The following is a 144179-nucleotide window of genomic DNA, read 5'->3' on the forward strand; positions in this document are numbered from 1 at the left end:
GAAAGAAAAAAGTTTGTGAACCACTGATCTATAGGCTATAATAGAAAGATAACAACACTGGACACTTATTTTATGAATTCATTATCAACAAATTATGAATAAAACAGCTATGTTGGTTCACAATTGGTAGTCTAAAGAGATTTTTTACTCGAAATGGGCCACTTTTTATGACGTCAGATTTCAGACTTTGTGATGCTCAAATCTTGGTAAACTTTTCATGTGTTGTTCTATTGAGGTTAAGCCAAAGAGAAAACCAATAAAACGTTTTCTTGGAATTTTTTTCCGGTTAGCCCATTTTTTTCCTATTTTGACCTTACAAGAATTATAAAATTAGAATTCCGTCCGTTAGCTCACTTGGTTACGCGACGGGCTAGAGATCACGCGGCGCTGGTTCGACTCTCGGGTTGTGCGCTTGAAAAACGTATTTCAGGACTGCTCTCCATTCAGCGGCACCTAGTGAATGAAATAATTGCCCGGCAACAACACTTCAAGAATCGGAAACTTCGCTCTGTCAATATCGGTAACCGCCCTGCGTTAAAAGCCTCTACAAGTATGCGAAACTACCAGGAATAACCTATCAAGGCTTTGTCAGTCCGAAGTTAAAGATTCAAAACCAAACTAAATACACTCGCCTAATGAGCCCAAAATCAACCGGTCCCAAAGTGAGCTTAATCAGCGGGGATCACTCTAACAAAAAGTTATCGCCTTATCATTCAACTCTCAAAAATTTACTCATTGACCTCAAAACTGAAACTCCTATTTGCCTTATTTTTCTTTTGAGCCGGAAGCTTTCATCATACAAAACTTCACACAACTCAGTTGTATCAACATCTTGATCTAAAACCACAAAAACTGAAAACGTTTATTTTAAAGCAAGTAATTAATTGTCCAGAAAGACAACTCTACTATCGTTATATTATATTCTCCAGTAGCGTCTAAGGGGCACGAGGGCACGAGGGCACGTATCTCTCACAATTAGTTTGTCGCTGCTGCACATTTTTTTATTATATTTAAAATAAAAATTTATAAGCTTGGTTTAAAAATTTTCTAAATCATGAAATATCAAGAATGTGGGGGAAGGAAGTATAGGGGTCACCAGTCACTTAAAATTGTTTATTTTATGAACTTGAAACTTTTCTGCTTTGAAAACTCGAATACAAGATAAGCAATTAGCAGTGACATTCCAAGAATATGTCATTAACGTGTTCAGTAAATTGTATACTTTCAAGTAAAGAATAGTATAGTTTTAACTTAAAAAGACTATTGAGATTTACTGCTAAGAGTTAGGAAATGTGCATAATATCATATGGAAGAAATTGGATAGATTGAAATATGGAACATTTCTATTTAATTTCATTTTATAACATACCCTGGTCAGTCAGTGGTCTATCCTATACGGCACAATCGATATGGCAAGGTTAGAAACCTGCTACATTTTGTTTGTAAAACTCGAAACCATCAGGGTAGGAAAAACTGGCAGAAAATAATATTAACTTTCAAGATTTTTTTGATTTTAAACCGTCACTGATTAGATGACAATCTACTATATAAAAATTGATTAGGAAATCTCAGATGACAATGAATAATTTAAGGTACAAAGAGTAGACGGTAGACATACAGTGAAGAGTTTACCTGTTAATATCGTGGGAAGGTGGGTGACCTTTTAGCCCTGGAGCGATAACCGATAAGAAGTTATCTAATGCAAACACTACATTTAAAAGTTTAAGAAGATAACTTGACTTTTAAATTCAAAGCTCAACAACAAGGTTACAGTAGGCTACACAAAATTAAAAACCAAGCAAACAACCCATTCTCAGGCAACAATTTATCGAACAAACAAAAATTATAAGTGGCCTAAATTAATCAAGTTGCTGATGATATAAATTAATGTAACATACTATGGTAGACTGCGAAAAAAATACATTTATCTACAAGATAACACATACATTCGAAGTAGCTCATTTTTTTGTTTTGTACTTTCATCTTTTGCGCTAAAAACCAATTTATGCGATTTCCCTCCCAGCACTAAATAATGTTTGCAGCTTGATTAGGAAACTCACACGCAGGGCCGGATTAAGGGTACTGTAGGCCTAAGGCTGTTTACTAGAGAAGGGCCTATTTTTGCAAACCAAGCTACAAAAAGTAATAAAAATACATAAGCTACTTGAAAAATTGAAATTATTTACAGCAAAATAACATAAACATAACAGAAAAATGGCTAATGATGGCGCATAATTGGTTTTGAAACAAACACAATTTTTATTGTGAAGCAGATGGAAAAGATTTTGGAAAGAAAGAAATGAATAGTAGGTAGGCCTACCTTTGGTAATGCTTTACCTAATCATACTCTAAACCAGAGGTTTTCAACCTTATTTCTACTGCGACCCCTTCAGAGCAATCAATGTAGTCTCGCGCCTCCCCCCCCCCCCCATAAAAGTATTCAACAAAAGCATATTTAATGCAAATTTAATCAAATTTGATTCATGCCGACATCCAGTTATGTTTAGTTATGTTTAGTTTTGCTATTCCAACGTAAACTTCCGAAACGAAAAACGTTTTTTGAGATGTTATCACGGCTTTTATTACATTTCCTCCCATTGTTATTTCCATTTTTTATCAAGCTTAGCTAGAAAATAGGAGAAAAAATAATGAGAATAATCTACGTTTTCGCACTTTCACCAGATGAATTATGTTTTTTGGATTTATTTAAATCAATTTCAATGAGATGGTTGTGCTGCATATTTTTAACCATTAAATTTGTCAATGCGTGCACCTTTTGTTGAAAGAACTTTCAAACAAACTAGCCGAACCACAGGTTGAAAAGCCTTGTTCTAAACTCAATTTCGGTAAAAGTGGCGCCTACGTGGTTTTGAAAATGGGCTCTTTATACGTATTGACTCAACTCAGTCATTCGTTTTTAAGCAAAAACTGTACTGTACTGGTATTGGATCTGTATCATCTCAGCCTTACAAAAATTGAGGGCTAAATTTTTCCAGGACCTAAGGCTATAGTCTTATTAGCCTAATGGTTAATCCGGCCCTGCTCACACGGTTGGCGTTAGCAGTAAAAATCTTTTTACAACATGACATTGTCTGAGCATGTGATCTTAAATAATCACTTACTCTTCAAAGATGTATATTTGTCCATTACTTTGCATTGATTACTTCAATATCGCTGTACAAAGAGTAGCAAGTACCAGGATCTATGCAAAAGACCACATTTCAAACAAGCAGCCAGCAGAATGCATGCGAAAGAATATACTGAGCGGGCGGCTTATCATTCTAATAATTGTCCAACCGCTGGCTCCGTAAAATATCGATTCAAATTGATAAACGGTGAATGCTGTTCCATTGACCGACTGAAATAGCCACAGAGATGCGTTTGCTACAAGCAAGAAAAATATTACATTGCGAAGCCAAGATCTGAGCTCATCGGGTGGAGTAACTTTGGTCTCCGACACAATTTTAAGTATACTCTGGGGTGGAGGTTGTTCATTCCCATTTGGGAAATCTTTACCCTCACCTAGACTTTCTTCTGATTTGTTACCAACTTCAATTGAATCCCTGTTTTCTTCTTCAGACGGTGCAGATACAGAAATGGTTGGATGATTAGCAAAGGGGTTTTGGTTGTTTGTTGGTATAATTTCTTCTTTTTTTTCTGGAAAAAACACATCACCATCTTCGACACTTGGAAAGTATTGAGGGTGAAGCTCTGCTGTGGTATTTGGTTGAACGTTAGCAAGTTTGGACACAATAGACGTAATAGAATTTTGTCGACCTCGGAGATAAGTCAAGTTGACATGTCCTCCTCCATCGTTAGAAGACGTCTCACCGTTTTGATCAATACCTCTGGATTGCTCTTTCATACTGAAAAGATTTAAAAATATATATATACATTCAGCCCTGCTGTTCATTTTATTCTCCTAATTAACATCGATATTTTGCGTTTGAAGTATCTGCCATGGCCACCTGGAGATGCGGCCTGATTTGTCACATTTTGCAGATTTTGATTACAGCTACTGCTAGTGCTTGACTGACATTTTTTGAGATGTTTTTACTTTTTGCGGTTTCCTAATGACATAAAACTTTTTTGCTGCCTTGGGGAAGCAGTAGCAAATGAGAAAAAGTAAGTTGAAAAACGCTCAATCAGACTGTTATTGAAAAATTAACAGTCTGACTAAAGTCTTCGAAATCAAATTTTCTTTGTTTTTCAACATGTGAAGATGTTAAAACCTATTGTGTCATCTGGGGAAAGAAGTAAAGAAAGCGTAAAAATCTAACTTTTAGAAAAATTTATTTAAACGTTCGCCTAAAGTTAGAAAAACCTGGAAATTTCTGCAAAATGTGACAAATCAGGCCGTATCTTTAGGTGGCCATGTATCTGCATAGCTTTAACTTAAACAATAGTGAAGATTATGGTAATAGAAAGCAACCTTTTTATAGGCACGGCTATTGTCAAAGCAATTTGCAAAAAAGTCGGCTATGAGAAAATCTTCTGGCGTTTCAACAGATTACGTGGTTTACGGACTTATCTAGCTTACTTTAGTTCAGATGGTTGTTAAAAAACGGAACTCGTAGTTTATGTCATATTTAAAGATTTTTATTGAGAAATGTGCATTGCAGAATCTTAACCTGTTTTATTTTATTGTACGCATGCACTTATAGCGCAGGGGTCACCAACTGGAGGCCCGCCGGCCGCATGCAGCCCGCCACGTTGTTATGTGCGGACCGTGGAAAGTTTCAGCGTACAAGTATAACCAAAAATACTTTTCTTAAAGTTAAAGAGCATGAAGGCAAAAAATACTTTTCGGGAAGCATATTTTCGCTTTGCATGCGATTCCAGCGACCGACCAATCAGATTTTAGTTTTAGGTGGGGGTCGCTTAGAGTTATTTCAATGCGATGTCCAGCCACACTGCCCAGTGGTTGATTAAAACGTCTGTTTTTGAATTTCGAAATTATCTGTGAGCATAGAGTTACTTATTTTAAGTTTGTAAATGTCATGTAAACACTATAACTTAGTATGCGTTTAACCGTTATTGTGTTTCACGAGCAATGTTCCCTTTATGCAAGTTTTTGTTGGCAAAATAGGTTGGTGTGCCAACCCAATTTATAATAAATTGGCAAAATATTATATATAAATTTAACTACTTTTTCTGGTTATATTATGAAAATTTTTAGCTTATTAGTGCAAAATGTTGTTAATCAACAATTCTTGCCATGCTGATGAGCACCGCAAGGGACATTTGTCCAATAATCAAAGAAAGACTGTTTTATAGACTCTCACAAAAAGGATGAAAAACCAACTCATTGCTTTTTTAAAGGGAACACTGTTCATGAGTTACGATAGAAACGTTTTTTTTTTTTGTGATTTCCACAAGCGTTTGTTTCATGGTGCGTGGTTTCTTTCTCCTTGTTATTAGAGCTTATTTTTTGCTGATATGTTTGCAGGTCACTATTGCTGCCTGCATTGCGATGTGTCAAACATTTTCTTGTTTACTGGAACTGTTAATGGCAAGATATCTTTTGTGAAGCGAAGTAACAACACCACTCTTGCTTGGCGATGAATATTCTGATGAAACCGCTCGCCTCGCTATAAGTGCGCAAAACAAGTGGCCTCGTTTATTAGGCATGTCAAAAGTGTTGTTAAAGGAGCTTGGCCTGGCAGTAGCGTTGTTCGACTAATTTTGTTGCTGCGGTATTCTAAGATAAATATTAACAACATGTAACGCTGCATACTGGGTACGAAATGCGTTCTTTTTTAGCATAAGAGTCAACCTGCACAAAAATTCATTTGTGCGGCCCGCCACAGCTCTCCTTAGTGCCAAAGTGGCCCGCATGCAAAAAAGGTTGGTGACCCCTGCACTAGCCTATTTGTACACAACTAACAGTCTTGATACTTGGGTTTGCGAGCAAAAAGTCGCAATCCCTAGTAGTCTGTATAAACTAGGTCATAACAAAGTGCTTAAACAATTCTATATCTTCACCCGAAACGAAGTCTTGATTCAGTTTCTTTGGAACTTTGGGAGGCAACTGGTTCTCGCTTTAGTCCGTACAGAATGAACACCAACTATAAATGCAATGATTCATATAATTTTCATTAAGAAAACGTTAAGATTATTTTTATAATAAACGGATGATTAGATTTTACTTTGTCTGACAGCCTAGCTCTGTTGAAGAAAGCAATTGCGTCAAAACACATTGACTAGATTTGTGCATTTTAATTTGTTTTTGAAGCCTTTCATATTGCAAAGCACATTGGACGTAAAGCATGCTTTCCAGAAAAGCACGAAATTTTTAGAATGAACACAAATACGTTCAAAAAATCAGAAACTGCTGAAATAGGAAAGGGCACAAAGGCTATGATTTAAACAAGAAAAAATAACACTTTAGGTTACACATGCTAAAGTAGTAGGTTGCACCTTAAAAATGTAAATTTGTATTATGTGTGCATTTAAGTTACACAATTGCTAAGTTAACAGTCTAAGTAGTAGTAAGAACGTTTAGGAGCGTACAATGTGTGCAGACAGTTAATGAGTGCCCAGCCTTGTGTTGACGGCTCGAAGGAACTTTCTTTTATTACTATTCAAAAAAGAAATTGCAGCTAGGCTACCAAACTGTATCAATATCAAGCGTTAGACTACATATAGTGTACCTGCAACAGGACTTGAAAAATCTCAACAAAAGGGCGAAATAGTGTCAAAATCCACGTTACGGTCTTGTTGTCAGGTCCAATTAACACAGCAACCATAGAAAATATGTTCAGTGCCAATGGACCCAACAAACATACAACAAGAAGCACTTGGTCCAGCATGGGAATCTTTTCTAATGGTCGGTTGATTTTATAGAAAAGATAGAATCCAACCAGAGTAACCAAAAGCATCACTGTTTCCAAACCCATCTGCAAAAGATATTTACGTTTTAGCCAGTGGCGTACCTATGCAAAATGGCGCCCATGACAAAGTTTAAATATGCGCCCTATTTAACAAATATCGAATACAAGTTAAATGTTAAACACAAGGTTTTTATGAACAAATCACGAATAAAATAAATGCGTTATTGCCGTTTTATTATGTTCAAAGGCAGTCACGTGAGATTGTTTAGTCGCGCCAGCTTTGTTCTCTCTGCGGAGCTAAATAATCAATTTGATAGAATGCTGCGCTTTGTGACTTCTTTCCAAGTTATTTCCCACATAATAGCTAGCTAACACGGCTTTCCCTTTCTTCTTCTTTTGACGCTATGTATACTGTAGCCTACTAGCCTACTCAGTGAATTATTGGACATAATCGGACATAAGTTGATTATAATATGTAGGCCTACATGAACAAAATGGTCTTTTACATTGTTTTCATGGTCTTTTACGTATAGGCCTACTTAAAATTCATATCAATAGAGCGCTGTGTTGATGCAACAGGCGGTGACCGACCTAAACCTACGGCTACGGGTATTTTTGTCGGATGACATTAGATAAAAATAAAACAACCCAAGTTAGCAGGGGCGCGGGAAGTAGGGGTGCTCAAGGGGCTGCAGCCCCCCCTAGAGCAAATTCAGCCCCCCCCCTGGAATTTTTAATAATTGCTTCAGCCCCCCCCCTAGGAAATTCTTACAATTTAAGGTACATAACATATTTTCAGAAAACTTTTCGAACAATAATTGCTACGATGAATCCAGTTCCTATTATGTTGGTCGCGCTCATCATTCGCAATAAAGAGTCGTCGATCACAGGGAGCTATACCTCGCAGTAGCGGTAGCCTACTAGCCACCCTCCCTACTAACACGGCGGTCCATCGTTTATTGGACATCATTCTGCAATATTTACATTTTACGCGTACTTCTGAACATTACAATAATACATGATATTGCTTTGTCATATCTGACCGACATGATAGAAGATAGTGCAATGAGAAGAGACGCACGTGCAAACATATTCGGCTTGGTAAAACAAGCACGCACGATGCGGCTTTATTTTGCGATTACCTGCAGCGGTGAAGTTTTTCAGCCTGCAGAAGCCGTCGCAAGACAGCTCCAAAACAAGAAGATCTCTGCTTCTTCAGCTTTGGAATCAACCACCATTCTCCGCAACCGGATCAAAAATCTCAGAAAAGATGAATCCGTTTCTAAGCTTATGGAAGTAGCAAACGTCTTTGCGTCTGCCAATAACCTAAAGACCCCAAAGGATTCCGAGTGAGCAAAACTCGATTTTGAAACACAGAGGAATCGGATGCTTTGTCGTCTGCGGGAGAAGGAGCGTGGAAACGGCAATAAGGCATATATCGAAGTTCTTGATTAGTTCAAGCTGAGCTTGATCGAAGATTTGACCAGGTGGATCTGCTTACAGCAGCCAACAGAGAGAATACCCTTCTGAGCTGTGCAAACGGTGAGAAAGGATCTAATACTGAGATCAGCTTACCCGATGTCATTACAAAAGATCGCCTACAAATGGAACTTATTTTGCTCAGCAATGTTGTAAGTGGAAAAACCGCAAACTCCGTTCAAACGGTTGCTGAGATACTGTCGCAACTAATCCCTCAAACACGAGACCTTTTCTTTTGGAAATTCGTATTCGTAAATAGACGCCTGAAAAGGTGGTTGAGAAGCTCAATGACACAAAAAAGACTTAATCATCTTGCGTTGATGCATGTCCACCAAAACATTTTGGGCACTGTCGATGTCGAAGATTTCAGGCGTCTAGAGCAGAAAAAGAATTTTCTGATAATGCAGCTGAAACCGGGTGGCAAAGGCAGAGCTCCACGAATTTCCAAAAGAAAAGGTCTCGTGTTTGAGGGATTAGTTGCGACAGTATCTCAGCAACCGTTTGAACGGAGTTTGCGGTTTTTCCATTTACAACATTGCTGAGCAAAATAAGTTCCATTTGTAGGCGATCTTTTGTAATGACATCGGGTAAGCTGATCTCAGTATTAGATCCTTTCTCACCGTTTGCACAGCTCAGAAGGGTATTCTCTCTGTTGGCTGCTGTAAGCAGATCCACCTGGTCAAATCTTCGATCAAGCTCAGCTTGAACTAATCAAGAACTTCGATATATGCCTTATTGCCGTTTCCACGCTCCTTCTCCCGCAGACGACAAAGCATCCGATTCCTCTGTGTTTCAAAATCGAGTTTTGCTCACTCGGAATCCTTTGGGGTCTTTAGGTTATTGACAGACGCAAAGACGTTCGCTACTTCCATAAGCTTAGAAACGGATTCATCTTTTCTGAGATTTTTGATCCGGTTGCGGAGAATGGTGGTTGATTCCAAAGCTGAAGAAGCAGAGATCTTCTTGTTTTGGAGCTGTCTTGCGACGGCTTCTGCAGGCTGAAAAACTTCACCGCTGCAGGTAATCGCAAAATAAAGCCGCATCGTGCGTGCTTGTTTTACCAAGCCGAATATGTTTGCACGTGCGTCTCTTCTCATTGCACTATCTTCTATCATGTCGGTCAGATATGACAAAGCAATATCATGTATTATTGTAATGTTCAGAAGTACGCGTAAAATGTAAATATTGCAGAATAATGTCCAATAAACGATGGACCGCCGTGTTAGTAGGGAGGGTGGCTAGTAGGCTACCGCTACTGCGAGGCATAGCTCCCTGTGATCGACGGCTCTTTATTGCGAATGATGAGCGCGACCAACATAATAGGAACTGGATTCATCGTAGCAATTATTGTTCGAAACGTTTTCTGAAAATATGTTATGTACCTTAAATTGTAAGAATTTCCTAGGGGGGGCTGAAGCAATTATTAAAAATTCCAGGGGGGGGCTAAATTTGCTCTAGGGGGGCTGCAGCTCTTTGAGCACCCCTACTTCCCGCGCAACCTGTCCAAGCGTGCTGTGATGGCTTAGCGTATATAAATCTTTTAACAAGGTCCACTGCACCAACATCGCTCTTTTCAGGGGCATAGAGCTCTTGAAATAAAGAATCTTCAACCTCCGAAATGACATTCATTGATTTTTCGCTTTCTGTCTCTGATCCTTCGTTGTCGATACTGCTCACGATATGAGTGATCACCATTTGGCAAACTTCTTCCGCTTGTATTCCAGGTAACCATTCCAACCAACGCGAAAGCGGGTTATTCGGATGACTCGCAATGGCCAGAATACATTGTGAAACGATATTTTCCACGAAAACAAAAAATGACGCATAGCGCATGACGCTTAAAATCGGCAAAATAATTGACAGCCCTATCACTTCCGTCAACTAAAAAATAAACTGACAAAGCGTCAACAAAAAGTTGACGCCGTCAACGTACAATACTGTAACTTCTTATAAATGAATCAGTAAGTTCTGGTACTACTTCTAAGCTTCAACTAATCGCTGCTTAGCGACTTTACTAAACTTCGAATAGTTGCTGACTGAACGCAAAATGAGCAAGAAGAGGCACAATGTCACAATTTCATTGTTTAACAATGGCTACAGTAAAAAAGAGACTACTTTTTGATCTTTGTATTGTATTGGGCGCAAATTAGATTTTGAAGAAAGTGTAAGTCGCAAATTTTAATTTTTACCAATCAATTTTTGTGCCCCTATTAATGTGGTGCCCATGGCTCGAGCCATGCCCCACTGGTTTTAGCAGATATTTTGAGTCCAAACTGGCCAACTTGCTTGCTTACAATAATTGTCTTCCACATTGTGTATAGGCAATTGGTAACTTTGACCAGGGGTTTCCAACCTTTTTTACACCGTGGCCCCCTTTAAAGATTTTGAAAAATCAATGGCCCCCTATTTTTTCAACCTTTTGAAAAAATTAAGAAACGTCATTTTAATTAAAAAAAAACTTGTTTATGCAGTAACCGGTAGGCTAGTTAGATTGATAAAATGATATAAATACAACACACAATAAACATGATAGTTACATTGTTATATAGTGTTGGAGTGGACTTAGAGATGATAAATTAAAAAAATTATTATTTTTCAAATTTTTCCATGGCCTCCATGAAAAAGGCTCATGGTCCACTAGGGGGCCATGGTTGGTTGAGAACCGGGTTGAGAACCCAGGTTGAGAACCCCTGACTTAGACTTTGATCGTCTTTCTTCGATTTTCAAATATGATATCTCACATCTCTTAACGCAGCACAAAATTAAAGTTACGGTACCAAAGTACAATAATGATGGAAGGGTTGGGACACTTACCAGAAACCCATCGTAATAGAGTAATTGAGCGTTTTCAGTGAAATAAGTTTTTTCAGCTGCGGGCAGTTTTGAACCTGATGTGCCAAGCAAGATAAGAAACACCATCATCAGGAAGAAAGTCACACCGCCCAATGTGGCTCCTGTAACATTTTCGACGAGTTTTTCGAAAGTCAAAATTGAAGCGAAATAAAATAGCCTGCCCGTTGCAATCAATTTTTTCACGTTTTACGTTTTCCTTATGCAATATTTAAACTCAATTGGTAAAGAATTTAATATGAAAATGAACGATAAAAGACTAAATCAATGATAATCTCAAAATCACCAGACACTCCAGTATTTCAAATTATAATTGACAATGAAAATATACAAAAAGTGAAATCTTTTTCTTATTTTGGACATTTAATAACTGAAGATGGGAGGTGTAAACATGAAAATCTAAGACGGATAGAAATAGCAAGAACTACATTTGGAAAAATGAAAAATGTTTTAATCAATCAAAGTTTAAATTTATCAATTCGTCAAAGGATATTAAAATGCTATGTCTGGTCAATCCTTTTATACATCTCTGAAACTTGGACAGTGTAACAAAAAATGGAAAAAACGGATCGATGCCTTCGAGCTCTGGTCATATAGGCAAATGTTAAAAATTTTATGGAAACGAAAGATCACTAACGATGAAGTATTATCCAAATTTAATTCAAGCAAAATTCTCTTACAAATAGTCAAAAAAAGAAAACTAAAGTATTTTGGACACACAATAAGGCAAAACTCGTTACAAAGATCATTAATAGAAGGGATGATAAACGGTAAAGGAAACAAAGGTAGACCAAGAATGATTTGGACATCAAACATCACTAAATGGACAAAATTAAGTTATGAAAATGCAGTACGAACAGCTCATGGTCGAGAACAATGGCGCATTGTATCCAACCTCAGTACGAGGTTCAAGGAAGATAATGATGATGATGATATGCAATACTACATGAAATCGGCAAAAGCAGAAAGGGTTGAACAGATTTTTTTAAAGTAAAAAATGGATACATGATAAGCACATGCAAAAGCTTTCTTGCTCGCATCGTTCGCTGTAGCTCATTCCATTAATTGCATTTTTTAGTTTTATTTTACTTTTTGCCTGCTTTTAATTTTTTTTCTTTTAGTGAATACTTGGAAGTAGGCTATTAGCCTACTTTTCAGACTTCTTCAATGGCTTTGTCGGCCGCTGGTTGGAAAGCGATAACCTATACCAGTGGTTCTCAAACTTTTTCAGCTTGTGGCACATTAGAAAAAATATAAAACGCACGCGGCACACTTACAAAAGAAGAAAAGTTGCTTTAAAAAAAAATATTTTTACGTATCAAAACGATGGATGTGCTTGTTTATACCAATATAAGTTTCGACTAAAACGAGGTAGCATTGTTGACAAACATATACCCGAATTTCATTGTCAATTCCAAGCAGTCTCTCTCGTTTACAGCTTTTAATTTCAGTCAAAACAGAAAAGCCATGTTCACATAGCCATGAAGATGCAAATGGCAATATAATTTTGATTGCTTTTGCACGGATCGGGCTTATTTTATTTTAAATAACATCGGGCTTATTTTATTTCCAATTGGCATCAACAATCAATATCTGGTTTATCATGCATGACAGAGCGATTGTTTACAAAACTAGCTTTCTTGGGCAGTGCTAAGCAATCACTTCGTTTTTGTTGTTTTTAATTAGTTTTGGCAGACAGTTTTGAAAGCAGATCTTGTTGCTCACCCCAGCTTTATAAAATCGAAAAATTTCCCTAATTCAAATTTTTTTGCTCCAACGACCTTAACCTTATCTGTGATTTCACATTATTACTACCACTCAAAATACATAGTGCATTGTTGTACATTCAATCCGAAAATAAGTTCATAGACGTTGGGGTTCAATGGACCCCATCAGCAAATGATACAACTTTTATAGGGCGTATTATCATTAGCCTACGACAATAACCATACACCGTTGAATACATCCCATAACTACACTAAAAGTCAAGGAGTATCAGGCCAGATCGACAACAAATAGGTTATAGAAAATCAATCCACTCAAAAATGGTTTTAGGCTTCTTTAGACCTCAACGTAATCTAAGGGTTAAACGTTGCTAATGAAACTGTATAATAATGATTAAAAATGAGCTACACATTTTTTATTTGCAGCTTTCATAATTAAAGATTACCGTATGTAATAAAAGACTCAAAACTCTATAACAAAGTTTGTATTGGTAGTTCAATACTAAGGCGATGTTTATCACAGCTATGACATTTTGATGGTGAGAGAAATGCCCAACCTGTGTAGTTTCCATAAAACTTGTAGCTTGGTTTGATTACTCGCTCACACGGAGGAGGATGCTTTCCAATGTTACTCCAGGTGATGTAAAGCATGCTCGAGGCCACCAAGCTAAATTCAACCACGAATGGAAACAAGAAAGTCTCTGCTGTGTGAACTGCTTCGCAAAATGTTGAATGACACTGGCACTGATCTCCTCCTAACAAATAGTTTTAAAAGAGACTTACAGCACATCAACTCAGTATTTAAAGCCAGCTATAGCCTACGCACTCAGCCTATTTTACAAAATTTATTAATTTGTTGTTTATTAGTTTGCATGCTGAAAAAGCCCATAGAGTGACCCACGAACAAGTTTGGACATTAAGAATAAGAGGCATCATTTTATAGATTTTATTTGGTTTAGATCGCAGTCTATACAAAATTATTTAATTAATTTGAATTAATGTTAATTTATGCTTTTATTCACTACGTATAATAATCTACTGTATTAGCTAATGTAGAAAATGTTGTTCTTGAATTGGCAATAAGATTTACAGTGAGCCAGGTCCGGCGTAAGTTTTTGTATTTGTTTGTAGCTGGTACAATTTTTGTTGTAAAAAGTCACCATGCTCCTGTCTATAAAACTTGACTATAAAGCTTCATTAAAATATCTTGCATGTTTCGGTTCAAACTTAGTTTAGATAAGGGGTTCTTAAACTTTTTTTTAATGCAGACCCCTTAAAATATTTTTGGCTTGTGTGGACCCCCTTTGTGGCAAAGTCCGAGAAACTTTTTGATCAGCATGAATAGGACTTAACGCAAAAAAATCAAAATGAATTGGTAACAAAATTTATGTTTTATTAAATTTAAGAAATAGCGAATGCAGATTGTTTTTCAATATCTTCGATTTAATTTCATTAATATAAAGGATGCTGCTGTTTGTTTTCAACAAGAACATGAAATTGTGGCTTCGTCTTTGATAGGGAAACACGCATGTCATCCTTTGCATCCAACCGTTTGCGACTTTCTCTTCGACTTTTTCTTCTTCATACCAAGGATGAAAATCCTGACTCACATAAATCTGTAGTCGCAAGGGATTATAGCAGCTGTCACAGTTTCTTTCTATCTCTTACCAGGAAAAAGACTTGGAAAGGTTCAATGACGTAGTTTAATGGGTATAACCGAAAAGCTGTCAGTTAAATGTCGAGTAAGTTCTACTGGTGAAATGATAATGAAAATTTTTGAAAGACTTTAACGAACGGCTTCTCAAATAACTCTAATTTTGAACACAATTTATATCAGCACCAATTCTCATCTACTTGTATTCAATTACATCAAGTCTCAATCAACAATAATTTCTGCACCTTTTACCAATCCACAACTCATAACACAACTCTCATCATCAACTCAATAATCAACTCTCATAATAATAATCATAATCCATCAATTAATATCACTATTTATAGCAGGTTTAAAGAAGCTTCTAGATAGTCACGTAGGAGTAGAAGGTTCTAGAAAACACGTTACATAATAAAGATTTCACAATCACAGATCTACTGGTAAACATCCTTATGACGTCATGACAAACGTCACTCGGCAATTGTGAAAAACAACAGAACATTCCAGATAATAACAGCCATGACTCTCATTACCAAAAGAGGCTATGCTTGCGTCAACGAACTTCAAAAATCGCCAATACTTTTCAAACTGAAGGACATTCTTAAGGATTCCATTGCCCTTAGTTCAATGAACTCATCTTTTGCAAGGTCCTCATCACCGATAAATTCCAGTCCAACGAGGAAAGGGTAACGTATCCATAGGCTACCATATTTTTAATATCCTCTGCGTCTAAGCAGTAACCTCTGAAAGAGTTTTGCAATGCTTCCATATGTCTGCACATGTCTGTGTGCAGAGAAGATGGTAGAGCATTACAAGAGCTAGCGTGATGCTCTGGGCTACGGCCGTGTGACACACGATGAAGAAGAAGACTGCAGTTCCATTTTGAAGCATCAATTCTTGCAACGTTGAGAAATTATAATAGTTGTTAGTCTCCAATCTCCGTTTCTACAGAGAAAACTTGTCCTGAAAAACTTTAAGCTTTTCAGAAGCGTCCAAAGTTGTAATGGCAGGGCCTTGAATAGAACAATTTACCTCATTCAAATGAGTGAAAACAATTTTGAATAAACTCTTTACTGTTAAACTGCTTTGAGAGTTCAATATTTTGTCTCAAAAAAAAAGAAACTTTCATTCGAAGTTCAAATAAGCGCGTCAAAACTTGTCCCCTTGACAGCCAGCGAAGTTCTGTACCATAGAGGAGAATTTCATGTTCAGCTCCCATTTCTTGACATAACCTCATGAATATTCGATGGTTCAAAGTACGAGCTCTGATAAAATTAACGATTTTCACACTACCAGACAAAATTTCTTTCAAATTTGTTGGGAAAGTTTTCGATGCCAATGCATGACAATGTAAAAAGCAATGAGCAACGATTTACCTGAGGAAAATCATCAGCGTTGTTTGAACTTAATCTCTTTTTTTTTGAAACATTTATTCCATTTCTAAAATTATACACTAAGATTTCCATTGGGCCTTCACGGACCCCCTTGAACTAGTCCGCGTACCCCTTGAGGGTCCAGTTTAAGAACCCCTGGAGATATTTCTATTACTTGAAGCTTTTCAAGAAATTTAGGCTAAGTAGGTCCACGTTTTGGCTTAATGTAATATCTGAGCTAATGCTAATGGGAAGATTAATTTTGTTTAGGCCTAAGTAGAATTTCATACTTACCATGACCATCATCAGCTAACACATAAGAAGTTAAATTTGATTCAGAATGCGTTTCATCTGAAAAATATTAATAAGCGTAATCACAATAGACAAAATTTTAGACAAACTTGCATGTTGAATTGAAAGCTAATGAAAATTTAAGATCATGAAGCTAAGTGGTTAAAACTCTGCATAAAATGGATAAAAGCTTAACCATTTATCAAAAATTAGAAGCCACTTCTTACTACTCCCCTGCTGTATTTAATATTCAATCGTTCAACAGTGATGAAAATATGATCATCGATCATACATCGCAACAAACAACAAATATCTGTTGTAGCTTCAATAAAATATCAACAACAACAACAAAAAAACAACAACAAAATAAAAACAAACTTCGACCTAACGATTCTTTTGGTGCCATTAGCCTAATTGAAGTCTTCAGTTACATCAACCTGCTACATTAACATAAATATTTAACCCGAGTAACTTTTTTCTGCCTTACATATCCAAATAATAAAAACCTTCAGTTGGTGCATGTCCATCTCCCAAAGCGATCAAGGTCTCGTCCACGATCGACGCTATCCAAGTGGACAAATTTACAGATATGATGTACATGAGTCCAATTCTGCAAATTAAATGTTAAGCTATATAAAATGTAGCTTGCTGTAGAAGTATCGTGTCTTGCATTTCGGGGTGATTCTAACTATCAAGTTTGAAATCTTTGATCAATGTCTGTTTTTATGTTTGGAAATCCAACAGTTGCTGTGTCTTTTTCGTTTGATTTTATTAGCACGACATCGTATGACAAGAAAGATCAATTAAAACAGAGTGCACTACAAATCTTAATTCTTATTATTAATGTGCTGAAATCATAGATTTATTCAACATTATGTCACTTGTCATTCTTGAAGATCAATAATGATTCAAACGGTTTTTTATTGCTTTGAAGGATTGGCTAGGTTATTCAATAATATTTTTCTGTAACGTTTTATTTGGATCAGAGTTGGATGAATTACATATCAAATTGTAGCCTATTGTCCTTTATTTCACATTTTTATGTAATTATAATTATAATTGTAATTGAGACTTGTTGTTGTGTAATGCTAATGCCATTGTAGCCTAATTAAAAAAAAAACATGGTCCAAGTTACAATTAGATTTTGGTAAGTTACATGCATGACATACAATGTAGAATATATGTGCCTACTTGTGCCGTACATTGTGTGTTAAAATGTGCTATAATGTAATTTATCGTACTATGAGGTCGTTATCAAATGCAATTCTACTGCTTTTGATAAAATTACACTGTAAAAAATAATTGTTGAACATGAATAGCCTATTGAAACATTGAATTTTGTAATTGAAACGTGTAATTAATTACATTTGGAAGTAATTGTACTGTAGTTTAAAAATTTCAAAATAATGCAATCACTGTAATGTAGCATAATTGGACATTTTGATGGTATATTTGTAATTGAAACTATTGAAACAAACTAAAACTATTAAAATTGGTCAAACTCTGATTTGAACACATAGCCTATACTTTTCAACGCATAATTTTATTTATTCTACCAACTGTGCTCTCCATACTTTACCTTGCGCCAGTGCTGCAGTTCCTAATATAAACCTTTGAAAATCTAAAGAGATATTTGACTTGGCTGGTAATGAAAAGAGCATGCATGAAAAGATGTGCGGCGTTCACTTGATTGTATACGCAGCTTGAAACACTGGTGATCACAAAAGTAAGAAATTCTAATCCATTTTTCAACACAATTGCAAGTCCAAAAAGAACGATAACACCTGCAAGATGAAATAACTGAAATCAATGACACTGCAAGCAGTGCCGGTCTTAGGGTATTTCGGGCCCTGTGCGGAATATGTTTTGCGGTCCCCATTGACAATGAATGATCCAATTCAGCAAGGGAGGGGGTGGTTACACCCAGCGGCCGGGGGTCTGGGGGGATTCTCTCAGAAAATTTTGAAAAATTACTTTGAATTTGAAGCATTCTGAGAGCATGTTCAAAATTTGTCTACGAATAATACTGTAAAATGGTGCTGTCCGGGGCATAGCAACAGGATAAGATTATGCATTCTTTGGCATTTTTCGGAAATAAAGCTATGTTGAGTCTGGATGCAACTTATTTCGTCCCCTGAAAAATTTGTACCCCGACTTCGTACCTTGAAATCGGAGTAACAAAATCAAATTTCGACCTATTTCGTCCCATGAAAAGATCGAGAGAAAATTGAAATGTTTGCGGCAACTCCGATTAGTGACTTCAGCTATGTTGTTTTTTTCTCGATCTTTTCAGGGTACGAAATGTTCAGAGGTTGCAAATAGGTTGCACCCGTTGAGTGTCTATGTTTTCTTGTCGCTAATTCCTTTGTTGCATTCACTTGTTGAATTTTTCCATTGGGAATGACAAAATTACTGCATTTTCTGAGTAAATTGCAGGCCCCCTGATTTGCGGGCCCTGTGCGATCGCACGGTTTGAACACCCCAAAGACCGGCACTGCTGCAAGTTATTTGTGGCTACTACTCTTCTTCGAATTTGTCTAAAGTGATGGCTATTTCAAGGGACTATAGTAGGTTACAGTTTTCTGAGGAATTAAGCAAATTACGATCGGTACCGTTGCGTGGCCGAACTAATGAGAACATCTCACAAATGCTCAAAGAGTTGTGGGTTTGACACTCATTGAAACTATGATACAGTGTACATTGAAACCATGATACACCAAGTCTTTGCAAAACATTTAACTGGAATGCGAAAGTAGGATACTAAATTTGTCATCTTTGCCTTTTTTCTATTTCTAAACCAAGCCTCGAGCACTGACATAAGTTTGGATATATATGAAATATCAAATAAATTTTAAATATTTTTTTAGTGAATTAGTTGCTTTTATATTGCCGTTCTTCTTCTTTATGACGGCCACCGCCTACCGTGTTCCATTAAGAACAACTAAAGTTTACTCTCAGAGCTGGGTGATGTTTAAAATTTCTTGGCTTGTGGATTTTTGGAAGCTTGATTAATCACACCAAACAGCGCAAACCCGAACCTAAAAATTTAGATAGTTTATTTATCGTCTAAGAAAAGGCCAAAGTTAAATTTTCCAAATAAGTCAATTAGAAAGAAAGAAATGTTAAGCCATGACAAATTAGCGTAGCCTAATTGCTTCATTTTCTTAAGCGGTGAAACGGCCCAGCGGATAAGGTTCTTTCTTTCCAATAATACCAGTTTCTAGCTTAATATCCAACTTAACTTGATTGTTGATAAAGGCTGGCCGCCTCTCACCTTTACCGGCCCAAGGTAGGCTATAAGTCAATAAATCGGAAGGGAGGGAGTTCAGGTATATCTAAAGAAAGGGATCCGAAGGCTCGCAGCGATTGCTTATTCTCACGACACTACCAGGACGGTACTTTGCAGCACGTTATACATGCTATTCCTTTTAAAATTGCAAAAAGTTTTGTAGTGCTGCTGGTACAGTCAGCTACAGAAGACAGTTAGCAAATGGCACGTAGAGCATATTTGAAAAATACTTCTTTGAAAAGACAGTTGGAAGGTTACCAGTAAGCCGCTTTTCTTAAAAAAACCTTCGCAGTAGGCTAAGTGTAAAGTAAGCATACGGGTAGTTGAATTAACAAGTAAGTATGAGCACTCAGTGAATATCCATGCCTGATGGTAATAGCGCAATGTAGGTTATCATAACAAGGTTTATTTAATTACTATCCGTGCCAATTGTCGTTCTATGACAAACAGAGATTATTTATTTATGATAAACATAAGTCTTTCTATTATCAGACGTAATAAAAGCCTTTGTATCCTCTTCTTTAGATATCCCTGGAGTAGTTGCTGCAGGAAAGGCGAGCAAGACAAAGAAACCAGGCATTACAATTAATGTAAAAAGCTAACGCTGAGAATTAGACCTTTGGTTTATTTCTTCTGCTTGCTTTTTGCTCTTGATAGAGTGAGAAAGCGCATGTCAACAAATCAACAAATTCCCATGCTGCTGTAATAACCTGTTGTTATAAAACATAACCGTGCCGTGTCGCCTTGACCACTTTATTGTTACTTTGTTGCCAATGTCAATACTTATAAGTTAGCATACCATACTAATTTATAGGCAATCTCCCTGTATTTCAACTTAACGTTACTAACCTTTCAACCACCGATTGCTGCTGTGATTACTTTTCAAAAACTTTACTTGTTTATTGTATTTGAAAGCTCCCCGTAATTGGTAATATGTGATCCAGACAAACCCAACTGAATACAATGTCAACAAATATTCATCCTCTGTCAGGCTAGAAATCTAAAAATTTCAAATAAAATTTGCTTTAAAATGCACTAAAAGTTGGGTTCTATGGTGATATTTTATTTTATAGTCAAGCAAAAGGAAGCCAAGCTTTATTTCTAAGGGTTGACAGCACTCAGAGCAGATTTTTAAGCGCTCGATTAAGCTAACTATCTACAATTAAAATAAAGTTTTAGCAAAGTTTATCCGAGGATCAGACTTTGTAATCAACAGATTACGGTCGATGCATAAGGAAAAAAATAGCCCAAGGGATATGTTGCTTGATCAGTAGATGAATCATTGTTCATGCAAGCTGCATGCTCTTGAACTGTGTCGAACCAGCGTTCTTTCGATCGTCGTACCAGGGCTCTCACAATTAGACTGCTCAACTGATTAGGAAATGTCTTTCTTGCAGTTTGTGTTACAGACAACCCAGCAGGAGCTAAGCAAACAATGTGTTAGCGTGTCATCACTCTCTTATTGTATTTCTCGAAAGACGAGGGATGATTTTGGTCTTCCCTATCTAGTTCATAAATTTTGCTTTTCTATCCAACACATTAGTCAAAAAGACGTGAATTGGATTAAGAAATAGTCAATACAGAAAAAAAAGTTTTGTTGCAGTAGACCAAAATAGCTACCTGTTTTGAGATGGCAGCCGTCAACTTGATTACCAAAGTGATCACAACCATTATCAAAGCAAATAAAGCTGAAATAAGTTGAACACCCTTCAGAAACTTGTTTCTCATTTCACTCTCGGTACCGATGTCATCATCGTATGTTCTGCAAAATTATATAGTGACAATGTATACAACCACTGCCCTAGCTATCTCACCACTAAGAAGTCAAATCCTGTGACGTGTACGCCACGGGTGTACCTTTCATTTACGATGTCATAAAATCTCGAATACCAGAGGAAAACGATCGAAGATCTGTAATTGTTGAAAAAAAGACAAAAAAGAACGCAAGTCGAAAACAAGGACATTTCTTAGAAATAAGGACATTTAAGTTTTATAAGACCTGGCCCTTCAAAATAACGACAAATCTTAGAAATAAGGACGGTATGGCAACCCTTCTAATAACCATTGACTTAGTTCAGCTTTTGGGTGGACTTTAAGGTCACATGAATTATATTTCCTAATTAAGATAATTAACCCTAATGTTGCATATAAACATAAAGACACTCGCAGTGATAATAAAATTTAATTAATAAAGTTCGAGTTGGTTGTTTTATTTTTTTACTACAGATTATATTACCACATGGTGACTTTTGCTGAGCACTTCTGTGCATTTTACCTTCACTAGTAGTTCACAAAACAGTAAAGTAAGTTACACAGTAAACTATAAAAGTGTAGCATGAGTAAGATAAAGTTTAAAAATGTGACACTTACTGAACATGAACTTTTGTGGTGCCTCGTCTATACGTGTAATGACTCTCATCCACTTGGTTTATTGTCAGGTCCGTAGAAGGATTTTGATTTTCCAATGCAAAGCTCACGGAAAGACTTTTTTCTGTGGAACCAACAATTTGTATATTTCTGGTGTATTTTTATACAAAATTTTACTGCTTTAAACTTTAAAGACACATCCTTTGCAAACTCAATTGTGGTAACACAACCTTTTCTCACGCCGTCATTTGTAACATTTGTACGCGTTCCTAAGCTACAGTGTGCAAAACGTCAGGGACGATAATTTGCAATAGAAAGACGTTAATGTTAACCGTTAGAACAGTGGTTCTTAAACTGAGGGAGCGCCCTCCTTGGGGGGCGTGTGAGGCTCAAAAGGGGGGCGCAAGAGATTGAAAAACTCTGCATGAATTATGACTAAACAAAACATGTCTTCTCAACTGCGCTGGACAGTCCATTGTTGAAGATGAAACTTTGTGTTACAACAGTACCAGTGTTTGTAGAGTTTGTTGTTGTCACATCTCGCATTCTTTGTGATGTTTTAGACGTTGCTAAATGTTTCTGCGACACCTTAACTCTCGTAACACAACGGTTTTCTGGCACAGCAGCCTCGAGCTCTAATTGTAATAATAATGACAACGACTGACTGATAAGTGACAGCGGCTAGAAGTGCAGCAGTATCCCGAGCTCTACAACAGCACCATGCGTAAACTTTTTTTTAGCGTTGATTTAATTAGGCTTATTTTTAAGTAATTAATTCTATTGACATAAAATGAGTGGAAAAAAGAGAAAGTATGGCGAAGATTATCTGAATTTTGACTTATAGATGCCATAGTTATAAGTAAATGACCATTGGCCAAGTTATACGACAATGCGTCATATGTTTTCAAAATCTGAGCAACGACGTTTTGAGACTTGACACCTTGACCATGACCATTGACTATTTGACACCTTGACCATGACCATTGACCATTTGACACCTGGACCATTGAGACTTAACATCTTGACCATCAAAATAAACCTTTAGCTTTTTTCCAATGCAAGAAAGACTCTTTTAAAAAAAAATGAAGATTGCATTTAGCGAGTGCTTTCGCCAATCGTCGTCGGCGGAAGTTGTAGAAGCGTCTTTCGGAATTGCTCACATGATAGCTCGGGAGAAGAAACCCACAGACAATTTAAAGAGGAATTCTTGGAGCTAGCATAAAATTCTACTAAAAGGAACGACTTTGAAGCAATGCCTCTAACTGAGTTCTGGGTGAAACGTGTAGCCTACAGACATTTACAACAGTGTAGGTGTTGAGCTATACGCACACTTCTTCCATCATTTGCTTGCGAGGAAATGTTTTTTCTACTCTCATGAACATAAAGACAAAATCTAGACACAAACTTGGCTGTGAAGCCGATCTGAGATGTGCATTTTCTGTTACTAATCCTCAAATTAAATATTTACTAGCCAAAAAACAGTTAGGCCTACATCCTTCGCATGCAACTTACCTGGAAACGAATTGCTGTTCTGCTTAATGTTTTTTGATTTTGAAACAAGGTGGGGCGCGAATTTTGTTAGAATTGTAAAAGGGAGGCTTGTCTCAAAAAGTTTAAGAACTACTGCGTTAGAAGATTAATTTTCCAGCGTTTCAATTGATAAAATTTAATTAAGCTAGATATTTTACCTGAAGATAAAATCTGTGGCGTTCCATTTGCAAGTTTTGTTTCTTCCATACTTCTATTTCAATAGACCTTAAAAGAAAAATTATTCGACACGTAACTTCAATTTTAAACAAAAATTTGTAACTCAAACTTTTACGTAAGTCTAGTTTTGATGAATTTAGTCAAATGCACAGTATGCAAATCAATAAAAAAAAATGGTCCAAAAAATGCTAGGTGCCACTAAAACGATGTTAAATTTGTTATAATGTGGCATAAAACAAATTGTGCGTAATTGTTAACGTAACGGCGCAGATTCATAGTTCCTCACTTTGCTGGCTCGTAATAACAGCTGTACTGTGGATTGACTCATTTTCAAACACGTTTCAAATAATTTGCAGAAACTGCAATATTATCCTATAACATGGTTCGCGGTCATTTTTAAGTGCTCCTTGGCCCGATGGCCAAACATCAAAACAAACAAAATTTCATTCTAAAAACGCTTCAAATAAAAGGTAACAAAAATTACCTCTCTTTTTGTTTAAAATTTTTGTATGTTTGTTTGCTAATCTATACGGTACTCGGTACTCCAATTTTGCTTTAACCCACGATAAAGTATTACGTCAAATTATTTCTATTTTTTAGTTTAAAAACAATCGCTTAAGCTAAAATTGTACTTTTAACAACTCCATTATCTTTTTTTTAAACCATTCCGAGTTTGACGTTGAAACGAAGTAAAATAAACAAATTTCTGGGTTGGTTTACAATAACACAGTGCGAATCGATATTAAATAGAAAAATAGTAACAATTGACAGTGCTACCCATAAAGTGGGTGGTCTTTAAAACACACGCACAACTAGATATAGCAAACTGGCGTAAATTAAATTTGCTCTCGCTTTATAAGGCTAGCCAAATTCAACATAGCCTACTCAAGCAATTTTGAGAACTTCATATCGTCAAAAAAGCTAGTTAGTGTCTGTAAACACTAAACATAGCGAACAAACAAACCTAGTTTTGCTTGTTCACCATTTCTTGCGATAATTTTTATCTGAGCAAAGTTATTAGTCTTTTTCTTTATGTATTGTATTTAACGTTTGCAAACATTGAATCAATGTACTAAGACAAATTTCGCTAGCCGAGATACCGTAGTAAGTAAAGTAAAGATCTATATATAGAATTATTCGTAGTTGCATAGAATGACCACAGGCACCTTGGCATTAGGCAATTCTTCGTTATTCCACCGATCGCATAAGAAGGAATGTTAAAGATTTCTTTTTGATGAAGAGTTACCTTTTTTATTTTGATTCATTAATTATAAAAGAAAAGCAATTTTGTTTCGTTTTGAATTTATTACGAAACGATTTGCTACTTTTTTTAGGTTTACGAGTGTTTAGCACAAACCAATTTAAAAAGTATTTTCAAGTTACACTAAAATATTCATGTTTAAAAAGAGTACGTCTTTGAAAACTTAGCATAGGCTACTGTCCAATCGATTCGATTTCACGTTTCAAAAGGCAAATGGTGTGGTTTTGCCACACCACGTTATTTACTGGAAAACTAAAAAAAATATATATTGAAAAGATGACTGTTGAGGAAATGGCTGTTGAGAAAATGGCTGTTGAGGAAATGGCTGCTATTGAAACAAGGTCAAGGAAACCAACACCAGGCTGCTCTTCCAAATACTTCACGACGTGTACTCTGATAAGTGTTTGTTTGATATTCCAGTGCGGTGGTTTCCGGCTGAAAATTTACTCAAGTGAACTTTTTCCGTACCGGTAATTGTAAAAAATTTCTCCCGAAGAACAAGATTCAAAAAATGTACTTATAAAATCAAAATAAGAATTTATCTACGTTTTGGATATTTTGTCGATTTCACATAAACTGAGTAAAAGACTCTATCATAACACAAGGTAGCTTATTCTTAACAGAACAACTATTTTTTGCCAAGAGTTGAAACGAAGAAATCAAACTCTAGCCTAAAAGTACAAATTCTAAACTATGGAATGAAATCCCACACGAAATACACACACTTTCCAAGCCTTCAGTGATAAATTAAAATTCTTCTTTTTCAACAGATTGATCATGTTTGATCAGCTGCAGTCTTTCATATGAACTCTCTCCATTTTGTTCTGTCTTTTGTTGATAGTAGTAGGCCTACTTCCGGCATGCTTTTCATTAACGTAGTTTCCTTGACATTGTTGATTGCCTTGTACCATCCCAGTCAACATTAAATTTTCCAACGAGTGGCTTCTTGCTGGATGTCCGAGATATCTTAATTTTCTGAGGTTGATTTTGTTAATCAGACTCCAGTTTTCTTCTTCTTCTTCTCCAGTTATAGTCTCTCCAGTTATAGTACTCCAGTTATTGTCTATCTTTTAAGTGACAAATTCATTTGTTTTTCTATCCATCCAGTTGAACATTAAAGTTAGATTACATAAAAACAACGATTAATCAATTCCTTACATGAAAAATAACTTAGCCTACCTCTACAAAGATTTACTCTCAACAAAATCGGAGTGTGTAAGAAGCTGATTTTGTTTAACCTCATCTCCATGGAGATGCTTCAACGTGGTGTAAAGGCGAACCCAGGCTGGTAGCTAAGCTCATTCCAAGCAACTCCTGGGGCTAATTATCTTTATCCGATCGAGCATACCGGACACCATTAGCATAGTTTCTCCAAACATCCCTGTCCATCATCGAATTCGATAGTTTATGCTTCTGCACTCCAGTATTCTGTTCTAACTAATGAAGAAAGGCTTTTGCCTGTCGACTCCTTTTCCTAGTGCCATAGTTTGATCCCCAAAGAGGAATATCACTAATTTCTTATTAACTTGGAAAGCAGTGACCTGCCAGCGCTGTAGTCTTCGTCTTCTGATTATCTCAGTGAGAGGTGACAGGTCACCATAAAGTTTTTGTTTGTTTGTGAAGTGTTGCTTCCGGCTAATGTTGAGTGTCTTACTTAAATGTCTTGTGTAGCAGTCATTGAGACGATTCTCCACACATTTTGAGAGTCCACATATTTTTTGTCTTGCTTTCAACGATTTCATGCTGTATTATTTTACTAACTCAGTTCTTTATTCAACTGTGTCGTCACAAACCGTTTAACCTGGATCTCATTTCACTGCGTTGTATATTGGTTGTACAAAATACGGCTCTTTACTGATACAATTTGCAAAAAACGCAATTTTCGAGATGAACCGATCGTTGTGTACAGTTGTTAACAGATTTAATAATTTTTAGCCATAGTTCAGTCGGCCATTTTGTTCGTAAAACTTGAAACCATACCTTCTTGTCTCCCGATGCTTGGATTCAAGTACGGGACTCACCTTTACCGCCACTCTAGTCTAGTGGATAATGATCAAACTCAAGTTAATTTGGCTATTTTGTTATCACCGTATTTTAAGGAAAATAACTTTTTACTTATTGCGCATCATCCCATAAGCTTGGCTGCATGCCCGAGTGCTGAGGGAATCTGCATGACTCTCAGTTCGACACTCACCTACACCCTGCACTACTCGACACTGTCTTGGCAAAACACCTAACGACTCACTTGAGGATGGACACAAGCATTAGGTTTTTTAAATTAATACCCAATTGATTCTTGTCAGAATCCTTGGATTGGATGGTTGTGAGAACACTTAGCAACGCACCATTCGCCTGTATATTGAAAGGTCACATCAGAAACATCAAGCAACAATGCGAAAAAATCACAGTAACATAGCGAAGTAAAGACGGTGGTTTAACAAATTACAACGTCATGAAGCAAGAAGACTTATTTGTGTTGAAATGCCGGTTTGATTTCTTGATATGATACAGATTCATTAGGCACAAACTAAAAATTAATGTAAGTAGGTATACAGTACAGTTAGAAATGCGATTACAAGAATACCAGCCAAACTCGCAAAGCTACAACAGCACAATTGCTTAGTGATTTTTTTTACATGTGGTTAACACAACTATAGCCTACTTGTTGCTGCTCTTTCTTCTTTCTAAAACATTGATTAAAATCCCTTGGTGTTGTACTTACATGATTACAGACAAATGAAATGAAAAGAAATATTCGATAGTGACAGCCGGACTGTCAACTAGTAAGGAAAACAACAGTTGCCAAACAACTAGGTGGCATCCATTAAACTCGACTACTAAATAAAAGAAGAACTTGATTGTTCTATTAATAACATGAAGAATAACACAGCTACAATAGTGGATTGTATAGAGAGAGGTGCAAAAGTTGATTGAATTGACTTTTAAAAATACATTTAATTCCAAAACCAGCAACGCAAGGCTTTTTAACAAGTTTCAAGCTTAACTAAAATACGTTGAAAATACATCAGATTATGTTGCCCAAAACTGAGGATATAATCACAAAACCATATCACATCTGAGTTAAACAGTAGTAATCAACTTTAGTTTTTGAATAAAAACTTAACCATTTTTCATCAAAAAGTGTTTGCAGAAAGGCTTTTACCACAAAAGTAAATTTTACAAGTTGCAGCACCAAAAATCCCAAATAGTTGCTTAATTTGCTGCCTTGCTGCAAACGCTTTCCTCATTTTAATGATGTTGACGAAAAGATCACAAGTATGCCTCACTTGGTATGCTTAAAGTGACTTATATTGCTTGTTGACTCTTGTCAGCATAATTTTTTTTATTCAAATCTTGATTTTCTAAACATTCACGGGTGTTTGTTCAAACTTTTTCATACTGCACCAGCGCCTTCTTTAAAAGGCATAAAATTTGTCTGCTGTTATCTTAGCAACGATGCAGGAGTAGGCTACTTTAAGACGATTAGTAACTTTTTAATTTTTCTGAGAAGAAACCTTTTTTCTGCAACAACAACTGCAAATTTCAAAGTTTTTTTTTGATTTCGACAATAATGTTCTACAAGCAGTTTGATAATTATCAAATTATTATAATAATTAAAATTTACTATTAAATTAATTAAATTATTTAGCCCAACTTTGATTTGTGGGATTTTTCTGCATAAATTGACAAAAACATTCATTGCAGTTACGCAAATGACCACATTTCGAACAAGCATCCAGCCGAGTGCATGCGAAAAAATATAACTAGAGGTCGGCATATCATTGTGATAGTTGTCCAAGCGCTTGCTCCGTAAAATATCGATTCAAACTGCTCCACAGTAAACGCTGTTCCACTGAGTGACTGAAACATCCAAAGCGATGCGTTCGCTACAAGCAGGAAAAATATGACGTCACGAAGCCAAGATCTGAGCTTATCGGGTCGAGCCACTTTGACTTCTGACACAATTTTAAGGATATTGTGCTTAGGAGGTCTTTCCTTTTCATTTGGAAAATCTGAACTTTTATCTGGAATTTCTAACTTTGTGATATCGTCGTTAAAGTTTATTGTCTCATCTTTAGGTTCCGATACCAAGATAGCTGGGTTAGTAAAGGAAGTAATTTCATTTTTCATTGCTATGTCTTCACCATTTTTATCTTTTGCGAATGCATCACCATTTTCGACACTAGGCAAGGCCTGAGTGTAAAGCTCTGCGGTGGTATTTGATTGGACGTTTGCAAGTCTGGACACAATAGACGTAATAGAATTTTGACGACTGCGGAGATAAGTCATGTTGACATGTCCTCCACCATTTTCAGAAGACGTTTCCCCACTTTGATCGAAATCTCTGGATTGCTCCTTCATACTGAAAAAAAAAATCATTTAGCGCTTTTTCTCATTTTTTTTTTCTAATCAATAAAGTTAGGCTATTGAGATTACTTACTGTGAAGTTATTGCTAATCACTTTAATCAAAAGGTATGTAGATTATTCTTATTACTTTTTTCTCCTGTAATCTAACCAAGCTTGATAGAAAATGGAAATAACAATCGGAGGAAATGCAATAAAAGCTGTGAGACGTTTTTGATTTCAGAAGTTTGCATTGGAACAGCAAAACTAAACATAACTGGATTTCGGCACGAATAAAATTTGGTTAAATTTTGCATCAAATACGCTTTTATTGAAAATTTTATGGGGGCTGCGAGGCTACTTTGATTGCTCTGAGAGAGTTACAGTGGAAAAAAAGTTGAAAAACCCTGTACTAGGTGTCACAATCAATGTGCGAGGTCTCGCGATGGCTGCTTTGTATCTTGACCGAACGTGCTGTTTTGATTGTAAAATTCTTATACTATTATAGGTTATTATCGGTCATTGTCCTGTAACCTTTGATTGCGAGATCTTTACTATGCGACGTGTTTCTGGAACATTTTGCCCTACGTGCGAATCTGGAATGTTCTTTTGTTTTTACAATTGCAAAATGTCGTTTGCATGACGTCACAAGGAAGCTTACCAGTAGATCTGTGATTGCGAAATCTTTATTATGTAACGTATTTTTTAGAACCTTCTGCCCTATGTGACAATCTATAAACAAGCAAGTCTTTAAACTTGCTTGTTTACGTTTAGTGCAACGTGACAGAACGATGAGTCCTTATGATGTAACATTACGTAACCTTCTCGAAGTTACTAAACCGAACAACCTTCTATAAATAGTGGTGTAATTAGCGTAAATGATTATTGATGAATAATTATTATGAGTTGATTATGAGAGTTGTGTTATGAGTTGTGGATTGGTAAAAGGTGCAGAGATTATTGTTGATTGGGATTTGAAGTAATTGAATACAAGTAGATGAGAATTGGTGCTGATATAAATTGTGTTCGAAATTAGAGTTATTTGAGAAGCCGTTCGTTAAAGTCTTTAAAGAATTTTCATCATATCGTTTCACCAGTAGAAATATTCGACATTTAATTGACTGCCTTTCGGTAATATCCCATTAAACTAGGTAATTGAACCTTTCCAAGTCTCTTTTCTGGTAAGAGATAGAAAAAAATTGTGACACTAGACTATTTAATTGTCTAGACCTAATGAAGGGTTAGCACGCTACTTCTGCAACTTTACCCCAAGCGAAGTTGTGCCTCTGTTTCTTTAGCATCTGTGGAAGTGACTGGTTCTCTCTTTAGTCCGTACATAATGAACATCAACTAAAAGTACAAGGATGCATGTTAATGATGTCAGGATGATTGTAAATGGAAATTTTGTGTTATCAAATACACAGTTCCAAATCCAAAAGAAAGTGACTTTTCAAACATAAATTCCCAATCAGTATGCTAATCAACATCCGTTGACAAATAGGCTGTAAGACATTTTAGCATATCGAAATTGTATACAGAGCTTAAATTTTAACTCCGAAATGCAATCCCAAAGCGAACGAATTATTTGAAGTCCAAAATAGTCAAGAATTACTTTTTTAATGTATCAACCGATACATTAAAAAAGTAATATCTTAAAATTTAGTTTAAAAAACAGGCTTTTCATTCTTGTTTTAGATCTAAGCATATTTGGCAAAAAGATGAAACGAATATGGAAAAAAAATATTAAAATCTTTATTTCTCAGGTTGTTGAGTTTTTTTTAACTTTGTGCTAAACCAAAATTTTTTGTTCCAATTCTTTTAATTTAAGAGAAAAAATATTTAAGGCTGACAACCTACAAATAGCTCAATTTTAAAGTTTTTGTTGCGTACCCAAATAAATTTTTCTGACAAATACACGAACATAGCAGAAAAGTCAAAACAAGGCTTTTCCTCTGTGAAAGAAATGACATGATGACGTCACTGCATCTTTTTCTAATTATCTTTTGAAAAAGATTTAAGCAGCATGCCAACATGTACAATCTTCATTTTGCAAAGAAAGTCCAGTTGGTAGTTAGAACATACTCAGAAAGAGTTCTAGGTTAAATTTATTTCCGGTTTTGTTGAAAAAAATTTTCGATTTGGTAACTAAAATCCTTGCAACATTTACCATAATTTAGCATTTTCTAGCATTCAGGAACTCTCTAACATAACATTGTGGTTTACGTTGATGAGGAAATGTGAGCTTGTAACATAAAAATTTATAAATTGATGGAAATGTTACCAGCATGTAGCCTACTGTACTTGGTCGGTTTAACATTACTACTAACAAAAAGTTATGAAATTGAGAATATTACAATTAACGAAATCGATAAATATGCCTACTTACAGTAAATACGTTACCTGCAACAAGCATTGCAGAACATCAACCAAAGGGTGTAAGAAAGTAAAAATCCAAGTTAAAGCTCTATCATCAGCTCCTAAAACTACAGCAATCATAGAAAATATTTTTTCTGTCAAAGGACCCAACAAACAAACGACAAGAAGCACTCCGTCAAGCATGGGAGACTTTTCCAACGGGCGAGTTATTTTGTAGAAAAAATAGAACCCCACCAGAGTGACCAATAGCATGATTGTCTCGAAACTCATCTGCAAAAAAATATTTTTAAGTTTTGATAAGATTTTTTTCTCTTCTAAAGTATCTGCATACGGTACTTCATATATACAGTAGATTACAATGACAAGTAAATATTTCAAGTCGCTTTATAACACTTCTGTTGACCGTTGAACTAGCACAAGGGTTCTCAACCCGAGGTGTACGCTGTAGACCTACGCACTACTAAGGAGTGCTAGACCTGTTCCCAGAGAGTGCGGGGTTGCTGAATCATAAAAGTTAATTATAAAATATAACTAATTTCTTGTTGGCTTGTAAAGCAGTGACCTGCTAGCGGTAGTCTTCGTCTTCTGATTGTCTCAATTAAAGGTATACTAAATGAAAATTTCAAACGGGAATTAAGCATTAAAATGAGTAAACTGAACATTCAAGAATACATTTCAAAAAAAATTACCGAAAAAAATTCGTTTTCAAAGGCGCTGGCAAGGCCCAAAGTCCAATGTTTCATTTATTTTCATTTTTTTTCAAAATAACCAAAAGTGCAAACACTACTCGAGAATACGTCACTAAAGACAGCAATAACAAAAGCCACGTTACCACATCTGATGTTTCGAGCAAACTGTCTGATGTTTTGATGTTGAAATGTGTTCTTTTGATATACATACATACATAGCCTACAGTCAAATCGCCCGCAGTAACAATTATTGTGCGATTAGATGATTGCTATAGTCTGTAGTGACGTAACTGTACAGTCGCACGCTTCGCTGCTCAGGCCAATTTCGTTTTGAAAGCTCTGACAAAAGCACGCGCGCAATGGTGGTCAGACCGCGATGGGGCAAAATTTTATTGAAAATCGTTTTATGATAGTATGTTAAACACAAAGAACGTGGAAAATCGCCAAGTCAGGTTTTTCCTTTAGTATCCCTTTAAAGGTGGCAGGTCACCATAAAGGTTTTTATTTTCCAAACAATGATTTTTTCATTTAAAAATATGCTTTTCTTTTCATGATAGGGAAGGTATTAGAGTTTTTCGTAGTAAAGTAGGCTATAAAAAAATCTGGATTGTGGTTTATGCTTTGCGTTTGGTATCGGATTGAAGTTTGGAGTCAATAATTTTGAAACAATTGTAGCAGGAGTAGATTTCGAGTCGCAGACTTCGGAGTCGAAATGGAACATGAATCCAGAAACCTTGACTCCACAGATCTCTAGGCGCTACGGGTTGAAGTTACATTGTCTTGTAACTAAAGTTGTTTGTTTGATTTTTCCTTAATATTATCGAGAATCAACAAGTGAGTTATTGCATTACTGTTAAAAAAACTATACCTTACTCTAGCTTGAAATTTGCGGTGCTCAGGTAGCCCGGCGCCGCAAAGTAGAAGATCACGGGTGCAAAGTACTTATCATTGAAGTGCTAAACTTAGTACAAAGCAGGTTACGTTGATGTGTAGGCTAGTGTATACCAGAATTTTAATTTTCAATGAAGGGTGTTTGAGAACTAGCAAAATAATTTGAGTCAACAGTAGGTCTAACTTACCAAAAATCCATCGTATAGTAATAGTTGAACGTCTTTAGTGAAAAAACCTTCCTCAGCATCAGTTGTGCTTGTACCTGATGTCCCAAGCAAAATAAGAAAGACAACTGTCAGAAAAAAAGCTACACCACCTAGTGAAGCTCCTGCAAAAATAAATTGCTTAATCAAATAAAAGAAAACGTAAGAAAAAGTCTTAATCTTTTCAAAGTCTTTGGTAGGCTAAGACTCGTGAAGAATCGGAGTAAGCATTCCAAAAACAAATGCTAAGATGTCAATCAACTCGGGCGGACACTTACCTGGTTTGTAGCTCAATTAGTACGGTTGGCCTAATATTTAAAAAGAAAACTTTCACTTTGCACTATATTTTGATGACGAGAAACATACTCAACCTGCGTATTTTCCATAAAACTTGTAGCTTGGTTTGATGACTTTCTCGCAAGGTAGAGGATGTTTTCCAATGTTGCTCCAGGTGAAGTAAAGCATGCACGAAGCCACCAAGCTAAATTCAATTACAAACGGAAACAAAAAGGTCTCTGCAACATGAACTGTGTTGCAAAATGTTGAATGACATTCGCACTCTTCTTCCCCTATCAAGTAAAGGTAGAGTCAAACAAGCTCAAACTGTAACGCTAAACATAACAAAGATGTGCAGTAGACTGAGTTTCGCTTTTAGCAGCATGACCGTTGCTTACTTCACAATGTAGCTCTTGACGACCTGTTTTAGCTTGATGCTGCGAGTTCGATGTGGTAATAGCAGATTACACTAGCTTGGTTAGTTGGTTTTGAATCTTTTTTCTTTATCCTCGGACTGACAAAGCCTTGATAGGTTATTCCTGCTAGTTTCGCATAGCCTACTTGTGGAGGTTCTTGACACAGGGCAGGTTACCGAGATTGGCAGAGTGAAGTTTTCCGATTGTTGAAGTCTTGTTTCTGGAGAATTATCTCATTCACTAAGTGCCGCTGAATGGAGAGCAGTCCTGAAATGCGTTGCTCAAGCGCACACCCCGAGAGTCGAACCAGCCCACGTGATCTTGAGCCCGGCAAGTAACCACTGTGTTGTAACGAATGATGTTTGTTGTTTTGTGTTGGCAGAATCAAGACAGCAGCCTCAAACGAAACAAAAATAAATAAACGGCACACTAATTTCTATATCATAATAGGCATTGTGACACAGGTGAATTAATGAATGGAGTTTTTAATGACTTCGCTGCTTTAACATAGCCTACTGCAGGCTACATTCCAGTTTCGCATTATATTTGAAGAATTAAAGTCACGATAGTGTTGCTGCTCTTGTGGATGATTTAGTGGAGGATCAATAGATTTTGGATGATTTAGTGTACGTTAGCATTTCTGTAATTCTGTTTGAAATACCCACCGTTAGACTTGGACAAATAAATAACTGGATAATTGTAGTTGTATAATTTGATGAATTAAAGCGAGATGTCGGTTATTTTAATTGTAACCTAATTTGGCACAAACTTGTTTGCTCCAAGTGTAGTTTTAATTTAATCTCCGGTTTTGCCAAAAATTCTAGTTTGTTCAACATAATTTTTCAACAAATGAAAGAAAACTGCGCTTTTATCAACCTCATGCAGCTGCAAGGAAAATGCAAGAAAATCGATCAAGATCAAAGTGTTATTGTGAGGAAGGGGACATTCTTCCTGGCTATCAACACGAAGCTGTGTCTTGTGCTGATAGTCAGGGTGTCTATCACCGTCAATTCCTGCTACAATCGGCTGCCAAAAACATCAAAGTGTCATGTTATTTCATCGCTTAATGAGATTAAACTAAATAAATGTGTAGGATATATTGAATTGTTGATTAGGGAAATATTGTTGATACACTTTAGGTTGAATTTAACGTAGTCTTGGTATTACCCATAGTAAGCTACAGCAGCTACGAAAACAGCAGGCCTCGCTAATATCAAGTGGTTAGCGAATCGCAACTGCTCGCTGTACTGGTGAGTGCTCAGCCTTGTGCTGATAGCTGGGAAGAACGCCCCTTTCTTCACAATTCGCGAGTCATGTCTAATTGTTTATTGAGGCGTTTATTGCTTTGAGCAAGATTTCTGGTGTAGTTAGCGTACCAATTATTATTCAACACGCATAAACGTGGCCGCATCATGTGTGCCCTATTAGAGATAGCAGTTCAGCGACCAACAATTTAAAAAGTCAGGCAAATATAAAGAAATCTTACTGTAACGCAAACCTAGAGTTAGAATTTTAACTTACCATAGCTACTTTCTCCTGCTTCGTATGAAGTTTTATTGGTGTCATAACTCATTGAAGTAGACAATACCACATCTAAAATATATGAAAAAATAATATTCCTATTACATTACGCTAAGGAAAAAAACGAAGTTACTTGTTGCTGGTTTTGAAAAAAAAAGCAACATAAAACAAAGCATAACATATTTTAGAGCAACCCTGGAGCCTTTTTTTCTGCGAAAACATTGCGTGAATAGCCTACGAAGTGTCACAGCACGGTACAAAGTTAACTCTTGCTACAACTGGCAGCAGAGAAACATATTGTTGATTGGATGGTCTAAATGGCTAGCATGGTAAGTACCCTGTTATGGTTAGCGTATCACAATTGCTCGCTGTACTACTGAGTACTCAGGCTTGTGCTGATAGCCAGGAAGAACTCTCCCTTTTTCACAATGTCCTCCCCTGGCGCCGGCTGGTTTTGTTGGCTCTTTTCTTTCCACAACGGTAAGAGTTAAACCGACTGCTAAACCCAGTGGCTGCTCGACTGTGACTTAATTTGACTGACAATACACTTTTGAAAAAAAAAAAACATTTTTGACTTCATATTACTGACAATACGGCATTTAACATAATAACATGAAAATAAATGAAATCTGAAACTCCCTTCTTTCTGTGTTCAAATGTCGTGTACAAGTTCACTTGTTCGTGAGACGCGGACTGTCCAAGTGTACATACATTGGTATGTCCACGCGGCATTTGGCCACAAGAGTGAGTCCCGTTAAAGATCATATACTGTATACTGCAGTGGTTCTCAAACTGGGGTCCGCGGTCCTTTTGGGGTCCGCGAGACAATTTTCTGGGACCGCGAAGCACCTTCCAAAAAAATTAACACGATTCCAAAGGAAAAAAAATTGTGGAAAGTAAAAACTTTCAGGCAACTTATTTTCCAAACCAAAGTTAAAAGATATATTTTAGTAAGCTGGCTTTGCATCCCTCCACACAGTTTTTTAAGCCTGGTCTTTCGTTTCGTTTCTATCGCCTTTTTGACATCAAGGAGTGCATGCATAGTGGTGACGTACTCTTACAACACTTGTGTTTACCAGATCAAGAACAAAATTACGAAAAATACTTGACTAAAAAGGAGTTAGTTAAGGCTGGTCACTTAATTTTACTGATTTAAGTTTTGAATTGAATGCCTTTCCGAACTTTTAGCTTTTTTAGCCTTAATCAAACTAGCCAAAAATTAATGACTTTACTAATTGAATTTATAACTTAAATTTGAGTACAAAAAGTGAAAATGGCTCAGCCTCGAAAAAAATTAAGATTCAATGATTCCTATGTTCAATTTGGTTTCACTGTGATACATTCTGGAGGAGAAGAAAAGCCGCAGTGCGTGCTATGTTGTGTAAAGTTTTAGCAAGTTCTGCTCTAAAGCCTAGCAAGCTGAAAAGACATTTGGTAACACATCATCCAGATTATCAAAACAAAGATGGATTTTTTTAAACGGCAAGCTAATAGTTTAGTTAGGTCAAGATTTGATAGCACTAGTGATCAATGGAAGGAAAACACTGCAGGGTTAAGGGCCTCCTACGAAGTTGCAAGAAAAACAGCTAACTCTAAGAGGCCTCACACCATCGGAGAACAACTGATCTTGCCTTATTGCCAAGTTATTGTATCAAACGTTTTGGGGGAATCTGACGCTCAAAAGCTGAAGCAAGCGTCTCTGTCAAACGACACTGTGAGTAGGAGAATATCTGAGCTATCGGAAAACATTTTGTTGCAGGTGGTATCAAAGATCCATCCAGAAGTCAATGTCACATTGATACCTAGCTCAAAGCATGTTGGATGTAATGCATAATATCAAGATCATATTAAACTAAACGGAACCTAACCCCAGCCAGCAAGCCCATATGGGCCCCATATACTATTTTAATGGGCTTGTGGGCATGTGGGTTCTATGTGGGTTTTTGTGTTTTTGCCATATGTGCCCAATATGGGCTTTCTTGCAGAATGTGTTGCTAAATGACAAGGTGGAATATAAAACTTTCAATCTTCAAATGCGTGATCATATAAATGCATTTTATTAAATTTAGCCACATAAAATTATTGATCATGGGCTAAGCATGAAATATTGATGAGCTTCCCACTTTGTTTATGGGCAGACCATGGGCTGCCCACATTTTTTATGGGCAAAACATGGGCTGCCCACATTTTTTATGGGCAGACCATGGGCTGCCCACATTTTTTATGGGCAGACCATGGGCTACCCACATTTTTCATGGGCAGGCCATGGGCTGCCCACATTATTTATGGGCAGACCATGGGCTGCCCACATTTTTTATGGGTGGACCATGGGCTACCCATATTTTTTATGGGCAGGCCATGGGCTGCCCACATTTTTTATGGGCAGACCATGGACTGCCCACATTTTTTATGGGCAGACCATGGGCTGCCCACATTTTTTATGGGCAGACCATGGGCTACCCACACAGTGATTCAAAGGTTTGTGGGCAACCCATACTAATATGATATACACCTCGATCAGCATTTCTCTAGACTTTGAGATTTTTTAGTTGTCTCAAACGACTTTTATTGATCTTTTAAACAAACACAAAATGAAATTGAAGAAGCAAAATTACTGAGGGCACCTTGCTATGCATTGCGCAAAGCTCACTGCTTGCAGTTGGCGCACTTTGGCATCTGTCTGCGGTTATATATATACCTGATATACATATGGGCAGCCTGTATTAGATTTATGAGTTACATATGGGCAGCCCATATTAGATTTGTGGGTTGAGTGTGAGCAACCCACATGAAACCCATAAATGAATATGGGCAGCCTATATGGGGGCAATGTGATGCCCGCGGACACAATGTGTATGGGCCCCATATAGGCAGCCCACATGGGGCCCGTACATCAGCCCATATGGGTCCCCATGTGGGGCCCATATGGGCTTGCTGGCTGGGACATAGAACTGATAACACCCAAGCAGGTGCACTCATATTATTGACGTGTGCATTTTCAAGTGCATGTAACAAATAAATTATTATTTGCGCTAATTTGCCTTCAGTTTTTGGTGGACCGTGAGTCGTTGACAAAATCACAAGGGGACCGTTCAACAATTTTTTTGAAAAAAGTTTGAAAACCACTGCTGTATAGGCTTATAAACAAAAAGTTTAGTAGTCGGCGAAAAGTTGAAAATTTTGATACCAGCAACACATTTTTTTTACTTTTTTATTCCGTCACTTAAAATTTCTTAGCTGTAACTGCTTTTATCAAATCAAAATTTCAGTTTTTTTAATACACTTAAATGTAGACAAATATAGTCCGGTGTAATAATTAAATAAGCGCTAATAAACAATAATACCTAAGTAAGAATGCTATAATCGCAATAACAAAACATTCAGACATTTCACTCAATGGGTGCGGTTGACTCCTAATCGAACAAGGATACATTTCTACATTTTAAAGTAGTTGCACTACCATTTATATTCCACTAACATTAACATATATATAACTACCATTGCACGAAAATGTTTAGTCACCTGAGACGAAATGCTTATTGTGAAGGGCAGGAAGGTAGAAAAATGGCCAGTTTAGGTGTAGAAAATTCGCAAAGAATAAAAACTAAAAGTCAAAAAATTTCACATTTCTAGAATATTTCCTTTTGTAAAATCTTTCACTATTATAGAATGGGGCATCCTCATAAAACCCCGTGTCGCTACAGATAGGGTTAAATCTATCACTGATACTAAGGACTTTGGATCCTCAATGGATTATCGATCTGGAGTTTTAGTCAATCTTGGACGAGGTCGACCTGAGTTTTCAGTATAAGATAAAATGCTACCTGATGTAGTGCAAAGCGTGTTTGCGTTTGTTAATCAACTAAATCTGTTCAAGTCGCATATATGAAATGGAGAATTATCATTTATCACATTTTATCACTTTGCTAAAGCCAGAGGAAAAGTCACTAACATTGCCCTGAATAAGCAAAGTGTTAGATGTGCAACCCTCAACCAGGGCCGGATTTAGCTGATGGGGGGCCCGGGGCACTTTTAGATCGGGGGGCCCCCGTGCAAAAAAATTTTTTGCGCCTACGGCGCGAAAAACCGTCTTTACGTCTACAGTAGCATCAGTCCAGTACTGCACAGCATTTTGCAGAAACTTTAAAGGCCAAAAGGAAAAAATAACACAAAATCACATTTTTTTCCACATAGGGGGCAACTGCCCCCTCTGCCCCCCCCCCCCCTCCCTAAATCCGGGCCTGCCCTCAAGAATGCTTTGTGCTCCAGTTTCGCGATCTACTACAGAAAATGCTACAAATTTTGTTCTACCTGTCGACCAGTTTAATTCAGTGACGGAATGTTTGAAAGCTCAGCTGGTCTCAGGTGAGGTTACGGCTGAGTTGGTATTATTGACATTTAAGAAAAGAAATAGAGTATTTTACCAATAGAAAAATACTCCAATGTCAAACGTTTTTGCACTGAAGTCAGGCTACTGTCAGTGTTCTGGTCAACATAAACCGTGCCCTGTGTGTTTTCTACCTCAAAGCACATGACATCAAAGCATTAGGACACCCACGTGAATGAGTTGGCGTACTTCGATTGGCAACAACGAAATATAAGCCAGATTTGAGGAAAATTTTCAAGACAAAAATGCCAAAAGTATCACTGAGTACAGTATAACATAGTAGCCTAATAAGCGAAGACTTGTGAATTTCCGTCGTTTGCATGTTCCAATTTGCAATAGGCGTAAATCCAGCTGAGCAAAGGTATAGCCAATGTTTGAGTGAGAAAGAGACAGAATTATATTAATATGTGCCCATGTGTAAGTCTATAATGCGAGTAGGGTATGGCTCTTTGCAGTTTACAAAGTAAAAATGTGGCTCTTAGCCTCTGACTGGTTGGCCACCCCTGCCATGGAATAATAATATAAACCGCGTTTGCCATGGCCACTGTTTCATAAACGTGTTTAGAATGTTGTAAAGCTGAGCTTAAGAACGATAGGTTGATAACATCAAAGGAAAATTACCATTATACTAGTTTATTTATACACTTTTCATTATTTGTCATAAGTTTTTATCTAACCCCTTGAAATAGATATACTGTAGCTCAATTAATATTACTGTATATGCAACTGTAGGTTATGGAAATCACAGAATTGTGTTAAAAACGCTTCCTTTAGTATAAACTAGAAACAACTCATGACAAAAACCTTCAACTGATGTGCTTCCATCTTCTAAAGCAACCAAAGTTTCGTCTACAATTCCTGCTATCCATGTGGACAAATTCACAGATATGATGTACATGAGCCCAACCCTGCAAATTAAATGAATTGTATGACTTATGTACGATTACTTCACTCTATTAGGTACTTCAAAACTACTGTATACGGAGGCTACTGCACTAGTCTTCATTTTGGTTATTTCTCGATTTTGGCAACCTGAAGAAGCTTTTTCGTAGTTTACCTTGATCCAGTGCTGAAGTTCCAAATGTAAACCTTTGAAAATCGAATGAGATATGTGACTTGACTGATCACGAAAAGTCCATGGAAGAAAACTCGTGACGCTTCTACTTGATTGGAAACGCAATTTGAAATATTGGCGGTCACGAAAGTAAGGAATTCCAATCCACTTTTCAGTACAATTGCAAGACCAAAAAGAATGATAACGCCTGTAAAATTTAACAACTGAATTGAATGCCACTTCAGATCAAGTTTGCAATCGCATTTTTAGTCATTTATTGCAAAGTTACACTGTGAACTAACAGCAATACCTACAAAAATCTCAATGACACCTGAAGATGTGCTATAGTTTTTGATACAATAAAAACTTTTAAACAATAGCTACTGCTACAATATATTAAATGCTTCAATGCTTTGCAGATTCAACTGACGCTTCCAGCATCCGTGGCAAGCACGGAGCGAAGCTTTTCAAAGCTGAAACTCATCAAAACGATTGTGTGCTCAACAATGATTCAGAACAGGCTTGCCATGTCTACAACATTGAATCAATGTAAAAAATGACTGCTGTCTTACAGTAGCTTCAATGAGGGCCGCTGAACAGGTCGGCCTGTACTGAACGTAATTTGGGCTCTTCTCTGAAAAATGTAAGGCATCTCTAAAAGTTTTTCCGGGAAAAAATTAGGTGTTTGTTTCATAAGGAAAACACTTCAACTATTAGAGTGCAAAAATGGACATTTATAGAAATATCCCGGGCCATTCAACAAGTAGGCCTATCTGGCACTTCGAATATTCCCGGCCTGGTCCTAAAGCACTCGCTGGAACATTCATGTCAACGCTAGTGGCTATGATTATCATCGAGCCTAGCTATGTTTTCGCGCTCAACATGAAAGAATCAGTAACGAAACTTGAAAATAGAAAAGGATGCATAAAAAGTAACATTTTGACAAGTTGTATAAATGTACCAACATTACGTAAATTTTGACTATCGTTTAATTATGAAGTGCTACTACTACCGTGAAGTAATTTAAAGAACAACAATTTGAGTTACAAAAAACGAAAAAATATACCTTTTATTGTTTACTTATTACTGTAAAATGTTGAGCAATGGGGCGGAAAAATTGAAGCTTGCCGAGGGTGCAAAGTAGCCTTACGCCGGTCCTAAATATAGCAGGTCTATGTGCAGAGAAGATGTGGATAGCTGATACCAATCAATTATTTTACAATGGCTAATGGTTTACTATAAAACTTAACAGCTTTTTACCATTGCTATTTATGCAAGTGCATGAAGGTCGGTAAGTATTTTTATATGTTACTGTGCTTGTAAAAATTAGTAACGTATTTTGAAATTTAAAAACAATAAATAAACAAATACCCCACGCCGAGTACTTTATCAAATTTATATTTATTCTATAGCTGCCCAAACAGGAAAACACAGCGTAGAATTTATGTTGTACTACACTGTATAGGTTCAATAAAATCGTCAACCAAATCGATGGTCCACTATATGAGTTTACTGCTTGCATACACAGATGTCAAAGTTTACATACCTTTCAGCCATCGATTACTGCTCTGATTGCTTTTCAAAAACTTTACTTGACTCTGGTATTTACACACTCCGCGTAGGTGGTAATATGTAATCCAGACAAATCCAACCGCGTACAATGCCAACATATATTCATCTTCTCTCGTGTCAGAAATCTGACAGAAATTTGACAAAGTTAAAAGCAAACATGGAGGTAGTTTACAACTAATTGTAAACAGGAACATAATCAACTAAAGGTGTGGGGCCAAAAAGTCTATGTCAAGACAAAAATATTCGAAGACCTCGGTGTTGGTGGTAAGTGTTGGCGAAGCCAAGATTTTGAATTGTCCTCCAAGTACAGTAGCCTTTATAATGTGCCTACTGCATATGTTTCTGTTCCATTACTTCCTGTACACTGTAGTGTACAGTATAGCTACTGCTTTTTGTTCAATTTTTACATAGGTTTACTTATTTTGAAATAAAGAATAACTATTTCGACTTTCAACAAAACCTACACAAATCTTTGAAAATCACACTTTTTTGCAATTGCACATGAGAAATATTTGTCCCGTGCTTTACTGGAAAATGTCACTTTGCATTTATGCAATAGCTAAATAGTTTTCATTACGTCTTGTTCTTCTTGCTTATGAGACAGTAATTCAAGCAACATCTCTCAACTGCTGCAACAAGTGCACTGTATCAGTTTTGGGATTTATTAAATCAACATGTCCTGTAGGTATGTCAGTGGCGTATCCTGGTTGGTTGAGCAAGGGAAGCAATAAAACTCGTGGGGGAATAGAGCGTGCCGAAGGCACGTGTTTTCTAGGGGGGTCCGGGGGCATGCTCCCCCGGAAAATTTTTGCAAAATTACACTCAAATAATGAATTATACTGCTTTCTGGAAACACTTTTAGGGTAATTTTTGTATGAAATTTATTAGCAGATAAACAGCTATTAACTTATTAAAGGTAGCTCTTACACACGAACGGGCAAAGGGCAAAAATGCGACTATAATTAGAGAACACCAAAAACTCAGCTACAAAGTCAAGTCTAGCTTAGACCTCACATATCCTGTCTTATTCCAAAGTCTATCCAGCCAGGATAACAGTGTAAAGCCAACATTTGGCTCAAACTTTTGCTTACAAGGCCGATATTATAACCATAACAGTGCCCTAGATTTTCTCATTACGTAGCTCACTGGCACAACATCCAACAGAGCAGAGTTGCCAGACTATGAAAAAGTCTTAAAGGCAAAATAATACAAAGAAAAGATCAAAACAAGGAAAATATTAGACAAAAAAGGCCAAATGGATATATTTACCTGTTTCTATCAAAAATAATAAAATTTACATATATATTTTATAACTTGTAGTGGATTTTAATAAATTGTAGCAAAAATAATTCTGAAAGTAGCCCAAAAAATAGCAAGTTAGCCTATAAAAGTAGCGGATGAGTTTTGATCCGCCACATTACGAGTATTAAACAAGTATAGAACATGTATTGAACAATGGTGAATATAGTTTCATCTGGTAAGGTTACAATATTAGAGAAATATTGATTATTATGCATTTTGAAAAGTTATTCAAAAAAAAACTAATTCGCGGAATTTGGCTAATCTGGCAACCCCGCGACTGGAAGCAATTTTTAAATCGCTTCCAGCGATTAGTTAAAAGAAACGTAAATTTCGAAAACTTTGCGCTGCTTTTTTCCTTTCTTTCAAACTTGTTTCTTCTTATTGCAAAAACGAGAGCAACGGATGCAATACGAATCTTCGCTTCCGTTGGCTTCCAACTTTTTTAAAATTAAAACCGATTTCAAAATCATACGGGGGGCATGAGTTAAAAACCGTTCTAAATCGCATTTAGGTAAAGAAATTACGAAATCGTTTTACTGAAAAATATCAGCTTCTCTTTTTTCAATTTTGACAAGGGAAGCAATGCTTCCCTTGCTTCCATTGAGGATACGCCCCTGAGGTATGTGCTGTGCTGTTTGAGGTTTACCACAAGCGCAGCACCACAAGCGGTGGTACTTTTGTGTCTGGTGTAACTTGAAGCTGATCATGCCGTAGGGTGTTTTTCCTGCAGTATCTCTATGATTGCATGAGGTCGAAGTGATTTCATTTTATAAGATTAAGCTACAAGCAGAACCGTGCAGAACAATCGACCAAAACATATTATCAGATAAGGGGTCGAGAGCAAGATCATTCTATCAGCCAGTTTTCAAAACTTAAAAAACCACCTCATGTCATATTTTTTTTAAATTTTGGATCGTAATCTTTTCATAAAAAGTGAATATCACAACAATCCTTAGAATGTAAAAAATAACATTTTTTCAAAATATTGCAAACACAAAACTCTGAACTCGTGCTGGAGCACCACACTTTCAGAGATCCCCATCGAAAAGCTACCAAGTCAAACTATTTTTGACGATATATCTGCTTCATCAGGTCTTTGTCAACAATTTTATTGCATTTGCGTTGTCCAAAATCTCAAGCTAATAAAGAAATAAAAAGCATAAACCGTGATGATTTAAGAAATTTTACTGCAGTGATCCTTATTAGCATACCTGGTCTGTAATGGCTGCAGTCAGTTTTATTACCAAAGTTATCACAACCATTATCAAAGCAAACAGTGCGGAAAATAATTGAATCCCCTTCAAGATACTGGTTTTCCTTTTAGTTTCATTAATGATGTCACTCACTGACGATGCTGGATATGTTCTGCCAATATACATAGTATTAGTAAATGAACTTACTGACGTTTTTCTGCACAATGTGTGAGCTAAAAAAAGATTTAAAAAAGGAGTGGATGGAAATGATTTTAAACGCAAGCCAAATGGTTCAATGATTGGTTGTAAGTATCATCGGATTAAAAAGGTCTCTGCAGAATCCTTGCCAGTTTCACATTCTTGCAGGGGTTTTTGGACCTCTGACACAAGCCTATGTTTACCGAGATTGACAAAATAAACTTTTGTTTAGTTGTTGAAGTTGCCTATTTAAATGGGAAACTGTCCTTAAAATGCGTTGTTTAAGAGAATATCCCAGGCCTTGAACAGGCATTGCTTGATTTTGTCATGTCTTTGTTTGCAAAGTCAAACACTTATTTAACTAAACTATCGGGAAAGATAAAAGTTTGCCTAAAGTTCAGTAGACCTATTCTTAAACCAGTCAAATATTTGCACCTCTATAATTTATTAAAAAACAGATGTGAGCTGTATAGACGTAGGCCTAAAAGAAGTTTATCAAGTGGTTTTCTATTAAGGCGCATATGTCAAGGAAATGAAATAAAAAGTATATGGCCAAACAGCTTATTGATAATAACTAATTAATTAACTTACTGAACATGAACTTGCGTTGAACCCTTTCTATAAACGTAATGATTTTCATCCACCTGATTTATCGGTAAGTCTGCAGAGTTTTGACTTTCTAAGATTTGACTGACAGATAGACTTTTTCCTATGAAATTAAGAATATACTTATCGTAGTAAAAACAGAGAGAGACTGTTCACCAGGCATTTGATAATAAAATTAATTTGCGTTCTTCTGGTGACTATTTACTAGGTTACCTCGTGATGTTAAAGATGATAACTAGCTTTTTTTCCGACGTTTCGTCAGTCAGCACGACTGACTTTATCAAGGTGGCTAAAACAGGTTAATACAACCTGTTCAGCAACGATGGCACAACACAAAAACATACTGATAAAATGAGTAAAGTAAAGCAGCAAGAATCAGAATTAAAACACGCAACAAGATACCTAGAGGTTAAACTAAATGCAGTAAATGCCTAAAACCAGTAGGCTACTTCCCGCAGCGTAAATTTATCTATCTATTGGGCCACTGTCAAGAAACGTTGAAAAGACATCAGACAAGACAGAAAGCAATGGGATTAGCAATAACAATGGTAGAGAAGACGCACTGAGAATGGAAAAGGTGAAGCTAAAGTTAAAGTAATTTGTTGTACACAGAGGGGAAATTCTGACCATCTTTTTGGTTAAGAGCATGTTGTGCCTTCTGGTTTATGTACCATTTTTCTGTGAACAATCTTTTTGTATAATCCTTTTCAGTTTTAAGAATGGTGGCGTTGGTCCAAGTAATTTTATGGTCTGAGTTTATAGAGTGTTTGCAAAGAGCGGAATGCTCTGGACGTTGAAATTTAATAGCTAAAAAAGGACACCACGAAAACTTGCTTGCATACAGCGACCCAAACCGAAACCTTCGCTTCCTCCTTATAAATCTTTTACTTGTCTTCCTTACATAAGGGGGGTAACCGACAAAATTCAGCGTATCCTCTATGGCATAGGAATCAAGGTTGCGATGAAACCCTATCTGACAATAGGTAAATACCTTCCCTCGGCTAAAGACCCCATGAAAGAAGGTGAAGTTTCTGGATTGATCTACCAAGTTCCGTGTCATGACTGTGATTTAATCTACATTGGACAGACAAAACGTGATCTTAAATCTAGAATCAACGAGCACCAAAGAGCTATTAAATTTCAACGTCCAGAGCATTCCGCTCTTTGCAAACACTCTATAAACTCAGACCATAAAATTACTTGGACCAACGCCACCATTCTTAAAACTGAAAAGGATTATACAAAAAGATTGTTCACAGAAAAATGGTACATAAACCAGAAGGCACAACATGCTCTTAACCAAAAAGATGGTCAGAATTTCCCCTCTGTGTACAACAAATTACTTTAACTTTAGCTTCACCTTTTCCATTCTCAGTGCGTCTTCTCTACCATTGTTATTGCTAATCCCATTGCTTTCTGTCTTGTCTGATGTCTTTTCAACGTTTCTTGACAGTGGCCCAATAGATAGATAAATTTACGCTGCGGGAAGTAGCCTACTGGTTTTAGGCATTTACTGCATTTAGTTTAACCTCTAGGTATCTTGTTGCGTGTTTTAATTCTGATTCTTGCTGCTTTACTTTACTCATTTTATCAGTATGTTTTTGTGTTGTGCCATCGTTGCTGAACAGGTTGTATTAACCTGTTTTAGCCACCTTGATAAAGTCAGTCGTGCTGACTGACGAAACGTCGGAAAAAAAGCTAGTTATCATCTTTAACATCACGAGGTAACCTAGTAAATAGTCACCAGAAGAACGCAAATTAATTTTAATATACTTATCATTAAATTGTTAAAGCAACCATAATATAGGCTCATTAAAAACATGACTAGGTTATTATACTTCAGCTAAAAATCTAACATTCTTGAGCAAATGAATAAAAAAACGAAGATCTATGACTTGCATATTTTTACACAAAAATGCAAAAAAAACGCAGGTTGAATATTTCTACAGTTAATAGAAGGAAGTTTTGCGAGATCTATGCGCAATGAAGCGAGATATATGCGAGATATATGAAGCAGGAATGAAAAAAGAATCTTAGGTTCAGGCTCAACTGACAAGATGATACATCTCAAATCAAAATTGAATGTTTGCAACAATTGCTTTATGAAGGCTAGACATTATGATGCCGTCCCGTGACGCGACAATTTATCGAAAGACAATTTATCGAGCGACAGTTTATCGAAAGACAGTTCATCGAACGACAATTCATCGAAACGACAGTTCATCGAAACGACTGCTTATCGAAACGACAGTTCATCGAACGACTGTTTATCGAAACGACAGTTTATCGAACGACGAAGCACATATGCAATGGAATACTCAGGGGTTAGGGGTTAAGGGTTAGGTACTAGGGGTTGGGGTTAGAGGTTAGGGTTACTAGTTAGTGGTTAGTGGTTAGGAGTTAGTGGTTAGGGTTTAGGGTTAGGGGTTAGGGGTTAGGGTTAGGGTTAGGGTTAGTGGTTAGTGGTTAGGGGTTAGGGGTTAGTGGTTAGGGTTAGGTTTAGGTTAGGGGTTAGGTTTTCGATTAACTGTCCTTCGATAAATTGTCGTTCGATAAACTGTCGTTCGATTAACTGTCGTTTCGATAAACTGTCGTTCGATAAATTGTCGTTCGATAAACTGTCGTTTCGATAAACTGTCTTTCGATAAACTGTCGTTCGATAAACTGTCGTTTCGATAAACTGTCGTTCGATAAACTGTCCTTTGATAAACTGTCGTAGTACCATGCCGTCCAGTCTGCAGCTTAAAACAAAAATTGCAATAAGTAACATTTAAAGTACAGTAGATTATTCTTGCAGTCACCATTAAAAAATTCTCCTTGTTGGACTAGAATATTCAATGCTGACAACAAAATTTACAAGAATTATTACTGTTCATTTTGGTTCTGTCAAATAAAGAGGTGAATCGGCAAATATTTTGTTAGATGTGGTAAATTTCTTGCGAGAAGATTAGTAGTAGGCCTATTACTATTTAAATTTTCCAGTCCGCATTATTATGCAAATAAACAATATGTTCTAGTTAGTTTGAGATAAAGACGGTTGGAAACAAAAATGTTTTGGTATGTTTTGTTTGCTAACTTATAAAATAAACAAATTACGTCAATAAAAAGATATGCACCAAAGACCATCCAAAAACTTCACCTGGCGATATGGATCTACTTTCTTCATTGTGATGTCCACCCTCTTCCATGCTTTATATAGCCTACTTATGTTACGCTAAGAACAATGTTTTTCGTAAAAACTACTGCAGAAAGACATTCTGCTTCACAGCCGTTTTCTATGAAGAGCCTGCTTGTCAAATTCTTTGCCCTATATGACTCAAGATCTACGGCTTGGGTTACGCAGGATGTTTTAACTTAGACGTGGGATGAGATGCATCAAAATTTAGGAAAATACACTCTGTTTATGTCTTGTAGAACGTTTTGGTTATCCAAGTAACCTCAGTGCTGTGAAGGAATTTCACTCTGACATAATTACGTGGTCAAGTGTTGAATTTAGCTTAGGCTACTACTGTAAACTAAGGAAAGTGATTGATTGATTGCTTGAATCTTCATCCTCGGACTGGGAAAGCTTCTTGAAGAGCTTAATCCTGGCAGTTTCGCATACTTGTAGAGGCTTCGGATCACTGACGCAGGCCCGGTCACCGAGATTGACAGAGTGAAGTTTCCGATTGTTGAAGTCTTGTTGCCAGGGAACTATTCCATCCATTAGATGCCGCTGAATGGAGAGCAGTCCTTAACGTGCGTTGCTCAAGCGCACACCCCGAGAGTCGAACCAGCGCCGCTTGATCTTGAAGTTTCTTCGTTCCAGAAGTGACGCGCTAACCAATCAACAAATTGTAAGTCTAGTTGATTCTAGAAGTCTTTTTCACATATAGCCTGCACGTATATTTCACGTATTTTTAAGCTGGTATAATTACCTTACAAAATCTATAACTGAGAATGACTCCGTTTGGCAACAATGACTAACTGTTATTAGAAGCTAATACATTTGAGATGCATATGATCATGAATCATGATACTTGTGGTTGATATACAATAGTATGTTACCTAAATCTTTGAGCAAACATGGGCTTGGCTATGCAATGCATTTATCACATTTCAACAGTTAGGCTGCAGTAGCTATTATACTATCTGATTTATTAACAAAAAATGACAAAGATTGCTATGTACTTTTAACGCAAACTAATAATATTTAATCAATGACTCAATGACACTGCGTTTAGCCTATTGTACTTAAGGCTAGCGACAATGGCTTATGTAGGCTGATAGCTTTGTTAGGGGAATGGCTTTAGTTTGTTCAGACCTTAGTTAATCAGTCACGAACAAAACATTATTTACCTTCCGATTACAACAGAAATTAATAAAATAGACAATAAAGTATCGTAGTATACCATTGGTGTCACCAAATGCAAGAAAATTTCATCAGATAACAAACAGATGTTTCTATTTCTTGTTTGTAATATTTATTTTTCTATTTATTATTCATAATATGTAATGTTTTAACATTTTTTGGAAGCGAAACTTCCATTTATTGCTTCTCGATCTTAATATTTGCATTTAGGCGCAGAAAGACTTCAAACACATCACTCACATATCTTTTCTTAGTTTCAAGTAGGCTATTTTTGGAAACCTACAGTTAGGCTACACTAGGCAACAAATTTTTGTTGTTATCCCATGGCCACCTAAAGATACGGCCTGATTTGTCACATTTTGCAGAAATTTCCAGGTTTTTCCAACTTTGGGCGAACGTTTAAATAAATTTTTCTAAAAGTTAGATTTTTACGCTTTCTTTATTCTTTTCCCCAGATGACACAATAGGTTTTAACACGCTCACATGTTGAAAAACAAAGAAAATTTGATTTTGTAAATTTTAGTCAGACTATTAATTTTCAATAACAGTCTGATTTTGCGTTTTTCAACTTACTTTTTCTCATTTGCTACTGCTTCCCCAAGGCAACAAAAAAGTTTTTTGTCATTAGGAAACCGCAAAAAGTAAAAACATCTCAAAAAATGTCAGTCAAGCATTAGTAGTAGCTGTAATCAAAATCTGCAAAATGTGACAAATCAGGCCGCATCTCCAGGTGGCCATGGTTATTACTATTTTTTATGTATTTTGGTGTGCTGAGCCCGAAAATGACGTTAGGTTTTATATAGCGTCAGCCGTAATCAGCTATTTACTATTTTTCAAAATTGCTATTTGTATAATATCTGCAATGCAATGTGTATATTAGAATAATTACAATGGTTATTGGTGACAAAGCAATTTTACATGGCAGTTTATTTAAAAGCAACTCTGAAAAATCAGCATAGCAACACATGTAGCTCGCAAAGAAATATAAATTCAGCTGACAGCGCAGGTTTTCAATAACACAGTTAGCTACAAATCACAGTAGAGTAAAAGTGGAGATAACGGAATTTCTTCTTTGTGTTTGTCATTCCCAATCAAGGTCCAGACATTGACTGCATCAGCCATCATGGCCTCCCATATTTCTTTTCCATCACTCGAATGTCTTTATAAAAATGCTTGCCATGCTCCTCGCTTACATCTGCTAAATTTTGCCTGAAACAATCTAAATGAGATAGCAAGTAATTCATTTTTAGTGACATCCTGCTTTCAAGCTTGCAGAATAGTTGTAGTCAATTTTCCATTAGATCTTCATAGTTATCTGCTTTATGTCTGCTGAGATAACTGTGCAGAATATTGCTAAATGATTGCCAAGCGTTTCTATCTAAAGCAGACATTAAGACTTCTAATGCATTGGATCTAATTCTAAGCATTTGTCCAACCTGTGGTCTTTTGAATACGCCACATCTCACTTTTACTTTCGACAGTTTTAGAAACATTGCTTTCACATACTTAAAATGTGGTCTGTTTGATTTTAAAATGACTTTACGAACTGGTTTAGCAGCTGCAGCTTTTTGTCGAGTGCTGGCAACAAAATATTTTCTCTCTAAAGTAAAGGTTGCCGAATAACATTATGTGCACCACAGGAGATTCTTCTGTGAATGGCCACTGCTGCTTTCTTCTTCGTTTGAATCTTCTTCGCCACTTCAGGAGTCGAGGGGCTCTGCCTTTTACCACCCTTGGGCAGTGGCGGCGACGCGGTCTAGATGTTTGGGCAATGGGCAGGTGTCGAGCAGTCATTGCTTTCTTATGGAATGCTAACCATCAGCTCTGCTAATCCATAGGTAGAGAAACCATGAATAGCCTACTTCATATACCCTCCTCATTGACTCAAGTAAGAAAGCTAACACCATGAAATCTTCACACAGATTAAAACTTTGGATCGACTATTTGATCTTGTCTAACAACGGTTTACCATTGTCTTATACTTTTTTCATGTGATCAGAGTTACCTTCAGGAATTGCTGGAAACTCGTTGCTATTCTGGTGCAATATGGCTGTTAGACTTTTCACTAAACTGTCAATACTGAACCGCCATTTTGAAGGGTTGTAATCTATAGTATTTCAAATTCATTAAAAATATCAACTAGGGGAGAGTGGGGCTAGTCGCAAAGTTTTTTTTTTAAGTGAAATTTAAAACAATTGGTGCATAACCTGACAACTTGAAGCGGCTTAAATTATGATCTATGGTGTCCTCTATCATACAACCAAAAATAAGTATTGAGTCAATTCAGCTTTTCATGAAAATTTAAAATAAACAAACATACAATTGATTTTTCAACTAAGCCCATGCCTGGAGTTAGTTGAAAAACGTCAGTTTAATGCCCACTAATGAGCTGGATACTCTTTTTTCAACCAACAAACATTTTCATGGGGTTGTAAGCAAATGTGTTTACCTGCTTTAAAATCAAAATGCAATGAATTCTACACCTAATCATCGTAAAAACATTTTTTAATAAACGCATTGTTAAAACTTGTGATGCCGTAGCCTATATATAACGATTTCCAAGTTATTCAAATTAAAATTTCACAATGTGTGTCTGCTTAAAACAAGTACATTGGAGCTTATACTACTTATTATCATACCACGACGATATACTCGTATCATACTACATAGCAAGCCCGCAACCAGGGGGGGGCATTGGGGGCATTTGCCCCCCCCGAAATTTTTGAAAATTTTTTAAGCGTTCTATGCACATAGGCGTAGCCAGAAAAAAAATTTTGGGGTGGGCCAAACATTTGATGAATTGAAGAAAACGACAAAGTGTTTGATTTAAGCCATCGCCACCTGATGTGCAGTGGCGTATCCTGGTGGGTTGAGCAAGGAAAGCAATAAAACTGGTGGGGTGTAAGAGCGTGCCGAAGGCACGCGTATTCTAGGAGGGTCCGGGGGCATGCTCCCCCGAAAATTTTTTGCAAAATTACACTCAAATAATGGATTATATCGCTTTCTGGAATCACTTTTAGGGTAATATTTGTATGAAATTTATTAAGTTAGCAGATAAACAGCTATTAACTTATTAAAGGTAGCTCTTACACACGAAAGGGCAAAACCTGCGGCTAAAATTAGAAAACACCAAGAACTCAGCTACACAAAAACTCAAAAACTTTACAAAAACATAACAGAGTAAGCGATTCTGAAATTGCTTCCACAAATTAGTTAAAAGAAACGTAAATCGCGTCAATTTTGCCCGATTTACGATTTGCAAAATTTATTGGTGTCTTTCTGTGTGTCTAAAACAAGTCCTTGGGGTGTTAATAGCCAGATGACTTGGAAAACGTTATAAGTTTCTACAAATTTTATTATATTTTCAACAAAGGGCTCAACTTCGGAATCCAAACTTTGAAAATTTGGGGGGGGCCATGGCCCCTTTCGCCCCCCCCCCCTAGAAATGTCGCTTTAACGAGGTATAGTGACATTGACAGTACAGTACAATTTTACAAAGGAGACATTGACTGCAAAGCCATGATAGATGAACTTGCCAGGTGGAAAATTAAGTGGGAACGAATTCTTGAAGGTGAAAGGCCAGCAAGAGCAATTGATGCGGTCTCAGCAATAGAATACCAAAAAGAGTTTTATCCAAACATTTACAAACTCTTGATAATTTTAGCTAAACTTCCAGTCACAACTGCTTCTGCAGAAAGAACATTTAGCTGTCTACGACGCTTGAAAAGTTACCTTAGAAGCACTATGGGGCACGACAGGCTTTCTGGACTAGCTCTCATGCAAATCCATTGTAGGCCTACTCAAAATCCAAGCGCGGAATTGGTGTTAAACGAACTTGCCAAATCAAGTAGAAAGTTAGACATTATGCTCTAAATTAAAATGTCATTTTGCATTTGCAAAGTCAACTTCTTTGGGCCTACAAACATAAAAACGTGTTGAGCCAACAAAATGTTTCAGGATTGTAATTTGTAATTACCGTGTTGAGTTTAGTCATATTATCTGTTTGTTTATGTTGATGTAAATATATGTTATTGATTAATTTATGACTCCAGTCGTGCCAATGCAGTTCGTAGCCTACAGATATTGTATTTTATTTGTAATCGACTGAACACATTAGCCTACTGTATTATCGTAATTTTCTTCCTTGGGTAGTCATAGCTAAATGAGAAACGGTTACAAAGGCTAGTTTCCTTTAATGCTGTACTAAACAAAAACGTGATTGACATAAGTTATGACCACTGAACCGTAACATGGAAGTGCCACGCACTCTTGTCCCTTAACAATGGTCGTGGACATAACTTATAAAAATGTCACAATGCATCATTTTAATGCATCAATGCATCATCTTAAATGTCACAATGCATCATTTTAATGTTTGTTCTTTGATAAAAATTAAATGCCCCCCCCCAAAATACTTGCTGGTTGCGGGCCTGCTACATAGTCATACCGTTATCAAAACATTTTCCAACAAACCCCATCCACTATTTTCCAACTAGCCCAATTAGCATATGACAAACTATTTTCCTAAAATATTCAAGCATGGTGCATTGGGCTAAAATTTGTTTGTGCCTTAGTGTTGTAGAACACCTACAGCTGACACACACCAAAAAACGTCTGCCTATCTTTAACGATATCGACGCATAAGATGTTTTTTAATAGGCCAAAAATTTTACTTCGAAAGAAAGAAAATACAAAATTGTCAGCCAAACAGGTATACCTTGACTCAACAAATCGAAACTAACATGGATTATGTGTTTTTATAAACTACTTCACATGTTGGCAGTAAATATTTAAACAAGTTATTGAGAGTTAAAAATATGATCATTTTTCAACTAACCCCGCCTTCCAACTAACCCCACTCTCCCTTACACCTGAGCAATAGCACAACGAATCAGGTTGTGAAACTAAAAAAGTGAAAAACTCAAATGACGATTTCTGTACTGAGATATTGTAGTGCAGTGCTGTAGGCTAATCGAAATCAGTGCTCTTCAACTTTTTTTTGTTAAGACGCACCCTTAAAAATGTTGTGGCAAACTCATGCACCCTATTTATTTAAAAGGTAAACCGAGGTGAATCGCAATATGAAAATCATCTTGCAAAGAGCCTATTATACACTATATAAAACACACAAATAAAGTTGAGAATATTATATTTAATTACTTTGTTGTTGTTGCATTTTATCAACAGAACTCAAACCGAGGAATGCTTTCCCTTTCAGTCGCATCGCTCATCTACTGTATGTGTGGGCACTAGCGTACGCAGGGGGGGGGCATTGGGCCATGCCCCCCCCCCCCTTTAAAATGTTTTAGTAGTTAACGACGTAGATTAAGCCATTTAATATGTTTTGCATTGCTCTGTCAAAGCAGCAATTAACAATATAGACTAAGCCAATACGAAATACATGGCCCAATCCACCTACCCCACCCCAGGTATGCCAATGTAGCATAGTGTTCTGTAAGCCTATTATAGTGAGAAAGAAATGGATAAAGTCTAAACTAAAACCATACTGGGATATCATGAAAACGTCTAGCTTTATTTCCGAAAAATGCCGAAGAAAACATGATCTTATCCTTTTGCTATGCCACCTGACAGCACCATTTTACAGGAATATTCATACCCACATTTTTGTTGAAAATGCTCTCAGAATGCACCAAATTCGAAGTAATTTTTCAAAATTTTCTGGGGAGGCCCCCCAGACCCCCCGCCACTGGGTGTCGTTTAAGGCGAAAACGCCGTCGGGCTTCGCCCGCCGGCCGTAAAACCCCCCCTTTCAAAATTCCTGGTTACGCTACTCTCAATGGCCCCCCCCCCTTGAGAAAATCCTGCGTACGCCACTGTGTGTAGGGTTGTATATCTTTTTCGAGATTTGATTTCACACTAATAAAAAAAATATTTAGGTACGCATAAAGACGTTGTTGGCTTTTGAAGAAGCACTAAAATTGCCTTTTCAGTTTTGCTTCTACATTCTGGCACATGTAACAAGTGAACCCAAAGTCTTTAAATAACTTAATCCTATCAATCCAAAGTCTGACTGGAGATCAGTAAAATCTTCGTTTTGTAGGCTAGTAGTCTAAATCTATCATAAATGAAAGGTTGTAATATCCAAGAATAGGCTTAAATTGTAGAATTCTGTTCAGCATTGAAACAGTTCTTAAAATTTTCTTCTAACAAACTAAAATGCATGAGAATCAATGCATGCGAACTGCGCATTGATAAAACAGACTTTTTTAAACTATTTACAATGCTGAAAAAAAAAAAAAAAAAAAAAATTCTAAAAGTATATCAAAATGCCAAAGTCAAAGTAGCCTGCCAAACCCATTAACAATCGTATAAATTTCTAAAGTTTAGCGTTAAAACTGCCAATATGGCAATTCTATTTGCCGTGCAAGATGAGGCCTAGATTTTGGCTTCCAGATGCTATTATAGCGACGTCCACGCCTGTCTGTACGGTGAAGCATCTGCCATAGGATTAACCCGTGACGGATGGTTGACTAGAGTTCTTGTTCAAAGCCCAGATCTTGCGCTGTTCCCGTTTTTTGACAGCAGATAGCGTACATTGTATTTCGACTGATTCTGCGCCTTCAGAAATAAGACTGCCCCATGTTGGTCGTTCTGTGGCTAAGTTTTCCCAAGAATCACGTCTATAGAATTTTTTATGGTTGCTTTCAAAGGTCTTTGAAGCGTTTCTTTTAACCACCTATAGCCTACTTGGCGTCTGTGGTTTGTAAGTTTTCCGTACATCAGCTATTTTAGAATGCGATGGTTTGGCATCCTGTGGGCGTGACTTGCCCATCTAATTTGCGCCTTCCTTATGATGGTGAAAGTGTTGGTCATGTTTGCTCTACTGAAAACTTCTGTGTCTGAAACGTTGTTCTATCATCGAGTCCTGAGGAGTTTTCTGAAGCAGTGATTAACTTGCTTTTTGTGTCTCCTGTAAGGAGTCAAGGCCTCACATACATAAAGAAGGATGGTCAAAATAACAACTTTATATATATATATATATATATATATTTTTTTTTTTTATTTGCATCAGGCACTAAAGAGACAGGCCCATATTCATAAACACAACACAAGTCACAAAACACACACGGTTACATATACAAGCAAAACTTATGCGTACATAGTCACGTTATAGTGAGACGCATAGTCAGAATATGCTTTAAGCTTTGTGGAAAGCTACAAAGATTATGTCACCCCCAACAGTTATTCATTCACTGAAGAACGTTTGTTACTATGATTTAGTTGAGTTTTAAGTGAGCAAAGTTCTTTGTTTCTACATATTGCATTTTTCCCGGTCTTTGAAGAGTGCATGACCAAATTTTACCCGTTTAATCTACTGATGATTTTAAAACTCGCCTGTAGTGTTGTCCCTGGATGAATTAAGAGATTACCGAAAAATATTAGAAAAAAAGTGGTAATCCCTGGTTATGACGTTTTAGATTAACGGTCCTCAAAGTTTTGGTATCACTATCAGGTCCATTTTTCGATTTTATTGGTATAAGTGAGCCGACTATTTTTGTATTAAAAATACGACAAGCATAACGGTGGTCACGTTGATACTGTTCTGTTTACTTTGCGAAGTAACAACACTACTAATTTTTATCAAAGCTAAACGTTCTTGTGATAAGATTACAACAAAAAAATCAACAAATAAATTTGGTTCATCTGGGGTCTTCTTAGTATGATCTTCGTTGCACAAATATTTTGACTAACCACAGTCTTCTAACCGCTGTTGCCGTCATAAAGATCATTGATGTGTGTCAAGCGTTTGTCTTGGATACGACATGAATGACGCATATTCAGTTTCTACCATGGATTTCCAACAACTTGTTTGTCCGCAATCGACCAAATACTGTAGACCATTTTAACAATCGTTTGTCTACCAGAAGGCCTATATAATTAAATTGCTATTGAAACTTGAAGAATCACTTCAACGCCTGAAAATGAACATGTTTTTGAAATACTTTGTTTTAGCTTTGGCTCATATATTGTGCATTGGGGGCGTCCAGCAAGAATGTTCGATGGTTTGTACAGCGTTTGATCCAGCGACAGAATCCATGCCAAGCAACAAATGCGAAACCACGTTCATGGCTAGATGAGATGGTCAATGTGGACGAAAACCTCTCGATGAGTGCAAGAACAAAGAGACTCAACAACTGATTGAGAAAACAATTGAAGGTTGGCCAAGGTTTTAGTTTTTCAGAAAATGTTTCCTAAATTTAGAATATTGATGTTTGTCTAGTTTGATGCAGATACGTCCTTAAGTTACTTTTATCAAATATTTGTTTTGTTTTTAAAGTCAATCTTTTTTACCGCAAGCACTTTGGTTGTGTTACGATTAGACTTCGTGTCAGTAGAAATAATTTGTGCAAATGAAGTAAGCTGGAGTTGTTGAACTGCAGTTGCGTTTTCTTGAGCAAAACCAGGGATATCTATAACTACGGGATTGGAAACTCTATCCAGTGCTATACATCAGTAGGGTCATCACATTATTACGATTACAGAAAGATTAACAAAATAAAATACCCACTAAAAGATATACAAAGTTCGATTTTACAATAATATTACAAATTTACACTCACATTAAAACGTAATTGATGTATAAAAGTACATTTACGCTGCTAGAAAAAAAAAACGATGAATCCAAAAAATGAATGAATGCAACGAGTCCAAAAACAGCCTACTGTTGTTCTTTAGCATTTTGCGTACTACAAATCGGATCAAAAGTAAATGAGGAGTGTTCAGCAATCAGTGAAATATGCTATTGTATCATGAGCTTGTTCACAGACCAATCCAGTACGAAACCAATCCGTTTACGATGTCATCAGAACTAAAACCAATACTCATTCTGGAAATTTTTTAAGCAGCAAACAAAATACAACATGACTGCACTAATGGAATACAAACAAATCAACAAACCAGGCAAACGTAGACCTTACAATTTACAGCAGGGGAATTGATTGTTACACTTTTAATTGTTCGTTTAGCCTACTACTTGCTGCCCTTTGAGGTCAATTTACGTGATTATTTATCACAGCAGCACACAAAGAAAAGTGACCCTACTGGTGTATAGAATGGTTTTCAGTTCCACAGAGTTTCCAATCCCGTAGTTATAGATATCCCTGAGCAAAACTTAAACTAACAAGATTGATGAATTGGTTTGTTTTTTGTTTAACACTCCCAGTCTCCCACTGTGTATTTGATCAAATTAATGAAATTGAAACTAAATTTTCTACCGTATTACATCCCATATCCTATAAGTTTAATCTATATATTCCATAATCCCATATCCTACCGTATTACATGCGTTGATTAGTTTAGGATTAGTTTTAAACATTAAAATCGTCATTTTCCTACTGAAAAATAAAATTAGGCTACTTCTAGCCTATAATCATAGGCACACATCAAAATATTTTTACATTTTCATCAGCACTTTTCAAAAGTTCTTCAATGATAAAATAACAAGAGACTTGTGTTAAAGTTGGCTTTAAAAATGACTACCAGTGGTTCCCAACCTTTTTGACCTTGCGGCACCCTGGCAAAACTGGATCAATTTTATGAGGTTTCTGTATTAAAAATAACTGTATGAAATAACATAGAAGGAGTTGTAGGCTACACTACAGTATAGCACGCGTAAATAAATGTAGTCTATTTGTTCAAAAGTCAGTAGGCTATGAAATTTGGGGTTGACTTCTTGCACAAAGTCCCTTAGTATCTGGTGGCACATTCGATAAAGCCACCCGCATTTCTTCCTCGACTATAAGCAGTCGTTCTCATTGCTTAGTTTTTATGTTCGATAATGCCGAAAATCCACTCTCACATAGGTATGACGTGGAAAACTGAACCAAAAGCACAAGCTTTCTTTCAAGCGCAAGGATATTCATTTTGAATTTTTATCCTGAGCTCGTCGAGAGGCATCTGCTTATGCATAAGCTTAAAACATCCATCGTTACAAATGTCAATCAGTGGTGCCGAAGTAGGGAGGGGGGAGGAGGATATATCCCCCCCAATATTTTGGCAGCATCCCCCAAATAACTTAGAACAAATTATTTGTTATGAAGTTGTAGGCCTACTTCGATTTAGTTGTTTGCAAGCATCTCGAATTGCTGTTGTTTTTCTTTTATTGATGTTTGATCACAGTTCGATGGAGGCTCGATGGCAGCTACTGCAGACACTCAACTGCATTATAAAATACTTTACAATCAGTTCATAGATAAAGTTATCTCTGAACCGACCGAACGATTTGAAAGTAGCCTGAATTCTGATTAGCCAAAGTGTAAAGAACTTGCACGAATTTTCAAGACCGGCTTAGTTTCTGAAATGGTCAAAGATTATCCAGAGCTTAAATTGATTTATTTAGAAAGGCAACAGGAGCAAAATCTCTGTACGAAAGGGCTTACCAGGCATTGTCCGAGTTGGAAAAACCTCTCTATTCTCAAATACTCCAGCTGATTAAGATCCTCTTGGTTTTCCCGGTAAACTCTGAGAGGTCGTTTTCCAATCTTCGTAGATTGAAAACCTAGTAACACTGGATTATTATTAAATTTCAACTCAGTGTGTCCTATGAAATGGAAATTTGGGTTGGTGTTAGGTTTGCTTAATCGTGCTCGTTTTATCTGCTCAGACAAATACCACTACATGAATGAAATCGCCAAAATTAAATCTATGTTATGTGCAAATGCATATCCCGGGCAGTTTTTTGATAAGGTTTTACAACGTTTCAATTCAGTAGACTATCTTCACCGAATACTGACGTCATAAATTTCCAGAACTCTATATCCATACCTTTCCTAGGAAAGGAATCTCTCGTATACGCTAAAAAACTATCTAAACTCTTTAAGTGTAAATTTGATATCGACATTGTTCCTCTGTACAAAACCTTTAAAATCAGTAGATATTTTTCGCTGAAATCTCCCGTTCCGCAGTCTCTTCGTTCAAACATTGTCTACAAATTCACTTGTTCGTGCGACACGAACATGACATAGGCTACATAGGTATGTCCACAAGACACTTGGTAACAAGAGCAACGGAACACCTAAATTTAACAGACATCAATAAACACAGTGCAATCAAAGACCACATTTATGACTGCAGTATTTGTTCCAACATCAAATTTAAATTAGATTTATTCAAGATACTTCGCCACTGTCAATCAGAGTTTGAAACTAAAATTCATGAGGCACTCCAAATAAAGCAGCACAACCCCAGGCTCAACAAACAATTATTCGCTGGAGGGGCATCTTTTTTGTTGAATTTGTATTAGCTTACGTTTATTTTTTGTTATTTTGTCCACTCACTATCTTGTCTCATGACCACACTCCCGCATAATTATGACAGATTGCTACCACCTTTTGTGTTTGTTCGTCAGTTGTTGCTTGTACGCAGGTCAGTGCAGTTTTATTGAATTTCAGTCATTTATTATTAACATTTCACGAATAATCGTTTTGTTTAGATGAATTAAGATATTTTCCTGAAGAGGGCAGAAAGTTTTGCCGAAAACGTTTGAAATTATGTATCTATTTCATTTCTGTATTAATTTTGAATTATGCAATTCAATGTTATTAAGTTGTTATCGATTGTCTGTCTATGGTTTTTAAATGAATAAATGGGAGACAATTAATTATCGCTATCACCCAGGAAGGGCGAATCCTGAAAGACGATCGATTCGCCATTGAAATGCATTGGGCAAAAGCTTCGTTGGGGGGCTGTCTTCGAACAACGATTGCACGCATATTAAATAAGATATAAACATGAAAGTTAGTATATGTAGCCTACTTCAATACACAGTAACATGTTCTTTTAATTGGCTGTCGTTTCATGTTTTTATCATTTAAATTAAACTTTTGATAATGGTTTGAATTTGTTCAAGTTTAGGTGGCCACTAATTAGAGCTAATAGTATTTTGAGACTTTGTATTAACTTAGTTGGTTAGATCTATGCTTGTGCTTTCCAACGATAGCAAATTTGTTGAAATTGAACAACAAATGAATAATTGGGAGACAATTTCCTTCAGGTGTTTTTCAGTGCATTTCCACCCCGTACTTTTTTATAATTGTCTAGTCCAACGTTTATGACGTACAATGACGTCATAAACGGGGCGATTTGCAAAAGAGCACCGAATTTTCGTGTAGCTATGCCATCAAATTAACCGATGTGTCAATTTCACGGTGGTGTCAATTTCAACATACGCTATGACGGAGCACAGTACGTTTATTCGTGTAGTTGATCTATGCAGTGAATCTGAAACTATTTCTTTAAAAATTCATCAGCAATATGTTGGTGATGTTGGCTGTGTTGTGTGGGATGCTGCTTTAGTTTTGTTGAAATATCTTGCCACATCTCATGGACAAAAACACATCAGAGGTAAAAATACATTAGAGTTGGGTTCTGGGACTGGGATCGTTGGTCTTTCTGCAGCTGTTGCAGGGGCTTCATCTGTTGTAATGACTGATCTTCCTGAATGTATTCCTCTCATAAAGCTGAACATACATGAGAACCTTGAACTACTATACAAAAAGCAGTTGGAAAGAAAAACTATAAGTGCAAAAATTTTGCATTGGGGAAATGAAAGTGAACTTAGTCAGATTTTTACATTTGAAAATTGCACAAATACAAAATCTATTGAGTGTGTACTAATTGCTGATTGTATATACTATGAAGAAGGAATGATTAAATTGTATGAAACAATTGTCATGATTATAAAAACTGCAAGTAGAAAGTGCAAAGTTCTTTGCTCATATGAACGAAGAGACACTGGTGATAAGTTGAAATTGCTTCAACATTTCATGCATTTGCTGCATTCAAATCCTGCTTTAAATGTAGAATATGTCAATAAAGATGATATGGATACTGAGTATCGTTGTGATGACATTTGCATTATAATTGTTTCAAAAGTTTGTGATACTTACAGTTGAAACTGCTTTTTATTTTGTCAGTGCCTATCATAAAAGATACACAATCTGAATGAACATTGATCAAAATGGAGGGTGCTCTTCCACAAGACGCCCTGTTGGTCAACCAGACAAAATGATGACGTCATAATACGTCACACACATTGGAATGGCCTATTATGAAGGAGGAAATGCGGGGTGGAAATGCAATGAAACACACCAGAAGGAAATTGTCTCCCATTTATTCATTTGTTGTTCAATTTCAACAGATTTGCTATCGTTGAAAAGCACAAGCATAGATCTAACCAACTAAATTAATACCAAGTCCCAAAATACTACTAGATCCATCTAGTGGCCACCTAAACTTGATCACATGCAAACCATTGCATTTCAATGGCGAATCGATCGTCTTCCAGTTCACGCCCTGCATGTTCACGATAATTAATTGTCTCCCATTTATTCATTTCTTGCTCAATTTCAACAGATTTGCTATCGTTGAAAAGCACAAGCAAGGATCTAACCAACTAAATTAATACCAAGTCCCAAAATACTACTAGCTCCATCTAGTGGCTACCTAAACTTGATCACATGCAAACCGTCACCAAAACTTCACTTTAAATGATAAACAATCTACATGAAATCCAATTAAAAGAACTTGTTACTGTTTATTGAAGTGTTAACTTTCATTGTTATATCTTATTCAATATGCGCGCAATCGTTGTTTGAAGACAACCCCCCAACGAAGCTTTTGCCCAATGCATTTCATTGGCGAATCGATCGTCTTCCAGTTCACGCCCTGCGTGATCACGATAATTAATTGTCTCCCATTTATTCATTTCTTGCTCAATTTCAACAGATTTGCTATCGTTGAAAAGCACAAGCATAGATCTAACCAACTAAATTAATACCAAGTCCCAAAATACTACTAGCTCCATCTGGTGGCCACCTAAACTTGACCAAATTCAAACCATCACCAAAACTTCATTTTAAATGATAAACAATGTAAATTAAATCCAATTAAAAGAACATGTTACTGTTTATTGAAGGGTTAACATTCATTTTTGTATCTTATTTAATATGCGCGTAATCGTTGTTCGAAGACAGCCCCCCAACGAAGCTTTTGCCCAATGCATTTCAATGGCAAATCGATCGTCTTCCAGTTCACGCCCTGCATGTTCACGATAATTAATTGTCTCCCATTTATTCATTTCTTGCTCAATTTCAACAGATTTGCTATCGTTGAAAAGCAAAAGCATAGATCTAACCAACTAAATTAATACCAAATCCCAAAATACTACTAGCTCCATCTGGTGGCCACCTAAACTTGACCAAATTCAAACCATTATCAAAACTTCATTTTAAATGATAAACAATCTAAATTAAATCCAATTAAAAGAACATGTTACTGTTTATTGAAGGGCTAACTTTCATTTTTGTATCTTATTTAATATGCGCGTAATCGTTGTTCGAAGACAGCCCCCCAACGAAGCTTTTGCCCAATGCATTTCAATGGCGAATCGATCGTCTTCCAGTTCACGCCCTGCATTTTCACGATAATTAATTGTCTCCCGTTTATTCATTTCTTGCTCAATTTCAACAGATTTGCTATCGTTGAAAAGCACAAGCATAGATCTAACCAACTAAATTAATATCAAGTCCCAAAATACTACTAGCTCCATCTGGTGGCTACCTAAACTTGAGCAAAATCAAACCATTATCAAAACTTCATTTAAATGATAAGAACATTAAACGACAGCCAAATAAAAGAACATGTTACTGTTTATTGAATTGCTAACTTTCATTGTTATATCTTATTCAATATGCGCGCAATCGTTGTTCGAAGACAGCCCCCCAACGAAGCTTTTGCCCAATGCATTTCAATGGCGAATCGATCGTCTTCCAGTTCACGCCCTGCATGTTCACGATAATTGTCTCCCATTTATTCATTTCTTGCTCAATTTCAACAGATTTGCTATCGTTGAAAAGCACAAGCATAGATCTAACAAACTAAATTAATACCAAGTCCCAAAATACTACTAGCTCCATCTGGTGGCCACCTAAACTTGACCAAATTCAAACCATTATCAAAACTTCATTTTAAATGATAAACAATGTAAATCAAATCCAATTAAAAGAACATGTTACTGTTTATTGGAGGGCTAACTTTCATTTTTGTATCTTTTTTAATATGCGCGTAATCGTTGTTCGAAGACAGCCCCCCAACGAAGCTTTTGCCCAATGCATTTCAATGGCGAATCGATCGTCTTCCAGTTCACGCCCTGCATGTTCACGATAATTAATTGTCTCCCATTTATTCATTTCTTGTTCAATTTCAACAGATTTGCTATCGTTGAAAAGCACAAGCATAGATCTAACCAACTAAATTAATACCAAGTTTCAAAATACTACTAGCTCCATCTAGTGGCCACCTAAACTTGATCACATGCAAACCATCACCAAAACTTCATTTTAAATGATAAACAATCTAAATCAAATCCAATTAAAAGAACATGTTACTGTTTATTGAAATGCTAACTTTCATTGTTATATCTTATTCCATATGCGCGCAATCGTTGTTCGAAGACAGCCCCCCAACGAAGCTTTTGCCCAATGCATTTCAATGGCGAATCGATCGTCTTCCAGTTCACGCCCTGCATGTTCACGATAATTAATTGTCTCCCGTTTATTCATTTCTTGCTCAATTTCAACAGATTTGCTATCGTTGAAAAGCACAAGCATAGATCTAACCAACTAAATTAATACCAAGTCCCAAAATACTACTAGATCCATCTAGTGGCCACCTAAACTTGATCACATGCAAACCATTGCATTTCAATGGCGAATCGATCGTCTTCCAGTTCACGCCCTGCATGTTCACGATAATTAATTGTCTCCCATTTATTCATTTCTTGCTCAATTTCAACAGATTTGCTATCGTTGAAAATCACAAGCAAAGATCTAACCAACTAATTTAATACCAAGTCCCAAAATACTACTAGCTCCATCTAGTGGCTACCTAAACTTGATCACATGCAAACCATCACCAAAACTTCACTTTAAATGATAAACAATCTAAATTAAATTCAATTAAAAGAACATGTTACTGTTTATTGAAGTGCTAACTTTCATTTTTATATCTTATTCCATATGCGCGCAATCATTGCTCGAAGACAGCCCCCCAACGAAGCTTTTGCCCAATGCATTTCAATGGCGAATCGATCGTCTTCCAGTTCACGCCCTGCATGTTCACGATAATTAATTGTCTCCCATTTATTCATTTCTTGCTCAATTTCAACAGATTTGCTATCGTTGAAAAGCAAAAGCATAGATCTAACCAACTAAATTAATACCAAGTCCCAAAATACTACTAGCTCCATCTAGTGGCCACCTAAACTTGATCACATGCAAACCATTGCATTTCAATGGCGAATCGATCGTCTTCCAGTTCACGCCCTGCATGTTCACGATAATTAATTGTCTCCCATTTATTCATTTCTTGCTCAATTTCAACAGATTTGCTATCGTTGAAAAGCAAAAGCATAGATCTAACCAACTAAATTAATACCAAATCCCAAAATACTACTAGCTTCATCTGGTGGCCACCTAAACTTGACCAAATTCAAACCATTATCAAAACTTCATTTTAAATGATAAACAATCTAAATTAAATCCAATTAAAAGAACATGTTACTGTTTATTGAAGGGCTAACTTTCATTTTTGTATCTTATTTAATATGCGCGTAATCGTTGTTCGAAGACAGCCCCCCAACGAAGCTTTTGCCCAATGCATTTCAATGGCGAATCGATCGTCTTCCAGTTCACGCCCTGCATTTTCACGATAATTAATTGTCTCCCGTTTATTCATTTCTTGCTCAATTTCAACAGATTTGCTATCGTTGAAAAGCACAAGCATAGATCTAACCAACTAAATTAATATCAAGTCCCAAAATACTACTAGCTCCATCTGGTGGCTACCTAAACTTGAGCAAAATCAAACCATTATCAAAACTTCATTTAAATGATAAGAACATTAAACGACAGCCAAATAAAAGAACATGTTACTGTTTATTGAATTGCTAACTTTCATTTTTATATCTTATTCAATATGCGCGCAATCGTTGTTCGAAGACAGCCCCCCAACGAAGCTTTTGCCCAATGCATTTCAATGGCGAATCGATCGTCTTCCAGTTCACGCCCTGCATGTTCACGATAATTAATTGTCTCCCATTTATTCATTTCTTGCTCAATTTCAACAGATTTGCTATCGTTGAAAAGCACAAGCATAGATCTAACAAACTAAATTAATACCAAGTCCCAAAATACTACTAGCTCCATCTGGTGGCCACCTAAACTTGACCAAATTCAAACCATTATCAAAACTTCATTTTAAATGATAAACAATCTAAATTAAATCCAATTAAAAGAACATGTTACTGTTTATTGGAGGGCTAACTTTCATTTTTATATCTTATTCCATATGCGCGCAATCGTTGTTCGAAGACAGCCCCCCAACGAAGCTTTTGCCCAATGCATTTCGATGGCGAATCGATCGTCTTCCAGTTCACGCCCTGCGTGATCACGATAATTAATTGTCTCCCATTTATTCATTTCTTGCTCAATTTCAAAATATTTGCTATCGTTGAAAAGCAAAAGCATAGATCTAACCAACTAAATTATAACCAAGTCCCAAAATACTACTAGCTCCATCTGCTGGCCGCCTAAACTTGACCAAATTCAAACCATCACCAAAACTTCATTTTAAATGATAAACAATCTAAATCAAATCCAAATAAAAGAACATGTTACTGTTTATTGAAGTGTTAACTTTCATTTTTATATCTTATTCCATATGCGCGCAATCATTGTTCGAAAACAGCCCCCAACGAAGCTTTTGCCCAATGCATTTCAATGGCGAATTGATCGTCTTCCAGTTCACGCCCTGCGTGATCACGATAATTAATTGTCTCCCATTTATTCATTTCTTGCTTAATTTCAACAGATTTGCTATCGTTGAAAAGCACAAGCATATATCTAACCAACTAAATTAATACCAAGTCCCAAAATACTACTAGCTCCATCTGGAGGCCACCTAAACTTGACCAAATTGAAACCATTAATAAAACTTCATTTTAAATGATAAGAACATTAAACTACAGCCAATTAAAAGAACATGTTATTGTTTATTGAAGTGCTAACTTTCATTGTTATACCTTATTGAATATACGAGCAATCGTTGTTCGAAGACAGCCCCCCAACGAAGCTTTTGCCCAATGCATTTCAATGACGAATCGATCGTCTTTCTGGATTCACATTGCGTGATTACGATAATTAATTGTCTCCCATTTATATTGATAAAATGCTAAAGTCATAGAAAGGATTTGGATCAGGCACACAAATAGCCTAATTGGTGGTGTAATGGCTTGTCCGAATCAAGTGATGTAACAAACACTGATCAATAGGAAAGCGATGTGTGCTCTAGAGCGGTGTAGAACTTTGATCCTTTCGGAGGTGGTGGAAGAATTCTTGTCACTCGGCCCTCAGTCGACATCAACTGGAAAAGCTCGGTTGAGGAAGCAAGTGATGTCAGCTCCAAGTGCAGGAGCCAGAAAATTGTTCCTATTTGGATGGAGAAACCTCTGCAAATAATAAAAAGCAACAACAACCAGCGAGACAGTGGGTGCGGATACTTAGCTTATGTTTTGTTCAAAGCTTAGCCAAGATTTTTTTTCAGAACACATAGGCTAAGCCTAATGAACCTAGGCTTAAATATGGATCAAAGGTAAGTAACGAAACCGTAATGAAATGACTTGGGCTTGCATTCTCGTGTTCTTTCATTACCACACGAAGTCGTTTTCCCAAAGGCATCCGTGCGTGTAAACAAAATGATTCATAGGTCCAATCCTTAAACGTTGACACACAAAAATCATGTTACAAACGTACCGTAAGTTAAAACAATTATTTTGTTTCATCTGACATTGCACTTTTGTTAGCCTAGTTTGTTTGTTATAGAATAAATATCACAAAGTATGTGGGCAGCAACTCTTTTTTATCATTAGGTAGCCCTGAAAAGGACTGTTTTTTTTTTGGCAAATGGACGATGTGGTGGCTACAGTAAGGGATAGGACTCCCTTATGACGCGGAGAACTTCCGGAAAATGTCGTCCCCGTGGAAACTGATGTCACCACATAAATTCATCAAGATACCCAGGTATCATGTGCCTTGTGGTGCCACACCCCTGTGGCCGAACCATAATGATGGTGATGGTTGACCGTTTGGTGGCGATATCCAAGATCTAAAAAAATTACGAAAGCAACTTTAAATAAGTTTCAGCGTAAAATGCTTGCTGCAACGGTTTCCAAATAGAAATAACAAAAACATGTTAAATTGGTAAATTTATTTTTATTGGATGCATAATTCTTTTGACATGAGCCATCGTGCTTTTTGAAAAGGAGCTGTGCAGTTAAGTGGCGAGGTCAGTTGATTGTTTTTTCTGCTCCCAAAGTAACTTTAAATGGTTAACTTTTGTTAACAATTTCTACACTATGAATAAGTTATATCAAGTGGGACCTGGCATGACAGTTTAAGCCACATGGTTGGGTCTGATGCTATCACAACAGAAAAGTACACATTGTACTGTGATATGTCTTCAGACAAGCTAAACACAAACTGGTGTTTGAATGACCAATGGGACTGTGCAAGCAATCACTTTTGGGACATAATCCTACGTTATTTTAAGGCTGAAAGGAATTTTTTTCACTTAAAAAGTATTTTTCACTAGGAATGTAGATAAGAGCTATTGCTTTATTTTGTACAATCTTAAAAAGCCTTATTACACTACACTTTGCTATAGATCATGGCAAAAGTATATACCTTTTTAGATTTCAATTCATTGAACCTTTAAAGTGTCTTATTTTATCATGTCTGAAAAGAAAAGCGGGTCTATTTATTGATGAAAACCAAGAAACCACGTTCTGCTTCTTTTCTCTTGAGTCTCTTTCATTCCATCATACCCTTGACAATCAATTGATGTAGCCTATCTAGCAAAGTGTCCCCTGGGACATAGCCCCTTGTCCCATTGATCATGTGTGTAAGCAACCTATGGGACAGTTGTCTGACACTTTTTAATGATGATAAAAAAAACAATAAAGAATATTAGCCTACAGTCATCACTGTTTTGATTTCATGTTATGAAACAATGACTAAACTTTGCAATAAAATTGCTTTAGTTCATGATTTGCTTTAAAATAACGTTTATTAGAAATAATGTCATATTCGTCCCATAGGTGCCACATCTCCCCTACACATTTTTACTCTCAGTACACCTAGTATACACAAATGTTTAATCTACATGCATTTTATGTACTTCATCTAATCCATTTAATGTTTAACATAATCCACGTTAAGTGTTTACATGTTAGTGTATGTCATTTTAAAATAGAACTACAAGAAACACTCACTAGACAAATTAGAGTATGCACCCCATTCATCGGAATGAATCTCTGTTCCTGTGCGATGTGGCGTAGAATTTCTGCCTCCAGTGTAGCCCTGTCCCGCCGCGGTACCATTACGATGAAGCATTCTCTAATAGCACAATTTACTGGGGATATCTACAGGCATTGAGAAGCAAAAGAAAGTGCCCTAAGTAGGGTGGGTTAAATAAAAGTGTCAAATATTCCTTCAAATCCCAAGCCCAAGTGATATTGCTCACCTGCTCGAACGTAGTTGACTAGGCGTAGGCCTAGTTGTAGTGCGTAAACATGCATATATTATATAACTTACTTTGTTGTGGTGTCAATCCCGCCGAAGATCCACTGCTGTGGCACTGGGCGCCAGTAGCGTAGGCAGGAATTTTGAAAGGGGGGGGGTTTTGACCACCCAACGGCGGGGGGTCTGGGGGGCCTCCCCCAGAAATTTTTGAAAAATTACTTTGAATTTGGTGCATTCTGAGAGCATTTTCAACAAAAATGTGGGTACGAATATTCCTGTAAAATGGTGCTTTCCGGTAGCATAGCAAAAGGATAAGATCATATTTTCTTTGGCATTTTTCGAAAAAAAAGCTAAGTCTCTATGTTTTCTTGTTGCTAATTCCTGGCTGAGATGTTTGAATGTTTGGTATTGGCAAAACTCGCTCTTTTAATGCAATTTTGTTTAAAATTAGGCAATTTTTTTTTAGACTGAAAGCATCATTCTCAATATCGTGACGTCACAAGCGTGCCAAAGGGGGGGGTTGTAACCCCCAAAACCCCCCCTTTGGCTACGCCACTGCTGGGCGCCCTTGTGAATTTCCTCGTTTTCGTCTGGCCACCAAGGACTCACCGATAGCGACGATGTGGCCACTGGCCAGGTCCACCGATTTGATGCTGATTCCTCAACAAATCCTCCGAACAGATCTGTACGTTATCAACAAATGGCAAATATTCGTGTTCATCAATAGTGATGATGTGGCCTGAAGCCACATAGTATGCTTTTCGTACAAGCACGAATATTTGTTGTTTCAAAACCGTTTGTGTTTGAATATTTTGCTTGGAGACTCAGGGCCTATGAGAAGAGGGTACTGAGGGTACGGCATACCCTTGAGGGCCCAGGCCTGTGATTGTTGGGAAGCCCGAAATTGTAATTTTATACTTTACGCGAAAAAATGATGGTTAAAACCACCCTAAACGACTAAATTCAAGCATAAAAGTTGTTATCCTCTAGTCCTGGGGGCCCGTAATGTAGCAAAAGGGCCTGGAAAAGTAATTGAGTGCATTGCACGCAAATTAGGGGCCCAAAGTGGTGATTTAATGCTTTACGTGCAAAAATGTTTCGTTTTAAAGCACCCAAAATTAAATCGTAAAAGTTGGTTTTTCTCCTGTTCGGGGGGGGGGGAGGACATAGGGAAGCAAAAGCAGGGTTGAGAAAAACCCGGGCTTTTTTAAAAAGCTCGGGTGATTTTGGGCTTTTTTGTGTTTTTTAAAAATTATTTGAAAAAGGTAGTTTCACGCTTATTTCACTTCAAAATGGATTTCGGAGTTGGAGCAAGAGCCGGAGTCAATACTTTCGGAGCAGGAACGGAACCGAGTCAAAAAAAAGTAACTTCGTTCACCTCTGCTAGGCATGTGGTGAATACAAAAGTTAATGAAGAAAGCTTATTGGTCAGACGATTAATTTCATGATGTTTTGACAAGATGTTATGTTTGAGCCTTGGTAGAGAGCTTGACTTGTTGTACCAGATACATATAACACTCAGTAACGTTAGTGGATTTAACATTTTTTATTAAACACACAAAAAAACAAGAAACACTACTAAATCCAACGTTTTCGACACCAAATCATAGTGTCCTCATCAGGACTAATTATAGGCTACATCTAAGAGAAATAAATGAATGAATTTGAAAATTTTGCATTAAAGCTGTAAGCTACAAGCGACACCTCTCAACAGCACCGGCATCAACAACTGACACACGAATCCAATGCAGGATAGCCTACGCAAATTGGCGAGGGACAGATCACATGATAGGCTATACACAACACAAAACTCTAAATAATAGTTTTATTGCAGCCTGATGCTATTATTGCGCACAGATGACCAATTCTGCAGTAAAATGTTGTATGGTGTGCAATACGCCTAAGTAAAATCACGCGCTTTGCCAAAGACAAAGAGGGCCCGGAGTGAGAGAGGGGCCCGGAATGACTCTTCGTACCCTTACTGAAAATTTTTCTCAGAGGCCCTGTGGAGACCTCAGTGCAACTATTAAGAAACACGAAGATTTAATTTTTCTACAACAATCGACAAGTGATGGTTTGCATGTGGTCAAGTTTAGGTGGCCACCAGATGGAGCTAGTAGTATTTTGGGACTTGATATTAATTTAGTTGGTTATATCTATGCTTGTGCTTTTCAACGATAGCAAATCTGTTGAAATTGAGCAAGAAATGAATAAATGGGAGACAATTAATTATCGTGATCATGCAGGGCGTGAACTGGAAGACGATCGATTCGCCATTGAAATGCATTGGGCAAAAGCTTCGTTGGGGGGCTGTCTTCGAACAACGATTGCGCGCATATGGAATAAGATATAAAAATGAAAGTTAGCAATTCAATAAACAGTAACATGTTCTTTTATTTGGCTGTCGTTTAATGTTCTTATCATTTAAATAAAGTTTTGATAATGGTTTGATTTTGCTCAAGTTTAGGTAGCCACCAGATGGAGCTAGTAGTATTTTGGGACTTGATATTAATTTAGTTGGTTAGATCTATGCTTGTGCTTTTCAACGATAGCAAATCTGTTGAAATTGAGCAAGAAATGAATAAACGGGAGACAATTAATTATCGTGAAAATGCAGGGCGTGAACTGGAAGACGATCGATTCGCCATTGAAATGCATTGGGCAAAAGCTTCGTTGGGGGGCTGTCTTCGAACAACGATTACGCGCATATTAAATAAGATACAAAAATGAAAGTTAGCCCTTCAATAAACAGTAACATGTTCTTTTAATTGGATTTAATTTAGATTGTTTATCATTTAAAATGAAGTTTTGATAATGGTTTGAATTTGGTCAAGTTTAGGTGGCCACCAGATGAAGCTAGTAGTATTTTGGGATTTGGTATTAATTTAGTTGGTTAGATCTATGCTTTTGCTTTTCAACGATAGCAAATCTGTTGAAATTGAGCAAGAAATGAATAAATGGGAGACAATTAATTATCGTGAACATGCAGGGCGTGAACTGGAAGACGATCGATTCGCCATTGAAATGCAATGGTTTGCATGTGATCAAGTTTAGGTGGCCACTAGATAGAGCTAGTAGTATTTTGGGACTTGGTATTAACTTAGTTGGTTAGATCTATGCTTTTGCTTTTCAACGATAGCAAATCTATTGAAATTGAGCAAGAAATGAATAAATGGGAGACAATTAATTATCGTGAACATGCAGGGCGTGAACTGGAAGACGATCGATTCGCCATTGAAATGCATTGGGCAAAAGCTTCGTTGGGGGGCTGTCTTCGAGCAATGATTGCGCGCATATGGAATAAGATATAAAAATGAAAGTTAGCACTTCAATAAACAGTAACATGTTCTTTTAATTGAATTTAATTTAGATTGTTTATCATTTAAAGTAAAGTTTTGGTGATGGTTTGCATGTGATCAAGTTTAGGTAGCCACTAGATGGAGCTAGTAGTATTTTGGGACTTGGTATTAAATTAGTTGGTTAGATCCTTGCTTGTGATTTTCAACGATAGCAAATCTGTTGAAATTGAGCAAGAAATGAATAAATGGGAGACAATTAATTATCGTGAACATGCAGGGCGTGAACTGGAAGACGATCGATTCGCCATTGAAATGCAATGGTTTGCATGTGATCAAGTTTAGGTGGCCACTAGATGGATCTAGTAGTATTTTGGGACTTGGTATTAATTTAGTTGGTTAGATCTATGCTTGTGCTTTTCAACGATAGCAAATCTGTTGAAATTGAGCAAGAAATGAATAAATGGGAGACAATTAATTATCGTGATCACGCAGGGCGTGAACTGGAAGACGATCGATTCGCCATTGAAATGCATTGGGCAAAAGCTTCGTTGGGGGGCTGTCTTCGAACAACGATTGCGCGCATATGGAATAAGATATAACAATGAAAGTTAACACTTCAATAAACAGTAACATGTTCTTTTAATTGGATTTAATTTAGATTGTTTATCATTTAAAATGAAGTTTTGGTGATGGTTTGCATGTGATCAAGTTTAGGTGGCCACTAGATGGAGCTAGTAGTATTTTGGGATATGGTATTAATTTAGTTGGTTAGATCTATGCTTGTGCTTTTCAACGATAGCAAATCTGTTGAAATTGAGCAAGAAATGAATAAATGGGAGACAATTAATTATCGTGTTTACGCATGGCGTGAACTGGAAGACGATCGATTCGCCATTGAAATGCATTGGGCAAAAGCTTCGTTGGGGGGCTGTCTTCGAACAACGATTACGCGCATATTAAATAAGATACAAAAATGAAAGTTAACCCTTCAATAAACAGTAACATGTTCTTTTAATTGGATTTGATTTAGATTGTTAATCATTTAAAATGAAGTTTTGGTGATGGTTTGAATTTGGTCAAGTTTAGGCGGCCAGCAGATGGAGCTAGTAGTATTTTGGGACTTGGTTATAATTTAGTTGGTTAGATCTATGCTTTTGCTTTTCAACGATAGCAAATATTTTGAAATTGAGCAAGAAATGAATAAATGGGAGACAATTAATTATCGTGATCACGCAGGGCGTGAACTGGAAGACGATCGATTCGCCATCGAAATGCATTGGGCAAAAGCTTCGTTGGGGGGCTGTCTTCGAACAACGATTGCGCGCATATGGAATAAGATATAAAAATGAAAGTTAGCCCTCCAATAAACAGTAACATGTTCTTTTAATTGGATTTAATTTAGATTGTTTATCATTTAAAATGAAGTTTTGATAATGGTTTGAATTTGGTCAAGTTTAGGTGGCCACCAGATGGAGCTAGTAGTATTTTGGGACTTGGTATTAATTTAGTTTGTTAGATCTATGCTTGTGCTTTTCAACGATAGCAAATCTGTTGAAATTGAGCAAGAAATGAATAAATGGGAGACAATTAATTATCGTGAACATGCAGGGCGTGAACTGGAAGACGATCGATTCGCCATTGAAATGCATTGGGCAAAAGCTTCGTTGGGGGGCTGTCTTCGAACAACGATTGCGCGCATATTGAATAAGATATAAAAATGAAAGTTAGCAATTCAATAAACAGTAACATGTTCTTTTATTTGGCTGTCGTTTAATGTTCTTATCATTTAAATGAAGTTTTGATAATGGTTTGATTTTGCTCAAGTTTAGGTAGCCACCAGATGGAGCTAGTAGTATTTTGGGACTTGATATTAATTTAGTTGGTTAGATCTATGCTTGTGCTTTTCAACGATAGCAAATCTGTTGAAATTGAGCAAGAAATGAATAAACGGGAGACAATTAATTATCGTGAAAATGCAGGGCGTGAACTGGAAGACGATCGATTCGCCATTGAAATGCATTGGGCAAAAGCTTCGTTGGGGGGCTGTCTTCGAACAACGATTACGCGCATATTAAATAAGATACAAAAATGAAAGTTAGCCCTTCAATAAACAGTAACATGTTCTTTTAATTGGATTTAATTTAGATTGTTTATCATTTAAAATGAAGTTTTGATAATGGTTTGAATTTGGTCAAGTTTAGGTGGCCACCAGATGGAGCTAGTAGTATTTTGGGATTTGGTATTAATTTAGTTTGTTAGATCTATGCTTTTGCTTTTCAACGATAGCAAATCTGTTGAAATTGAGCAAGAAATGAATAAATGGGAGACAATTAATTATCGTGAACATGCAGGGCGTGAACTGGAAGACGATCGATTTGCCATTGAAATGCATTGGGCAAAAGCTTCGTTGGGGGGCTGTCTTCGAACAACGATTACGCGCATATTAAATAAGATACAAAAATGAATGTTAACCCTTCAATAAACAGTAACATGTTCTTTTAATTGGATTTAATTTACATTGTTTATCATTTAAAATGAAGTTTTGGTGATGGTTTGAATTTGGTCAAGTTTAGGTGGCCACCAGATGGAGCTAGTAGTATTTTGGGACTTGGTATTAATTTAGTTGGTTAGATCTATGCTTGTGCTTTTCAACGATAGCAAATCTGTTGAAATTGAGCAAGAAATGAATAAATGGGAGACAATTAATTATCGTGAAAATGCAGGGCGTGAACTGGAAGACGATCGATTCGCCAATGAAATGCATTGGGCAAAAGCTTCGTTGGGGGGTTGTCTTCAAACAACGATTGCGCGCATATTGAATAAGATATAACAATGAAAGTTAACACTTCAATAAACAGTAACATGTTCTTTTAATTGGATTTCATGTAGATTGTTTATCATTTAAAGTGAAGTTTTGGTGACGGTTTGCATGTGATCAAGTTTAGGTAGCCACTAGATGGAGCTAGTAGTATTTTGGGACTTGGTATTAATTTAGTTGGTTAGATCCTTGCTTGTGCTTTTCAACGATAGCAAATCTGTTGAAATTGAGCAAGAAATGAATAAATGGGAGACAATTAATTATCGTGAACATGCAGGGCGTGAACTGGAAGACGATCGATTCGCCATTGAAATGCAATGGTTTGCATGTGATCAAGTTTAGGTGGCCACTAGATGGATCTAGTAGTATTTTGGGACTTGGTATTAATTTAGTTGGTTAGATCTATGCTTGTGCTTTTCAACGATAGCAAATCTGTTGAAATTGAACAACAAATGAATAAATGGGAGACAATTTCCTTCTGGTGTGTTTCATTGCATTTCCACCCCGCATTTCCTCCTTCATAATAGGCCATTCCAATGTGTGTGACGTATTATGACGTCATCATTTTGTCTGGTTGACCAACAGGGCGTCTTGTGGAAGAGCACCAAATGGAGAAGCTGTAGCCTATTTATTTCGGGGGCTGATAATAGCCTTTGAGGCTATATGCACATGTTTAGTCGAGCATGGCATTTGATCTCAATATCAGGGTTCGATCTTAGCACTGGTCCTCTGGCCAATGTCTAGTGCGAGTTCCCCGCGGACCAGTACGAATCGTTTCACACTGGTCCGACTGTCCAGTGCGAAAATATCATCGTATTATGTCATTTGATTGTTTAGAATGCGTGGCTCTCGTTTGCGCTTCTTTTCAAACAACAAAACACGTGATCCGTGCATGTTAAACCGTAAGAAAAGGGCAAGCGCAACATCACATGTTAAATCGTAAGAAGAAAGCAATCGCAACATCACTATTTTTTTTCCAAAGTAGCGGGAGAGGCGCTACTTTTTTTCAGTCACGTTACCCGCTACTTTTTAATTTAAATTCAAAAAAATTCTTGTTTTTTTTGTAATACTGGCGTGGTCAAACAGCTATATAATCGGCTTGGTTGCAAAGTTTCGGTCTTTTCTAGCTGACGTCAACTTCTTCGGCGAATATCTCCGTGTGATGAAGCCTATCTGCCAGGCTTTAGACATTCTTCAGGGCAAGTCCAAGGCATATTACGGAGTCTTGCTTCCAACCATCACAATTTGCGAGAAGAAGTTGACCGAGATCAGCTGATCTTGTGACCTGTGAGGAGTTGAAAGTGAAAGTCCTTGAAGGCGCGAAGAAACGATTTAACAAATGCTTCAACAACATGAAATGCGTTATGGCATCACGTCTTCATCCCTCCTTCAAGACGTCGTGGCTACAATTTCTGCACTACGTTTCCACGGATGATGCTGACGCACTGCGAGAAAAAGTCAAGACAGATGTAATTCGACTGTTGCGGGAGACATCAAGCCAGGTTGATACCGAGAAGAGTGACACCAACACCAGTCATGACCCCGAGGATGTATTTTTGGAGTGTTTGCGCCATCCCGTGAAACGTCGGTGCACAAGGAAGCAGCAATTGTGGACGCCTTTTTTTCGGACAAGAGCAAGTCCTTGAGCTTTTCGAATACCGAGTTAAAACATATCTGTTCAATACAACACCCCCATTTCTTCCAGTGCTGCGGTGGAGAGACTTTTCTCTGTTGGAAAAGATGTGCTTAAGCGAAAGCGGGCATGACTTAGTGACTCTCATTTTGAAATGCTTGTGTTTTTGAAAGATGCGTAACAATAAATTTCCCTTAGAATGCGTTTTCTATAACGACGTTAAAATGACAGCATAAACGAATGATATCATTCGTTTTCAAGGTCATTTTTGCGTCACTAGGGACTTGAGTGTTTCCTAGTGTCATTTTAGACAAAAGTAGCAGAAGAAGTAGCGGTAGCGCGCGCTACTTTGGCCCGAGTAGCGGGTAGCGCGCTACTTTTGTAAATTGGTAGCGCGTGCTACTTTGGCCCAAGTAGCGGGTAGCGCGCTACTTTAAAAGTAGCGGGTGCCCACCTCTGCCCATCATCGGATTCAGAAATTGAAGAAGAGCCCCAAGTAGATTGAAGACTCAACGTAGATTGAATGTCTTGCCTAGATAAACTGTTGTTACTGTTATTACCATTGTATATTTCCATGTTATTGCCCCTATTCATTATTGTCGTTTTAAGGTGGTTTTCTCTGGGTTGGCCTCGTGCTTCCCACGACAATCTTGTTTTTATCAGTAAACGGGACTGACCAGTGCGATCTCGTGCGGACCAGTGCAAATGGTGAGCCACTGGTCCGGTTGGCCAGTGCAAAAAAAAGTTAAGGTCGAACCCTGAATATGCTTACGCATGCTGTATATGTTAGCTTAGCTTTGTACCGTGGTATTCTGCAATATATATATACGTCAAGTTGTGCACATATAAAGACGCAGAAGCTATTCTTACGATATTTTGTGAATACACCCTGTAAGTAGGGGTAGGCTGTACATATGGCTAAAAAAGTTATCATTCTGGATCATTTTGGTGACACCCCTATTTTGAAGTATCTTGTCTCCTGAGCATTTTAAGCCATAATTTAATAAATTTGGAAAAAAACTGAGGCAGTGCCGGCAAAAACGGTGTCCGGAATGCATAAAATCGAAAATGACACTTTTAACGTTAATAATGCATTTAATACAGTATATAATGTCGCCATAAGCCAGCAATTGGCTTTACTGTTTACAGTGGTGACATTCAAGATGGTCATTGTTTACAGCAGTGGTTCTCAGAGGGGCGGAATCAGCCCCTGGAGGGGGGGGGGGGGGCGTTTTGATTTTGCAGGGGGGTATGATTACCTCGGCTTAAGGGTAAACGATTTAGTCAAAGAGCTCGTATCTTCGTGGTAGCATTTCCTACCTCATACCTGGTGGAAAAGGGATTCAGCTGTGTTGTTCTGCTACATACCAAACAGGGAAACCCACTTGACATATCCATAAGAGGTGATCTTCGAATGTTTCTCACTGGCTTTACACCGGATGTGAAGAAATTGGCACTTTGTCACCGAGCCCAGGATTCATACTGACTACCAGTAGGCCTATAGGGCTCGCAAATATATATTTGCTTTTTATCAAATATACTTACTACTTACTAGTCTCAAAAACCCTTACAGCCTGTTTCACCCTAAAAGGGTGAAAACAGAAATATGATTGTATTTGAATAAGGACCTTCTGATGATCCCCTTTTAGGGTAAAACAGGCTGCAAGGGTTTTAGAGACTGGTAACTAGCCTATATTTCATGTAATTATATTTTGTGGAAATATGTGGCAAGAGAGTGATGAGAAATTCAATGCAATGCAAGGAATGTGGAAAGTGGGTACATGCAAGATGTGCTAATGTCAAGAGAGCCGCAACAAGATTGGCGAAGTGTTTTGTTTGTGGGAAATGCAGTAAAGGAAGGAATGAAGTGGAAGGCCATGATGATGAGTTCTGCCATGGCATCGAAACAGTGACAGACTTCTGTTATCTGGGTGATCGGATAAATGGAAGTGGTGGATGTGAAGCAGCGGTGACAACAAGGGCAAGATTGGGCTGGGCAAAGTTCAGGGAATGTGGGGAAATGTTGTATGGCAGAAAATTTTCACTAAGGATGAAAGGAAAAGTATATCGGAGCTGTGTGCGGCCTGCAATGCTCTATGGTAGCGAGACATGGGTATTGAGAGAGAGTGAACTGGCAATCCTGAGAAGAACGGAAAGGTCAATGGTGAGAGCAATGTGTGGGGTGAAAACGAGAAGGGAAAAAAGAACTGAAGAATTGTTGGATATGCTAGAGATGAGAGAGACCACAGACCAAGTGGCAAGGGCAAATGGAGTAAGATGGTATGGACATGTGATAAGGAGGGAGGAAGGAACTTTTCTTAGAAAGGCACTAGATCTAAAGGTGGATGGGAAGAGGAAACGCGGTCGTCCAAGAAGAACGTGGAAACAACAAGTGAAGGATGAGTTTAAAAAAGTCGGACTGAAGGAGGAAGATGCAAGGGGCAGAGTGAAATGGAGAAAAGGGATTAAGACAATTGCTGTGCGGAAACAATCGGCCACCCCCACTAGTGAGGAACAAACCGACGATGGATTATGATGATAATGATGAATTATATTGTTCTGCTTGGCTTTTGCTTTGCATTGAGCACTTTTTGTAGTATTAATAGTATATTGTTTTATATTCGCTTTCGTAATTAACCGTTTTTGTTGGGGGTAGTAAAATTTTGCCAGTTCATAAAGGGGGCGTTGGGCCAAAAAAGGTTGAGAAACACTGGTTTACAGTCTTGCAAACTCGAAGAGAGTATTAGAGCCGCACTTTCGCCGGCACACACGTAATTACTCCGCCAGATTCCAACTAGACTTATGCAAAAGTGATAATTTTTACTTAAATAAACAAATATAGACTCTCGCCAACATCTTCGTTCCTGGATCGTTGTAGATCAGCATCTCCCAGTTCTTGATTAATTATCGTTGTCATATGTAAAATGCAATGCAATCAATATGTCTTCTTCTAATGGAATTTCTAGAAGGTCACTCACAGAGTCACACTGTTTAGTTAGAATCAAGGTCAGGTTCAGTTTCGCCTTGTTCTTCCGTGTTAATCGGATTTACTTTGAACAAATTTGGCCCAGTCACTCATCCAGTCACTCGGATTCCTGTGGCAGTAAATATTTTGTTGGAGCAGCTTGCTGATCTTTTGGTCAATGATCGACATGGAGAATATTAGCATTGCTGAATATTGAATGGAGAATATTGAATAATAGCCAAGGCAGTGTGCAGGTCCGGTAATATTTGTACAAGCTCTGTTTGAGTGGTGTTTTCAACCATATTTAAAATTGAAAGTGTGAAACGGTAAGAAAACCATGCAAGCACTTTCAATCTCAACACAACAAAGTCACTCTGCAAATATATATATGCGGAAAGCTTGCACCAATTGATTATTCGACTTTGTGCTTTCGAGCAATGACTTATATTTCGGAATGTGATACAAGATCATTGCTGCTGTGCATCCAAGCATCGGTTCCCAAATCTCCTCTCCTTGAATTGGCTATGCTTCTTCGATTTTCCAGATTCAACAACCTTGTCAAACAATTCGAATTGTGATGACTTATGACCATCATTCACTGCCAGTTTAGATAGAGCTTCCAAAGTAGCAAATACAACACTCTTGCTGGAGGGGAGAAATGATTTTAATGCGGGTATGTGAGCAATAAAATCTTCCGCATGTGGAGTTTTTGCTCGTATTCCAACATTACATTTAAATTACCACGATCGAAGACTTTGCAAATTGCAAGTATGACTGACGCAAAGGAAATGCAAAGGTATATGGTTTGACCCTAGCGTAGCTGCAATGGATTCCTCGATGCCAAGATTTTTGCTGACATAATCTGTCTTTATTGAAGTACCGTAACTTTTTCCCATAGATCAATTGGTGAAACATTTCTATTGCTTGCCAAACACAATCGATGTAACTGCTCCACAATTAATCTTGTGATATTTTCTCTGGTTTCCACTGCAAAAGATAGAGGTCTTAATCGAAATGGTTTACCACCACTGAACTTCATTATTATGGATGTCCGTTCTCCTGTAATTCTTCTTCCTGTGGTACTATCATAATGTATTGTTATTGTTTCTTCGTCATGCGCATCCAACATTGCAAGGGCACAATTTTTCTTGCTTTGAATCGCTTGTAAATGTTTTATACCATCAATGACTCGTAGAGAAGGCAACACATGCTTGTAGGATTCATAGTCCATTGATAGACGAGATGTTTTTGACATAGTTCCATCTGTTGGAGGCACATATCCTGGAACATCATCGACCTTGAGGTAATATGTATGGTTGTAAAAAGTCATTGAGATGGTTTTGAAAGCTTGCCATGATTGCTTAAATGTGATGCCCGCTTTGCTACATGTGGTTGCAAGTACCAATTTAATATCTGAAGTGAAATTGCAAAATTTGCGTATGGGTGTGTACTTTTCTCAAGACTGCATTTGGCTTTTTGGCCTGAAATCTGGGATTTTTCATAGTGTGCAATCCGAAACATTGTTTTTGCCGGCACTGCCTGGAAAATAACTCAAATGACCCAGTTGAGGTCTTAAAACAATCAGCTGAGCATACTGAATAACTTGAAGGTGTCACCAATTGACTTTGAGATACCCCATATGTATAGCCTACCCCTACTGTAAGGCTATTTGCACACGTCCACTCGGACATGTTGTATTTTTTTCTTTCAGTTTCTGTTTAAAACAAACAAGAGAATAACAACAGTAAAAAATTGTGTACGGTATGTAACTTAATTTCTAAATTCATCAACAGTTTTTTTTCAACTGAGTCGGTGGCTTGTGCATTGTTGAAAACGGTCTCAAACTTATATCAGGCCGTTTCAAATGGCCTCCGAAACAATGCACATGCATTTTCTCACTTTGATTAGCAACACCCTAGTACTGTCAGTCCACTTCCTTTGTTTTTATTCGCTACTGACTTTAAAGTTTGACTCATTATTAGAACTTGTACAAATGCTAGAATGGCTAAAAAATTTCAATTTAAAAATTAGTCTCAAATTACATTACAATACCGACTTTGCAAATTTTTTGATTATTATATACATCTCATGTTGTGCATCTTTATGTTTTAGGGTGAAACAGGCTGTCAAGGGTTCAGAGAGTAATAACTATATTTGATTTATGTTTATATATATGTAATATAGTAGCGTTTATTATAGTGAAAATGCAATATGTTACAATGTTTGCAATGTATGTTACAAAATTAAAGTTCTGATGGAGTTTATTTTTCTTGACCTTGTGTTACAAAACACAAATGCTGGTTAAATTTTTCGCAGATAGCAAAATCTATCTTTTTTGTGTTACCAGGTCTGCTCTGCGCACATTGAATCAATGTACAAAGGATGAATTTTTCTAGCAGGGAAATAAATTATTATCAAACAAAATTGCTTAGCCTAGTGTGTTAGATACAGTACCGTACGGTACTGAATAAAGTAAACAAGCTTTAAACTCTGTCCAGTGTCCAATTGTCCATTCAATTAAAATGGCAGGAAAATCACATTCCCGATATAAGAATAAGTACAGCAAGTGACTCCAAGGCCATGAGTGTTGTAGCATGATAATCTTGTTTTATTTAAAATACCACAGCTTAACTGCCAATATAACAATATATAATATTAGAGATGTACCGATACCAATATTTTGGCCGATACCGATCCCGATACCGATATCACTTTTTTAGGCCGATACCGATACTGATACCGATATTTTGGCCGATACTTTGGTGTTACAAAAAGAAGCAATTTTGGTATTTGCAAGGAATTATATCAAATGCTAAGTTTTACCGTATTTGCGTAAAACTATTAAAAAAAGCTTTCAATTGGCATAATTTATTAAAGATTCAAGAATCCAATCTCAACCGCATTGTTGTGTCATAATAGTAGGTTTTTGTAATGAAAGGCCATCGTAATTGAGGACTGGGGTATAAGGGAAGAAACATTACATCATAATTGGGGTTTCTTGAAAATTAATAAAGTGTTTGCGCAAACTCTCCAAATAGGCTATCATAATTGATAAGATGTAAAATGTAAACCAAGTGATTTGTGTAGTCGTACAAAAATTATTCGACAAGTAATGTGCAACCTAAGGGCGCTTGTCGTTTGGGTGAAAAGCTTTTGCCAGGCCAAGACCACCCAGGCAGCAAAAATGTACAACTCTGCATCGCCCCCACGTTGCCAAACGTCCAAAAAACCCATGCAACCCGGCCGACCCCAGTAAGCCGGCACCACCAGTCCACGATCTAACTTCCACCCCTCGCCGCAACAAACCCATCAAGCCCAAACAATGTCATGGCAGAATAAGCAGGCTCAAAATGAAAGCAATGGGACCACGAATCCCCACCAAACCAATCAAAATGGTCCCACTGCGCCTAAGACGACAACCCCACCGCAAAGAAAGGAGCGCTCCCCCTGACCACCAGCACAAGGCCGAGCACTCACCAGCACAGCGACTTGCCAATCACAACGGTGCAGCTTCCACACCAGCCACTTCAATTCTTGTCGATGTCAATTCTTGCTACAAAACGGCTGCTGAGAAACATATAGTTGATTGGATAGTGTAAATGGCTAGCGTGGAAGCCACACTGTTGTGGCCAGCAAACCGCAACAGCTCGCTGCACCAGTGAGTGCTCAGCCCCGCGCCGACAGCCCAGGCGCAACAAGACCATTTATTGATCAGCCCAGCGAGGACCCGCAGTCCCACCGCCCCCACCCCGAGCCCACCCACTCCGCCATGACATTGCCCAAGCCCGGCGAGTCCACCACAACGAAAGGTGGAAACCAAATCACAAACTGACAGAACCAGCCCACCAAAAACAACCAAGCCACATGGCTCCCTCAAACGCCCAGCAACGCAAAAACGATGCAAAATTATACATTTCTGCAACCTGGGTAGTATTGGCCTGGTTTTATCCTCTGCTGAGAGTAAAAAAGAAACACAAATGATAAATATTGAAGAAATTGAGTCTCCTTCACAACTTAAGAATCGAACAACGCAAAACTGCTGAAACAAAACGTTTTGTTTGAGTGAAAGAATCACTGTAAGCAAACAATGCCAAAAGGTGCGCGCATGAAGTCATGGGAGTGTGAGGTATCAAAAATTTGAACAGGTTGTTATTTTTCTACATCAATGTGACGTTAGTTACTACTTTAAAAAATCTATATCTTTGCTTCTGCAGAAAATCCGCAGCAAACGCCTTTTTTTACATGTTTAGTATCGGCCACAGTATCGGCCAAATTTTGCCGATACCGATGCCGATACCGATACTCAAAAACTGGCCGATATCACCGATACCGATGCCGATACCGATATATCGGTACATCTCTATATAATATAGATTATTAACTGCATATTAACATAACTGCAGACAGTGCATATAGGCGGGTCAATATAAGGTTTGACCTCAAAAAAATTTATACAAAAGGTTTTTTTGTTCTAAGTGTATGATTAGGTTGTACTATACCCCAGAAAAAAAAGTCTACAAAAATCTGACCCCGGGAAAGTGGTCAATTTACATAATTTGAAAATGGTGACCCCCCAAATTTTTCAATGTACACAACAAATTTTTTAGTTCAATTAACACACTATAAATGTATTAAACACATATATATAAACAATTAAACATGGTATCTATGCACCAAATGAACATATCAGAAACCGTCTGTGATGTCATGAAAGACATAGGCATCGATTTTTTAACATTTAAGAAAAAATCTGAGGGGGCAAGATGATAAAAAGTGTGAAATATGTACCCAAATTTGAACAGTTCCATAAAATTACACTGTCAAAGCTACAAAAAAGAACAGAAAAGCAGGGTGGCTGCCCCCTCAAACAATTTCTACTGGGGGCGCGCCCCCCTGCCTCCCGGGAATCGACGCCTATGATGGAAGAGTATATGCACTAAACGTCAGAGAATGTCAGAGATGAAGTACCATTTTTCAAGTTATGATTGTTACATACTAGTAGTCGTCACAATTATCATCGGTACTGTCTGTGTCGTCTTGATCCAATGGAAGGACATTGTTTGGGTTTTCACAGGACACAAGTTGGCATTCTCCACAAGCAGAGGTACACGGAAATCCGTACCTCCTACATGTACATCGCCGAGTTGTGCAAGCGGTCGTGCAATTACAATGCACAATCTTTAACAGATTGTCCGGTACAGGGTTTTTCAGAGTCATTACTGGTGCGAAATGTTTGTCCTTAATCTTCCAACCCCAGCCAGTAGGGTCCAAATTGCTTTCTAGTCCTAACCATATCATTATTTGATAGTAAGCACGCAGGAAATGGAATATTGTAGAAGATGCAGTTGGTGGGAGTCGAGCTGGCGCAACGAAGGATGACACTGAAACTACTTTCTTTTTCAACACAGAATGTCGCAAAGATGCCAGCGAATCGCTTTGCTTTCCAGCATAGAGTAGAACCATTGACTGTTTGCCATACTCTTCAATTGCATCTACCTTCTGGCCAGGTTTTGTAAATGCAAGTGCCAAGGATTCTAGCTCTTTGTCGCCTTTGGTGGCTTTCTGAAAGAGTGTTCTCTTTCCTATTCCGAAGATTCGTGAGGTGGTATCGCATCCTGTAAACGCATGGATGAAGAGTAACTGAGAACATAGCTGTTGTCCGAGACATTCCTTTAGGGTATTAATATTGTACACCCTCTGATCTTTTGACCTCTTGTCCGAACGAAAATACATTGTCTTCTTCCGACTGTCCATATGATAGAAGAGAAGGATCAAGAGATCTGTGTCTTCTCCAACCAGGGTTGTAGTGTGGTATTCAGAAGCTGCAATAGCTGCCTGAACAATATCATAGTCGGCATCTCCTTCAGCATTTATAACTGTGGGGCCTTTCTCTCGCGGTTTGTTGCTTATCATACTGATCAGCCCATGCTTATTGCAGCCCTGTGACAGGAACTCCTCCTTGTTTCCAGTGAAGACTGTTGCTGGAGTGAAGCTCACTTTTGGATGATTTTTCTGCTGACGGCGTTGGTGGGTGCAGTCCTTTACTGATGGTTGATCACGATAACCTTCGAAAACGACTGTCGACATCCCGTAATTGCGTAGGGTAAAGTCGACCATGACCACCTGGAGATGCGGCCTGATTTGACACATTTTTCAGATTTTGATTACAGCTACTGCTAGTGTTTGACTGACATTTTTTAAGATGTTTTTACTTTTTGCGGTTTCCTAATGTTATAAAACTTTTTGTGGCCTTGGGGAAGCAGTAGCAAATAAGAAAAAGTAAGTTGAAAAACGCAAAATCAGACTGTTATTGAAAAATTAACAGTCTGACTAAAATCTCAACATCAAATTTTCTTTGTTTTTCAACATGTGAGGATGTTAAAACTTATTGTGTCATCTGGGGAAAAGAGTAAAGAAAGCGTAAAAATCTAATTTTTAGAAAAATTTATTTAAACGTTCGCCCAAAGTTAGAAAAACCTGAAAATTTCTGCAAAATGTGACAAATCAGGCCATATCTTTAGGTGGCCATGAGTCGACATAGCCATCCGCAATGGAACCGTATGTGCTTCCCTTCGTCCATTGTACGCGATGCATGAGGAAACCACCATCAAGGACATACTTCTCGGTCTGTGGTACTTCGTTGGTAACAGCCTCATCAGATAGGCTGCTTGCGCACTCATCGATTGCTTTAGCAAGCTGTGTTTTCTCTGGCTTCCTCATAATATTGCTTGTCTCAAACAGGGCAGGTGGGAATGGGCTCAGTTCGTATTCTAGAACCTCCTTTAGAGAAAAGTCACCTGCATTCGATATGACCAAAAGTCTCTGAAAAAGTAGGGCGGGATCGATGGATCTATCTTGGGAAACTTTGATGCAACATGAATCACGTAAAGTTTTCACTTTGTCCTTTCGTTTACTTGCATATGTAAAAACTGGCTGACCCTCCATTTTTTCTAAGATTTTCCTCCCGTCTGTTCGATAGTCATCATCATTTACGCCATCTTTCGCAATCACTCCAGTAATGATGTTCCTCAGCGTTGGATCCGCACAAAATGGACTGAATGATTGGAGCTTTTCTTTGATTTTCGCGAGGTCGGCCTGATCTCTCTTCATCCTTGCCCCACTCATTTCCTTATGCTGTGCACTCGTAAATACACGCTTGTTGAAGTCCTCCATCGCATGATTGTACTCTGAACAAGCTGGTGAGAATAACACCCACAAGGCTTGCTGCTCCTCACTCATTCCACTACCCCTTGTCAAGCCACCGGTTGTCTTTAGCGATCTCATCAATGTCTGTTCAATTACAAGGTCCGAACCAAGGCCAGCCCAGACTTTGTCGGTTCGCCTGATGACATGTAATCCATCCTGAAATTTCTTGAAGACAACAGGGTCCTTCATTTTGAGGTTTGGCATGTTTTGCAAGTACAAGTATGCTGATTTCAAGTAGTTGTGGTGCCCTGCAGCAGCAAATATTGGTAAGCACTCGGCCACAGCACTAAGATGTCTATCCCAGGAACCAATTCGATCTGCCATCAGCAGCATTCGTGTACATTTGACCATGTTCATGTAAGAAATTCAAAGCTTACTTGTCCTGGATTTATGAGACAGGCCAAGTTTCTTCCTGTCAAGTGCTTGCTGAAGTTGACAGAGACTTCGGAGACAAATGCTAAAGTGCTTGCTAAAGTTTAGCATTTGTCTCCGAAGTAGCTACTGTTTCCATTGTGGTCTTTCCTTCTATGAACAAGGTGTACGTGTCCTCACACGACTTCACTGCACCATCTAACTCGGTATCACTATCCATCATTTCAGAGACTAGCATCCCATTCAAGCATTTTTCTATCAAGGGGTAGCCCCGCAAAGCTCTCTGCACAGCTTTGCCACCCATCATATGCTTTACTGCATTGTCCCCATAAACAGTTTCGAGAATGTCCATCAGACCTGACCCTTGTGGACAATGCCAACTTGTGTCCTGTGAAAACCCAAACAATGTCCTTCCATTGGATCAAGACGACACAGACAGTACCGATGATAATTGTGACGACTACTAGTATGTAACAATCATAACTTGAAAAATGGTACTTCATCTCTGACATTCTCTGACGTTTAATGCATATACTCTTCCATCATAAGCGTCGATTCCCGGGAGGCAGGGGGGCGCGCCCCCAGTAGAAATTGTTTGAGGGGGCAGCCACCCTGCTTTTTTGTTCTTTTTTGTAGCTTTGACAGTGTAATTTTATGGAACTGTTCAAATTTGGGTACATATTTCACACTTTTTATCATCTTGCCCCCTCAGATTTTTTCTTAAATGTTAAAAAATCGACGCCTATGTCTTCCATGACATCATAATGACATCACAGACGGTTTCTGATATGTTCATTTGGTGCATAGATACCATGTTTATATGTGTTTAATACATTTATAGTGTGTTAATTGAACTAAAAAAATTTTTGTGTACATTGAAAAACTTGGGGGGTCACCATTTTCAAATTATGTAAATTGACCACTTTCCCGGGGTCAGATTTTTGTAGACTTTTTTTTCTGGGTTATAGTACAACCTAATCATACACTTAGAACAAAAAAACCTTTTGTACATATAAATTTTTTTGGGGTTGCCCCCATATTTTTCATAATTGACCCGCCTAATACCATTTCGACTTTCCGGTCTCCTCAGTGCAGTAGGTACACTGGTATGCCCATGGAGGTATATACCTCCATGTGACATTTTCCTATTTGTGGTACGGTACGTAAGCACCGAAAATAGTACTACTGTACTGCCAACCTTGCCAAAGTGCTCAAACTGCAAGCAGTGAGCTTTGCGCAATGCATAGCAAGGTGCCTCCAGTAAAGTGCTCAATCGGCATAAGCCAAGAGCGTTATATATATATTCATTTTGCTGCTGTGTCTTGTGTAATATATTTTTTCTCTCGCAGTTTTCTAATATCTTCATAATCGGAATTTTATGTATTATATATATGTCGAGAAGTGACCAAAAAAGCAAAATCGCTTGCGAGGTTGGTAAGTTTACCTCCCATTGCTGAGCACTACCATTTCTTGATTTTGTTTGTTTTATTTCTAGACCATGATATCGTAAATAGTGCAATTTATCTTTTGCATCATCTGTTGCATTGTTATGTCAAGTGCTCGTATATTAAGAGCATGCTTTGGTCATGCAGTGAGAAGTAGAAATGTGTGCACCAAGCCAGCATTCTATGGTGAGTAGGCTATGCTTTTAGTATCATTTTGTAAATGAGAACAAAAGTTTGATTGATGCTATTTTTGTAACAGGTTCTTACACAACTCATTGAGCTGCTTAAATTATAAAAAGTTTGCTTATATATTGACAGAAAATGTAATATTTTTGTGTAAGATATATGTATGAACAAAGAATTTTTGATGTCAATAGTTGAAAAAGATTGTTAATTCTTTATGAAAACTTTTCCTGTCATTCTTTCTTGCAACTTAGTTTATCCACCAAACCCTTCAAAAACCCATGCTCTAAAAACTGCTACTTTCAATGTTTTTATTTTTATTGAAGATTTATTATTACAAGGTGTATGGTAAATAACATCACAGTCCAAAAGAAAAAGAACACTGCCGATATTTTAAGAATTTAATTCCAAGTATGTTTGTTAGGTACATGCAAGCGTGTATTTCAAGACATTTCAATTGTGGCCAAGCTCATTTTAAAATAGATGATTCAACTTAACTTTTTATGTTATGCAGCACCAGTGTCAATACAAATGCCTGCATTGTCACCTACAATGGAGGAAGGTACTATTATTAAATGGCTTCTAGAAGAAGGTGAGCATAAACGTTATTGTTCAGTTTGGAAACATTATTCAATATTATATAATTGTTTTATGATTATATACATTTGAAAGTTCTATTAGAATTACACAGATTTCGTAAACATTGAGTGACGGGTGACGAAAAATTGCAATATTATCTTTGGTTCCATTGTTATGAAGTTAATAAATCTTTCAATCCACATTTTCTAATTTGTATAATATGAGTACAAATTGGTTGGTTCCCGTGCACCGTGACGTTTGTTAATGGTTAGGAGACCCTGTGGAAGTTGGTGATGCTATGTGTGAGGTGGAGACGGATAAAGCTGTTGTTACTATGGAATCGAACGAGGATGGAACTCTAGCGAAAATATTGGTTTGTTTTTGTAACAAACGTATTTGAGTTGATTGAAAAATTTGTTTGCCTATATCTTGTCGTTTTTTATATTTTTTTACCAGATAAATCCTCATCAACTAGTCACCAGTCATACAAAGCTTGGTATGGTTGAAGTGTTTATAAAACTATTCCTTCGACATTCTTTCAGGTTGGAGTTAAGAATCAACAGCTTTTTGTGGTGTCCAACCCCTTGCACTGACAGTTAGAACTCTGTTGCTTAACATTCTTCATTAACAGCAATAAGCAAGATGTCAATTTGCTAGGTTCTTGGTTTGAAGTGCGTTTACTGTTATATTCTAACATGATATTCCATTTCTTGAAACTCTACAAAACTATTCTGAAACGTATTTTTACCATAATCCAGTTTGGCGTAAATTTGCATTGAAACAACCTTTAGTAGTGAACACTCAAGACTCCATTAAAAAATGCAAGCAGTTTAACTCTTCAAAATAAATTTGTATTCATCTGTAGGTGCCAGGAGGGACCGCTAATGTGAAGATCAATGTCCCTATCGCGATCTTGGCTGAGGAAGGAGAGGACATCAAGGAAGCAGCTGCTATGGACGTGACAAGTTCCTCCTCCTTCACACAAACATCACCCACGCCACCTCCTGAGAGTGGCACTAAAATAGTCCCTGACGTGATACCAAGTTCTAAAACAAGGTAGAAAATTCTTACCGATACCATGAGGTTTGTTTGCAATGCAATCATTCTGTCAATGAATTGGTTGTGCTGTTAGTTTGGTTGAATTTTAACGCCAATCAGCATTGAAGTTGCAGGAGGCTGTTAGTTGAAGTGTGTGCTTAATTTTTAGCCTTCAGCTGTCACCTGCTGTGCGACAAAACCTTCAACACTACGACATTGAATCCAGCAAAGTGACAGGGACCGGACCGAAAGGTTTAATTTTGAAAGGGTGAGTGATAGTTTTTTTGCTTATGCGTCGTAAGTGCCGTAGTACGTACAGCAGAACATAGTTTACCTTGAAAGTCATCAGTAGTGTCATTTTATGATCATTTATCTTAACATCAATTGATCGAAAGCTTTAATTATATTTGTTGAAGTTTTTCTGATTTAGATTGAGTTTTGTACGCTACTTGTAATCAAGAGTTTTTTGTTCTGCAGAGATGTATTGAAATATATTGCAACAAATAACATTAAAGCGAAGAATTACGTGGGAGAAGCTCGTTTGCCATCTCCGGCCACTACAAAGCCGAAACCTTCTACCACTGTCAAACAAACAATTTCGGTATGTATCGAACGATAAAACCTTACAAGTTTGACTGCACTTTGAAAGGTCGTGTATTAGCTTGAGGACATTATGGGATGCTATTGCTAGGCGTACCAACCGATTACACGGATGCACGGCATTCCATGATCTATGTCAGTACTATTGTCTTCATGTCTTCCAGGAGGATAACTTTGTTGACTTGGAATTGAGCAATGTCAGAAAAATCATTGCCAAGCGCCTTACGGAATCAAAGCAGCAAATCCCGCATGCTTATTCCTCGGTTGACTGCGCCATCACCAAAATACTGACTTTGAGAAAGGAATTGCTTCGAGGTGAGATGAGAAACAAGTGAATAGTTTAGTAATATTTCAATCATTTGCAACTGTGTATACCTCTTTTGTTGACAACGCATATTTGATTTCGACATTTATTTCTTTATGATGCGCAGTGGCATCGTGTGCAACATTAAAAGTCGTATTTAAAGCACCAAAATGATCTGTTTTTGTTTTTCACATCATGTATTCTACATTGTTAAAAGTTAAATTCGCTTTCAAAAATAACGGATAGAATTGCTATCATAGATATGGCTTACATGTGTCGGAGATTGGATTCGATAAGAAAAATCGTGATTATCTTTGAGTTGACTTGCATTGCTAGATAAAAATCAAATAGTTTCAAATACTGCATGAGAAGCCAAAGCGTGTTTAAACTTATGACTGGTGATAATCGACTCCATAATATTGTGCGTGAAAGTGTCGTAAAGCCACCGATGTATTGATTTCGCAGAAGGCATCAAATTTTCTGTCAACGACTTCATCATCAAAGCCGCTGCTCATACTCTGCGGCAAGTCCCTGAAGTCAACAGCCAGCTGGTAGATGGCGCCATAGAGCACATGCCTACCATCGACGTATCGGTAGCTGTCGCCACAGATGGGGGGTTGATCACTCCAATCATAAAAGTACGTTGAACGTTTAGTGCCCTGTTTCAGAATGGACATTAATTTGCCAAGTCAGCATCAATAAAGAATACTGAAAATCCGTCTCAATAGAGTTGAACTTTAAGTTGTGATGACTGGAAAATAATATTGGTTTTACTTTTTTTGTCGAAGGGGCTTTTGATACTCTGTTCGTTGTCCAGGGGGGGGGGGGCGCTTTTAAAGAAAAGTTTGGGAAACACTGCTTTAATCATAAAAGTAGTGTTTGGCCATGTTGTTAGATTTTACAATTTATTGTTCTTTAACATGTTGTCATTCACACCAGAATGCATCCAGCAAAGGCCTGTCTGAGATTGGGGCTGAAATACGTGAGCTGGCTGGAAGAGCAAGGGAAGGAAAATTACGACCCCAAGAATTTCAAGGGGGCACCTTTACGTATGTTGTTGCTGTTTGTATTACCATCATATCAAGAATGTATAGAGCGAAGATTCAAAGCATTGTGAAATGTTCGAACAAAGATTAAGAAAACTGTTGTTTAAATTTTAATAAGGAAGTGATATTACTTGATTGTAGCTAGAATAGGTTTTTCATTGCGAATTACCAAAGGATAAAAAGTTGTGCTCAGTGTGGACGTTTAATGTTTCTGCATGGCAAGTCTATAGTTTAATTGTTTTCTTTTATTTATTCTTAATTCGTTTAATAATTGTTCAACTAGGATTCAATTGACTGCCAAAAGCAGCGGTTGAGGACTGTGCCATGAATGAGTGGTACGATACTTATAAGCCCAGCCTCATGGGCAAAACACGTGTCTATCGCTGTCTTGCTACACTCGAAATACAACCTAAAGTTAGTTTGACCGAAACATTCCAATAAGTTACAATTTTCGGTCTTCAGGATTTCCAACTTGGGAATGTTTGGTATACGAGAATTCACTGCCGTGATCAACCCACCCCAAGCATGCATCATGGCCGTTGGCGGAACCAGGTTGACTTCCTCCCCGCGCCTAGTAGACTTTGATGACGACGCCGACGTGAATAAAGATAAACCTGACGTACAAAGCGTCATGACGGTGACGTTAAGCAGTGACGCACGTGTCGTAGACGATGAACTTGCCACTAAGTTTCTTCAAACATTTAAGCGAAACATTGAAAATCCTTTGATTTTGGGTTTGCTGTGACACTTAACTACACGAAGAAAAAGCACATTTTTACCTTGCATAATCAGCTAAACCCACGTCGTAGCCTACTCATCGCAGCCAGACAGATATGTGTGACAAGGCTATAGCATAGCGTTGTCTGACATCACTTAGGTTCCAATGCGCTGCAACTTTACCGACTATCAGTTTAATAGTATATTTAATATTTATGCGTTTTCGTAAATACAAAATACTGTAGCGGTCACGCTTCAGATGATACCAATCTTGTCAAATACGCGATGTCACTGATGGCATCGACGGAATGCTTGAAACATGGCTCGCATGTTCAATGAGATCAACGGGGCTTATAGCAGATCAATATTGCCAGGTGGTTATTTCAGTTGTTCGTAACTAGTTCAAAAACAGATCAAATTTTTGTCTGTTAGGCCATTTCCCTTCCAAAATCGTACAATTTATTTTAAATCATTTTTTGCCAATGTTACATTTAAAATGTGTGTCGTAGGCTATTCAGGCTTACCCCAGGTGGTTGAAGATTTAGATAAGTGGACAGGAAGCCAATCTTCATGTGCACCTTCAGACATGCCTTTATGCGTCCTACTAAAGACCTTAGGCTAAGTTACATCATAAACACTGAAAGGACAAAGCTAAAATAAGGCGCTTACATTTCATTGAGACTTTAGAAAGAGTGCTGCGAAGATAGAACAAGGGCTGTGGAGTCGGAAGGATTTTGGCGTGTCCGGAGTCGTTAACAAATAAGCCGACTCCGATTTGAAGCAATATGATAAACAATAAAAGTTTTGTTTGCAAATTTTTCAAAATATTGTTCCTTGTTTTCCGTATTGATCTTCACCAGAAAATAAATGTTTTTGTTCGTTATCGAAGTCGCCCTTTCAATTTTGATTACAACTTAACGTGAAATTTTAAAAAAGGACAATAACTTAAAAACGTCTGGCAACGCTAAAGTCGGACAGTCATAAACCGAAGAGTGGGAGTCGTGGCCTACATTTTTCGCCCGACTCCACAGTCCTGGTTAGAACAAGACAAAACCAATCAACAGCAAATACAAGTCGAAAGCATTGCCACAAATATTAGTTTGATGCCAAGCGGCTACATTCAGATAAAGTAATTCGAGAATGACTTGTAAAAATGGCAACAACTTATCAGATTTATAGTATCTGATTGATTTTGAGAATACTTATCCTCAGAATGAGAAAGCTTTTGAGATGTTGGTAGTTTTAATACCAGCCAACTTGAAGAGGCTTCGAACCACTGACGTGAGAACGCCAAAGCGAAGTTTCCGATTCTTGTCTGCGATTTATTCCACGTGCCGCTGAACGGAAAACTGTCGTTAAAATACCAAACCTGCCCTGCTATTTTTCGTGTAGCCTACGATGTCGGCACTTAAACAGCTGAGCTATTTGTATCAACTTAGGACAAAATAACCGTTTACATTTATAGCTCTTAATTTAACTTGAAAAAAAAAATGTTTGTAAAAAAAAGTCTTTAGGCCTACCTCTGCTCATATTAAAACACAATATTACTTTTTAAACTTTTCTAGCCCGCAACCAGGAAGTAATTCGGCGACTTAAACAGTGATAGGTTCATAATTCATGGAATTATATGAATACTTTGCTCGAGAGTCTACATTGTTGTAGACTAAGGTACCAAACATAATGTTAAATCTCACAATGTTACGGTAGGCTACTGATTTCATAAGCTTGAGAAGCACCATAAAACTAAGACTAAAAACACAAAGCCTACCAAGAGTCGCTAAATTTAGCAAATTTGAAACCTTTGCGTTGTTTTTTCCCTTGGTTGCGGACTGATGCGAAGCGACACAAAAAAACAACAATGTTCAATAATATTCAATGAGTAAAAAACTTTGTGACTTTCTGCCTGAGAAAAGTCACAAATGAAGCAGGAAAAAGTTCTTTGGTAATTTGTGGCGTGATGTTAAAATACATTTCGGGCTTTGCCAAAACACGAAAGAGAGTTTGTCTTGATCTTTTGTCCTGAAACAATGGATAGAAATTTTCAAAGAGCATCATTAGATTGAACAAATGTAGCTGAAACAAGTAGCCTAAAATCATTAAAAATGAAAATAAAAGATATTGAAGTTAGCCTACTCAGGAACGAGACACGTCTTAAATAATGGATCGCACGGTAGGCTAAGGAGAGACGAAAATTATATTAGAAGAATGAAACAATTGGAAGTTGGGATTTAGGAAGTGAGGAAGGCCGAAAACAAGATGGAGACTCGGAGAGACTGTGTGGCAGAAGATCTGAAAGCAGTAGAAGTAAAAGAAGGCGTAGTTGACAGAGTGATGAGAACTGCAATATGCTCCGGAGACCCCGCTTGAAGTGAGAATAAAATCAGAAGATAAGTGCATTTTGTCTTCATTTTGGTATCACTACAACATTCTTCAGTAGTTTGATAGTTCTATACCTTTAGAATATTCTGATGATGGTCGGGCGAAAAGAGACGGAAATCTCGTACAATGTCTTGGATAATCTCGTCGTAGTTTTCTGTGCAAAATTGCAAGATCACATTAAACAAATATAGAAGATGCAAAAATATAGAAGATGCAAAAATATAGAAGATGCAATCACTTAAAGATGCAAAAATTTTATTTAAATAAGAACTTTTTAATGAGCCCAATAACGGTGAAACAGCATGTTGAAGTTAATAAATAAATTTAAGTTAATAGTTTAATGCTTAATAACTATATTCAGCATACAAAAACGTCACAAAGAAACAGCGCATGTTTGTTTCCTTTTACCATTCACACAAGGAATACAATTTCCGGTGTGAATGGTAAAAGAAAACAAACACGCGTCATTTTTCGTGCGACGTTTTGTATGCTGAAGACAGTTTTGTATATTCGGTGTAAATCTGGCCGAAGACCAACAGCTGTATTAGTTAAACTAGTTAAAGTACTGTAAGCTACTGTAGTTTATTCGAGGTTTTAAAACTAATTTGAAAGCTCAAAAATTCCAATGTTGTAAAACATGAAACAAACTCATTTTTCTTCTTGGTTTAAATGTAAATTTCATAATCGTTGGATGGCGTCAAAGATTTAAAACTCTGCATGAAATATCCAGCACCGATTTGCTCTCACCGTCATAAGTTACATAAGGAATTTGAAAACCTTTAGCCCCGACGTTGTCGTTTGAACGAAATTCGATAAAAAGCCTTTTCGATCGAGCTGTGACCGCATATGGATTTTCGAACGTTTGGCAAGATTGATAAGTTACTTTCCCAGCAGAAGAACCTGAGATTAGAAAGCTTACGTAAAATAAATGCTAGACTAAAACGTCCAAAAAGCATTTGTTTGCTCTTCAGACTGAAAATATCTTGATGTCAATTGGTTGTTTCTGGTTTAGTTTTTAAGCATATTATTTCAGGAACTGGACGAGTTAGCATACTGCGCTCTTTTTGAAGGTAGGCCTATCACCATTTTAACAAAAAACAATCATTACCGGTACAACCATAGCTGTGATGCAGGAAGAGTGTTAGTTGTTTAATTAATTCTTTAAACTGAGGAAATTTTTCCGTGTTGCCCACTTACCTTTTTTGCTTTTCATTATCAAAGAATCTTCGCAATTTTCTCCAGGTAGAAATATCTCAGGAATAACTAGTAATAGCTTTCGCTTTTTGGGAGGCTTTATCTCCCAAACACACTTCTTGTTAATCGGATATTCTCCTGGATAATTTGGCGATTCTATAACCCCGTGTAGGTCACCGATCACGCCACCACATCTTGTATCTACAAGCGTTAAAAGGAATGGCAAATCAGTTTGCTTTCATTTTATCTTTTTGCATGAGCAAGAGGTCTGATTTAAGCCATAGGCTACTTTGTAGGCTACAATATATTGCAATAAAGATGATCTCCACCGTAGGTGACTCAGTAGGCCTAATTAATAAAATATAAAAATACGCTGCTTTACAATTTGAGAGTTTGCAAATATATTTAACGGACAAAGTAAAAGTGAATGAGCCTATTAAATATAAGGATAGAACAAAATAATAGGCCTGTAGCCTACAGAACCATGCGAAAAACCGAAAAAAGGCTTAAGCCTTAAAAGGACTTCAGCTTAGTAGGCCGAACAACGCTGCTGTAACAGGCTTCGTATGCCAAAGTCCAAACCCTTCTAAATATTACCACTTAGTTTGGATTAGATGGTGTAGCCTAAGTAGCAAGATTCCCACAGTCGTCAATGGAATAAAGTAAGTTATAATCTTCTTACAAAGATTTACGGTTAACTAAATTGACTTGGCATAATTACAAGTTGTAGGCTAGATGTACAAATGCTTTCATGGAAGATATCACTCAAAAACTAGATAGCTTGAACAAACACATAGTGTACAAAGTCAATGACAAACTTGATTCAATGTGCCACTAACGTGCGCATATGCCACAAAAGTCAATTAACCGCAAAAGGTTTATTGGACTTTTACACAATCAAAACCTATAATCGATTAGAACAATCACCTTTGCAAGATTGAACTGTCTCGGATGCGTCGTAGTCGGTCGTTGTGTTGCCAGGGCAGGACAAGCAGAAATTCTGGCCAGCATTCGGCTGATAAAATCCAGTTGGACAGCGGCGGCATGAAGCTGTTTGAACGTTGTAATAGTGACCTAAAAAATGCACATACATTAGATCGGTTACAGAAAAGTAGGTCCCAAGTCTCATTTTGTACAATTGTGCCGATTTTCAAACGCTGTATGTTATGTGTTGCAGTAGGCTACACTCAACTTTACAAACGTGTTTCCCTTGTCTTCAAGACGATTAATCCAAAGATACTGTAGGCCTACGAGATTTATTGAGATTTTCACGCGAGGAGTGAGAGTTTACAAATTTTTCAGGTTAATATCCAGATGAAAAGATCGCAAACAAATAATCACCTTCATTTCGATTGACAATCGCAGTAAACTTCAAGAATACATATAAACATTCACTATACTAGGCTACCTGCGGTGCAAACTGCGCGTACAATACACGCAGAAAATGACTTTGAGCCTTCGCTTCTGGTTGATAAACCGTTTCCGCATTGCAGGCACCCAATTCTCCCAGTATCTGGCTGGTAAGTTCCCAAAGGACAAGGCTGGCAGGGTAAAAATCCATCGACAGAAAGATGACCAGATGGACATACACCTGGTTATGTTAAACAACAAATAGATAAAAATACATTTGATCCTTTGCTGATGAAAAAATGTGGACATCATTAAAACAGGGCAATTTTACCGACAAAGCAGTTGCTTTAAATTTTCTATGCGTAACTTTTATTTCAAATACTAATAGCCTACGTAGAGCAAATAGAGATTACTCAGATATGACTGCCATATTTTCTGGAAACAGTTTCCCAGCAGCAATCTATTGTATATATTTACAAAATCTACAGATTTTCAAAGAATTGTTTGCTCAAGTTTTTATTCGTCATACAAATTAAAACTGTACCTGGGCATTGCGTGACAGCTGTTGAAGACACTAAACCAACACCTACGTCACTCGGACGTGGACATGAGTGACAGGTCAGCTGACCACGATGCTGCTGGTAAGTCCCTCTTGGACACTGCACACAAGCTGGAGTAACCACATCGAAAAACGTTCCGGCATCGCACAAAGCTGACGCAAGACAAATAAAGCTGCTTTGAGTGGATTCAACCGATAAAGCAAAGCGAGATAAATATTTGCAAAGCGTAAAGCTATTGATGTTTTGTCTCAATGGTCACTGAATATATTGACGATAGATATGACAGGAAATATTACGTTTGGACATAGATACTGGATCAAATGCTGTTGGATTGCTTTTAGTCATAGGCTTCATTTTCTATTTACCAAAGCAGTCTCCTCACTATTTCTACGCTAAGTGTAACATTGATCAACAAAAGTGCGCAAATGCGTTGTTGCTAAGCAGATAATAATAATCAGTTGATACATTTGCTGCAACAACAAGTTTACGAGCTAAGAATATCCTGTGTCCAGTCCTACATACAAAAATTTACCACGTTTTTGTTGTCACAACACAATTTTCAGTTTTTTACTAAGCCTTCATTATCGACAACACTTGTCAGTTTTCAACCTTACAGCTAACACTTACTGCACGTTCTCTTCAGAGGGTCACGGATGCTACCAAACAGACATCCAGAAGGAGAATGTATTCCCGGAATAGGTCTAGGTCCTCTTCTGCTCGTTGATCGTCTTCTTATTTGTAAATGTGCTGATCCTGAAGCAAGTCTAAACATTTGCTTTTTGATGGACTTTTTAACAAGTCCCAACATTTTTTTCCCAAGTCTCGGCTTTCGCGCTTGCCTGCACTTGGCGTTGCAATTCCCTAGAAAGAGAAATGAGCATTTTCCTTTCATCAGTGACAGAGCTATAACAAACAAGCTATGCCTTACACAGACGCAGCTATCGAAACATCCTTTGCGTTAGCTATCACTTAAAAATGTGAGAAATCTGTTATGAGCAAAAGCTTTGAGCAAGTAGAAATATGATGTCATTCGCGTACTGAAGACTCGGCACTGTAACACTCATACCAATCAGCACAAACTAACAATGTCAAATTTGTTTACCCAAATCGAAAAATAAACGCAATAGTCTACAAGCCATAAAATATGAACATCAAAGCCCTGGTTAAACGAAGTAAATATTTTCGCATTTCACTTGTAGCGGTTAATGTATTGTAAAATATTAAAAACAATATCTATCTCACTTGCAAAGTGAAGAATAAACATTATTTCGACAGATACTTTTGCTTTTCCTCTTTTTTTCTTTGCTTCACATGTCATTGAGAAGGACTCAATCGCAACTGTTGCAAAATCAAACATAGCGATATTAGCCTACTACCAGTGTACAGTGTAAACTTTTCTATTATCATTATTTTGGTGAAACGAAATGAGAAATGTGGCTAAAAGTGCTTTTTTCAGGATCTGCTGTATTCATGCCAATTCTATGGCAGCCAGCACGAAGAACTTAGTAATAGAAAAGTATCCAATCATCCCAATCAGTAAATTACGTAATGCACACGCTCGAAAGCCGAATATTACTTAGCATATCTTGAGCAAACTCATAATGCATTGATGGGGAGTTGATAAGAACACTTTCAGTTAAGAAAAATTTTTCTTTGAAAGTAGGTTGAATCATAGATTGATGTCACCACATCAAATTTTCCAAATTTGAACCTAGCAAAAGGAAAAGTTTCTTATTAAAAGCGGTTTTATCAAGAGCTAATTATTCCACGATAATTTCCACATTTCTTACCGCGTGGGTTGCGCATGCTCAGAGATTGTCTTGCAGGCTGTCTTAACAAATGGCAGTGATCCACAGAAATACGGAAATTTCCCGTAAACTTCAACTTGCTTGGGTCTGCATCAACAATTTTTTGACTGTAACTGTTAATTTGTTATTTTAATGATACAAAATTGACATTTAAAATTTTGTTTTACAAATTTTTTATTGGAAGTTATGTTAGGTCTATAAAAGCGCAGGCTGATTTGTTTAAGTGCATTTCATAAAACCAAAGACAGCACTTGAAGTTACCATAAATTATTATCACTAAAATATGCACCCAACAATCAGATTAAAAAAACAAAAAAAAACAAAAAAAACAATCAGAGATAAAACGCTCTTTTCACAAAGAGCCTGTGATTAAAAATAAATAAAGTTAATAGTTATTTTCACTTACCAGCACAGTCTGGCAAAGTGTTGTTGACGTACATCTCCTGCTGAGGCCAGAGCGCCCGATTTGTGATCTGCTCTTGACGTTTGTTAAGAGTTCGGGTTTGCTTGCTGAGTTGCCTACCGCACGTGTATCTGTAAGCCGGCCTTGGAGTGTAATATGATCGAAAGACACTTTCAGTTCGGCAGTCTAACAAACACAACCGACCTTGACAGCGGAGAAGAGCAGGAGGAGGGTTCGACCTTCTCGCGTTGAAACACTTGGTTTTTCCTACAAGAAAACTAATACGATCAGGTTTTATGTCATGTTTATAAAATTTTATTACAAAATTACCTGAGGCGACATTTATCTATACAAATCATCTTCTGGAACTTACGAACACAGTCTTTCTTGTTCCAATGCAGTTTATATCCGTCGTTACAAGCGCATTCATAACCCCCTCTCTTATTCATGCAATTGTGAGCACAGCCTCCATTGTTCATCCAACACTCGTCTATATCTAAAACAAATAAATTCCAGTAGTCATATGATGGGGATCATACATAACCTAATATAAGAAGCACCTGTGAAACGAACTGTCACTTTATTGGTAAGAAGCAAAAATAAACTCATAACTTACAAAAAAACACTATTAATCACACACGGCGTTTTGAGGATATTTTGGGTTCGGCAACAATAAGATCTCCGGGGCCTCTTGGCAGCATAACAAGCAATCTATAGAAAAAATAAAAGACAAACAAGACACCTCCCAAGGAAAGGAAGATTGTAAAATACCCGAAAAATCATAAAGGGAAGGTAGTTTTCCACCAAAAATCAAAGTTTGTCTCTAAAACAACATGGATTGGATGTAAACGCACTGTGGCAAAGATAAACGGTGCTTCTTTCGAATTAGCCCAATGGGCCCTTTAGAAATATCTGGGGCCACTAACCTATAATTATCCAGGGACTGGGTCCAAAAGTAGCCTAGCCCTTAGACCCCAATGTCAACGTTACTGATCACACAAAACATTTGTTATAGGAATACAAATATAGCGTCGTATGTTAAAACATCGTTCGTTTAAAGTTCCACTCATGCCATAAATGTTATAATAGCCAAAAAAAATATTGTTTCGCGAAATTTTCAGTCATAAACATTCACTGTTCGTAAACAAATCTTGACTTGTTTAACTCAAGTAATTCCAATAATGTCACAGAGGCATGATGCAAGTTTGCAACTCAATTGCGGTACTAAAATATTAAATTCTATCATTGAACAACTCACCTCCACAACGCTTTACCGCGAACTTTTGAAAACCTTCATTGCAAGTACATTCGTAACTTCCCGGGGAATTGATGCAACCTGACCAGCAGGTGTCGTTGTGGAGGCATTCATCAATGTCTGAAGAGAAACGCCAGATTATTGCAATGTGCTTGAGGAACAGAAGTCATGATTAGTTGCGCAAATGATGAGGAACAAAGGACAAACTAATTCCACCTGAAAGCTATCTGTAATAACTGGGTTATCTTTGTTATTATTCGTATCGAAAATACAAGAGGCATTACAATCTTATCAGAGAAGCTTTCTGTCTTACCTAATAATTTTAGGAAGTTTGGACAAAGAAAAAAATGAGTAAACCGATTAAATATTTGCTTTGCTGAGTTTTCTCTTTTAAACGATTTTCAACACCATTCAGGGTACATTTAATATTGGGGAAAGATTAGTTTTAAACTATACAACACAGTAACGGCTACGCAATATAGGCTAACACGCAACCTTTGTAGAATACGTAGTAGGTAGGCTATAGCTTTATAGTACTATGTTTATGTAATTACGCTTTCAAAAAAGTAAATGGCAAAATTACTGTAATAAAACAAACGCACCAACGCAAGATTTCTCGTCAGTGGCCAGCTTGAATCCAGCGGGACAAGTGCAAATGTAACTTCCTGGGCTGTTTCTGCATCCGTGCTGACAGCCGCCATTCTCCACAGCACACTCATCCACATCTAGCATCACAACAAAGACTAAGTAAACAGTAGAAAGATGGATTTCGAAGCGTTTTACCTTCGATTATCTTTCCAAATAAGATACAACCATTTGCATTTCTTGTTTACTACTGTGCAGGTCAGTGTAGGTACTCTTTAGATTTATTTACCTTGACACGACCGACGATCTCCCCTGAGTCGATACCCGTTGCTGCAGGAGCACTGCACTCCTATTGGTGTGTCTTCACAATCAGCATTGCATCCCCCGTTATCTACAGCGCAAGTGTGCTGCACTGAAGAAGGTACGTTTATGAATCAATATGAAAGTATAATAAATATGGCAATAGAGTAGCCTATCATTTTTGAAATTTTTCCTGTCGTATGTATCCTAAATTGCTTGATACAGTAACTTGTAGGAATCCATGGCTTGATTGAAGGGTGATTGGTCGTTTCTAAGAACTGGTTCCATTGGTCATTTACCCCGCCACCATTGCTCCGTATTACTTTTAACATCTCAGTTCAATTACAAAGCAATCACAGGTAAACCCAAGGCCATAGCTTTAAATGAATTGAAACTTTTAGGTTTCTTTTTCTGCACAAAGATGCCGTCCCTACAAATTGCTATGCAGTATCCTTTTAATGAGTAAAAATTGGACTTGCCTTCCCTTTCACTTTCACAGAGAAAGCAATAGTCATGGGATTTTGGCTCCCCTTATTTGTTTCACTAGTGATACAATTTTGTGGCACTTTTTGGCAATCCAGTAATATGAAGTTGAAATATAATCTCTTGTGAGATTACTACTTTTTTTCAGAAAAATATATTGGACGGTTTCAAACAATTTTATGATAATTTTACTGAGTTAATTGGCTAGAACTGAATTATTACCACTATTAAAATTTTACAAAAACAATCACTTTGAGTTTGTATGTTGTTGAATGCATTGATTTATTGTGCACTGAGAATTCTATTAAAACACATCAAGACAATGTTTTGACTTGCCTAGCATAACTACCACCTTATTAATGTTACACTAAAATTTTTATCTGTCGAAAATGTCTTGCAAAAACCCGACAACAACTCATAGTTGTATATTGCGCACAATGTTACATCCATTTTTTTAAAATGTCCTTGAATATGTGAGCCTATAGCTGCGCTAAACCAATCAAAACCAATAGAAGCAGCCTAATATAATAGCCAATCGTTTTCAAATAGTGCTATTGAGTTTCTGAGCACAGCAATTGCATGTTGTTTCTGCTAACCTGTGCAGGTTCTTCCATTTTCATCCAGCACGTGATTAGGGTGACAGGAGCAAAACATTCTGTCGGCTTCTTTGTTGCAGATATGCTGACAACCCCCGTTTCCGTACAGGCATAACCCTTGAAGTAATCCAACAATATGTATAAATAAAACATTCACACAAGAACGGAGAAATTTACCGAAAATTTCCAGGCAGTTACATTAAAAGAACAAAGCAGTTTCAAGATGTTTTACACGTTGCACAACCTAGAACCGTGTTGGTCGACTCAAACCCTTAATCTACACTACAGTATAACTTGGTCAATTTCTCGTTCTTGCTATGAAAAACTTGAAGTTAAGTTAAAACGATTCAAAGCTTGTGTGCGAGGGCAAGAATTGTTTCAAAACTACACAAACAAAACTGCTTGTCAACTGTAGTCAAGTAGAATCTTCAAAGAACGAGGAAGCAAAGGTCAACAGAAAGAATCTATTTTAAGCAACTGGAAGTCCGTTAAAAAAAGAAGATTAGCATTTTCTTTGTAAAACTAGCAAAATAATAAAGTTCATTAACTCCTTGAAACAAGGTTCTCCACAGGTCAAGGGCCAATGCAACCAGACCGGCTCAGAAGTGAGAAATTTGATCTCTCGTTAAGGCGACTTAGCCAATTATACCACTTACGTTCTTGTAGGGCTACCCCATTTTGATTCTGTTTTGATTGCGATGTTTCACAATGCGACTATTTGTAATTTTTAACTTCTAAAGTGAATTATTCTAGTGAGACTGTTAGAAATGAAAACATCTCAAAATAAAATATGTCAATACGGTATCTCTAAAGGTTTCGACAAAATAAAAGTATTTCTAAACAAGCCTAATTTATCATCATAATATTTAAATAACAAACATTCATGGAAGAATTCATTCCTACCGATAACAATACATACGCTACTTGCTCTCACAACAGTGCAGTATCATTGAGAACTTCAACGAAATTATACATTTAAACAAAATCTCACCGGATTATTGAACAGCTTCTAGTACTGCGAAATCAATACCAACTACAACTACTGTGATACGATTCTTATACAAACTGCCATAAACTCCAAACTTGGACTTACTGATGCAGTCTCTCCCATTGCTATGGAGACGATAACCATTGCGGCAAGAGCACACGCGGCCGGAAGATGTGACGTTGCAGAAATGTTGGCACTGATGAGAAGTGGGGCACCGGATCGACGGGTCTGCGCGTATAACGATGACAATGAAATATATTGGAGACCTTGCAATTGTTTGAAATAACTGTATCAAGGGAAACTCTTAAGTTCCATCTACTGTAGTACGACAATTGTACCGCATAAGAATTGTGCCCGAAATGTAGGTTTGCAATTAATAACTCGGTTCTTTGTGTAAATATCAACATAAAAAAAGCTTTGTGTGAAATGCATAAAACAATATTTTTCCAATAAATCTTTAACATGTATGCGGTACAAAAAGTGTTTCCAACGTTTAACAGAGCGTCGCATCAAACACATTCTGCTTAAGTGTGGTAATGAATTAAGCACATAGTCGAGTATAGAACATGGTGAGAAAAAGTCGTTTTATGAGCCTTTTAAAAATATGCAGAAACGGCAGAATGCAATAGCATGAATCACTAAAAAAATTATTTCAACATAAGCTACAAACGCCTGGTAGCGACATCAACAAGAAGTTAAATCACTAAAAATATGTAGAAAAACTGCTTGCGGTGTTGTACTGTAAAATTGTATTTAAACAATTGCTATGTTTCAATTTGACACGGATGTCAAGCGTTTAATTGAAAGTATCCGCTTAATGTAAATGGTCTCGACAATCCGATTTATCTCTAACAGCATCAGTTGTTCATTTTATGGCCAGAGAGACCTGCGGCATAACCGCAAAACATGGGCATGGATTTGAAGCTTTCACAATTTGCAAGATTTGTGCTTTGTTACAACTCAAGATCTGCTCTTCTCTCACTTTAATCGTAACTTTAGAGCTAAATAACCTCTGGTGCATAAGTATGCAGTTAAAATTTCTTCATTTTTCTATAATTTTTTTAACACTTCAAAAAAAATGATTAAAAATATGTTGCTCAAGAAATGAGTAAAAATTTGGTGACAAAAATTAAATGTATTCAAGATTAATTAAAAAATAGCCTGATGCTGGTGATGGAAAGGCAAATGACTTGTAATTGAAAGGTTGTCACTTGTCACTTAAGTTGCATACCGGCCGTGAGTGCGTGGCAGTGTCTCTGTGAAACACTGACATGCTTGGAGATGGATACCAAGACTGGTTTTCTTGCACTTACATGCCGTGATGTGCTTTAAATAAATCCACCGAGGTGAACGGCCACAACGCAAAAATACAAAAAACACTAGTAATCTAACAAAAATGTTGTTTTCCAGAATTTCTTTAAAAAAATGTTAGCTTAAAAAGTTTTTCTAAAACATGTGGCAATTTTTTCAACAAAAAAGATTGACCCAACAAATTTGAAAAACACTGTCGACAATAAATCAAAGACCGCAAATCACAGAAACGTTATGATATTAATTTAAACTCAAGCCACAACAGTGATCATGCGACGCGGTTGAATTAAAAAAAATAACTATTGAAACGACATATTGGATTACTGTAATTCTCCTTTTGAACAAAGATGGATTAAAACCTTCTCGGAGCTTTAGTAGCCGAACGATTTTGGCGTTCTTTCATTTCTTCTACAGCACACGTTCAAAAATAATTCAAAGGTCGTTAAAAGCCTTCAAGTCAATGCACAACTGTCTATTGCATTTTTAGAAATCAGACAAACAAAAAGTTACTGACCACAAACACGTAGCCTATTTGAAAAGTCTTTTTGAACATTACGAAGTTATAAAATGAAAGTGTACTCTCCCTTCTTTGCCAAAGGGGGTATGGAGATTGAAGCTCCCACTTCAGAAACATGACATAAGAGTGCCAACGTTTTTCAAGCGCAAAGTCATTTGCTTCATTCTACAAATACTCAACAGCTTAAAGGGTTAAATCAACATAAAAATCGTCTCAAGTCATTTGACTCGATTCGACAATACACGCCTCATTACCGTGCCTCGTCATTCATCATATCACATCTCCAACGATTAAAACGCTCGATAAACGATTCCCGTGACCAAGAAAATGATGTCACTCAATACTATATCGCATAAGCAGGTGTTCCGTGCAAAACCATGGCTTGCTGTCTTGTTTAGGAAACTTCACGCTTTTATTTTCGAATTATATCACTGTTTTCCTTGAAACAAGACAATTCTAGATTTCCGAGCAAATTTACCTTAAAATTTCCTAAAGACTTAGTCAATTACAGAAAGTTTGTGGATAACTTTCTACAAAGTTGTCAAAAAACTTCAAGCATCTTCATAACGAAAAGGTCACAGAGTTGAGTGCATTTGCAAACACCCAAAACTTTTAAGTCATTTCACATATGACATTTCAACTTTTATTGAATGTTTTTAAACGTAAAATTTGAAAAACTCCCACAGACTTTGTCATTTTGTCACGCTTGATCAAATCACAGACTTCAAGAGTGAAATCTTTGGTCAATAGCAGTGCCACGTTAATTTTCGACGAAACAATAAACGATATCACTTTGCTTTGTAAACTTTCCACCTCGTGCCGCTATTCTCGATTTCAAACGGACGATAAAACATGACTAAAGAAAAATCATCATTGTTAGAATGAATTTGAGTAAACTATTAATGTCTAACTTTTCAAAATATGCTAAATCATTCTACCAAATTATTATTTTTTTAATTAGAAAGGGAAGATTTAACCAAAATAACATAAAGATTTAAAGTGAGACGACTAATATAAAAATTAGAAAAATACAAAAAACTGAACTCTCTATTTCCAAATGAATGCAATGAAAACGAAAATAAAACTAGTGTGTTGTTATTGTTTTCCTTTGAAAGATATACCTAATTTAACAAACTTTGAGGATTTATTTTTAGGGAAGATCAAAGGCTGCGTTTTGCTAAACATTTTTTTTTGTTGATTTGTGATACACTATAAACCAATTCACGAAATCACAGCAGCCAAGAAAACAAGAACCTGTAAAACACTTTAGAAATAGATTAAGACATATTCACAATACGAAAGGCATATTCACAATCACAATACAATACTCACAATTCACAATACCTTCAGCTAAGAAGTAGCTGAAGATTGGACAAACTTTGCAATTTGTGGACAGAGCATTGTTAACGACTTAGTCAAAAATTGACAATTTAAAGTTCCCGTTTGTGGTTGACGTTGCTGCCAGGAAACTATTCTTATAATAGGCCTATGTATTGAAGTGTTTCCTAACCAAATACTTGATATTCCTACAAGTAATTCGTGGTTTAGTTTTCCTAATGGGGGTTCTATGAAAAGTGCGAAAGTACAGTAGGCTATTATCATGAGTTCAATAATGATAAAATTGACAAAGAGCACTGCTCGAGTTTGCAAAATATAATTACAACCAAAAAATTGTGGAAACCTTGCCTAGATTCACATTGCAACATAGCTTGACAAAAGCGACAACTGCACGGTGCAGCTGCTTCGAGGTTTCTCAACAGCTACAAACAAAACCACCAAAAGAATCGAAGCTTTTCTCCTTTCCATGACCTCAAAAATACGTCTGCATGTTTTTAGAGGAAATGTTATCATCAAAGATCAATATAATTGGATGTAACTTAAAACTTGGGAAAACAAAGATTGTTATTTTTGTATGGAATGCTTGATTGAATTCAATCTTACACCCATATTTGACAAGTTTATTCACCCAAAAACTAGCATTTTTCGGTTGAGTTGATTTGTTTTAAGCGAACAGGCCAGTGCTCTACAACTGGGTATACTGTATTCCTGAACTATGTATCACAAGTCATAAAATGGATATATTACTGTGAAGGTTTACCAAGGTAGGGATACAGCCGAGTTCTCAGTTTCTAATATTTATGTTTCGTATTCGTGAAAAACTAATTAACTGCATATTTCCAACAGTGAGGAAGATCTCGAATTGAACTCGATTTTTAAATATTTGAAATCTTCTTTGATATTGCTGATTTGAAACCGCTAACGCTACCCTTCGTTAGGTTTCACCGTTTTCCGATTGAGCTACAAGCTTTTAAGAAGCTCCACAAAAGCGCTCACACGACCAATGCTAAGGTGTTGATCACACAAGCGTGTGCGCACAAGTGCGACAATCAGTTTAGTTGTTTATATATATTTTTTTATTTTATTTAAACAATTAAACATAGATGTTTGTGAGCTATGGCTACAAAACTCTTTAGACTTTGTAAAAAGGTGGACCACACCACAAGAAAGGTTGAAGAGCTCCGGAATAGGTTACCAGTGGACAGTCAACAAGTTTCATATTTTAGTTGTTCCATTTGTTACGATTTGTTTTAAAAGCAAAAGAATGAGCTTTTCTATGTAAAAAATGTGTATTGCATCTAATTAACCATATTGAAAATCCCCATGCTCAGACAGCCACTTCTTCTGGTCCAGGTTTTCACCAGGTCGGGTACGGATCTGGACCAGATAAAGTGGCTGTTCGGGAGGTTTGCCAAAAGTTTATTTATTTTCGACAAACTTGTTTCTCACTTGGCATCCTTCAAGTTGCCACAAAATCGTGCCCTTAAATAAAGCCCCTCAACTCACCTTCACGGACACAGCTACGCTGGTTATATGCAAGACGGAAGCCAGATCTACAAGAGCAATGATATCCTCCAGGAATGTTCGTACAAGTGTGCTGGCATCTGCCGTTATTTGATGAACACTCGTTGATATCTGAAACATTTGATACGATTAAACAATTCGCATCATAACAGAATCATTGCAAAGAAATCCATAGAAGTCACCAAGATCGTAACTTAAACATTGCATGACATTTTTTTTCGAGTCTACATGAGCTATATCTATGCGACATCAGACCTTGCTTTAGCATTTTATTGAACAAAAAGATTCGCGCCAACCTTCAACAGTCCTAAGATTGAACTTTCTCATGATCATTGAAATTCAAGACTACATTTTGTCGTGAATTGATTTTTTCGTCTGCTGATAAACAGTACCGAAGCGTAGCCTACTCACAATCGCATGTGTCACAATATTGCAAACTCCTCCTAAGCTTCATCACCACTTTGTTACTTGACTCCTTCCTCATATTGAGGGTTGATGGTAGTGTGACATTGTTTAAGATCATGGACTTGTCGTACTGCGCTTTAACTTAATTTTGTCCACTTGGAGCCGTTTGTTGTCCAAATCATTCTTAGTCTGCCTTTGTTTTTTTTACCTTTTATTTTTCTTCTATTATGATCTTTATAGAGAGTTTTGTCATTTCTGGGGCCAAAATACTTCTCTTTTTTCCTGACTATTTGTAAAATAATTTTGTTTGAATTGAATTTGGATAATATTTTGTCGTCAGTGATCTTTTATTTCCATGAATTTTTAACATGTGCCTTATGTCCAGAGCTCGAAAGCATCGAGTCGTTTATACATTTTTGTAAAACTTTCCAAGTTTCAGAAATTGTACTGTATAAAAGGGGTGACCAGATATAGCCTTGTAGTATCCTCTGACGAATTGCTAAGTTCAAATTTTGATTGACTAAAACATTTTTTTTTTCATTTTTCCAAATACAGACCTTACGATAGAATTTGGTGGTCACACCTTTCATCTACAATTATTAAATGACCAAGGTAAAAAAGTGTTTACTTTTTGTATATTTTCATCAATTTGCGGCATTTAAAACGAATAGTTAACACCGATATTGACCAATATGAAATATTCTATGACATTTCACCAAGGCACTTCTTGATTGTCAAAATTTTGGAATTGCCATAGAAGTTGACAATAAAGAACTTGAAACAGCCTGGAAAACTTGCGAAACACAAGAAGTTTCAACTGCTATGTAGCAAACATGGGACCTCCAGAGCTTTTGGAATGTTTATCTGGTGGGTCTCACCAGCCCCCTTCACAATCTCACACACAATAGCTCAAAACAAGGTCACTACACAAACCTGTACAATCCTTTCGATTTCGCTTCGATAAAGCAAATCCACGAACACAAGTACACCGATCTCGTCTTTGATAATTTACACATCTCTGTGTGCATGGGTTGTTGGACTTGCAAGGTCTTGGACTGCCTGAAAAAAAAATAGATAGACGCTAAAGTTAAATAATCTGAACAAAGCCTGTAGATTGCTAATTAGAACATCATTGTCATTAATCAATAGCGAGCTACTAAAAATTGCAAAAAAGAACTTGATGTGGTAGGTTGAAAGTAGCTATTAATATGTCACTGTAGAAGACGCGAATCTTTTGATGTCCCTTTTAAAAATAGCTGTGATGTCATTCATTGTCTAACTGAAAATGATTCTTTGTAAATCACGTCATTTATCAAAAGTGACATCATTGGGTTTTTGGACATAATTTGGTAAAGAAAATAACGGCTATTCTTTTCTCGCTGATAAATAAAACCAAACTTAAGCATTAGGTTTACTAAAATCATTACAAATGTGTGAAAAACTTAACTAGCCTATCTGTTTTAATTATGAATCATAAAACTTAGTCATGTGCCCTCTTCTTGCCGCTTAATAGTGACAACATTATCCAACTTTTTATCGACGTGACTTGTCAAGGAGGGATCTTGTATTAGAAAACTTGTAGAAACAGAGATTGACAGCCATGATTTTTTATCTGTCATAGTCACTGTAAATTGAAGGTAGGCACAGTGAGGAGAAACTAGTCTAAGTAAAAATTCAATCCCCAATGAAGTGATGAACTATCGATTTGAATTGTTTATTTTTTTTAATGTTTATTCAGTTTTCCAATTAATGACAGGAAATGAATGTATCCACAATAGTAAAGGCCTTACATAGCTTGTAACCCATAGTTTTCTGTCTGGGCTCTCACGGGGTCAGTCATCACTACAAGAAGACGCTCTGATCACGTTTTTCATGCATGCGTCGCATTTCTGACGCAAAGGTCAGTAAAATGGATAGCTTAGTTTTAACGTTTTGCTTGGCACATGGGCACTGGGCAGTGTACGCATTGTCCCTTATCAGCTATCTACTGTAGCTCTGAGAATGAGCCATGCATGACGTAGCTGCGTTCGAAAAGCGGTGTTTTTTCTGATCTAACAAAGCTGCAATATTTGGCTTCGGCTACAACAGTACATTTCACCCTGTTAGTTTGTAAAGGTGGAAAGAAGCGACATCAACCAGGTGCAGAAACTTGCATAGGCTAATTTACAGAACCTTCCGAACCTGGCAGATTTTATTTAATTGTTATATTTAATTGTTTGGTTGCATTCCAAATGAAGAATCCTTTTGTAACATTTCACTTTCAACAACACAACATCGAAAGACTGGAACGAGACTTCAGCGTCTACTTCATCACTAAACATTACAAAGTTTGATAAATTATGTTATTGTTATAGCATTGTGTCTCTTTAAACAAACAGCAGTGTGTTATTCAATTTCAAGATATCGTGTCCCAAAACGGAACTACAAAAGGTATACAATAAGGAACAATAATCTCGAAATGGTGAAGCATAGACCGCTTTGGCAACATGACGCAATGGTTAGGTCAAAGTCCTTTCCCTGGTTTAGCAAACAATCAAACAGACAAGAAACGCCGTCACCGCCGAGTAGGATTTGAAGTGACCGCATTAATCCTTTCTTGACAGCCATTGGCTGTGCTAAGGCAACAAACTGAATCAGTAAGTGTCATAAGTCTGAAATTTATTAGACTTGAAGTGGTCAAAAGTGGCAAAAAGAAACGCTAATGGCCTTTGTGGTCTTGAAAGTCTGGTTTGCATATCACTGTGTGAACTTTGTTTTTTGCTTGTCAATCGCCAGCATACTTTATCAAAACAAGAACTAGGGTAAAAGTTCATCACTATCAATGGCTACATAGAAAACCAAATTTTTTTTGATGTCGCGTGAACCAAACATTAAGCTCGAACTCGAACCACAAAACACAGGCGGAGCCAAAAAAATTATTTATTAAAATTCTCAATAAATGTGAAAGTTAATACTTTGAAATACTGTTAATGCAATATACTGTTAATACTGTGTAATATTCTCAATACTGTGAAAGTTAAGCACTAAAGAAGGGAAGTTTTAGCACAAAATTTTTTGTATTTATAATGTTTATTAGACGTTTTCTTATGTAAAAAGTCACTTATTTTAGTTGTTTATACACTTTGCACTCGCGAATGTTAAGTTGTTGACTTTTCGGTGATTGTTTTACGTCGGTTTAACAGAAGGAACTTTGTTTCGTTTGTACATTCGTTGCAACATGGCTGCATGGAGATTGTTTCAAACAAAACAGAAGGGTCGACTTGTTTGTGAACCTCAACAATAACCTCAGCCTTTGAAGAAATCCAAAAACAGCAGAAGTAATCTTTTTACACAAAATACTGTTGAGGCAATTGCAGCATACAGCAAGCAAGCTAATTACTCTTGGCAATCTTTTGTTTCTAGCAAGAGCATGTCGAAGGAGCTGTGGAGAAAGTTTTTTTTTTTTTCACATGTTACAATCAACCTGTTGCAACATAGCGATCAAGCGAGCAATTGCAATTGACGTTTTGTTTATCCCTACTTTTTTAATTTAAACTAGCGGTTCTCAACGGGAGTTTGCGGACCCCGAGGGTCCGTACAGCGTTTTTAGGGGTCAGTGATAGATTCTAAACTTGCAGCATGCTTGATAATATATTACGACCATACGACATTTAAAAATTGATTGTGCTTTATTTGTGTATTGCAGTGACTCTCAAACTGTGCGTTGCGACGCCTTGCTGTGTCATTAGAAATTTTAAGGGGAGTCGTTCATAGGTCGGGTTTCCTAACTAAACAAATGTATAAAAAAGTTTAATCGTTTTATAAGGCTATGTGTGTTCAATTTAAATCTTGTAAGACAGCAGATTGTTGATCTTTGCTTAATTTAGAAATTCAAACGTTAGTCAGCAGCTTATTATCACTCACAGTTTTGCCATGACAGTGATTACAGCGAAATATTGATTACAAATGGAAAAAGGAAGAATTCTTCGTAAAAATCGCAAAAATTATATTATCGTTAATTTTTCAATGGAATTTATAGAAGCACAGTGAATGAGCATATACTGTAGCATCTAGATTACCGACTTATAATCAAGTGTGTCCACATAGGCTATAACTTGTTATAACGTAACTTCATCAATGTACATCTACGTCATCCAACGTCACCCAACATTTGTGGCTGCGAAACTAATGTTTCCGTTAGGAGACGCAATATTCAAAATTTTCAGATAATTTTTTGGGGGGATCTGCCACCGCTTCGGGGGCACCAAAAGGGTTCCGTCAAGACAAAAAGGTTGAGAACCACTGATCTAAAGCAATCTGTTGTTTTGCAATATTATTACAATATTTACAATAACCTGATGGTTTGAAATAATTAAGAACTTTTTACTTTCAAAAATATTTACAGTAATATCACAAAGCAACACATTGCTTCAGTCGAAATTCACAATTCAACTCATTATGTAACCATTCAGAACAGGATTTTAAGTGCCTACTGCAAAAACTAACCTTTGTTAAAGCTGGTTCTTATCTAATATCTATAAATGTTCATGAAACATCTAAAACTGTAGGCGTAGCCTATAAAAATAACTTTTGTAGTTTTTTTAAAAGCTGATAGCTTCTCTATTGAGTCATTATAAAGAGTGCGTATAAGTGATAGGCGTTTATATTCCAAAAAATTTCTTTTTATACCATTTTCTCGCAAATCACGTTGGAAATAAGTTATGTTTATGTTACTGTCGCAAAAGGAAGCGAAAACAGCTAATGTTTAAAAAGCCAATCAGATAAAAAAAAACAAAAAACTAAACGTCATTTTCAACAAAGTTTTTACCACGCAAATTTCCAGTCAAAAAGTCAGTTATGGAAGAATTCATCAAAACATTTGTGAGATCTTGAAGCCGAAAAGCTTTCAAAGCCATCTTCAAGTTCTGCTACGCTACGTGAATAATAATGAATGACTGTGTGCGTTTGGAGCGTGTGAAATTGTACGGTTACTTGAAGCTGCGTCCTGTTGTTTATCAATATAAGTGATGATGGCCACATCGGGTGTCTGCACATTTACTTCAAGTTGGCCGAGATAGGTTGCTTTGAACATCATTTTATGTCTAAGCATTGTCTAACAACATTAAGTTGGTTCCAATTGTTATCTGGCATTGTTTATCTTTGAATTTTTTTCCTTAACTTCTATAATTGTTACTAAAGTCCGTATGCTTTGCTGAAAAAATCATTTCTACATAGTCTATTGTAATCCCTTCAAACGGCAATCCACAGACAAAACCTTTGACGCTTTTGCACTCCAGTCCAACATGGACTTTTAGTTGTTGTTTGGGTATTGCTACAGGAGGACACTGGTGCAGGGAGACCTTGACTTTGGTTCATTTTCTTTAAGTTTTGCTTCTTCTAAAATAAACCCTTAGTTTAAAAATAAAACATCAACGCACCTTACCAAACCGTCTGCTATTGTAAACATTAACAGAAGAAGATGTGAACATGTTTGCTAAATACAAGATGAATATGATCCATCCCTGGTTTCAGTGACCAGGCTACACAGAGTAAAGACATTTCTAGCCTTTATTGTATCCCTCCACATTCTCCACGTCTCCCGTTTGATGTAACCTCATCTTAATATCAAAAAGTTTTAACATTTTTAAAATTTCAAGATCGTCCTACGCAAAGTGAGTATTGTTTGAAGTGTCAGATCTTCTTGCACAAAAAAGAACAAGCCAATATGTGTCAATTCTGTGCATGCAAAAGCTGTGTTTGTACCTCCGCTACTAAATTACCAAGTGTGTTTATTTCACAAAAGACACAGACATAAAAACAAATCAAATATATATAACTTCAATGAAAGAAATCCTTGAGTCGAATCTCTTCAAGTAGATGTAACTGCACATCAAGTTACTTTAATTCAATGAAGAACTATGGCACGATCAGGATTAAAACTTTTTAAATGGCAAATCAAAATATTATTTACACAGCGCTTGTCAAAAACTTTTTCTTTCTGTTGTTGCAATATTATCGTAATGTAATACCTTTGAAAAGTCTACGTAGTTATGGCACATTACGACTCAACTCAATCTCTATAGGCCTAGATAATTTTAACTAAATTATAACAATTTTTTAATTTTCTTTTGATCTTTTTTCTGATATTATTTATTTTTTTCGAGGAACACAACTAAAGTGAGGTATATTGCATCACGTTTCATGTTAGGCAATTTGGGAATTATGACAAAGTTTAAGACAAATAAATCTTTGCTTCACTTATTAAAAAAGTACACATTTCTTACCGTGTGGTCGTCTTCTGCGTGCAGTTTCACAAAACACGAACATGAAGAAGAATATAAATATAATCCTTTGCATTTATATTTTTTCGATCTGGTCTTTTGTTTGTAAATCCTATGAGATATCTCCCGGCGGTATCTTGGCTTGGCAGTTCTGTCTTAATCTTTTTTGATTTTATTGTCTCACCTCAGTGACGTTTCATGTATGTTTTGGAGAAAACAATCTGTCGCAATTTCTTTTTTCTGTTCTTTTTTTCTGTTCTTTTTTTCCGCTCTTGACAGCTCACTTCTACCAATTTGGAAGGACAAAATTTGTTGAGTTACTAAAACAATCAAAACATTGCATCATATTTGCGCCTGTTGAACGTTGTTTAGAGGTAAACAAGATGCAGCCGATGAATCCTTCAGTGCTATGACTGCTGCTCGCGATGAGTCCTTTGACCAGACACAACCAAAGCAGAAACTGCCGCTACGTTTGATCACTTTATCTCGTCTCGGACGCTGTCAATCAGGAGGTTGATATGCCAAGACGAAAAGTGTAAGTAGCGGACAAAAAAACTTTTTTTTTCGAGAGTGAGATTAAAGCTGTGAATTAAGGCTTGTCCTATTTTGCCACCTCTGCAAAACTGTACTTCGAGCGCTGGTTTGATCATACGCAGATCTACGACCTCGGTAACCCTGGCCACTGTCAGGATGCCATTAGTCGGTAACCTGTTGCGTCTTGACCCGATGTTCTGTGTTTGTTTTCTCATTTATATTCATTAAAGCAAATGAAGCATGCACTTTAAGCTAACTAATGTATTTTTGGAATTTAATGTCAGAAAGTAAACTGGCAAATAATACGTAAGCTAACGATCAAGACAAACTTATAGAAAACATATCAAGCTCGACATGCAAAGATTAACTTTGGTTCGTCACAGACGACTTTTAATTGGTCTTTGCCGTATGAAAGATCCTTTCAAGATGCTGTAATCGCAATTGTTTGCTGATCGTAAATTGATTATCCGGAAAGGTTGCTTTTTATCAGTGGCAAGCATATCAAGAAACAATTTTCGCACACTTGTTAATTTCACGTTAGTATGCTTTGAATCAATGTTAGATTTCAAAAGACAACAAAGATTAATTGTTTGGTTTACAAGTTCTTGTCGGCGGACCGGAAGAAATATTTAACCTCGACTAGATAATGATTTTACTTCAGAAAGAGCAGTTATTGCACTCATCAAGTCGTTGTTGCGTATTTTGCAAAAATAAAAAACATTAGGTTCAACTCATGTTTTTGCATTAGCATGGTTTTTGAAAAAACTTTACATATTGTACGTCACAAAATTTGATTTAACTATTTATGGAGTATTTCTAACAATGCTGGTCTGATTGGCACTTCATCAACAGCTGACTGGATATCACTTGTGATGAAGAATACTTGGTTTATGGTTAAATAACCCTGTGCTCTAAATTGTAAACAATTTATCAAATCAATACACAAAAAGAAATCTCATTCCTCTGAGATTCAATTTTTTCACATTGATTTTACGTTTGCAGCTGTTAAAGTTTTGAAGAACTGTCTTTGTTAAAATCACTGACAAAAAGCATTCTCTTCAATCGCAAATTGTCGATTAAGTTTATTTGTTTCCGACGAGTCTTTTACTTCGAACCTTCTTGTTAAATACAACTTTGTGCGAACTGCGTTGATAGGCTACAGAAACTCTTGGACTGTATTGTTGCAAAATGGCTAAAATTAAAAGCTAAAGTGCAAATCTAAAGACCTTGTATTCATATTGTGCCTCTGTCTACTGTACAGCATCAACTTAGCATTTCTAAGCGACCTGGTAAAGCTACACTGAAGCTTAACATTCAGTTTGTAAGCTGTGACAAAAGAGCTAACAAACTCTTGTTAATCGTTTGCTCACAAAAAACGGAATTTATCTTCGGTCATGCGTTATTAACTTTGCCTGAAAAGTAAAAACGAATTTTGAAATCACAAACGCGACAGAACCAAAAAGTAAAACAGTGATGTGTAAAAATCAAATATTTTACGTTAGTTTCATGATGGTTGATACAAAAGAAATGTGGTTAAAAAATTGTTTCAGTTTGTTTGAACCACAAAGAGTTTTGCTAAGAAAACAAGATGTAAATGTTTTTGTCTACAGTACTTTGGGTAGTTCACAAGTGTTGCTGAAAGCCACGCAAATACATCTTATTGAATCGGAATAGCTTACATCAAAATTCTAAGCAAGTTTACTCCTTATAATTTTACATAATCCTGTAATAGTTTTTAAGATAGATGTATGTTTATACTTAATACAGACAAAAAGGTAGAAGCTATTAAAACTATATGCTACATAACAAAATGTGGTTATTTGTAAGTAAAGGAGTGCTTTAGGTTGAACTTAGTTCAACTATGCCATTTTAAATCGAGTGTGAAAGTTCAAAGCAATAGCATTGTCTCTAGCACTTTGACAGTGATCCACAACGTAGCATTATCAAACTGAAAAAAAAATAGTCAGATTTAACTAATGATGTGACACAATGTTGGAAACATACCCCTACACTGTACCCAAGCATGCTGAGAATCAAAACATTTAAATGCCACTCCACAACACCATATCGTTACGTTGAAAGAGCTTGTGCGCCTATCATTTGCCACTGAACTGAATAGGTATTGCATCTCACAAAGCGACGCCAGTCCTGAAAAAATGGAGTTGCCAAAACCTGTCGATGTCGCTTTCTTGCAAGCGCACTGGCACTCAGCAAGATAAGCAAGAATCTATAAAGGTCAGCTGAGAATTCGTATCTGAGCTCGGTGTACAAACCTTTGAAGACTAACTTAGACTCGAAAACAAAAACAAATCGAAAAATTAAAAAAAAAAGTTTTAGAATTTGCTGTTTTAATTGTTATGAAATTCTAAGACTGATGGGAAAAAAACATCAAGTTTTACAAAAAACACTAGTTTGAAAAAGATGGGAAAAATCACAAAACTTGAACTATGGTTTCTATTATTTTTGAGAACTTGAACTTGAATACACATCCATCGCGTTCGCAGACGTGTTCCAAATGCTGGTTAACTGGATCTAATTTTCAATTTGATCTGAAAATTGAAACAACAACATCTTTAGTCTGTAGCGATATGGTAATGGATAGTAGGATATAATTACAATCAACTGCACTGTTCATATTCTAACAAGAATAAATTTTAACTGTTATATGGTGCAGTTCATTACATTTTGATATTGTACTTTCCTATTGCCAACTTCAACATTTATGTAACGAACTGCGTAGTGACGTCCATCCGGCCCTCTTATCAAAGTGTTTGGCTTGCATCAACCAGAAATGTTTGCCCCTTTGCGTTGTACATACAAACCTCAAACACTTGCAATGGCCGTGACAACGACATATTTGTAAATAGGCCTAGCCCTAAAGGATGGAAAAAAAACTGATATAATTTTTTTGCAAATTGAAATTTGTCGACAAAACTTGCAATGCAATAATTTTGTAAGTTTGTTACATAAAGTGGCGCACGCAGGATTCTCTTGAGAGGAGACATAATTTCTGTTGTGAATGTTTTGTTTTTTTCTTCTTAGCTTAATTTCCACTTTCTAACAACAGCTTATATTGGATGAGTGTCGGCTGCATAGCCGAGTGGTGAGAACCCTGGAACGGCAATTGAAAGGGCGCCGGTTCGACACAGCTCAAGAGCATGCGGCTGTGTCTTTGGTCGGACACCTAAAGGCATACCTGAAGTTGGACACGAAAATTGGCTTCCTTGGCTTCCCGTCCACTTAATCTAAATCTTCAAACACCGGGTGTAAGCCTGGATACGACAAACAAAAACATTGGATAAGCCTGGCACTTGACCACGATTTTATTTTTTTTCATATGTTTTTGGGACGTAGATCATGTTTATTGTTAAAAAAGGGCATAGGGAAGGTCATGCCCACCTGCATACGCCATTAGTTACATAAGTCTCTCAGGAAGTTTACCTAGACTTGTTTTGAGATTAACATGCCACTAAATGATGTAGCTAATTGTTTCCACTTTAAAACTTTGTTCAATCTTTGGTTACATTTTTTTATATTTTGGTTTTTGTAAGTGTTGTTCTCAATTGATTCATTACATGGCTCATAATATTCAAATAAAATGTACCTAGTTTACGTTTAAGTACTTTATTGTTAATTTTATAGCTCAGGTGGTTAAGTACTTAAGTAGCCGAAGAAACCGAAAGATCAAGCAGTGCTGGTTCGGCTCTTCCGGTGTGCGCATAAGCCATCAGCACAATGCATAACAAGAACTGCTCTCCATTGAGCGGCACCTGGTGGATGAAATAATTTACAATCATAATTTTAACAATCAAAACTTCACTCTGTCAAGCTTGGTGACCAAGCCTTGGTGAATGGTGATACAATAGTGGTTCAAAGCCTCTACTCTACAAGTGTGCGAAACTTCCAGGATTAAGCCCCCAAAAGGCTTTTTCTGTCCATACGTAGCCTAAAGATTTAGTCAATAATATAATGCAATTTTGAACCTTTAATTTTATGTCCTTTTCATTTAAATAAGAACTGCTTCACGACCCTATCATTGTAAAACAGGCTTCTGAAAGTTTTGGTACTTTCATGTCGTACTGTGTATTCCTAACATATACATATTTGGTTTTGAACTACTGTAGTGTAACTACTGCACTGATGAGACCGGGAGGTCGAAACGGTGTGCACTGTCTGCAGTTATTTGGTTTTGATATGCTGAAGAGACAAATGCAATATATACATCTACAGCGATGTAGTCTGCTTGAAAGACTTTTTGATTTAAGAAGCCAGATTTTTCAACCTTTGACATCATAATAATGTGTGTTTGCACATAGCGCTCTATCAAATCGCAAATATACGTTGCTCTCAGCGCTTTGCACAGCAGACAACGTCAATGCAACTGCATAGAAGCACAGCCGAGTAGATTATTACCTCGAATCCATTCCTTTGCTGAGTGCCAAAATTCGGTTCAATTTTAAAAAAATATCTTTGGCATTACGGGCAGGCCCGGATTTAGGGGGGGGCAGAGAGTGCAGGTGCCCCGGCCCCCCCGACTTTTTAAGAGCCCCCTACGTGGAAAAAATGTGATTTTGTATTATTTTTTCTTTCAGCCTTTGAAGTTTCTGCAAAATGCTTGCTTGTGCAGTGCTGGATTAATGCTACTGTAGACGTAGAGGTAGTTTTTGCACGGGGCTCCATCTAAAAGTGCCCAGGGCCCCCAATCAGCTAAATCCGATTACGGGATAGCTTGGTAGACTATTATCCGACAGGACCTGATCAGAAAGTTATTAATGTAAAGCTTACAGATGATGAAGACATTTGTGCGTACAGACAATAATCATTGAAGCGTACATACAAAGGCTATTTGCGTCTCGTCCCGTCACTGTTCTTGTGTTCACAAAAGATGTTTTCAAAGCAACATTTTTGTCGTGGGAACGCTATTTCCAACATGTACCATATTTTCAAGAGTACATTAATGACTATAACTCTTGTAGATGAGTCATTATCTTTGTGTGTCTGCGCTCAGTGATTTGTTGCTAATCCCGCAAGAGTATGCTTGTACACGACAGTGTATATTTTCTATTTACTTTTAACTGTTTTAGAAGAATATTCAAGCAAACAGGTTTACAACTTCAAAGTAATTCAAACAGCTCATATTATCTACACCAGTCTTTGCAAACAAATTGCGAAAAGTAATTTATTGTAACCAATTAGGGATAAGTTAAGCGTTGTTTGCAAAGTTAGTGTGCTGGTAACCTACCTCATTAGTTGTTTACCGTATGACTTAATTGACATTGTAGAGCTTAAGAATGGTTTGCTGGGAAATAACTCGGAGTCTCAGACCATCGTTATCACCCCACATTCACTGTTATTACTGTTTTAAGATTTTTATATTTCGGCCTAAAAGTTGATTTTAGATTGCAATGTTATCAAGACATAGCCATATCAAACCTTTTGTGGGAAGGGATAAATATTTCAAGCTCTAATTGAACGATCACTAAGGAAAAAGTTAAGTCGAATTATAGCTTCCTGATCGCAGTTGGTAAGAACTGAAAATTATATTTTGTTCGGGATGTTCTTTAGGTAGGCTTATAACTAAAAAGTCACTCCAGAGGGAGCAAAATCTACTCAGTGCCAATAAAACTAATTAACTATAGTAATATAAAACGATTCTATACAAAATAGTGTAATGAACAACGGTAATTAATACAAAATGATTTTATGCAAAACAAAATGATTTTATGCAAAACAAAATGATTAAAACAATCAAAAAATCCAGATATTATGATAATATCGCTCTTGGTGTTTTGTATGGTTAAAAAAGTTGCTGATTTTCAAGTCGAATTTAAATCGTCAACCGGTCACTTGAAATCTAACAACTGAAAAGTAGCTGCCTAGTGTCACCTTATGGCTTGAAAGCTATGTTGATGGTGGACAACAAAGCCTGTGTTTGGTACTCGGTCGTGTTAAGCATTTTCACGAAACTGATTCCACTGGGGCTAACAACAACAATCTCTCTCTTTTTGATCGGATGTGGCTGCACCAAGAAAAGCACTTTCTTTTTTTATCGCTTTATGAATATGAATAACAATGCTGCAGTAAAACAGCTACAGTAGGCCTATTCGTAAGATTCTGCTTGAAAATTCCAATGAGGAAAATTTTTAAAATCTACCGTTTGTGTGCTGTCATTTTGTGATAAACCGTTGCATTTGTTTCAAGCTGTTTTTTTTCCTTTTCTTTCATATTGGCATATCTTTAGTCTCTACAAAGCATCAAAAATAGCTGAAATGGCTAGCCTTCATTTCGTGGCAATTTTTGTGATTTAATGTACGGTAAAGCAATGTTAATTCAATTGATAAAGAAATCAATATGAAAATGAATGGTAAAAGACCATATCAACGATAATTTCAAAATCATCCCCTGCAGATACCTAGCCTACTCCAAATTACAGGTGACAATGGAAATAAACAAAAACTAAGAACTTTTTCTATCTTGGAGATTCAATAATAGTGCAGGCCCTTAGGGGAATCTTTAGGCTAAACGTGTTACACGTTGTTTTTTTGCATATTTTTGCAGTTGATCAACCCAACTTTGATTTTAGTGGGTGCCGCAACTTTTTGGGTCACGTGATCACCCCCGAATCGGGAATTTCCCCAGAAATCACGTTTCAGATCTTTTTCGGCATTTTTGTGTAATTACATATTTGAATTTTGTATATTTTAACTTAAAAAGCACATACAAATAAGTGAGACAATATAATTTGATTGATGACGTCATTATGACGTCATCACATGTATGTTTTTGCTTTTTTAACCTATTTTGGTCGTTTGCTGTTGGTTTTAGTTGGAGTACCGGTTACTAAAACCATTTCACAATTCCTAAAAGTAGTTTCGTCATGATTGCATCTTTTATGACGTCATCATTACATTATTAAAACTAGACAACTTCAAATTCAGGAACCAAAGATAAGTTTATTCCGAAAAAAGCGATCAAATACTCTCATTATAAGTTTTGCAAATGCTTAAAATTTTACAATTGCAAGCAATAACAATACTTCCAGTACAGTATGACGCAATAACGACGTCATCAAGGGTATAACCAGAAGAGCAGCTACCGGGGGTGAATTTCCCTTTTAGTCATGCCACTTTAAAATTTAAAATAATATGTAATTATAATCTACAAATCAAATTAATACACGACCCCAGAGGATGCAATGTCAGAGTCTTAACACTGTTAATTCAAGATGAAAAAACTAGCGGTTTTCGATGTTAAATTCCTACCATACGTAATTTGATGTTAAAAAATTCGTACGACAACTTTTTCAAGTTACAACATAGAGTTTAGAACAGTGGTTCCCAACCTGGGGGTAATTACCCCCAGGGGGTAATTTGCCTATTTTTGGGAGGGTAACGAGACCCGATTTGAAAACTGTGAAGCAAGTGAAGGTTGTGAACTTTACAAAAGCGAAAAAAATGAACAACCGTCTTTTCAAGGAACTATGCAAGGAGATGGGAGAAAGATACGAAGCATTACTGTACCACACAGAAGCACGGTGGCTGTCTCGTGTCAAAGTGATAACCCGCCTGGTCGAACTTCGTGAGGCTGTCCATGTTTTTCTGATAGAAAAGAAGTCCGACTTGGCTGAATATTTCTCTAACCAATAGTGGATTTCCCAGCTGTGCTACCTGGCTGATATCTTTGGTGAATTGAACAAAGGCAATCTTTTAATTCAAGGCAAGAATGTAGCTGTGATCGACACCAAAGTAGCCGTATAGCTGCATTTATCGCAAAGGTTAAATTGTGGAACAAGCGAGTTGGAAGAAGCACAGTGGCGCAGTTTCAGACACTCGACAAGTCGACATGTACCTCGAAGGCAATGTACTTGAGTTGACAGCGGCGTTGAAGGAGGACATAGCTGACCACTTAGGCCTGCTAGCCAAGAAGATAGACAACTATACTTTCCGAATTTGGACACAGCTGGTCTCCAACAGTGCACTGAGCCCTTCACATGTGATGACATCCAGGTGAATGATGAAGACTTTCCTGCCAAAGAAGAATTTATCACTCTCCTAATGAACGAAGCGCTGAAACTTGATTTCAAGGGGAAAGGCTTGGAACCCTTCTGGATTGGCAGACTCCAGGACGCACCAGCATTAGCGATACAGGCATTAAATATCCTGACATCTTTTTCAACAACGTATCGCTGTGAACAAGGATTTTTAACTGTCTTGGAAATGAAGACAAAGAAGCGCAATCGCCTGGATGGCGAAAACGACGCAAGAATCGCCCTCACTACCACAAAGCCCAGGATCACAAAGCTGGCGGCTGAAGTCCAGGCCCACTCGCCCAACCTTTGCATTGAATGTTTATCACGCATTGTTATCTTGTATTCAGTATTGTATTGTATTTGGATAGCCATAGTTAGCCCTTTGAAATACACAGCAATAAACACCTTTGGTTTTGAAAATTGAACGTAAGGGTAATTGGCTCACTTCAGGGTGGAGATTAGGGTAACAACCAAAAAAAGGTTGGGAACTACTGGTTTAGAAAGTCTTGAGCATTTCTTGAATGATCAGTGTGGATTGGAGATGAAACGTCAATGTGGATTGAAGATGAAACATCAGAGAGGATTGGGTATTTTGTGGTTGCATTGCATGTTTCGTACTCGTATGAACAAAGACTTGTGCATTTTATGGATTTTTTCTTACAGGAACATCGAGAGCCACAAGTAGACTGACAAACCGGAACAAGCTGATTTGCATCATTATGTTTCCAACCCCAAGGTAAAGGAGAAAGTAGTTGCTGAACATTTACGAGGCTTGATTTCCGTATTTCAGCTTGGTATATCGCTCTGCGTGTAGCCTATGTTGCATCAGAGCAGCTGACGTTGGTGGCAGATTTTCAATAGTGCAACCATCGGTAAACATCATATAACGGCATTCGTCTACATCCGTGATAGTAGGACCATTGCCATAAAGAGCTATGACATACTTTGTATGTCATTTATAGAACTAGGAGAGCTTGAGAAATTCAGAGAGTTAAATAAGCCACACATTTCGGTAAGATTAAGCATCCAACAATCCCAAGCCTTTTTTTCCAAAGACGAAACAGTATCACAGATGGTGATAGCATAAAACAAAGGTAAAGAAGCGCAAATCATCGGAGATTGAGGTAAAGATGAAACAATGTCATGGATTGAAATAAAGCGAGTTTTTTCTCCAACTCCAAATTCAATCCATAGTTTACAGATTTCTAACTTGACAAAACACGAAATTGCAATAATTACCACATCAGTATCTACTGTTTTGGCTATGGCATCGGATTTTCCATGTTTCACATTGAGAAACATACGGGTGTCTGCCTCTTCGTGATCACATGGGGAAACCTCAGACATGTCGAATGTTTGATTGTTAAGAGCTGTATCTGACGATGTAACAACAATCGTAAACAAGTTTGGATCGACTGAAGTTATCACAGCTTGTTGAACCAGTTGATATAACGCAGTTTTGTTGCTGTCATTACCCAAAAACTCAGACCAGTTGAGAGGAAGACGAGTATTACTTGTGACAGCCACGTAACATCGAGACCCTGTTTCTTGCAGAAGATAAGCCTCAAATAGCTACTGCCATCACAGAACATGCCAGCAGTGTGATGTCAGGCGATTATGAAGTAGTGAAAGAATCTGCCTCGAAAATCGATCACTACGTTCTTGATGGAGGGTTCTTGTTGCATCGAGTGCCATGGAAACTGGAGACAGTTATGGGTCTATTGCACAGTCGTATGCAGATTTTACCATTCGTCATTATCGCTTAGCAACGGTGATCTTTGATGGATATGGTGGTCCGTCTATCAAAGACAATACCCATCAAAGACGCGGCATGAACGTCCGACCCGTTGTTCACTTTACTGTAGACACCGAGGTCATTGGAAAGAAGGAGCAGTTCTTGTCCCTAGCTTTCAACAAAGAAGGATTAATTTCTCTAATTTCTGCTCAACTGAGGAATAGAAGCTGCAATGTGATCAACGCACCAGGTGATGCAGATGTGGACATCGTCAAGACGGCAGATGGACAGCTCTCATCGACATAGCACGACTTTAATTGGTAACGACACAAACCTTTTAATATTGTTACAATACACTATGCTGACACTGACCCAGACATTAAAGACCTTTACTTCCGCTCCGACAAAGCTTACGCAACCAAGATACACGACATCAACAAACTTAAAGCAATCCTCGGACCAGACATATGCTCACAGCTCCTCTTCATTCATGCATTCACCGGTTGTGATTCAACGTCAAGGATATTTGGTGTCGGGAAGAAGACGCTTTCAAGAAACTACTGAAAAGTCAACCAATAATCAAAGAATGTGCAAATTGCTTTATTCTCCCAAATCAGACAGACCACATCATTAAGGATCTTGGAAACAAAGCTATGACCGTTATGTTTGGCAACGATGGCAGTAGTAACCTAGAAACACAGCGATACAATACATTGGTCAAGAAAATTAAAACAGCCAAGTCCTTTGTTCACACTGAACGTTTGCCACCTACATCATCCTTTACCAAATTCCACTGCCTCAGAGTTTACTACCAGATTATGGTCAGGATGGGTAGGCTACTGACGATGGTATGGATGCTCTAGACTGGGGATGGAACGTAGACAATAATCAGATGGTTCCAATCATGACGGACATGAAAGCTGCCCCGAACAACCTAGGCTACTGAAAATGGTCATTGCAATTGCGAATCGTGTCCACCTCACTGTAGTTGCCGGAGATATGGGCTACCATGCCATGCTGGATGTGGACCATGCCAAACTGGTTCATGTGTCCATACAGCAATCACAGAATTACAGACGATGACATCGAGAGTGACAGCGATGAGCATTAGTAATACTTGATCCATTTGCTTTCTTTACGCTGATTATGTCAAGAGTCTACATGACCACATCGCATAAACTCTTTATGCCTGCTCAGTTAACCCAAATATATATAGAAATTTACCGGGTTTTTTAATAAACAATACATTGCTATTGTATATTTTTAATTGTTTTGGCAGCCATCTTGGATTGCCATATTGAATTTATAGGCTATCAGATAATTTAACAATTCTGAGAATGGTCTTATTGACTTTACAGGGTATAAAAACCTAGATATAGACACCAAAACTTCATGTTTTGGTCATATGATGACCGAGTTATGGTCAATTCACTATGTTATTTTAATGATTTGGCGGCCATCTTGGATTGCCATATTGAATTTATAGGCTATCAGGTGATTTTACAATTCTGAGAATGGTCTCATTGACTTCACAGGGTATAAAAACCTAGATATAGACACCAAAACTACACGTTTTGGTCACATGATGACCGAGTGATGGTCAGTTTACTGTTACTTTATTGGTTTGGCGGCCATCTTGGAAGCTATCTTGAAAATAACGACTTTCCGGAAGTTGGATCCCTTAAGATTTTGAATATGTTAATACGGACACCCAATACTAATCAAATCAGTTGAAAAACCTTTTGTTGCAAGTTTTTTGGGGTCAAACCATATATGCCCCGACCTATAGTTATTGCCTACCTACTATACTAACCTATAAGAAAAAGTCTGGAAACAAATCACATAACAAAATTATGACGTCATTTATGATGCAATACTGACGTCATATTTGAAGGAGTGATTATTTTAGCATTGGTAACTTATTGTAACCAAAAAAGTAACACCAACAACAAACAAGCGACTACAATAAGAATAAAACAAGCAAAAAAATTAATATATGACGTCACAATGACGTCATTAATAATATAATTTTGTGTGATTTTTATCTCGTGTATTTTGTAGTGGCAGTCAGTCCAAATGTAAAAAAATAACGTATCTAATTGCATAAAAATGCCGAGAAAAGAGCTCAAAATTGATTTGGGTGGAATCCCCGATTTGGGAGTGATCACGTAACCCAAAAAGTTGCAGCACCCAATAAAATTGAACTTAGATTCATCAACTACAAAAAAATGCAAAAAAAACAACGTGTAACACGTTTAGCCTAAAGATGCTCATTTTTGCCCCTAAGGGCCTGCACTATAACTGAAGATGGAGGGCGAGGCTATGAAATTCTAATGCGAATAGAAATTGCAAGAACTGCATATAAAAAATGTTTTTTTGCTCAACGTTCAACTCTTTTGTACAATTTTGAAACATGGACAATGTCACACAAAATGGTAAAACACATCGACGCCTTCACGATCTAGAGCAGGGGTCGGCAACCTACGGCCCGCGGGCCGGATCCGGCCCGCCAAGCAAAATTATCCGGCCCGCAGCATTTTTGCAAATTGTAGTTGGCGGGCCAAAACGAACATCCCATTATTTTATGCTGCCATTTGGTTTTACATAACCGAATTAAGATTACTAAATGTTATGTAAAACTTTCGCAATTTTTATCCGTAACGCTCACTTGTAATCACGTAGCCTGTGTACTTATGCCGCAACAATGCTTAGTTAGGGCATTGTCGCCATTTTGAATTTCCTTGACATTCTTTCTCTGCGAACTGCATTTTAGAGAGAGCGACGTTGCAGGCCTGACAGATAGTTTGGTAGATTTGAAGTTTTAAGAATTAGTTTGTTTGAAGGTTGATAATTTAGAAATATGTGTAGCTTAGGAAGCAGGAATTGGCCTTTTTAGTGACAGCCGGTCCAGACTTTTAAATTACTTTATTTTTTAGAGTTATAATTTACTCCCAGTTCCATTTTTCCGTTTTTTTCAACAAGTGATTCTTGTCTGAAGAATTTGCTGCTTGTTAGAATCCACCAAGCATAGGAAATTATCACAAAGCGCCTTTGTACCCGCGACCTATCGATCACGGGTCGCTTTGTTATAGTAAACTAGGTTTGGGGCAAAATTTAGCTTAAGCTTGCAGAAGGTAGCATCAAGGTACTTGGCAGTTTCACCTTGAAGTCCGGTTATATTAGCCTATTTACTGCATGCTAGTTGCAGGCTACATGAGTTGCGTTAGTAATAGTCAATTAACCGTATATTTAACGGCAAGTTGAGAACACAACTTACTGATGACCACTTGCAAGATGTTATGATTCTTGCCTCATCCAACCTATCACCTGACCTTCAGAAACTTTCTAGCAGGAAACAACATCAAATATCACATTAATGTTGTGCTGTCAATAAATAAAGTACTTGGTGTTTTTCGTTACCAATTGTTACTAATTTTCTTTATATTAATCTATATAAGCCTATAGTAGCTAAATATGGAGATACTCTGATAAGAACGCCAATTTTAACAATATTATGAAAAGTAAAGAAAACGGAAGTGCAAATGGAAAACTTGTACGGCCCGTTGACATCTGCGCAGTTTTGTTTTGGCCCGCGACTGAAGAAAGGTTGCCGACCCCTGGCATAGATGCTCATAGGTAACAGATTTCTAGTAGGGTTGCCAGATTGGGCGCTTTTACGCCCAATTGGGCTACTTTTGATTTCTCCAGGCGCCAAAAATTCGCGTTGGGCGCGCTTTTTTGGCTGGCGCCCAATTGGGCTACTTTTTTTTTTAAATATAATATAATTTTTTATGTAAAAATTGTATCATATTTAAGATTTTTACCTAATTCGTAGTTATTTCATTGAGGAGCAGCGTTTTTGGAGGCCTCGGTGGGGTTAGGCAGGGTTACCAATTTGGTATAAAGATGCCAATTTTCAAAAATGTGCATGTTTAGGCTTTAATATCTGGCAACCCTGGGTTTTAATATCTGGCAATCTGGCAATCCAGGTTTTCATGAAAATGCAGTGGACATCAGTTCAGTTTGTTTTTATTTCTGACCATCACAACGAAAAACAATATATGTCAAACATAGCAGGGGTCTAGAAAAAGGTAGAAGCGACAAAACACGGACGCTATAACGTGCATGGTGCCAAACCAGGACAATCAGTTATGGCATGGTCGCAGTAGCGTAGCCAGGAATTTTGAAAGGGGGGGGTTTTGACCACCCAGCGGCGGGGGGTCTGGGGGGCCTCCCCCAGAAAATTTTGAAAAATTACTTTGAATTTGGTGCAGTCTGAGAGCATTTTTAACAAAAATGTGGGTACGAATATTCCTGTAAAATGGTGCTGTCCGGTAGCATAGCAAAAGTATAAGATCATGTTTTCTTCAGCATTTTTCGGAAGTAAAGCTAAGTCTCTGTGTTTTCTTGTTGCTAATTCCTGGCTGAGATGTTTGAATGTTTGGTATTGGCAAAACTCGCTCTTTTAATGCAATTTTGTTTAAAATTAAGCAATTTTTTTTTAGACTGAAAACATCATTCTCAATATCGTGACGTCACACGCGTGCCAAAGGGGGGTTGTAACCCCCAAAACCCCCCCCTTGGCTACGCCACTGCATGGTCGCAACACCTTAATAAAGTTTTTGCAAATGTAGAAAGATGAGAAAAAAAGGCTAGTGATTTTTTTTTAACAATTCATATGAGTAAAAAGAAAAACAAGACAAAAAGATAGTTTCTACGATGATCGACCATGGTGGTCAAAACTGTTGATGGTCTTGAGGGGAACACTCTTGATGCGTTAGCTCATCACGAAAAGCAATTCAACCATTTTTTGTGTTTAGGTACCAGTACTTGTTTGTAGTTATTTTAACAAACAGTTGAGTGAATGCATGGTTGCCAATCTGTTTGAAAGATGTGAAGAACTGGAAAAACATTTGGAGCTGGTTTACAAGGTTCCCCTTTGGTTCAGGGTTGCCAACCTGTCTTCACCAAAAAAAGCCAGACCTAGTCACAAAAAAAGCCTAAAAAAAGCCAGAAGAAAATAGCTGAAAAAGCCAGTATAAAATAGCTGAAACAGCCAAGAAAAAGCCAATTAGTATTCATTAAACATACACATATAAAAATTGCACAACCTAATAGTGTTCCACCGAACTTTGACTTCAGCGACAACGCAGAAACATAGTTAATGAAAAGACAAGCAACTAGAAAATTTTCTCGTTTCGGCTTCAAAACGACATTCGGTCGGACACTACAACCAAATATAAGTTAGAAATTACTGCTCCGATTGACGCTGACTGAATTTTTTTTCTAAAAAAAACGGGAAAGATAAAATTAAGCCAAAAAAAGCCAAAATTATGTTGGCTTTTTATTAAGTTGACAAAAAATCGATGAAACATGAAAAAAAGCCAGAAAAAGCCTAATTTTTCTGGCTTTTTTTATTTAAAAAAAATAAGCCAAGGGAGTTGAAAAACAGCCAGATTCTCAAAATCTGGCTTCAAAAAAGCCAAATTGGTCACCCTGCTTTGGTTAAAAAGGCGATGACGTCACGGAGGAGGTATCCACCAAAAAAATAGTAGAAAAGTGGGGTGAAATCAGTCAACCATGACGATAAAAAGCATGCAAGTGTCCGCCTTTAGTAAATTAGTTGTGATTTGCTTGTTTCTGCTTCAATTTTTACAATTGAACCAGCCCTGCCAAGCAGAAGATCTCACCTATGCAAAGCAATGTAACACAGGCTCGAAAAACACCACATATCTCCTTAGAAATGAGTTAAACTTGACCAAGTTTAACTATTTATCCGAAGAATACACAGCAATTAATAAAGATAACAGCATTTAATCAAGAACATATCTCTGTCGTTTCTGCTTCGATTTTTACAATTGAATCATTGCTGGAAATCACAAGCTATCGTCTACCCAAATAAAGCTAAGCCAGACTCTAAAAGTTAAAAATATTTCCTAGGTAAAGAGTTGAACTTGACCGAGTTTAACCATTTATACGAAAAATAACTTTAAAGATACCAGCATTTAATAAACGCTAATTTAAAGAACATTGTTCCCGACAATTTTCACCAAATCAAACGTCATATAAAAACCGTTCAAGTCTACTGAATATTACGTCATGGAAATTCCTAAAGCATGTGCCAAAATTGCACCAGCGTTCATAAGAATTGTGTCAAACCTGTTTGGGCCTGTTTAAACAGGAAATATTACATCAGCTTTAAACACCTGTTGGAATGACTTCATAATTGTCTTTCATTATTGCGTCACAGTACTGCATACGTGAATTTGAGATATTGCTATCTATTCTGGTCATTCGTAAAATGATTGTTTGAAAGTTGGCCGCACATTTAACTGTTGGCTTAGTGCTTGCTAGCTGGACAAAGGTTCCGTCTTTTATCCAAGTAATCTGTTCTGTAGTGACAGTTTTCAGTGGTGTACGCGTTGCACCCCCTCGTTTTCGGTAGCCGTGGGCTAATTTTTACAGAAATACACTTTTTGAAAAGAAGTTCAAGTGTGTGTTTCTTCGGTCATTATATGCAGACGAAAGGATCCGGGAACTTTAAGTTACAATTTTCCCACGAAGAAATTATGGTTTACCGCTGTGACCATAAAAAAATAAAAGACGAAGTTAGTTAGTTGGTAGGCCAAGAAGCACTTAGAAGCAAAGAAATAATAAAAGAAGATCTTATTGGTTGGTAGTCTAAAGAAGTAAAGAAAAGTAAAGACATTTCTTCTCAGTTTGGTACAGAAGAAAAATAACTTTGACATTTATTGGCAAGAAAGAAGATTAAAGGCAATCCATCTGTGCTTGAAGATTCAAGTGGAAGAATCCAAGCAAGTTTTGTGGACGTTTGGACTTCACATACTCGTACAGCTACGGTATCGTGCATTTAAATTCTTTTTTGTATTTTCACGGTCTTTGCAGTTAAGTTTTTTATAACTACTGTAATTTGTGTGTTTGTGTAACTTAATTTTTTAATTGTTAAATTTAGCCCTAACATTTAATATGTCTACACTCGGTGGTGACAGGGACTCGACCGCCGTCGACTCGACTGAGTTTAAGCCTGATGATGTTCTTTGCGGTCGGGCAGGCCATTCTGGGGAGGGACCCATTAACGATGAGGCTAAGTCAGTTCGAGAGGCCCGGCATCTTAGACGGGATCTTTTGACTCAAATTGGGAAACTTTCTGTGGCCCTAGGTTCTTTGAGTGATAAGCAGGAACTGTTAATTTTTCGATCTAACTTATCTACTTTAGAAGAGGAATTACGGCATTTCCATGCTCTTTTGAGTAAAATTGTTAACTCTGCAATCTTGGCAGAACTTCGTGATAGGGTAGATCCCGAATTTAACTCGTTAAAAAATAACTTCGAACAAAAAGAAAGTGAGTTGTCAGATAGGTTGGATGCTGACATACATCCTGAGGATAGCGCCTCAAATGTAAGCACTAGGATGTCTGAGAGCTCGTCACGGATAGTTGCACAAATTAACCTACAGTTAAGACGAGAGGAGCTCCAGATCCAAGCTGAGGCCGAAGCGAGAGCTGCTGAAGCCGCCGCGAGAGCTGAGGCCGAAGCAAGAGCTGCTGAGGCCATCGCGAGAGCTGAGGCCATACGAGCTGAGGCCGCCGCGAGAGCTGAGGCCATACGAGCTGAGGCCATCGCGAGAGCTGAGGCCGAAGCGAGAGCTGCTGAGTTCGCACTCAAAGACGCTCAGTTGAGGGCCGAACAACGTAAAGAGGTAGTTTTAGCTGAATATCGTTCTGAGTTGGGCTCCCGGCGTAGCTCTAGGAAGGGCTCTTCTAGGCATTCCAGAAGTGAACATCAATCACAGTTTAATTTACCTAACCTTTTCCAGACGCCTGTTCAATCTGTAAGTGGACCTGTACAATCCACATGTTTTCCAGCTGTTTCAGGAGGTCTCGGGGCCGCGGCTAAGGGTCTTCCGAAGGCTGTAGAGCCAAGGTCTGCAAATTACAACCGAACTCCTCCCCCAGAGCGTACAGGTCACGGGGCCGCCATTAGCAGTAATGCTTTGCCCCCTTCACAGTTTTCAGCGCCGCTAGTTTTTGATCGCCCAGCTACACGTAATTTGGGTGGTTGTGAGAGGCGTATCGTGTCTCCTGATTTTAACGTGTTTGAGGATCGTGATCGGGCTGTGCATGTGACTGAGCCCACTCAGCCCCTTAAGGGATATAGCTTGTCTTCTCCCGCTAAATCGAGTTCTCAACAGCAGGATTGCTTTTTTGAATACCAAAATAGTAGGACGTTCTTCGATAAGGCGGCCTTGATTGGTTACGATGGTAATAATATGCCATTTGTCTTCTTTAAAAATCGTGTTATGGCCTTGATGGCAGCTTCGCCCTTTAAGGGAACTCGTTTGACTTTGTTGCAAGCAGCTTGTGTTAGAACAGCTGCACAAACGATTGCTAATTTGGTTTCTGACACTCCTGGCTTGTCAGAGGAAGACAGGATAGAAATGTCGTTAGCTCGCTTGTCCCAACGTTTTGGAGTTCGTGGAGGCCTTTTCGCAGAACCAGAAATTAGAAAGTATCGATATGGTAGCAAATTGACTTCCATCTCTTCCAGTGATTTGAAAGAGTTTAAAGATGAATTGTCGCAGTGTTTGCTTTACGCGAAAGCTTATGGTCAGCGTGATAAATTAGAAGGACGTTTTGTTTTGGATTTGGCTAAGCGACTCCCGTTTGACGCTAAGCAGCGTTATCTTGACTTTTTAGGTGATCAGTATGGTAGCACTGAGGAACCTACCTTTCAGAGTTTGTTTGATTTTGTAGTACGAGAGGAAACGCGCAAGTCGACTGATTTTAGCATTATGCTAATGGGCGATTCTGGTGAGTCGCAGCAATTTAAAAAGTTTGGCAAAGGAAAATTGCCTTCATGTCCGGTTAGGCAGACGTCGGTAAAACCCCATGATAATGTGATTTCAGGGAGTTCGCAGTACTCGACTGCTGTTGGCGCACCGCGCGGCGGTGTGGCCAGACGTAGTGACATACCGGCATGTTTTTGTTGTTCATCACGTGGTCAAGTTGAATATCATTTTTTGTCTAATTGTAAAGAATTTTTGCGCTTGACACCTAAAGGTCGGAGAGATGTCATTGTGAAAGCTGGAAAATGCTTGAACTGTTTGCGCCAGCATATGGTTAAGGACTGTAATCATGCAAACAACTGTCGTCAGTGTGGGCCTAACAACGATAGGAAACACTATTTTCTTCTGCATGATTTTTATGTGACGTCACGTGATTCTCTGGATTCGGTCGGTAAAGATGATGCTGGTGCCAGAGTTCCTGTGCGTAATGTTAAGATTGGAAATGTTAAAGCAGCCTTTAACCGCGTTACTGCTGCTCGTGTTTTGAATCCAATGACTGGCAAATCGAAGTTGGTGTATTGTCAGCATGATCCTGGTTCGCAGTTGACCTTTGTTTCGAGTGACTTGGTGTGCGAACTTGGTCTTAAACCGTATGATAAAGCGTCGTTTAAAATGGATACTCTGGCTGGTCAGAAACCTACTTGTGCTGAACTTGTTAAACTCAACATTCAGTCGTTAGAGACGAATGAACTGTTTTGTGATATAACTTCGGTGGTTAACCCAGCTTGGGCTGACGATGTTAAGACTTTACCACATAAGCAGGATTTAAGTAGTTTCCGTCATTTTCATGACGTGAATATGTTTCATTTGAATGATTGTAGTACTGTAGATGTACTGATTGGAAACGACAACGCTTATTTGATGTGGGCAAAAGAAGAACGTGTTGGTGAAAATCGCAGTGAACCGCATGCTTTACTCACTCCTCTCGGTTGGTTGGCTTGTGGTGGTAAGTCACCCTTAGTTGAAAGCGTTGCTAAAGTGTGCAGAGTGCAGACGTCTTCAGAGTCGGATGTCATCTCTGGCTTTCAGCGTAAAATTGAGTCTCGTGATATGGAAATAGCAGACCTGAATAAAGTCATTCAGGATTTGACTTTGCAAAATGAAACCTGTGAATTGTCTCGCAATGATATTTTGGCTAGAGAACTTGTCGAACCGAATATTGAGTTGAAAGATGGTCGATTTGAGATACCTGTTCCGTTGAAGGAAGATATTGATCTACCTAACAATTTTGTGTTGGCGTCAGATAGAGCTGCTGCTTTAAGAAAGAAGGCTTTAAAACAACCTGAACTTCGTGATTTCCTTACTGACACCATGAAAGATCTTAAATCTAATGGCTATATTGAGCGTGCTGGTGAAGCAGGAAATGTCAAGGGATTTGAATGGTATTTACCATACTTTGTGACGTCACAATTAAAAAAGCGCATTGTTTACGATGGCAAGCCTGAATTTCGAGGAACTTGTGTTAATGATGTAATGTTTTCGGGTCCTGACTTGTTAAACCCTCTGGTAGATGTCTTGGCTAGATTTCGGCTTGAAAGATTTGGTTTCGTGGCCGATGTGACCAAATACTTCTTTCACATTTTGGACTCTTCAATACGTAAGCCCAATTTCATTGAACTGCTTACGTACACCAGTAGTGCCGTTCGGATCGTGAACGAACGCCCTTTGGTACCTTTGAGTGACGATCCTAGGGATTTTACTGTCATCACCCCTGCCTCACTTTTGACCCCATACTTAGACCCATACTGTGCTGTTGGGCAACCACATGATCGTGACCAATTAAGAAGGGATTATCGGTTCAATTTGTCACTTTCTCAGCAGTTTTGGAGTAAATGGATCGATTTTTACTTGCCAGGTCTTCAGGGCCGGAAAAAATGGCTAAAAATGGCCGAGAATTTGGAGCCTGGTCAACTTGTAGTGGTAGGTTCTCTCCAAGACATTGGTAAACGTGGGAAGTATCAACTTGGGAGGGTGCATGAGGTAGTTCCACAAATTAGGAAAGGGAAGCCTGTGGTTCGTAGAGCCAAAGTTGCCGTCTGCAACTATGATGAGAGTACGGGGAAAGTGAAAGTAGACTACGTGTTGAGGGATATTTCGTGCCTCGCCCCCGTAAAGAACACCTAAGTGTTATGGTTTGAGCCTGGTTTTGTCTGCGGTGGCCGACCCTTGTCTGAGCCCAGAACAGTCGGTTATTATCGCAACCATGGTATATAGCGTCATTTTTTGCGTGTACCTAATACCTATGGTACCAATTTCATGTATCATCGTGTTTATTCCGTATTGTTGTTCATTCTTTGCATGCCCTTTGTATTTACGTATTAACTTAAACGTGAGTGATTCAAACAATTTGTGTATCGTGTGTTTTTATTCATTGGCTCACAATTGTCGTCATTTCTTTTTAGTTATGCCATGTCAGACTGTCATAACTAGGGGCCGCTATGTTCCCGACAATTTTCACCAAATCAAACGTCATATAAAAACCGTTCAAGTCTACTGAATATTACGTCATGGAAATTCCTAAAGCATGTGCCAAAATTGCACCAGCGTTCATAAGAATTGTGTCAAACCTGTTTGGGCCTGTTTAAACAGGAAATATTACATCAGCTTTAAACACCTGTTGGAATGACTTCATAATTGTCTTTCATTATTGCGTCACAGTACTGCATACGTGAATTTGAGATATTGCTATCTATTCTGGTCATTCGTAAAATGATTGTTTGAAAGTTGGCCTCACATTTAACTGTTGGCTTAGTGCTTGCTAGCTGAACAAAGGTTCCGTCTTTTATCCAAGTAATCTGTTCTGTAGTGACAGTTTTCAGTGGTGTACGCGTTGCACCCCCTCGTTTTCGGTAGCCGTGGGCTAATTTTTACAGAAATACACTTTTTGAAAAGAAGTTCAAGTGTGTGTTTCTTCGGTCATTATATGCAGACGAAAGGATCCGGGAACTTTAAGTTACAATTTTCCCACGAAGAAATTATGGTTTACCGCTGTGACCAAACATATGTCTGTCTATTAACAAGCAAAAGTTGAGGTTGATAGCTTTTTCACAAAGCGAGCAACCGGGCTTTAAACACAAGCAAATAGCGCCCGATGACTCGTTGCATTTCTGAATCGAAGCAAGTATACAAGTCTCCCTTGGTCTGCGATGATTTTATGCCTTTATTAAATTAGTTGTAAGTTGATTGTTTCTGCTTCGATTTTAACGATCGAACCATTGCTGGAAAGCAGAAGCTATCGTCTATCCAAATAAAGGTGATCCAGACTCTAAAATTTAAAAGTATTTCTTAGGTAAAGAGTTGAACTTGACCGACTTCAACCATCTATCCCACAAATATTTTTTTAAATACTAGCATTTAATCAAACGTTAATCTAAAGAACATATCTCTGTCTATTTACAAGCAAAAGTTGAGGTTGATAGCTTTTTCACAAAGCGAGCAACCGGGCTTCAAACACAAGCAAATAGCGCCCGATGACTCGTTGCATTTCCGAATTGAAGCAAGTATACAAGTTTCCCCCGGTCTGCAATCATTATATGTCTTTATTAAATTAGTTGTAAGTTGCTTGTTTCTGCTTCGATTTTAACAATCGAACCATTGCTGGAAAGCAGAAGCTATCGTCTATCCAAATGAAGGTGAGCCAGACTCTAAAATTTAAAAGTATTTCCTAGGTAAAGAGTTGAACTTGACCGAGTTTAACCATTTATACGAAAAATACCTTCAAAAATACCAGCATTTAATCAACGCTAATTTAAAGAACATATCTCTGTCTATTAACAAGCAAAAGTTGAGGTTGATAGCTTTTTTACAAAGCGAGCAACCGGGCTTTAAACACAAGCAAATAGCGCCCGATGACTCGTTGCATTTCCGAATTGAAGCAAGTATACAAGTCTCCCTTGGTCTGCGATCATTATATGTCTTTATTAAATTAGTTGTAAGTTGCTTGTTTCTGCTTCGATTTTAACAATTGAACCATTGCTGGAAAGCAGAAGCTATCGTCTACCCAAATGAAGCTAAGCTAGACTCTAAAATTTAAAAATATTTCTTAGGTAAAGAGTTGAACTTGACCGACTTCAACCATCTATCCCACAAATATTTTTTAAGATACCAGCATTTAATAAACGTTAATCTAAAGAACATATCTCTGTCTATTTACAAGCAAAAGTTGAGGTTGATAGCTTTTTTACAAAGCGAGCAACCGGGCTTTAAACACAAGCAAATAGCGCCCGATGACTCGTTGCATTTCCGAATTGAAGCAAGTATACAAGTCTCCCCGGGTCTGCGATCATTATATGTCTTTATTAAATTAGTTGTAAGTTGCTTGTTTCTGCTTCGATTTTAACAATTGAACCATTGCTGGAAAGCAGAAGCTATCGTCTACCCAAATGAAGCTAAGCTAGACTCTAAAATTTAAAAATATTTCTTAGGTAAAGAGTTGAACTTGACCGACTTCAACCATCTATCCCACAAATATTTTTTAAGATACCAGCATTTAATAAACGTTAATCTAAAGAACATATCTCTGTCTATTTACAAGCAAAAGTTGAGGTTGATAGCTTTTTCACAAAGCGAGCAACCGGGCTTCAAACACAAGCAAAAAGCGGCCGATGACTCGTTGCATTTCCGAATTGAAGCAAGTATACAAGTTTCCCCCGGTCTGCGATCATTATATGTCTTTATTAAATTAGTTGTAAGTTGCTTGTTTCTGCTTCGATTTTAACAATCGAACCATTGCTGGAAAGCAGACGCTATTGTCTATTCAAATGAAGGTGAGCCAGACTCTAAGCAGAAACAAGCAACTTACAAATAATTTAATAAAGACATAATTATAATGATCGCAGACCCGGGGAGACTTGTATACTTGCTTCGATTCGTAAATGCAACGAGTCGTCGGGCGCTATTTGCTTGTGTTTGAAGCCCGGTTGCTCGCTTTGTGAAAAAGCTATCAACCTCAACTTTTGCTTGTAAATAGACAGAGATATGTTCTTTAGATTAACGTTTATTAAATGCTAGTATTTAAAAAAATATTTGTGGGATAGATGGTTAAACTCGGTCAAGTTCAACTCTTTACCTAGGAAATATTTTTACATTTTAGAGTCTGGCTCACCTTCATTTGAATAGACAATAGCTTCTGCTTTCCAGCAATGGTTCGATTATAACTTGGGACTGATGATCAAGCGCTCTGGAAGAATTTTGTATAATAGCCTATCTCTTTGCTTGGGCTCCATTTTGGGCTCTATTTTAGAAACCCCAAAAAAATTGGGCTACTTTTGGCTACTTTTTGCATAAGCTTTGGCTCTTTTTTATATTAACCTCTGGCAACCCTAATTTCTAGTGCGTTCTCTCTGCGCAAGCTGTTGCTATAAATGTTAGTTTGTTGCATTTTTTCCTGGTTTTTGAGATATCAGATAAGTTGTCATTTTTAGTAGATGTTGATTCTCTAGGAAAGTGAGCTTATTTGTGATCAGTAAAGGTGCATAGAGCTTGCATTATCTGCACTTCTTCTGGAAAAAGGTTTCGCAGTGTAGTCAGAAAATCCCTTTCAAGATGGCGGAGTCTTGATTCCATAGTTGTGCAGCACGTGATTCCTTATTTGAGCATTCTGCACAACTATGGACACCGTACGAAAATTCTAAGCACTGATATTGAAAATTCTCGGCACTGAGACAATGATATTCTCAGCACACCAGTAGCTCCCCAAAGCAGTGAAAATCCTCCCAATGTGTATAGCCTACATATATTGGTGCAAGTATAGAATCCGCCACCCTGGTCAACATGACGTCACAAAACGGACGCAACTATTATTGGGAGGGTGAAAAAATGGAAGGTGAAAAGTGGCGGAATGGAGGTGATAAAGCGGAATGGATATGGATTTTTTGACAATTTTACTGTGTTTTCACAATAAAAACATTAAACCAACGTCGAGTGTTGAATATTACTACCTAGAATGACATAAAATTTACCAAACTGCATCAATTCAACTAAAAATTTACCCATTAAACTTTAAAAATAAAAATATGAGACGTTTACAACTAAATGTGTTGTAGCTATCTAATTTGTGCTCGCATTTTAATTTTTACAATAAAATCACCAATCTAACGCAACTGCAAAGAGTATGTCTTGCTTTATGCACGTGGAAAGTTTCAGGTTTATATCTTATCTACATAACGGGCAATCATTGTTCAAACGTAGCCGCTCGCACGTAGCCGCTCGCCGACACTTTTATCCAATGCGTTGTAAAGGCGAATCGATCCTTATTCAGTATAGGCCTAAGCCACCCCCTGTTTGCTGTGATCGGTAAATAGTGCTTCCACTAAACTTGCGATAGTTTTCTCGTTTCTGCTCGGATTTTAACAATTTTGCCATCGTTGGAAAGCACGATTACATATCTACCCGAATCAATTAAACAGTAGCACAAAGTAAGTACTAGATATATCTTGTGATAACTTAAACTTCACCAATTTGTAACAATTCTCAGCTACTTAATTTTCACAATAAAATTATTAAATCTTTGCAAACTAAAAGAATATGTCTTGCTTTATGCACGTGGAAAGTTTCAAGTTTATATCTTATCTACAAAACTGGCAATCGTTGTTCAAACGTAGCCGCTCGGCGACACTTTTCTCCAACGCGTTGTAAAGGCGAATCGATCCTTATTCAGTATAAGCCACCCCCTGTTTGCAGTGATCGGTAAATAGTGCTTCCACTAAACTTGCGATAGTTTTCTCGTTTCTGCTCGGATTTTAACAATTT

The 144179-nt window shown here is 37.4% G+C and overlaps 5 protein-coding genes across 5 annotated transcripts; 2 read left to right on the plus strand and 3 right to left on the minus strand.

Moving 5' to 3' along the window:
- Nucleotides 1-3202: 3202 nt before the first annotated feature.
- LOC145764988 (proton channel OTOP2-like) lies at nucleotides 3203-23687 on the minus strand. The gene is made up of 12 exons (XM_082576712.1): nucleotides 23549-23687; nucleotides 21864-21984; nucleotides 21114-21255; nucleotides 20343-20493; nucleotides 17784-17988; nucleotides 16711-16814; nucleotides 16208-16264; nucleotides 13444-13641; nucleotides 11127-11266; nucleotides 6654-6899; nucleotides 5986-6068; nucleotides 3203-3866 (listed from the first exon to the last, which is right to left on the minus strand). The coding sequence occupies exons 1-12, from the start codon at nucleotides 23595-23597 to the stop codon at nucleotides 3203-3205; spliced, it is 2160 nt and encodes a 719-aa protein (XP_082432838.1). The 5' UTR covers nucleotides 23598-23687.
- Nucleotides 23688-27170: 3483 nt separating this feature from the next.
- On the minus strand, nucleotides 27171-45209 carry LOC145771381 (proton channel OTOP2-like). The gene is made up of 10 exons (XM_082583141.1): nucleotides 45072-45209; nucleotides 42533-42683; nucleotides 40990-41194; nucleotides 40737-40840; nucleotides 35546-35617; nucleotides 33704-33901; nucleotides 33318-33457; nucleotides 31574-31819; nucleotides 30441-30523; nucleotides 27171-29191 (listed from the first exon to the last, which is right to left on the minus strand). The coding sequence occupies exons 1-10, from the start codon at nucleotides 45120-45122 to the stop codon at nucleotides 28534-28536; spliced, it is 1908 nt and encodes a 635-aa protein (XP_082439267.1). The 5' UTR covers nucleotides 45123-45209; the 3' UTR covers nucleotides 27171-28533.
- Nucleotides 45210-62399: 17190 nt separating this feature from the next.
- Nucleotides 62400-63122, plus strand: LOC145764996 (protein N-lysine methyltransferase METTL21D-like). Its single transcript, XM_082576725.1, has one exon. The coding sequence runs from the start codon at nucleotides 62400-62402 to the stop codon at nucleotides 63120-63122; it is 723 nt and encodes a 240-aa protein (XP_082432851.1).
- Nucleotides 63123-90573: 27451 nt separating this feature from the next.
- On the plus strand, nucleotides 90574-95275 carry LOC145775436 (pyruvate dehydrogenase protein X component, mitochondrial-like). The gene is made up of 10 exons (XM_082586735.1): nucleotides 90574-90729; nucleotides 91241-91318; nucleotides 91578-91678; nucleotides 92171-92361; nucleotides 92513-92611; nucleotides 92821-92944; nucleotides 93108-93258; nucleotides 93713-93885; nucleotides 94187-94296; nucleotides 94756-95275. The coding sequence occupies exons 1-10, from the start codon at nucleotides 90648-90650 to the stop codon at nucleotides 95036-95038; spliced, it is 1392 nt and encodes a 463-aa protein (XP_082442861.1). The 5' UTR covers nucleotides 90574-90647; the 3' UTR covers nucleotides 95039-95275.
- Nucleotides 95276-95344: 69 nt separating this feature from the next.
- Nucleotides 95345-118616, minus strand: LOC145775428 (signal peptide, CUB and EGF-like domain-containing protein 1). Its single transcript, XM_082586726.1, has 20 exons — nucleotides 118270-118616; nucleotides 112940-113065; nucleotides 111584-111712; nucleotides 107017-107139; nucleotides 105924-106040; nucleotides 104834-104956; nucleotides 104562-104684; nucleotides 103963-104079; nucleotides 103078-103200; nucleotides 102708-102971; nucleotides 102284-102388; nucleotides 101736-101831; nucleotides 101121-101354; nucleotides 100478-100645; nucleotides 99992-100174; nucleotides 99511-99657; nucleotides 98587-98784; nucleotides 98137-98289; nucleotides 97464-97543; nucleotides 95345-97029 (listed from the first exon to the last, which is right to left on the minus strand). Exons 1-20 carry the CDS (start codon nucleotides 118340-118342, stop codon nucleotides 96883-96885), a joined length of 2829 nt encoding a protein of 942 aa, XP_082442852.1. The 5' UTR covers nucleotides 118343-118616; the 3' UTR covers nucleotides 95345-96882.
- Between the last annotated feature and the right edge of the window lie 25563 nt (nucleotides 118617-144179).

This window comes from Aplidium turbinatum, chromosome 1, assembly GCF_918807975.1.
Source record: "Aplidium turbinatum chromosome 1, kaAplTurb1.1, whole genome shotgun sequence".
Taxonomy (NCBI): Eukaryota; Metazoa; Chordata; class Ascidiacea; order Aplousobranchia; family Polyclinidae; genus Aplidium; species Aplidium turbinatum.

Bases quoted from the DNA above. Each gene is read 5' to 3' on its own strand.
- LOC145764988 (XM_082576712.1), bottom strand. From the start codon at position 23,597: ATGGAAGAAACAAAACTTGCAAATGGAACGCCACAGATTTTATCTTCA. The intron at 16,265-16,710 runs GTTTTTATTATT...AATATTTTTCAG, and splicing joins TGGACATGCACCAACTGAAG to ATGAAACGCATTCTGAATCA. The intron at 3,867-5,985 runs GTGAAGATATAG...AAATCTTTTCAG, and splicing joins GAATCAAGACTTCGTTTCGG to TATGAAAGAGCAATCCAGAG.
- LOC145771381 (XM_082583141.1), bottom strand. From the start codon at position 45,122: ATGGTTGTGATAACTTTGGTAATAAAACTGACTGCAGCCATTACAGAC. The intron at 41,195-42,532 runs GTATGTAAACTT...TAAATTTTACAG, and splicing joins CAGTAATCGATGGCTGAAAG to GCGTTATCATTCTTTTTGGT. The intron at 31,820-33,317 runs GTAAGTTAGACC...ATTTTTTTGCAG, and splicing joins TACTATACGATGGATTTTTG to ATGAGTTTCGAGACAATCAT.
- LOC145764996 (XM_082576725.1), top strand. From the start codon at position 62,400: ATGACGGAGCACAGTACGTTTATTCGTGTAGTTGATCTATGCAGTGAA.
- LOC145775436 (XM_082586735.1), top strand. From the start codon at position 90,648: ATGTCAAGTGCTCGTATATTAAGAGCATGCTTTGGTCATGCAGTGAGA. The intron at 91,319-91,577 runs GTGAGCATAAAC...GTTAATGGTTAG, and splicing joins TAAATGGCTTCTAGAAGAAG to GAGACCCTGTGGAAGTTGGT. The intron at 91,679-92,170 runs GTTTGTTTTTGT...ATTCATCTGTAG, and splicing joins GAACTCTAGCGAAAATATTG to GTGCCAGGAGGGACCGCTAA.
- LOC145775428 (XM_082586726.1), bottom strand. From the start codon at position 118,342: ATGCAAAGGATTATATTTATATTCTTCTTCATGTTCGTGTTTTGTGAA. The intron at 111,713-112,939 runs GTTTGTGTAGTG...CAAATGTTTCAG, and splicing joins AAATCGAAAGGATTGTACAG to ATATCAACGAGTGTTCATCA. The intron at 102,389-102,707 runs GTAAGTGAAAAT...TTGTTGATGCAG, and splicing joins CACTTTGCCAGACTGTGCTG to ACCCAAGCAAGTTGAAGTTT.